Source organism: Ochotona princeps, chromosome 6 (genome assembly GCF_030435755.1).
Source record: "Ochotona princeps isolate mOchPri1 chromosome 6, mOchPri1.hap1, whole genome shotgun sequence".
Taxonomy (NCBI): domain Eukaryota; kingdom Metazoa; phylum Chordata; class Mammalia; order Lagomorpha; family Ochotonidae; genus Ochotona; species Ochotona princeps.
Window position 1 is genome coordinate 68,538,176 of NC_080837.1, and position 121,896 is coordinate 68,660,071.

Sequence of the window (121,896 nt, forward strand, 5' to 3'; positions counted from 1 at the left end):
AAGCACACCTCATCCTTCTCATCCAGAAAATGGGTATACAGTAGCCCCATGTTGCATGTGCCGAGGATATAGAAGGAACAATGTGGGTGTGTAAATAGGGTCTTCAAAAGTTCATGGAGAATGATTATTATGTGAAAGCTATACATGGGTTTAAACAACTACACCAGAATATACCTTTCTTTTTCTTTAAGATTTATTTAGTTGTTTGAAAAACACAGTTATAAATGGATAAGGAGACACATACACATGCGCAAGCAGAGAGAGGGGGAGGAGAGAGAGAGAAAGGTTCTATCCTTCTATCTGATGGTTCACTTCCGAAATAGCTGCGACAGTCAGGGCTAGACCAGGCAGAAGCCAGGAGCCAGGAGCTTCACCTAGTCTCCCCCACGGGTGGCAGGGGCCCAAGCACTTTTGCCATCTTTCTTTGTTCTCCCAGGCCGTTAGCAGGGAGCCGAACCAAAAATGGAGCAACACAGAACTGAACTGGCACCCATATAGGATGCTAGGATCGTGGGCTGCAAGCTAACCTGCTGTGGTACCACACTAGGACCCCATAACCTTATCTTTTAATTCCATTTTTTCTTCGTGAACATTTTTAATTCTCAAAGATTTGATTTTTTTTTGCCCAAACATATGCATGTATGCTAAAGTTTATTTTATAAATTAGGCACAATAAGTGGGTAATAAATAATAATAAAAATAATAATAATAGTAATAATAAATTAATAAATAAATAATAATGATAATAATAAATAATAAATAATGAATGAATAATAATAATAAATAATAATAATAAATAATAGTAATAATAAAAAGGAACCATCATAGCAATATCCTATGTAAGTTCTTTAAAACTTAGAAATTGTTTCTAGGATCTTCCAGGTCATATTTCAGAATCATGGTTGACAGCAGATAACCAAAGCTTTGGAAAGTGACCCCGCAAATAAGCCTAGGGGCTAGTATAGAAGCTGTCATGGTGACCCTGGGGTGTTTTGTGACCTTTCAGTTAGAGAACACAATGCCTGACAAGAAGTGGCAGTGGCCTCAAGGCTCCCTCTGTCCTTCGTCCTCTCAGGTCTTGCTGTGTTTCCAACCGCTACATCTGGAGCCATCCTGCCGCACCAGGCCTGCTTGCTGGCCACCTGTGTGCAGTGTCCAGCCAGGCCCTGCCCTCAGAGCCCATGCTCCTGGCTTTGACCTCTCACCTTCCCCTCTGACTCTGAAGGTCATGGCTTCAGAGCTTCTGCATAGTCCTGGGCCTGCCTGAAGCGCGTTGCCCTCTATCACGCAGCTGTTAATCCAGTCTCTCAACAGGAACATGCGTGAGCACCTCCTGTGTGCTGAGCTTTAGGACACTTGAGAGAGCGACACAGCAAGTGGGAAAGCAGTCGTCACAATGCCAGTGCCAGCGAATGTTCTCTGAGAAGACATGCTGTGGGTGTAGCACACGGACATGCGCAACAGCCTTGCAATGGCTACTCTTTTTTTTAAAGATTTATTTATTTTTATTGGAAAGTCAGATATACAGAGAGGAGGAGAGACAGAGAGGAAGATCTTCCATCTGCTGATTCACTCCCCAAGCGGCCGCCACGGTTGGAGCTGTTTGATCCGAAGCCAGGAGCCTGAAGCCTCTTCTAGATCTTCCACATGAGTACAGGGTCCCAAGGCTTTGGGCCGTCCTTGACTGCTTTCCCAGGCCACAAGCAGGGAGCTGGATGGGAAGCAGGAAGTAGGGCTGCTGAGATTAGAACCGGCACCCATATGGGATCCTGGCGCATTCAAGGCGAGGACCTTAACCACTAGGCTACTATGTCAGGCCCACCATGGCTACTCTTTAGGAGGCATCTTCCCAGACCTCCCATTGTTTTCTGTCATTAGTAACAAGGTTCCTCTCCAAGCACATGTTCTTGTTTTCTGGTGGTTCTTTCCTTTGTGGTGGTTTCCTAAAAGGTACATAGGAAACAGCCAGAAATGTGGGCTTGGACCAGGACAGATGCTGACATCCTGAGCAGGAAACCCAGTTTGCAAGGGCCCAGTCTCAGGGTCAGGTTGTTGGTGAGATCCAGGGCACAGCTTGCCCAAGCCAACACTTGTCGGCATTGCTTCTCGTACGTTGTGTCAGTGCTCCTCTTGTCTGCCATGTTCTAGGTGATGATTTGCCCGGGAGAAAGGCATGGTCTGTCTTTGTATGGGGAAAGGGCCAGCAAATGCACAAACCAGCAGAATACCCAGAAGCAAAGTCTGCTTGGGTGTGTGCAATGGGCAAAGTGGGAGGGTTGCTTTGACCATGAAGGCTCACCTTATGAGGCACCTGTCCAGTTGGAGAGGAAGTGGCCAAGGAGGCAGGAAGTCACTCCTGGCTGAGTGAGAGGTGTGTACTCCATCACAGTAAAATTCAGATGCTTAGAGCCTGCTAGAGGCAGGAGAAGGCCTGAGACTGAAGGAGTGTAGTGTTTCCTGAGCTGAGGAGGGTGTGAGTGGGGCAGAGGGTGGGGAAGATGGGAGACTGGTAGTACAGTTGACCAGTGAGATATCGCTTGCTCTGGATGCTGAATGGCCTCGCCAATCATGATAGAGTTTAGGGTTCCATGTTGGTAATTCTGAAGCACTTAAGGTGGACCGTCTGGAAAACATGCTGAAAATGAGGCATACCCACATGAAGCAGTGAGGTCCAAAGGCTCTGAGGCCTGTTCCCTGCACCCACTGCATAGGCAGGGGAGAGACCTCTGAAAACTCTGTGGCAGGAATGTCATGTATGGTGGTAAATAGACATAACCCCCCCCCCCCGCAGGTATGTGGAGCTGCAGAGGCACCAACGGTGTGGGGGTCAGGTGCCAGCCTACAGCCCACCTCTGATTCCATCTGCCTGCTATGGCTTCACCTCAAGATGGCAGATGGCAGACCCACCAGCCTTGACCTGCACATAGAATCTCTTAGGGCAGCTCTCTTCCCATGCTCCTTCTACACCTTTCTTTCAAATTATTAATGTTTAGTGATGATCAGACAGCAAAAGAGATGTTTATACTCAGTCAGTCCGTACTAGTTAAGCACCTGTTTAAAGTTTTCTATCACTTAGAGAATTTTAACTTTTGAAATGAAGTTTAAAACTTTAAAACAAATATTAAACTGTGGTGAACTGAACCAGATCCCTAAATTTCCTACAACTGGATCTAAAGATTAAAGACATCTAAAAATCACTTTCACTGGCCAAGTATAATTCTGTGTCTCCAGTAATCCATGTTAACAGCCTCTGCCAAAGTCAGAATACCCAGAGGCAGCTATTTGGACTGGCGGTTTTGCACACAGTTGGGAGGCTTCCTTTACCAGGGGAAACTTGGGTTCCCACCCTGGCACTTCCTGCTAATGGGAGGCAGCAGGTGATGGCTAACATGGTTGGTTTCCTTCTTCCCAAGGAGGACACCTGGATGGAGTTCCCAGTTGCAGGTTTTCAATCTTACTCAGCCGTTGCTGTTATAGGTTTTTTCTTAAAGATTTTATTATTATTGGAAATCCGGATATACAGAGAGGAGGAGAGACAGAGAGGAAGATCTTCCATCCGATGTTTCACTCCCCAAGTGAGCCGCAACGGGCCGATACGTGCCAATCCGACGCCGGGACCAGGAACCTCTTCCGGGTCTCCCACGCGGGTGCAGTGTCCCAAAGCTTTGGGCCGTCCTCGACTGCTTTCCCAGGCCACAGGCAGGGAGCTGGATGGGAAGTGGAGCCGCTGGGATTAGAACCGGCGCCCATATGGGATCCCGGGGCTTTCAAGGCGAGGACTTTAGCTGCTAGGCCACGCCGCCGGGCCCTTATAGATTTTTTTGAGGAATGAGCCAGCACATGGGAGCTCTTGCTGTGTGTATATGTGCCTCTCTGGGCCTCACTACCTCTCAAATAAAAATAAAAATAAAAATAAAATAAAATAAAATAAATTTTAATATGCAGAGTATATAGTATGATATTAGTTTTTGCAAAATAGGGAAATAGTACTGACTTTCAGTTTTGAAAGAGTAAATACTTGTTTAAGTATATTGTTTAAGTTCTCCATAGGTTATATAGGTTTATATAGGTTTAAGTTCTTATAAGAACTTATATAGGTTTAAGTTCTCCAAAGGTTCCCTCCAATCAAAGCTTTCCAGATTAATTCAGGTGTTTGCTCTTAAAGTGGTCAATAGATTGGAAAGAAAAATTAGGAAAATAAATTGGTGACCGTGACTTTTCTTTCATCCTATGGCCATGACATTGTGTAGACAGTTTCAGCAAACAAGTTGGACATGGGGCCTGCCAGCAGGAGAATGTACCCAGAAAGAAAATGATTGGGGAAAAAAAACAACCCTGAGTAATCTTTTGATTGCTTCTTGGTCCTCTAACTCAGGAAAACCACTGTTTGTGGTCTCTGTACATAATCCCCAAAGGGGGTCAAGGCCAGGCCTCTTTACAGAGAGGAGAGCAGTGGAGGAGGAATCTAAGGGGGAGTGGAAAGGAAAGCATAAATGAAAAGTCTGGAGAAATTATGTTTTCATTTTCCTAAATGTGGGTTTTGTTTTACTTTTGTTGCTGTGTTATTTCACTCACACATCACATCAGAGTGTATCAAATGGCCTTCTAGGTAGAGAGAGGGGTTGCAGATATGTCCTGTGATCAGCTTGTGGCAGGGACTCGGTTCTGTTTTGTACAGGTCTACAAATGCTGGTGGGATCACTAGGTCATTGTGAAGAGAGACTGGTGCACACAGGCATTGGGCTCGGCAGTCAAGATGCCACTTGGAATGTCAGCATTTTGGAGTGCCAGGCTTTGAGTCCTATTTCTGTTCCCAGTTCTAGATTCCTACTAATGAGCATCCTGGAAGGCAGCACATGGTGGCTCAGGTCATTGGATCCCAACCACCCACGTGGGACACCTGAATTGAGCCCCCAGCCCCTTGCTGTGGCATGGCCTCCTCCCAGCTGTTGTAGGTATTTGGGGTAATGAACAGGCGATGCATGTCTGTCTGTCTCCTTTTAAAATACCTTTTTTGTCTCCAAAAATGACACATTCTTGGGTCCCACCGCTGAAGATTCTTATTTAATTTGATATGTCTCCTGGACACTAGAGTTTTGAGGATCTTCCCACATGCTTCAAAAGTACAGCCAAAGTGAGATGCACTTTGTTTCTCACTGTCTGCTACCTAGGTGTGCATGTGAATTACCTGGGGATTTCACTAAAATACAGTCAAATTCAGTAGGTACAGAGTGGAGCCCAAGGACCTGGATTTCTAGCACACTCGCAGCTGTTGCCGAAGGTGCTGATCTGAGGACCACACTTTGAGAAGCAGTGGAGGCTGTGATCAGGTGGGTGCTGAAGCGGGAGGGAGGAAATGGCATTTTGACTGAGGGAAACTCCTGTCAAAGCCATGGACATGTAAAGGAAGACAGTGTCGAGCTGGCTGGAGCTTACATGGCAAGGTGTGTGGAGACAGAATCAGGATTGAAAATGTTTATGGAGGGCCTTTTGAACCGCAATGAGGGATTTATGGCTTAATCTTTGAACCAAGGAGCGATGCAATCAGATTTGTGATTTAAAGATTAACTCCAACAGCAGTGGGGAGGATGGTGCAGAGAAAGAGAGGGGAGCTGAGAGGTCATGACCATGATCAAGCAGAGGTGATGAAGAAGTGCAAACGGGTGTATTAGAGAGCTGGGCAGGGCCTAATGATTGTTTGCCTGTGTGGATGTGGTCAGGGAATGAGGGAAGGGCATTCACAGATGCCTGTATCCCAAGCAGGAGACATGAGGAGGAGTAGAATCGGGCTGGGAGGAGTGAATAGGTTCAGTTTTGAGGTGGAGCATCTCAGCAGACAGATGAGGCAGGTTTGTGGAGATGCCTAACCGGAGACTCTGGAGGGAGAGAGTGTGGGATCTTTGCGTGAATGCTGAGGTGCTGAGTGGCAGGCAGGTCAGCCTGCATTTCTGAAAACAACAGCCTTGCATGAGGTTTCCATGTCAGCATGTCTCCAACGGTGGCCCAGTGACAGCCTGACCTATGTCATATTGCCTTGGTGCTGGTCTCTGTCAGAGGCCCACTGAGACACTGCAGGGTACTTAAAAAAAATAATTAGTGAAAAGTGGGTTAAAAGATAAGTGAATTTTGTTGGGAAAAATTTTGAAGTCCATGTATAAGAATAGTCTCCAAAAAGTTTATGGAAAATAACTATTATGACAACCTCTGGATGATGTAAAAAATTTGGTGCCAAGGAGCTTAAGTTGTTAATTCTATTTTCTGTAAACCTTATGAAAGACCCTCATGTGGATATATGAAGGAATGCACATTTTTGTTGGAAAGGCAAATCAAATTTATGCAGAGAAGAGACAGAAAGATTTTCCATCTGCTCATTCACTTCCAAAATGGCCACAATGGCTGAAACTGAGCCAGTCTGAAGCCAGGAACCAGGAGCTGGGAGCTTCCTCCAGATCTCCTACTTGGATATAGGATCCCAAGGCTTTAAGCCATCCTCTGCTGTTTTCCCAGGCCATAAGCATGGAACTGGATGGGAATTGGAGAGGCTAGGACACGAACCAGTGCCCATATGGGATGCCAGTGTTTGGAGGTGGAAGATTAGCTAATTGAAGCAATGTACCAGCCCCAGAATTTTATTATTGTAAATTTTAATTTTTGTTCAGTCTAAGATTACACATATTAAATTAAATATATGTTACATATCAATGTATATTATATACTGTATATAATATCAATATGTTAATATTGGTTATACTATATATTAAATTAATATATTAATATTAATATACTAAATGTTTACCTATTTATTTGAGAGAGAGAGACAGAAATAGAGAAAGAGAGTTCCCACCAACTGGTTTACTATCCAAATGGCTGCAACAGCCAGAGAACAGCCAGACCAATGCCAGGAGTTGGGAACTCAATATAGGTCTTCCTCCAGAGTGACAGGAGCTTGGTGACCAGAGCCATCTCCACTTCCTCCTAGGAACTGCATTAGCAGGAAGCGGGAGCCAGAAGCCAGAGGTGGCCATTGAACCCCGATGCAGTACACAGATGATCCTCTACACCTCTGTGATTTTAGTTTTCCTAGTAGCCTTATTTTTTTAAAGTAGAAGCAGATGAAATTTTAATTATACATACAATGTAGTATAATTGCAACATGAATCAAAGTAGTCATTGTTCAGGACATGCTGTCTTTGTCATCACTTGGTCTCTAGAAGCAAACTTCCCACTTAGAGCAGCTCAGGCTGCACAGTGTCGTGTGCTCAGTAGCGCCTACGTAGTGGCAGGTGCAGCCACAGACATCTGCCACCCTCCTGCCTTGAGAAACCCACATGCACACTGTGGTCTCCCAGAGTTGTGGCATTTCTCAGAGCTCAGCTGGCACATCTGTACTTGTCTAGCAACTAACCTCTTTAAAATGTTTGGGGTATTTTGGAGCCTGATTCTGAAAATAGATGACTGTCTTCAATGTTGTCAGGCTTCCCATTAAAGATTTTAGTCATTGGAATATAACCTGCACTGTAGACTGATAAAAGTTCTGTTCTTGCAAATAAAAAAATGAATAAACAAGTCATTTTTCCCTCTCTGATTCTGCAAGGGGACTGTCTCCTGCAAAAGATGGATTTTTCCATTTCAAGGGGTCACTCTATTGATTGCAGACTTGTATTATTAACTCTGAACGTGACTTCCAGGCCTACGGAAATGGTCACAGGCAACCGTCTCTTGGTAAATATTCCTCAGTAGGAGTTATTTCGTTCAGTAAATTGTTTTCATTGGTTTCAGTGGTTTCCTTTTTCCAAGACAGCAGACACAGACACATTTCGGAGAAATCTTTGAGGGATTGCTCTCTTCCCAGACTCTTGTGGACTCCCGTGTGTGGTTCCTTAGAAACAGAGTCCGCATGAAGCAGTGTGCCGCCTGGGTCTCAGGCCATGTTATTTTTAGAGTCATTGTCATGTTGTATTTGCACGAGTGGCTCTTCCTGTAATTGGACTGTTGGGATGGCTTGGTTGTGGTCTCACATAATTACAGACCTGTGACAACGTTCTAAGGGCTGTCAGCGTATTTTCAAAGTCTCAAACTCAAGGGTATGTAGTTAATTGCTCACAGGTGCTTTCTTGTGCTTTTGAATACACACAGTCTATGAGTTCTACAAACTTGGCAGAAATAAGGGCCAAGGGCTGAGGAGTTTCTTAGGTTTGCTCAACTAATTAATCAGGCAGGGCAGGGATTTGACTACTCCACTGAGGGAGCTAAGCACATGAAAAATGAGGAGTAACCTGTAGCTTTGAAGGGCAGTGTGAGAGGCAAACAAAAGGAAAGAAAGAAAAACATCAGTGGGGTTTAGCCCCTGAAAGCTTACTGGCAGTTGTGGCTGCTCTGCAGATTGCAGGGAGTTCTGAGAGGTGGTGCTGAATTCTGAAAACAAACAGCAGGCTGGGTCCAAGCGTGGATTTGTACTTCTAAAACTGCATAGGAAGTCCCAGTCATGCTGATGACATTTATTTCTTGCAACTATTGCTTATTATTATTGTGGGGGAAGTCGCCTCAAGGACTGGTGGAAATGCTGATAAGAGGAATTCCGTATTAGATTTGTTTAGAAATTCATCCTAAACAAATAAATGTGACGTTATTCTGTGGCCTAACATAAACCCTAAGGAATGTCTCAGGAATGGCCGCAGGTAATTTCTACAGCAATTACCCATATACAAGCACCTACAGAAATGAAATCTACTTGACCATTTCCTTCTGCCCAAGAGGCAGAGTGGAAAATTGTTTTGTAGTACAGTTCAATGAGCAGATGTTAAAAGCCTACCTTGAACTGGGCATTGATGGTGACAAATAAAGAGAGAAAGAAAGAAAGAAAAAAGAGAAAATGGGGGAGAGAGGAGAGGAAGAGAAGGAGAGAGGGAAAGGGGGAAGGAGGAACAAAAGAAGAAAGAAAGAAGGAAGGAAGGAAAGAAGGAAGGAAGGAAGAATGACTGTGATTCCTACTCATAAGGAGTTTACTTTTGAGAGAAGAGGAAAAGGAAATAGATAATTGTAGTTGAAAATACTAAATGCCGTGAAGAGTCTTGACCCAGCCAACAAGTTCTGGCTGGGTTGATGGTATAACAACTGAGCTAAGTTATGAAATATTAGCAAGAGTTAGTCCAAGTAAGAAAGCCTGATATTCTTGGGAGAATTTTAACCAATACAAAGAGCTAAATGGGGGTGGGATGGGGTGGGTAGATATGCGATGTAGGCAGAGAGATGATAAACTCTGGAGGTTCTTCTCTAAGGATGGGGAAGACCCAAGCTTGCCTGCAACCTAACGGGAGAGAGCCATAAAAGAAGAGGAGACTAGAGAGATGAGGGCATCTTGAAAAATTGGTGAGAAAATGGAATTAAAAGGTAAAGCCTACTTTTAATAAAGCTCTTAAAGAACCCTTGTACTCAAGGCAATTCTCGGATAACATGGGTGGAAAGGGCATAGTTTGATATGATTGAGATAAGAATATGTTTACTACTAATACTGCAGGGAAGCACACAGGGTGAGGGTAAATGGAGAAAAATTTGTAAGAGGATGGGAAGGTGAGGGGTCTCTAATAGGACGAATTTGGGTGACTTAGCACATGATGTTATTTGCTTAATGGAATGGTTCTAGTCCTTGGCTTTATGCTGGAATTATCTGGGGAGCCTTTAGAAAAAATATATCGATTGGGACCACTTCTAGGGAACTCATCTAATTGGTCTGAGATGCAGTCTCAGCCTTGGGATTTTTTTTAAAGGTCCTGGAGGGGAGAGGGTTAACAAGTTGCCAAGGGTGGGAACTACCAGCTTGGATGACAGGGGTAGAGGAAACTTTGACAGCAGTACTGAGAACACACAAAGGAGGCTGAGGTGCAGCAGCGTAACTGTGGAACAACCTTAGAGGTTCAGTGAGTCATATGATTCTGAATCTGTGAGAGCCCCAGGTGTGGTCCTTCTTCCAGCAATGAAGAAGGCTCCTTCCAGAGCTGATCCCAGAATGAGGTTGTTGGACAGGTGGTGGTGAAGAACGCAGACTCCAGGGACGCGAGAGTGGCTTTAGGATGTCTCTGAAGAGCCTAGGCTGGGCTTGGAAGAGGTCAAGGCAGAGAGCAACCATCCCAGTTCTACCCAAATCCTGTATTTCCACTAATCAAACTCCTAATAAGCAGGATCATGAACCAAAACAATAAGCCAGTGACTAGGACAGCCAAAGGAACCAGTTATTTTATACTTATATAATTAGTTACTGGAGAACCTAGAGGTGATTGCAGGATTGTTACAAATATGTATGATGTTACACACAAAGAACTGTATTTCATCCCCATTCCTTTTGGAATTTCACCTTTTGTGCCCAAGAAATAATGGCATTGCCTTCTCGTTTGTCCGAAGCATTTTCTCTGAAATCTTTCAGAGTACTGGGGTAGCAGCCCCCTTTTTTCCACAGGCACAGGCAGCAACACTCTGGCTAAGGAAGTGACCTACTATTGAACTGTTTGCATGTACACAATGACTCATTGTTCTGGAAAAATTCCTTGCTCTCCACATGCATTTTGACCTACCTTCGGAATGTGGGAACACTGACCTCATATATGATAGCTTGGCAGAAAAGTAGCTCTGTCTGAGAGTTCTTTGCTTAACAGTGGGCAGAAGCAGGATATGGGCAGCAAAGGCAGCAGAGTAGAGAGGAGAAAGAGAATGATAACCAAGAAGAACCAGAAGTCATTCTTCCACCTGCACTGATTGAAAAAGCTTAATAAGCTAAAATTGCATTACAGTGACATAACAAGCACAGGTATGTACCTATGATGTAAAATATGCCGAATGTGACATATTGCTACAGATACAAGGGAACTTTGAACAATTCAGTTCAAATGTGTATTCTAAAAAACAAGGTCAAGCATGGGTTTCACAATATTTTGCCACCCAATTAAACATATCTTTTAATTTCATCCACAAGTGTTTTCAACACCCCTCCTGTGTTTGGTACCTTGAACAAGTTACCTAACCTCCTTGTGCCTCCATTTCATTATCTGTAATAAGCAATGGTTATAATATTCTCTGTCTCAGGGTTTACTGGGACAGAACACATGTGGTATGTGCCCTCATAGGGCTTACCGTCTTTGGAGAAGTGTAGAGTATTAACATATATTGCATGCAATGTTAAAAAGCATTTATTCACAATTTTGACAAGGATTTTGAAAAGAAGAACCCAGAGTTATATTTGATAATAGCATTTTGTGGGTAAATTATCATACCTTTATTTGGGAGCAAGACTTCTGCAAGAATTTACCTTCAGTTAAGATTTGAGAATATTGATTTGCATGTGAACTGGGTTGGGGGAGAGCCAGGCTGGGCTAACCAGCTGTATCCACTGGTGCAGGTATGAGCCAGAGTAGGTACAGGTTGGTTGGATTTTGCTCTCGAGTGCTGAGACTGGGGGCAACTCCTATCAAGCAAGACCCTGGAACCATATGAAGAGTGTAGCATCTGGGGCTGAGAGTGGGCCCCGTAGAAAAACTGTGGGCACCTCTCTGATGGGCTTCAACTCCCACTGGTGAACATGAGAACCAAGGCTTGGCTAGATAGGCAGTGGCACCCACAGCATGAGTATGGACTGGATAGGGGGTCAGTTGGGTTGAGCTAGATGTCAGTGCCCATTGATGTGTATGAGAGCTGAATGGGATGAGGGACAGGCTGGGCCAGTCTGCTACACATTCTGGCAAGCACAGGAACCAGGACTGGGTGCAGGCGTGGCAGGGATTACTGGGGATAACTCTGACTAGGCTACAGTTCCCACTGGTGCACATGAGGGCCAGATGTGTAGTGTGTAGGGTTGGGTTTTGCCACAGCATCCATTGGTTTGCATAAGAGATGGGATTGGAGATAGAATTGACCCAGTAATTGCAACACCTAATGTGTGTACGTAGGCTGATATGGGTGACAGACTGAGCCAGATGCTGTGCTGCAAGTACGCACAGGAGTCAGATCTGGGATCACCTCAGGTGAGGTTTCTGTGGGGATATTCCCAACTAAACCACTGGACTCAGAGCTCCAACCATGGGGAGAATTGCAGGATCTGTGGTCAGACTATGGAATGCAGGCCTTCTCTTTGAGCAGGAGTGATCAGAGAGAGGCCAGTATGGAAGGAGAGACAAGTTGGAAAGCTATTGATGAGAGTGCCAACAAAGAAATTATGTTTGCTTTGGAAGACTATTTGGGTGAAAGTGAAATAGCCACGGCTTGGTGATAGTTTGAATCTGAATGTGAAAGTAGAAGTGTCAAGAATGACTTCTCATGTTCTAGCCTTGGGGTTTGGGAGCTTGGGCAACCATGGACTGCAGTGAGGACAGCTATAAGAGAAATAGCCTCAATTGGGAAAGTGATGATCAGTTATTTGCTTTCAGAAATTTGCTTTCAACTTAGTTGAAATGAAAATTACCTTCGTCTATTGCATTCCGTAAATAATCGTTATACTCTAAGTGCTTTTTCTGAAGAATTGACAAAGTTTGATTTAATGCAGAATATACCTACACACACACACACAGTATGAAGAAAGTCTAGATAATCCTTGGGCTCTGCAAATTTAAAGAATTTCTTGAAATTGAGGCAAAAATGTATTCAGTCACCAGGTGGTTATAGTGGTTATTGACTGCTATTCTGGGAGCTGATTGCTCTGTAGATAACAGAATTTCTCATAACAGAAGTTCCCTACTAATTTCCTGATCTTGATTCAATAAAATGAAGGATCTTCTTGTGTCTGTTTTAAAACATGAGAATACATCTATACTGAAGCCGAGCAATTTGAAGACACTTCCACTTTTAATAAATGTCCAGGAAGCCAAGAACCAGCAAGTGACTGGCTGATATTGTCTCCCTTGCCAAAGCATTAATTGTGGGTGCCTGTCCTTTTGTTGAAATCATCAGGCTTTGAGGCATGAGCCAAGAGGAGGAAGACTAATAGAGAGGAAAAAGGGCCCAGTGCAATGGCTCAATTTTCTAATCCTCTGTCTACGAGCACCAGGATCCCATATGGGCACTGGTTCGTGTCCTGGCTGCTTCATTTCTCATCCAGCTCCCTGCTTGTGGTCTGAGAAAGCAGTGGAGGATGTCCCAAGACCTTGGGACCTTGCACCCATGTGAAAGACCCAGAAGAGACTATTGTCTACTTGTTTGGATCGGCTCAGCTCCAGCTGTTGCAGCCACTTGGGGAATGATTCAGCAGATGAAAAATTTCTGTGTCCCTTTCTCTATGTAAAATCTACCTTTTCTGATAAAAATTAATAAATCTTAAAAAGAAAAAAACAGAAAGAGGAAAAGAAATAAGAAGCAATTAAAAATGAGAACAGAAAGAAAAAAAATCCTAATTTTCTTCTGTAGTGAATATGAGGTAAACTAACATTTGGAAGAGTTGCCATCAATAGAACAAGAAAAAATTTCCTGAGTGCTTTGTGAAGCAATGGCCTTACCATCAGTTCCTCACAGAACTTGCCAGAGCCAGATGGGGAATCAGAGACTATTCATAAAAGCTTGCAGCTAAGGGATAGTGTGTGATTGCACCAATGATAAAGATCCATCCAGATGTTCAGGAGGAGAACTGTGTTTTCTAGCAGCTGGCATACTGCAGCTACCAAAATTATGTCAGCTGCTTCATATGCTTTTCGGAATAGCTGCAATGTGGCTGTTGTCTACGGCCAAACCACCCTGAACGCGCCCAATCTCGGAATAGCTGCAATATCCCAATAGCTGGGTTCCTTGTGTTTTTTGTAAGGGTATAATACTGCTCCCTGGGGGGGAGGGGCGGAGTTAGAAGGTGACAAGAAAGATGAACCTGAGAATAATAGACAAGGCCTTTCCTTGAGACAACTGTCCAGGACAGTGAGAAGCTTTTCCAGTATTCTATAGTGTCTTTTACCCCTCTTTTTGCACCAAGCTGTGTCACTAATGACACGCTAGTTCACCTGCATGAACCTCTGGTGTGTTACTTGTGAAATGAAGGGAGGGATGTAGAGCTGTTCCTTCTAGATCTGTGCCATGACTTCGGCTTGTTTCCCTGGAAATGCGTGTTCCAATGCCCTGGGAATTGACTGGACTGGCTAGGTAGAGGTCATCCAAGCCTGGTTTCCACTCAGCCTCGTTCTGTAAATTCTACTTTTAAATTGGCCTGGGAACATCGCCTCTAAACTTTACAACTGGATGAAATAAATCCATCCAGGGCAGCGAATTAGCACAGATATAGCTGCCAGGAGTAGCTTAGAGAAGGAAGGAGTTCTGTAAGGATGAAGGGAAAGAGTTCTCCCAGATCCCAAAGAAAGTTCCACTGAGTTGAAATCTGGTGGGGAAACTGGGCTCCGAGTAATAGTAGAGGAAAGGCTATTGAGTCCTTTGCTTCCAAAAAAGGCATCATTCCAACGTGGAGATGGATTAAACGCCCTCCATGACATTCTGTTAAAATGAAGTTAGATGACATCAATCAGATGTTGAACCCTTGAGCTGGCAGCTAACTAGAGTAATTGCTTGAATCGTAGTGGTGTCTCCAGTCAGAAATCTTGCCCTACCCACCAGCCTTGCTCTGGGAGGGATTGCTTTGTCTTGCCAAGGAGGGACAGAATCTGGCAAGGATCAAAAATGCAGAGACCAAGGCCTCCTAGGACCACTCTTGTGGGCCTGCTTTATTACTCAAGGGCTTCTCTGAACATGAGTGAATACAGAGCCGTGAGCCAAGTCCCTCAGCTGTGTTGCAGATGTGTTGCTGGTTGCAAGCCAGCACCAGCCTGAGACGGCAGGGCAAGGCACCCATACTTGTCTTCAAGTTCTGTGGTTGCCAGGGGGCAGTGCCTAGGCAGGAAGTAGTAAGTTCTACAGGGCACACAACTCTAGTAGAACCAAGCCTGTTGGCTGTGACAGGGCTTTTGCATCGCCACATTCCAAGGCTGCAGTGTAATTACTTTAAACAGAGTGGCATTTGACCACGCCGCTGTTTATGTACCCGGATCAGCACCCAGAGGAAACTGCCTTTTAAGCCTTAACCTTTTTGATGTCACTTCACATCACACCTGACTTCGGCAGGTTTTTTGTGCTTAGCAGTATGACTCAGAGGCTTTGAAGCAGTGGCATTGGATCCCTGGCCTGATGTTCCCATGGGTCAGCCCTAACTGCCAAAAAGCTGCTACGCCTAGGGGCCAGGGCTGCTCGGGCGTTGGTTGGTTGCCTGCCTTTTTCCGACGGGTAAACTGACACAACAGGAGCCCAGAAAGCCAAGTTAGAACTGGGCACTCCGCTGGCTTCCACCAGCAAACTCAGATGCCGTATTCACCCTGAGGACGGGCACGTAGATGATCTTTTTGGCCAGACCCACACGTCCTGAACTCCACCCTGCAGCCCTCCAGATGCAGGTTGGACCCGTGTGCAAGCAGAAGTGCCCTCACTGCCTGGATTGGACGCCGTTGCCTCTGGTTTCTAGCCCATCTAAAGGAAAGAAGTGCCCCCTACAAACACCAGAGGCTGGTTTTTGCTTTTCAAGGAGATAGGAAAACACAACAGAACCTTCCTTGTATCCTACAGTAATTAGATCAATGTGAATTACCTGCCACTTCAATATTGGGCAACAGAATCTACATAGCCCTGCTGAGGTGGAAAGCCAGTAGAATTAGCTTATGTTAGACCTGGAAGCTCTCCATTTGAGACCAGCTTGTGTGATCATAAAAGGAGCCAACATCCACAGGGTAAGCTTGAGATTTATCATGCAAATCAGAGCTTTTTTAGAACAAGGAGGAAATTATTAAAATGTAGAGAACAGGTCACACCTGCAACTGTTGTGGCAAACCTGCTCTTACCTCCAAAACATTCCCTTGCAGCCACCATCAGTGATTACGTGTCTAGGTGACACATGAAGCCCCTGGTGTCCCATGAGTGCTTGGTGTGGCCCAGGGCTTGTAGCGTCCCAGCTGCAATGTAACAATCAGATATCAATCTGAAAGTATTGCAATGTGGGCATTTCTTGGTAGCTGCTCAAAAGAAATTTAAGAGAAGTCTTGACTCTCATGCTTTAGTCACCTGTAGCTCTGTCTTTCCTTGTTCTAAAGTTTATCTTTAAAACTAGTTTAGCATACATGATTTTTTTTTCAACCATTTGCTGGAAGAAAAATACTCTGTTGTTTGCTCTCTGAACCCAGCCAAATTGTATAAGGGTCAGCCTCCCTCCACACTTGCGGTAAGGGGCCTGGCTAGGTAGGGCAATCTGGAAAGAAGTAGGAATCTGCTCCATCCCAACAGAATGCTAGTCAAGCCGGTTCTACTCTCACCACCATATATATGCCAAGGAAATGAGGTTAAAATGATCCCTGAAGGCAGGTCCAGAGAAGCCCAGTCTACCAGCAGCAGCTGAGTGCTGAGATGAAATCAAAAAGCTAACAGTGATGCTGACTCCTACTCTAGGTCAAAGGAAGAAAAATAGAAGAAAATGGCTCATCACATGATTGTGAGAGTGAAGTGCGTTCGTAGTATCCACTGGAAGAATATCTTTCTGCCCTGGGGCTTTGCTCTTGAGTCGATCCCTGGCCAGCCCCCAACTCACAGACAGTACAAGTTCAAGTTTGGTTCCTGAGTTTTTTCTTCTATTTACAGTACCCCAAAGATTAATCTCAAACAAAGCCTTGGGAGGCCTTCAATCTCATTCTTTGCTCTGAATCCTTGTATGGTTTTTATCATAAGAGCTTTATTATTTTTTTAATGCACTATGAAAAGAAATAATACCTGCTCCTTAAAAAATAGAGCTCGGTTTTTAAAATCAGCTTCATACATGTTGAAAAATACCAGCACCTTAATGTATGGAATGTGAAAAAGGGAGTTGTTGAAACAAAACAAACAAGTCAAAAATGATGGTAGAATTCTTGGTCCTATTTTTAAAAATGCAAGGAGAGCCTCACATTGTGGACATGCTTCGTCAGTATGAGGTGAATTTTAAACCAGTCTACTGGTAGACTATAGGTAGTTTCCCATCTACCTATCGAAGAAGTGGTCTATAAAATAGACTCCTGATTTTCACGGGTCTACGTGCTCTGATGATTCATTTTTTAGAAGTAGACACCTGCTCAGTCACTTTGAAAGCTCCAAGTCTGTGAATCACTCAGCCCCCTTCTAGCTCCATCCTCTTCCCTATTTTTGCAAAGGTCACATGCATTTTTCTTGCTTTCCTGCCTCTGGACACGCTGATAATCTAAGGAGAAAGGCTCCTTACATTGTCCCAACTTGAATGACACCTCATCATCCTTCAACTGCCCCAGAAATCACCGAATCCTGACACTCTTCTGACCACTGCAGGCCCTTCCCCTCACTGGGAGCACCTGTTTCCTGGTTCCATCACAGCACTGTGTGCTGTGTCAGCACATTGTATTATTTGTCTCTCCCACTAAGCAGTGAGCAATCTGAGTGTTCAACTTGTGTTCATTGTAGTTTGAGTGGGCACCCAATGAGCGTTGAGTGAATGAGGAAATGAATGAACACAGAAAAACATGGCCTGGCATTTATGAGGCACACATAGCCATTTACTGGCCCTGGAAAGAGATTCAGGGTATTTCATATGGACCTTATCTTGGTGCTTTCTCATCTTAGAATCTGTGCCCCTCTCCGAGAGCACTGGAATAAAGAAACATTCCTAGGATTTTGGAACTCCAAGTGAGAGATGAAAGAGTAAATTGGACCTTCTAATTTCTGCACTCTCCTGCTTTTTTATCCCTGGCCTTACATGTTGCTCCCTTCACCAAAGCAAGATGAACTAAATTTCAGGGTAAACATTTGTGGGTGTGTTATCCCATTGTGGAATGTATACTCCCATGTCTATGCCATGGTTCTCTTATGAAACAACCTTCCACAGGGCCCTGTTCAGCCAGTGGATGAGAATATAATCTGGAACCATTTCAGCACAATGCCAGGTGCCCAGTGGGATGTTGTCCACACATCCTTCTAAACAGCGCTGAGACAGCAAAACATCAACACTGCATCTTTCATGCTCCCCAAGTTAGTAAAATGAATTAAGTCCTGATGAGAGCTGAGGCAGCTTGGGAAAATTTGTCTGGAAGGATTACTTGCCTTCCTAAAACTCACAGAAGTAATGGCCCATTCCAGTCTGGCACAAATTATAAACCATGGTAATTAAACACACTGGAAAGGTATCCAGGTGGTAGAGAAATTGTATTAATAATAAAGTAATGCTGTATAGCCTGAGAATGGAAAGGCAATTAACATTGTCTCTCCTGGTATAGTAAAAGAGACATTATTATAATTTTTCATTTTGATGTATTTATTAGGGAGAAAGAGTTCCCATCTGTTGGTTTTATCTCCAAAGCCCACAACCAGGGTCCAAAACCAGCATCTGGGAATCCAATCCAGATCTCCTATACCAGTGGCAAAGACTTGGTCAACTGAGCCATCTCCACTGCCTTCCTTGGTCTGCACTGGCAGGAAGCTGGGGTCAGAGGTCAGGGCCAGATATTGAATAACCCCAGGCCCTGTGGTGTGGGACAAAAGCATCTTACCCTCTAGGCCAAACATTACCCTGTGAGCATAATCTTCCAACAACATTGTGTACTTTCTGCCCTGTCTCCAGCAGAGTATGAACCAGAAGGAGTAGAGCAGAGCAGTCTGAAGACACCTTCATGAGCAAAACCAGTATTGTGAACACCTGGTATCTATCTACAGTGAGAATTTTGAACGAGATGAACTTGTGTGTGTGTGTGTGTGTGTGTGTGTTGTGAGTGGTGATTATAATAGGGGAAGGCTACTTATTTTTATCACTTAGCAGAAACTAATTCAGAAAAGCTATAACAATTCTGTGCTTACCTTTTCTGAAAACAAATGATTGAAATTGAAAACAGAACGTAAAAGTTCTGATTTCTACAGCTATGTATGTCCCATGGTTTTTCTGGGATTCCCCCTTACTTTTGTTATTGTTGTCGTTAAGGATGGCTAAAAACAGTAGACCTTTTTCTACCCATGATGGAAGCAGTATCTCTGGATGCTGACCAGATCTGAATTTCTCTAGCATCAGAGTGAGCTGCTATAAAAAAATTAGTTAGAGTGGACTTCAAAACTTTGTAAGTTCCCTGTCACAAATTCCATCATTCCAACCCTGAGGGAGTCCTAGTGATCCTTTGCTACAGACTGTTCGCTTCTAGTTCCAGCTCTTTGGAGGATGTTTTTCCCTCTCTTCTAGTCATCCAAATCTTGTCTTCTGTCAGATCCACTAAGTCACATCATTCCAGGAAATATCCCACATTCTCTTCCACACAGGCTAACTGTGCCTTGCTCTAAATTCCCCCAACTGATGGTACTCCTGCTCTCTCTTTACTGAATTGTGAGATCCTAAAGACTGAGGGCCATACCTTGTTTTGAGGGGCTGTCATATCTTCAGTTGATGCAAGGCATTAAGTAAGCAAGATAAATATTTGTTCAGGCAGCCAAAAAATCATCTAATCCTTGGTAGTACTCCAAGGTTTGATTGAAGGGCAAGATAGTGTGATGAAAAGCACATGGATTTCAAGTCAGGATGAATTTTCTAATCTTCTTTGGCCCCAGATTTGTGTGTGTGTGTGTGTGTGTGTGTGTGTGTTGGGTTTTTTTTTTTTTTTCCTGTAAATAGGGTTAAGAATAGACTTTACCAAGTTATTAGGATTAGAAATAGAAAATGTGAAATGGCAAGCACAATGCCTTCATATCATATGGCAGGTGGTACAAATGGTGGTTGTTATTATTTTACTCATCAAGATATGGGATATCATCTGCTTTGCTTGCCAGAAGAATGAAAGAATGTTGATATTTTTCTTATTGAGAGGAAAAATAATTAAGTCTCATTGTTTGAATGCATGACCAGGGAACTTTAGAAAGGGAATGGAAAAGACTGCATGATGCTATGGGTCTGCCTGTGTCAACTTTTTCTTAATAAGTTATTAAGGCCAGGCCTGGGGTTTTCCATACGATGAGTATAGTATAAGCTACATCTTCATAATGAAAGGATTCAATGCCTATTCGTATAAAAATCATCCCATTCTCAGGATTTCTCTGTCCTACCTGCCACTCTTACCTGATCCCATATGAACAAGATAAAGAATCCCAAAACATTCAAAGGGAGATCTAAAGAGAATATAATAAGTAATAATTTAATTTCAGTCAGCGAGCTAGTTTTAGTTCCTTAAAATATTTGCACATATGCAGAAACTTGAGGAAGTTCACAGAAAAATGGAAAATGGCTGTATTTGGGGTCAAGAAACCTTTTATGAAAATGCATGGTTTTTATATATATCATTGGAAAGGCAGATTTACAGAGAGAGGGGGAGTGACAGAGAAGATTTTCCACCCACTGGTTTACTCTCCAGATGGCTGCTATGGCCAGAGCTGGGCCAATTTGAATCCAGGAGGTCTTCTATGTATGTTCAGGGACCCCAGGACTTGAACTGTTCTCCGCTGCTTTCCCAAGCGCACTAACAGGGAACTGGATTGGGAGAAAATGCATGGTTTTATTATATACATTTTCCATGTATTATGACAAAATTTTTTGCACCCCATATTTTTCTTGGCACCATAATAAACTCAGGCTTTGAATTCCACTTTTCCGTAAACATTTTACAGTGCCCTTATATCTGCCATGGGATAATATTCTTGATGAGTAATCCCCCTTTTCCTCAGAGGATCTGATGTTAAAGGCTTTGAGTTCAATATAAACCAAACCCAAATGCCACGTAATCAGCTCTCGTTGCCTGGTATCCTACACACAGATGATCTTATTTTCAGTAACTTCAGTGATTTACAACAGATGAAGAGCGTCAGGTGTTGTGGCTGTGTGGAGATCCAGTAGCTTGCATATCATAGGTGAGTGCCCTGTACGCCAAAGTTCTGTTCCAGCCTGCTGAACACTTCATAAAGCCCTGGAGCGAGGGCCCAGGTGGCTCCAGGGGGGCATCTACAAAGAACTAACTAGTTGCCTAACCATATGGACACATGTATGGAATATACATATATGGCTACCTGATTATGAATGTGAGGGTGACTGTCTTTCTTTAAAACAAACAGATTTATTTATTTATATCATTGGAAAGGCAGAATCACAGAGAGAAAGGGAGAGACAGAGATTTTCAATCTGTTGGTTCACTCCCCAAGTGGCCACAACAGCTGGAGTTGGGCCAGTCCAAAGCCAGGAGCCAGGAACTGCTTCCAGGTCTCTCACATGGGTGCAGGGGCTTAAAGACTTGAGGCACCATCCATTGCATTCCTGGGTGCAATGAAAGGGAACCGGTTGGAAGTGAAGCAGCCAGGACTCAAACCAGGGGCTGTGTGAGGTAAAGGTATTTTATATGGCAGCTTTATCTACTGCACCAAGACTCTGGTCCCCAAGGGTGACATCTTTGAAAGCTATTTATTATCAGGAGATCTATTCAGATGTAAAGTGCAGGACTTGAAGGCACTGGCTTTTTCAGTGTGAGATATCTGATTGTGCTACTTATCAGCTGCCTCTATAGGCAGAAAATCTCTTTATTTCACACTTTTCTCACCTATAAAATTATACTTAGTTTATCAGGTCATTGTCAGGATTAATTACGGTGCCTGAAACATTGCAAGTACTCAATAATTAGCCATGGTTTATAAGTTACTGTAAGCATCTTATTGGGGGAAAACTCATTTAATTTAAAATCTAAGCTATTTAATCAGCAGACAGGTCTTTGAGGGCGTTTTCAGTTTTAAGCAAATTTTCAGTTGCCTTTAAAAAGGGGTACAATATGCCAAATGATCTGATATTCAGTCAGTTTACAAAATCTCTGATTATTATTATTATATTTTTTATTAAAAAGTCATATTTGCAGAGAAGGAAAGACAGAAAGACAGATCTTCTATCCGCTGATTCACTCTCCAAGTGGCCTCAATGGCCACAACAGAGCTGCTCCAAAACCAGAAACTTCTTGCAGGTCTCCCACACAGCTTCAGGCTCCCAAGAATTTTGGATTGTCCTCCACTGCTTTTCCAGGCCACAAGCAGGGAGTTGGATGGGAAGTAGAGCAGCCGGAACACAAAGTGATGCCCATATGGGATCCCGGCGGATGCAAGGCGAGGGCTTTAGCCACTAGGCTACTGCACTGGGCCCTTCTGCTTATTTTTTGCATGCCTTTGGAATTGTACAGTGTTCTCAGTGCATCATATTTCTCTGTGTGACACAGGGCTCCCTCTCTCTTGGTAATCTAACTCTGAGATACCAGAACCGAATGAAAATAAAAGGGAGCAATAGTACCAGGTTTTAAGGTAGCCAGATTTCTGTGAAATTCCATGTCACACTTTTTTCCTTTAATTCTGTAAATTGCAAATCAGTCATTCAAGCTTCTGGACTATATAATGGGTCTTCAAAAAAGTTCATGGAAAATATGTATCAGAAATAAAACTGGACAGATTTAATCTTTTTTCTTACAAATAAATCCCCTCTCAATTCCATTTTCCGTGTACGTTTTCAAGTACTTTCTGTGTTTGTGAATGAGATCTAGTAACTTATAAGTACCTGGAAAATAGCAATTAACAGACAGCATTTTTCTAGGCTTAAAATGTTACAGGTGAGGATTAGACCAAATCCCTACTGGAAGGTCTTGCCAGACAGGACACCCTTGGCATGGCTGACTGAGGGCACAGCAGATGGAGAAGCTCAGCCCAGAGGAAATCAGAAGTCAAGACAAACCCAACAAGCAAGAGGTCGGGACACAGAAAGACTGCGGGGCCGAGACAGGAGACAGTGGGCTGCATGTGTTGGCTGCTGGTTCTTAAAGGCCAAGCCAGGCAGGTGCTCTGCCATTGCCATTCCTGATGGCGCAGAACAGAAGTGGCTCATGATCTGCTGATCCTCCTTCAGTATCCTCTCCTAGGCTTTTCCATCACCCACGCTGCAGCTCCCCTGGACTTGAATAGAAAGGCATTCTATGAGGGCATTTTACCACTAGCCACTGCACAGGGAGTATTTGAATGGAAAGACAGAAAGGTGCCTATATCCAAGATGGCAGCTGGATTATAATATTTTCCATGACAGTTTATATGGAGAAGATCATGTCATAAATTACATAAGTATTTTTGATACTTGAGGTATATTTGACATGCCGTGAAAGAGATTCATTTTAAGTGGTCAGTTAAATGACTTGCTAAATTTTTAGGTCTGTGTAATCATTACCACAACCCCTTTCCAATATCCTCCAAAGAACTCTCATGTTTGTTTCAGTCGATTACTTTTCCTATTCCCAACCTCGAGGGACACTAATACACTTTCTTACCCTACAGGTTTTCTATTGAAATGGAAGTATACAATGGGTGTTTTGTGCCTGACTTCTTTCATGTAGCGTGTTTTTGAAGCCCATCCATTTTATAGGGTATATCAATAGTTTGTTCTGTTTTGTTGCCAAGTTGTAGCCTATGGTTCATGGACCAATGGATAGAGACTTCGCTCCATTTTTATTATTATTTTATGATACAGTTCTATAGGTTCTAGGATTTTCCTTACCACCTCACCAAAGTCCCTTCCCCCACTAATTTCCCCTATATTCTTACACTAGTATAGTCCTTCATAAATTGTCATAAATCCATCATTCTGTTGTTTAAGTGTATCCTGACATTGTAGGTGTGGACAAAGGCAATGAGTCCAGCATCCTATTGTTGAGATATATTTAACAGTTTCCTTTCCATTTGTTTTTAAATGTAATGCTGCCATAAACATTCACACATATATCTTGTTATAGATACATGTTTTCAACTCCCTTGGTTATTCCTAGCAGCCAAATTATTTTGTAAAATGTAAAATATTTTACATTCCCACCAGCAACATTCCCAAATTTCAATTGGTCCATGTCCCTGCCAATCCTTCTTGCTGTCTGTTACTTACTTAAATTATATCCATCTCCTGGGTCCCTAAGCATGCTACAATGCCCAGTATCCTCTTGCCAACTTGAAATGAACCCTTTGCTTGTCTGTAGATCAGAAAAGAAGTTTAGTGGTCCTTTTTTTTGTCAAAGAAGTAAAACAAATGCAGAAGAAGCTGTACATCTGATGTGGGCAGGTGCAGTGGCTCCATGCTGACAGTGTGGTCACGGGGCCAGGTGCTTTTGCTATATAAAACCCATCCTCCCATCTACTCCAGCATGTAGATTCCTTTAGGGTGAGCCTCTTGTGGCCCATGGTTGTATTTCAAAGAAAACAAATTAACTTATAGAATTTCTTATTCTTTATTTTCTTCTCAAAAATGATGGGTTTGGGTGATAAATTAGACATGTAGAAGAAAAGAAAGCAAAGAACCCAACTTTCGTTAAATGCCTGCTTCCTGGCCACAAAATGAGCAATTGTATAAATTTTTTAATATCATGAGTTGCATAGTGCTTGAGAGTTTTATAATCACCATGACATAGGCAATAAAGTAGAAATACAGAATGCAGCAGTAGTGAGGCAGGGATGCCAGTCTACGTCATCAACTTGCAAGTGGATTTTACTTTACTCTGCCAAACAAATGGAGGCAGGAGTTTGTAAACAGTGGGGCAGGGGGAGTAACATCAATGTTAGCTAGTAAGCAGATGCTATAAAGGCCAGTTGTTACATGCGAATTATTGACAACCAGCAATTACCTCCTGATTCAGGGCTTCCACCCATCTCTACACATTGGTGTCTGATAACATCTGAGAAACTCAGAACCCATGCCTCAGGAGGTCTGTAGAGAAGAGGGACTCCTGCCTACCAAAAACGCATTATGGTTTTTCTCCCAGTTAAGAAAAGAGTGTTCTAAGTACTTGCCCAGATATTGCAGAGAAAATCACAGGAACATTTTTACCACCCCAAGGTGAGAATTGCCAGAATTAAACTGATACTTTTTTTTTTTTTGAGTAATAGTTCTTCTCTCAGGCAAGAGGGATCTCTACTGATGTCATTGCCACCCACCACCACCTGGCATCTCTGTGTGGCGGCAGCCATAGCAACAGAGAGCAGAAGGGGAGTGTTCAGAGGGAGCTGTTGTCTCAGACTTGGACTCTGCACCTGCCTCCTTAGCCTGTGGTTAGGGCAGCATCTGGTCCATGTGCCCCCACCTCCCCCCACCCCTTCTACTGTTTTTTTTTTTTTTGACAACTGTTTATAGGGTCATCATGGTGTGTTATCTTGAGGCTGATGAGTTTCATGAGTTCCCCTATTACAGAATCTAGTTCAGGGTGGCTCAGGCTTGGGTTTAAAGGTGTCATGAGAGGAACAGGGGCTGGGTGGTGAGAATATAAATCATGGTATTTCTTCCTGACAACCAACAGATACTCTCACAACTGGGGATCACTTTGGATTTTTCCTGATTGTATCTCCAAATTGTAAGGGCTCCAATGAACCCCTAGCTCTGGCCACAGGGTATTGTTGGCTCACTCAATGTCCTTAATGGCATTCACCTTCTGGTAGGAATAAAAATACCAAGAAACACCACAGGGCCCAACAGAGAAAAGTCACAGAAGTGACCCCAAGGCATTTTACCAGAACATGACTTCTGGTGTACCTCTTAGAGGAATAATAATGGTAGTGGAAATCAACTATAACAGGCGATAGGAAGGGGTGACATGGGGGTGGGAAGCAACCAGTTCTATGGACATGTCCCTTTGAGGATTCCTGAGTCCAGTTTCTTTGGGGACCATCAATCTTCAGTGTATGAAATGCACACCAGTAGCCTTCCGGCAAGGCACACTGTCTGACTGCTCACAAAGAAAAACCTTCCCATCTCAAAAACTTATCATCCGCCAGTGGGGGAAAGGTGGGATGGGCACTGCGCAGTGTACTTTAGGGATGTGGCTTCCTCTCTCACTCAGGTTCTCCCAGCCAGGTGCCTTTTCATCACCACTGTTCTCTCTTCCTAAATTCCTGCATAAAGGAGTCAGAGAAGGGGAACTGGTTGAAAGGAGAATTGAGGTCTACAGCCTATTCTGCCTCTGAACTGTCTTCTAGGAGCCCAGAGAGCCGGCCTCAGTAAAGTACTGGTTTAAGGGTCATTTCAGATGAAAGGCAGATTCTTATCTGATACTTAAATGCAATGCACAGAATCTGGCCCTAGATTCTTTTTTTTTTTTTTTACTTTTTCTTTATTGATTACATTGCATTATGTGATACAGTTTTATAGGCACTGGGATTCCCCCCCACACCCCTCCCGCAACCCTCCCCATGGTGGATTCCTCCATCCTGTTGCATTACCACAGTTCAAAATCAGTTGAGATTCTTTCATTGCAAGCATCTACCAAGCATAAAGTCCAGCATCTTATTGTCCAGATAAGTGCAACGGTTTCTTGGGGAGACCATCTCTGGTCTGAAGGTGGAGCTGGCAGAGTATCATCCCAATCAATTAAAAGCCCCGACATTACCAGTAACAATTATCAGTAACAATTTATAACGTTATGGAATTAGTTGACATGGTATTGAGTAACCAATATGTTAAAAGAGAAAAAAAAACAATGCAAGTTCTGAACCACATCCTGTGACTTCTACATTGACATTTCAATTATTAGTTTATATACAACTGGGTTCTATACACCTTAAAATGGCTATAGATTACTATTCAGCTGTCTCATGTCTATTTTCATTTTAGTATTTAGCAGTTTATAGCGTTGAAGTATGATTTTGCTGAACCTGGCTGTTTTTCGGGTAGTCTAACTCTATAACTCTAACAAGACATATGTCAACAGTTGAGGTGCAGAACAGTTTTAGGAGGGGTGTGTAGAGGAATCTTCGCTACCCCATGAGGAGTAACTAATCTTTGTGTCCCACCCAGTGAGTTATAAGTGCATCCCCGCTGACCGTTTCCTGTTTCTAAGCTTTCCTTGTTCTCTTCTATTCTAGTTTGTTTGTTTGTTTGTTTGTTTGTTTTGAGGGGTTTCTGGAGCGATCCTGATGGTCATTACGAGAGAGGGTGGGGACCCAAAGTCGGAACCAGGCAAGGACCAGAGAAAGCTCCTCTCCCTAGTCCTGAAGGAAGTTTACTGTTCTTCTGTTTCTGCGGACTGCTCAGTGCTACTGGTTGTCGATCCGATGACCTTGTATCCTGCAAGGCAGGATTTGCTGACCCTAGATTCTAACACATTGACTGGCAGAAGGCATGCAAACTTGGAGGTGTAAAGGAATTCTTAATTTTGTTAGGTATGATCATGGTATCTGAATTTATAGTAAAGTATCATTTATTAAAAGACACATATACTTGGGGCTGGCAGGATAGCTCAGCTGGCTAATCCTCCACCTAAAAGCACCAGCATCCCATATGGGCACAGGTTTGTGTCCCAGGTATTCCACTTCCCATCCAGCTCCCTGCTTATGGCCTGCTAAAGCAATGGAGAAAGGCCCAAGTCTTTGGGCCCCTGCTCCCACATGAGAGATACAGCAGAGGTTCCTGGCTCCTGGCTTCAGATTAGATCAACTCCAACCATGGCAGCTATTTGGGGAGCAAACCAGCAGATGGAAGATATATCTTTCTTTGTCTCTCCTTCTCTCTGTAAATCAGTCTTTCTAATAAAAGTAAATACAATCTTTAAAAAAAAAAAGATCCAGTGAAATACCAAATGTTTAGAATTTTTTTAACTACTTCAAAAGCTAGATGAATGAGGCAAATAGAGCAGATGTTAATGTACTGATAATGCTAAATAATCAAGTATATGAGGATTTTTTATGACCTTTTTCTATACATTTAACTTTTTCAGTATGAAAAGCTTTAAACACAGGATTTTTAGCTTTAAAGCTATGAAACAAAGGCTCTGGACATTGGACTTGGGGTCCACTATGTTTATCTCCTCCACTCGCTGATTTTGTTTAAATGTGCTATCAGAATTTTTAGTTGAGAAATCAGGTGCTGGTTGCCTCTGGTCCAGTATAGCCTTTACACCTTACTTGGTCATTCACAGCCCAGACCTCCCAAAATAGTGATATAGGCATGTGAGCTAGTTAAAATATACCAAAAAACTAAACAAATGAACAAACGAGCCTGCAATCAGTCCCTAAGTATTGCCCAGATACGCAGGTTGATGCTGCAGATGCTAGTTAGATCAACCATCTCATTACATAAGCGTAGCATGGCTTGTTGTTGCTGATTAGTTTTGATGTTTACTGTTTGTAATACAAACACAGCTGCACATCTTTGACTTACAAATGAGAAAGTAAATTAACTATTTGCCAAAATTAAGAGATAACTGTAAATGATAATAAAAAGCAATGCTGTGCTTTACAAATAAAACATGTTAAGTCAAACAGCACAAATAACAACTCTCATCAAGTTCCAACATCTATCCCTAAAAATAAGCTCCTCGGAGACAATGAGATATTTATGACTAGTATAATAAAAATTGTGTATTATGCTTCATGCTAAAGGACTATGAAGTCTTGAGGTTGGTGCGTCTTTTCAAATGATGCAGTAATGAACAAAGAACCATAGCACCTTCAGAATCCACAATGTCGTTCCAGACCACGGGTACTTTCATAAATCCATACCATGTAGTCCTTGAGTGCTGTGGCATAAGTGTGCAGAACCTGCCTGTAGCTCTTTTGCTCTGCAGTATGCTCATCAGGAAGAGCAGCAGCCAGATGCTGAGCCTTAAGAACCACTGAACATGGCTCTGTGAACTGCTGGCTCTTTCTGATGACCTGTGGATATTCCCCATGCAGAATGAATCAGAAAAGCAGGGGAAGACTGTGGCCTCACTGCTTCTCCTCTCCCCTACCCACATGACCCATTGCTGTCTGCTGCTCACTAAGTCACTTTGGTCAGTGCATCAGATCTGCTTCCAATTGACTGTTTTTCTATCTGGACACGTGCTCTGGGTCCATCCTGGGCAACCGTAGGACAAAGCAATGTGAGATGGTGTCTCATACTAGGGAAGTCCCTGCCCAATTGACATATTCTGCTTTGCAAGACCCAGAAGATCATTGCTTCTTGTTGCAAACTGTGCAGTGAGGTCCATATTGAAACTTACTGCATGTGAGGTCCAACTTAAGGATCAACTCTAGAGGGCAAAAGCACATGAGCCCTTGCAGGTCTGACATAGCTCAGGTACAGTGCTCATTTCCCATGGGTCTGGAGCTGCTGTTTGGATGTCTTTATCAGTGCACAGAAGGCAGAAGCTCTGTGAGACAGTGAGAGTCCCCCTGCCAAAAGGCTGAGAGAGAAGGCCCCTGTGGAGAAGAGAGGACCAGATCCATTCTGAACCATCTCATGTTCATGAACATTCTATAGACAGTAGTCATCTTTTAAACAATGGAGTTTCACTTTTTTTTCTTTAAAATGACTGGCAGGAAATCCAATTTGTTGGACTGTCTCCCATTTCAGGGAAAGAATAAACCTTTTAAAGGCCATTATGTCACAGTTCTTTAAAACCTCCTTTACTCTGTAATAAGCTGATATGCTTCTGTTTAGTATAAAAATGAATTATATCAAATATGTGTCAAGTAGATCTCATATATGTATTATGTCAAATATATTTCATATATGTATCATACCTTGTTTTGGGGCCGCAGCTTTGCAATATAAAGATGTATACACACACTTGTATGTGTGCATGTGTGTATGTATATATTTTAAAGAATAGCAAGAGAGATATCACTGGCTAGAAATAGCTGCAAGGGAGAGGGGACTGATCTAAAGCAAATGGCATGTTATCAGCACAGCATAGTACAATTAGCAGCAATAGTTTACCCCCATAGGTACTTGCAATGCCCTGTATCTAAAACCATGGGAGTGAATAAAGGGAAAAATGTTTTGTCCCCTGTTCTTAGTGTAAAGAATCACAGGCCTTTTGAAGGAATTACATTTTGAAGTAGGCATTACAAGTGGTAGGGCACTGTTGAAAAAGTGAGGATATTCTTTAAAAAAAAAAAAGACTAGTTTTGTTTATTTGCAAGGCCCGGTTATAGAGAGGAGAAAGAGAGAGAGAGATCTTCGTCCACTGATTAATTCCACAAATGGCTGCAATGGCTAAGGCTGGACCAGGCTGATGCCAGGAACCAGAAGCGTCTTTTGGGTTTTTCACATGGTATAGGGGCACAGCACTTGTGCTATCTGCAGCTGTTTCCGCTAGGTACATTAGTAGGGAGCTGAGTCGGAAGTAGAACAACTGGGACTCAAACCAGTGCCCAACTGGGAAGCCAGTGTCGCAGGCATTGACTTTACCCCACACACCACAACACTGACCCCAAAGGAAGGATATTCATTTTATGAATTTGTCTTTTCACATTTGCATGTATGTAATCCATAAATCCAACACCATTTGACTCGTCCAAAGAATTTAATTGGTATCTCTTCTCAAAAATCAAGGTCATTTACTAATGAATTCTCCAATAAGCCAAGTGTGCTGAATTCTTTCCACCAGTAATGAGCTGAGTGAGTAGTGAGTTGGTGCCAGCTCCCCGTGCCAGGGGGGCAGTGGCTGGGTTTCCACCATTCGGTTCAGACAGGGAGCCGCCGGCTCTGAATACTTCTGCATTGTTTACATTCCTCCTGGGGACTCATGGCTTGGCCACTGCTCTGGAAGTCACAGTTCTTGTCACAGGCTAGATTTTACAACCTGGTTTCAGCAATGCTGAATAAAATCACAGGGGCTGAAGGCAGAGTGGTCCCTGGATCCACCAGTCAGTCTCCCATTTGTAACCTGAACTGTCTGACTTCCCCCTCGGACTGTATATATGGCTCAGACAAAACAATGAGAGAGTACTGAGGAGAAAGACTGAGTGAGAGGGAATAGGGAGGGCTGTAGTGAGTAACCCTAGGACCCCAGGCACTGGTCCTTTAGCTGATCGCTTGAGGACATTCTCAGGCTTAAACTGAGGGATGGGGAGTGGGAAGGGTGCCATCCTCATGATCCTACTGACTTCTTCAGGCCACATGATCTCATGCTATTCTTTATCATTATTTTTAAATAGTTCTACTCACTGGAAGTGGTTGAGACTTTTGTTTCTAGCCCTTTATCTTCCATATATAAATCTGGGTTTGGATCAGTGTGAGTGGGAACACATCTTGAGTATGTCTCCCAGTGTTCTCATGCAAGGCTTGCTATCTAAAAATCAGACACTTTCTGCCAAGAAAGCAGACTTCTTTTCTTTGAAATTATGTCCTTACATCTTTTCTCACAGCACTTTGTGGATATTTTTCCTGAATAACTTTCTTTAAAAAAATCCCTTACTAATGTGCTATTTAATTTTAAGCAACTTGCCTGCGCCCTGTTTTCCTTATTTGTGAAATAGGAATTATGATGGTAACTATCTTACAGTGTTGCTATTATGATTGAGACAATAAATTTAAACTTGGCACAGTACCTAGAACACAGTGGTTAATAAAGCAGCCATCATTGTTTTAAATATCCTGCATCCCCAGAAAGCACCACTTTGTACTTGTCATTTGTATAACAAAATATTATCTATTCACACCACCTGGTATTTATTTATGAGGTGTCACCTTCCAAAGTCCTGAATAAGTTAGTGTAGCATGGATGAAATTTATTTCTATGGATATATAGGAGTATATAGATGTTCATAACGTAGTATCTAAAGAGTAAAATCGATAAAATGGAAAAGAAATAGGCATTGGAACTGCTTCTATATCCTATTAGTCTAAATTCCATTTTTTCTCAGAACTGCCTCTCAGAATAATTATGGAAATGTTAATTAGGGCTATGATTCATTTATACACTATTAGATTGATGTGGACGTTTCTAGGGAACTGGATGCAATCATTTTATTCACTAAGACTGGTGGTTTCCATTGCTTTGTCTTCAGTTGAATGCCTTCTTATTGACTAAATTAATAATCACAGTTTTAGTTACTCTATTCACATCACAGAAAGATTAAAATTAGCAAAATCTTTCCCAAGATAAATTAGATGTGCTGACGTCGATGTGCTTATAAAAAAGGTTGCTAATCATATCGTAGTACATCCCCCTTTCCCCACATGTACTTGTTCATTGTAGTGAAGTGGGGAAACAACAGTACCTAAAGCATTTGGGGACTTCAGACATTTTTAGTTACATGACTCTCTTCAGTGTAAGCATCATCAGGACCCCTAGCCCTGTGCTCATGAATGTCTGAACGCTTTGACGTTTGCTGCTGTTAGTCTAGTTAGTCAGCCCTGTCACTGGTTCTAAATGGTTCTGGTGCTTTACCAAATTTGGTAATTACTGTCTGAAAGATATCAGCTAATAAGGTTACCTAGGACTCAGATAACATGAAAAAGGTATTTAATGATCTGCTTTAATAATTGCCCTTCTTGGGTTTTGCTTTCATGAGGATTTGAATGTATTTGATCACATAATGATTTTTTTTTATTACAACTGACCGTATCATGATGAACAATGGGTATTTAGGAACAAAAAAATAGCTTTGTCTATATTATTGTGATCAGCATGATCAATGCAAACAACTTTTGATAGCTCTAATAATCATTTTGAAGTTGAAGTCCATATATTTGGCAGTGGCTGTTTGTTGAAAACATATTTAATCTATTAAATATATTCCTACTACATCACTTAAAGTATTTACATATTATATTTAATAATTATCCATTTTAAGAGCTAATATGTCCACTCATACTGGTTACATTTTAGAATCCATGCTGTATTAACATAACTGTTTTCTTTTGAGACTAATTTCAGTAAGTTGATTCTGTTATTGGCAAATAAAAAGCTTGCATTTCCAACCCTTCTCTTCTTTGGGCTCATTAACATTGAACTGAGACTGAAATAAATCCTTTCCCATCTCTGTTGACAAGGATGTGTTCTGGCATATCATGAATTTTGTTGTCAGTAGTAGAAATTACATCAATGTAAAAAATGAATGCCATTTGTCACATAAAGGAGTCATCCTTTCCTCTTGAAAATTATTATAATCTTAAAAAAAAGGAAATCAGTACAGGACAACATAAACTGCATTGAGTTTGGGGCTTATGAGAAGTCTAAGTTAGAGGGACAGGTGAGTCAGAAACTGAGCCTGGATACCCACCCTGTGGATATCTCACCTCCAGCAATTCTTTTCCATGGATGCATGCAGTCCCAACAAGCATCCATGCGTGGGACCCACTGCCCACCTTAATTCATCGGGCCCTTAAATGTTCCAATCAGGTTACCCTTTGGTTCATTGTCCTCATCCAGGGGCAGTGATGCTCTGTGGTGGCGTATCATTCCCTGCACTGTAGGATATGTGCAGCATCCTTGGCCTGAACTATCTCCACACCAGGAATACAGCCCACGTCCCAACACCCTGAAGCTTTGGCAGCCTGATAGAGCTCTGATCCTTTCCAGGCACTCCTCTGCTGACAGTCAGCCCCTACTTGAAGACTAGAAATGACACAGTAAGGGTTAAAGATGCCTTCAAATAGCCTCTGCCTTACAGATGCTGTTGTTTCTTTAATAAAACTCATAGGCTTTTCTTTCCAGAAGCCACGGATTCAAAGGCTTAAACTAAAGGTGCCAGCTTGGTAACTTTAGTGGGAATTTATTTCAGCTCAGTTGCAACTGGCTGGTTAATAACAGTAAATGGGTGGTTTGCAGAACCTTCTTAGGTCTCTTCAGAGGGGAAGTGATAAGAAACAAGGGGTGTACAACACTGTAAGTGGGCAACTGATTTTCTTTTTTAGAAAACGGACCAGGCACTAAGAACAAACATCCAAAGCTTGATTCCTCCCCCTGGAGTCACTCATTCATCTGTACCCAGCACCTTGTCAGGTGTTGTTAGAGGAAGTATCGACCACACTGTGACATCAGCCTATCAACTGATGGAGAGGAGATGTTAGGAGATGTTGAATACTTAAATTATTCAAATTTGAAGTTCTAGGATAGAAGACTGGGTTTGGGGGCTTCTCTTCTTTAAACTGTGTGTCCCATTCATAACAGGTCCTCAAGTTAAGTTAAATGAACCTACAAATGAATGGTGAGGATGATCTTAGAGGGGTTTGGGAGGTGGAGATAGTGAAGAGAATGGCCTGGGAAAGAAGATACAGGAAAGTCTTGTGTGGAGAGAACTAAAACCCGAACAAGAAAATCCATGACCAACAGCTTGAGAAGCGAGACAGATTAGGAACTAAGAGCAAGAGGCAAGAGTAAAGCTTCCTGGACTTAGATTCAGGCACCACAACCTGCTTCTTGTTAAGACCTCGGGCATCTATAAATCAAGGGTCACAATAGCATAACCCTCACAGGGCTGTTGTAAGGATTGCACAAAATTGAATACTTGTACACCTCTTGCATCTGTGACCAGCGGAGTCAGAGGCTAGGCGGACTGTTAAGAGCAGCAGGCTTTCATGGTGTGGTGGGGCATGTTGGGGAGCCATGAGCATTTTCCTGGTCACTGAGGCCAACTGTCCAGGCACGAGAAGAACTGACCAGGCACCTGCGAGGCTGCTGCTAGAAGAACTGTTGCTTTGGTGATATGACTAATCAACTTGCTTACTTGATTTTCTTTGGGCTTCCTATGTGACTTGAAAGCAAAATGAAAGCAAACGAATGACTGAGTTGACCTGAATTTTGGAATTGTTAAGACAGCTGGCTTAGAAGATCAAGGGGATTGGGACGTGAGGCTACCCCAGGGATTAAACAGAAAAAAAAGGAAGAAGTAAAGCCAAAACCAGCTAATAAACTCAAATAATTGGGAGGGGTCTGGAGACTGAAAGTCTAGCTCAGACGACAGGAGACGACAGGAGGGAGAAGTAAAAAGATGGGGGAAACAAAGCCACTTCTATCTGCAACTCCATCACTGGTACAGTCCCTGAAGGTGACAGAAGGTGCAGTTAAACCTCATGTGTAGAGGGGAGGACACACTGAACTGAATCACATTTCCCCTGTGCTGAACCCCAGCCACTCTGTTGCTAAGGGTATCTTGTCAAAATGTTTCATTGGCAAGGAATTCTATAATGAGTATCCACTCTTGTGAAATCCCTCTGACACACTTAATCTGTAAAGGCTGCTGGGTGAGTAAGCAAAGGCAGAGATATACTGAAAATAGAAAACATACAATAAGGAACACAGATACGAAATACTGATTTTGTATTACATATTTGTGCTTGAAACAAAATGGATATGAAGTAGACTGGAAGACAACTTCAAAAAGTTTGTGGGAAAATGGAATTAAAAATGCTTATCTTCATGCAAAAACAAAATTGGAACCCTGGTGATGTTGTTTTTCAACATGCATTTTTCACCCAGGCTTTTAGAAGATCCTCAATGTAAATTTTCCATTCAAATCAACCAGAGGATTTTCAGGAATACTTTCTCATCAGTGTCTGCTATATCTGCCCAAGAAACATCTCAAAAAACTATCAATCTGTCCTCTTTCCAATGTCTTTCTTCTTTTTACTCCATCTGCAAAACACACACATACATTATATGCACACAAGCTCTCTGCTCGGGGATTCTTGCAGCCAACAAATATGTGTCAGAAATTTTTCTAGATGCTGAGGCCACAACTGTTAGAGAGGTTGGTTCAGTGCTCACATGAAGCTTAAATTTGTTTTTGTTTTTGTTTTCCTTCTTCTGAAAGGCAAAATGAAACAGAGGGACAAATATAGCGAGAGAAATGTTATGGTTCACTTATGGTTCACTCCTCAAATCCACACACCAGCCAGGACGGGGTTACGACAAAGCAAGGAACTCCTTGGTCTCCCCTGCGGCTGACAGGGGTGCAAGGAGATGAGTCATTTTCTGTTACATTTCTGGGTGCATTAGCAGGAAGCTGGTTTAGTAGAGCAACTGGGACCTGAACCAGCAGTCCAATAGGAATGCTAATGTTGCAGTCAGCAGTTCAACACATTGTGCCATCATGCAGGCCACAAGCTTAAATTCTAAAAGGAGATAAACAAGTAAACATATTCACTAGTAATTTCAGGTGATGAAAACCATAAGCTATGTGATTAATATATTTAATACTGATTTGTGTAGTGAGTTGGTATTATATGTGAAATTGTCATCTTAGGCATAGATCCCCATTACCCTGGAAGAAATTGAGACATAAGGGACAAAAATTATTTTTCCAATAAGAACTGTGGATGGAACAGAAAATCAGTTGTTTACTGAGTTTTAGAATGCTTGATTTCATTATCTGTTAATCACAAATACATAATAAAGTTTTAACAAGGAGTAAGTGTAAGAAGTGCCTACACACTGAGAATCTTGTCTGCACAGATGAGCTGCTTCAGAATGTTCAGGACTGGGCCCAGCAGGGTAGTCTAGTGGCTAAAGTCCTTGCCTTGCACGTGCTGGGATGCCATATGGGCACCAGTTCTAATCCCAGCGGCCCCACTTCCATTCAGTTCCCTGCCTGTGGCCTGGGAAAGCAGTGGAGGATGACCTAAAACCTTGGGACCCTGCACCCTCATGGGAGACCCGGAAGAAGTTCCTGGATCCTGGCTTCACATTGGCTCAGCTCCAGCCATTGCAGCCACTCGAGGAATGAATAATGGATGGAACATCTTTCTCTCTGTCTCTCCTCCTCTCTGCGTATCTGACTTTCCAGTAAAAATAAAGCAAATCTTTCAAAAAAAAAAAAAAAGAATGTTCAGGACTTTCCCCCTTTCTGTCAAAACTGAAATATCTACATCTGAGATCTTGCAAGGACAATGTCATCATCTGGAATTTCTAGTTCAGACCCCATGGTCTAATTACCCACATTCTATCCCTGAAAAACTAGAGTGTAAGAGTTCTGTTCAGGCTCTTAGAGTGATTTAGAGACCCACACTCAGCAGCAGATGCATCCCCAGAGATCTCCCTATAGAAGACCATCTGCATATTTCAGGGCTATTGGTTCTTCAGCCAAGACTGCACAAGAAAATGCAGATTTTATTTCCAATCTAGGATATGGTGAGAAGAAAAACTAGGCTCCAAATAGAGGTCCTCAAACATTTTCTCCCTTTAATCCAGCAGCCAGTATAACCAGCATACCATGACCTCACTTTCTAATCAGAATGCTACCCACCCTTGCAAACAAGTAACATGCTCTTGAAGGTCTACCAACCCTGAGTCCTTTAGCCTGAGTGCACTTCCATAGAGTCCCAGGGAGAGAATTATCTTATTTGCACTTTTGTTTATCCTTCTTCAACAACAACAACAAAAACCCTAAAAATATATTTAAGGGCACATGTGTAGTGCTTATCATCTCAAGGTGACCAAATTGAAACCACAAGCTGGGAAGATTTCCTACATCCTGCTCCTGAATGGAAATTATGTAGGCTTTTTTCAAGAAAGCCGACAACAGCCAGGCTGGAAACGCATGTTCTGGAAGCTGAGTGTTGTCATCACCTCTTCCAGTTCCCTGCTGTCTCAGGCACAATCAGGATATCCTGAACACTGGAGAGTCTCAGTGGCCCCTGACACTTGTAATGTTATCCTCGTTTGGAAGTGGTTTCCTGCTGAAGTACCAGCTTGGATAAAGAGAATGGCTCTGTCTGCACCTGACGGCCACAGGTGCACCTGCTACCTCCCTTAACTTCTCTCTGTCCATCTGCAGGAGGGAAGGGAGGCACATTTGCTCAACCGCTCTGGACCTTTGAGAACCCCTAAAGACGCAGAGTGCACGCTGATTGTTTTCTGTACTTTTTAAATTGCTGGGCGTCTCCCTTCACCTCTCTTTTGGAGGAGAGCCTTTCTTCTTACTCTCTGTCTCTGTGTTATGCCGCAGTCCCATTTTAATTTCTCAGCCGCGTTTCAGTGAGCAGCAGCATCCCTTTGCCTGGCACTGCCCCTGCCACTCTGCCTTTCAACTACTAGACTTCAGTGGGGTTCTTGATGCTGTGTTGTCCCACCTTCCACAACCAGCACTTTCTCACAAGAGTGAAGGACAGGGTTTGGCCTTTGGAGCCTTGTCTAATCTTTAGGCATATATCTGCAGTGTTCAAGTATCTATGCTCTTAAGGAAATACAAAGGGAAGCTTGTTGTGGAATGAAGATGACACAAGAATGGAAATCAAGCAGTCCTTTAAATATATCCCCTGCAAACTTTTCCATGCTATGTAAAATTGCACTGTCCTTGGATGACCACATATTCTGCTTTTAAATATTTTCTCAAAAAGAGGGCACCAGAGAAGAATTTATAGGACTTAAGTCTTTCTTCTTGAGTTGGATTGCTACATAAATCTACATAAATATTAACCCATGGGCCATGCTGCCTCTGCAAGTCAGTACTTCTTGACTTCAGTGGAGTTATGACCCAATAAACTCCTAAGTTGAAAATACCTGGAATACACCTTAACCTACTGACCATTGTAGTTTAGCCTAGCCCACCTCAAACATGCTTGCATTGCTTACATTCACCCTACAGTGGGGCAAAAGCATCAACATGAAGGCTGTTTTGCAGTGGTGCTGAAGAGCTCAGATAATTTTATTGAATCCAGCAAACTGGTGTTGACCCGTTACTGCCCCAGCATGGAGGGACAGATTGCTAGTACAGGAGGTGGCCAGAATTCAAGATTAAAAAGCACAGAGGATGTATCTTGCCTTCACACCACCAAGTTGGAAAATCCTAAGCCAAATCATTAGAGGTTCATCTATATTTGTATTCCTGGTTGTGGCTCCTGGTGTATGATAATTAGCCAATTGATTTAGTGACTAATAGTCAATTTTGCTGACGCTCCTTGAGCACAGAAATCTCTCTAGGTGTGTTGATTTTACAGAACACAGCGGTATGCCAGCTTAGAAGAATGAGGGCATTTTAAATGTTAGGCAATAAAAAACAAGATTGTTACAATACTATTTAAGATTCTCTGTGTGATTCTTTGTCTTTTAATAGTTACATGGATAATTAACATCTTAGAGTAGAACTTAATGTTTGTCGTGCATTTTGTTTTGCTTTAAAATGAATCTCAGTAATTACCAGAAAGAAAAATGAACCCAATTTCTTTATTATGACCTTCAGCCAGAATGATGAACAGTATTTAATTTTAGTAAAGAATACTTTAAAAGCCATTATGTCACACATGGACTTCTTTGTTGCGCTGGAAATTATTTTTCAATATTATAACATAATCAGAATCCCAAATGACCCTGCATTTAAAAAATTATTTTTCTAATATAGTAAACTACTCTTAATTGCCAACATATTATCCTAGTGTGTGGAAACATAAGAGAATGAATGCCAGCCATGCCACCCACATGGGAGACCTGGCTTGTTTTCCTGGCTTCTGCCCAAACCAGTCCAGTCCCACCCACCGCAGACACCTGAGGAGTGAGCCAGCAAGTGGGAGCTCTTTCTGCCTGTCCATCTCTGTTTCTCTCTCACCTGCTCTCCCACTTTCTCTGTATGCTTTAACTGTTTATTTGTATGCGTGTTCTCCCAATACACTCTAAGATTCAAGAATGTTTTCAATATCTTTCTTTCTTTGAGACAGAGAGAAAACTCCCATCTGCTGGCTTACTCTACAAACGCGTACAAAAGCAGGAACTAGACCAGACAGGACAGAAGCCAGGAACTCACATGTGGATGATAGGAAACCAATTGCTTGAGCCATGTCCACTGCCGCCCCAGGATCTACACTTGCAGGAAGCTGGGTGAGGGAGCCAAGTATCAATCCCAGGAACTCCTGCTACACTGGCCAAATCTCAATCCCTTGAGTCAAGAGTATTTTTACCTTTGAATTCCTGGCTCTAACCTTTGCCCTGGTACATGGAGGTCACCCATATATTCATGGAATTAATAACCTTTTTTTTTTCTCAAGAAAAATACATATTTAAATGCCGTGGGAAAAGCAGTAGTTTTAGATGTTCAGGGTGATATTGCATTGGTAGGCAGTGTAACAGCGAAAACAAAACTACATCCCAATACCAAAAGTAATCATTAAATGTAACTGTGAGTTATCTACAAAATTGAATTCTGTTTTGAAGTAAACACCAAAGACACATTTCCTCTGATAAGAAATATCTAAAACAACCATCTTTCCTTAGTACCTTTTCCATCTTTTGTAGTTTTTGTAGTTTTCCAAATAAACCTATTCAGCATTTTATGAAGTTATAGTGGTTTATAAAACTAGTTGGAAGAATTTAAAGTATTTAAATAATATAAAAATGTTCATATAAAATATACTTACATCAAAAAATATTTACATTAATTTTGCTATGCTGTATACTAGAAAATAAACTCAAATGCATGTTTTTTGAAAAAGTTTAAGATATTTTTCTTTTTATATTACTTAATTTATATCTATAGCAATGTTTCACAATCTAACATTATGTTGCCTTTTTTCTGCTACATTTTGATGAGTGAAACTTTAAAATGTATCAGATTTAGGAACCTCTTCCAAGATAGTAACATGCAAGGGTGCTTCAAAAAGTTTGTGGAAAACCAGAGTTAAAAGGTAAGTTCATTTGGTGCGAATAAATTAAAATCCATTCCTGTAAGAGTTGTTCAAAAAGGCAATGGAAAATGCGTCTAATGAAAAAAAATGCATGAATTCCAAAGTTTTTTTTTTTTTTTGCATCAAAATAGTTTAGTTCCATCTCCCTACAAACTTGGAGGCACTTTTTCTGGTTAATTTTACACATGAATTGCTGGATTAACTCATTAGTGCTCATTAAACTAATTTATTACTTAGCAAGTAATATTCCATATACCTTTATTCTGATGCATTTAAAAGATGAAAGTTACAATAGTGCAGCCCCCCACTTGAAAATGACTACAATGTGAAAGATTACTGTTCACCAATTTTGATGTTTTAGTATATTAGGTACAGCTCATTTAAAAGACAATCCTGACACACAGTTGGTGTTCTTCCAGAAGAGAAGCATGACATGGAATCCCAAGGAGAGCATCCTTATGAACTGCCTACCTTTAAGGGGAAAAAAAAATTGTGAAAGAATTATCAGTGCTGAAGGCAAAAGAGGAGTTCTCCTCTTTGATTTTAACAAAAAGGCTTAAGTGGGGCAGTCACTTCACGTGCGCTTCAAGCTATAATGAATACAAAATTGTGGTGACACAAGGCATGGGGGGGCACATTTTCAGCCAATAGCAACAGTTGTTTTTGTTTTGTTTCGTTTTTTTTTTTAATGCTCAAAAGAGCAGGGCAGTTTTGAAGTTGGCTTCCTTTGGTGGCAGTCAGGTTTTGGATCACGTGCCTTCTCAGGTGCTCATCTGCCTCTTAGCTAACTGCCGAAGCAACACACACACACACACACACACACACACACACACACATCATAACTGGCCCGGTGGGGGCGTTTCTGTCACCCTGGCTAGGGGTCACTGGGTCAGCAATGTCAATGGACGCCCTGGGAGGGCAGGAGCTCTGTGAGCTGCCAGCCCGGGAGCCAGAGGGGGGTCGTGTCCAGTCCCCAGGAGCAGGCGTAGCTTGTCCCTTGCTCCGAATCCGACTGAACTTTTCCTGGCTTGATTCTCAGCACCATCACAGGGGACTCATTTGTGAGGGGGCCAAAGTCACAGACAGGGGCTGTAGCTATCTAACCGGCTGGAGAGGTCAGTCAGCCGGGAAGGTGGGGCTTCCTCGGAGGCGCCCCTCCGTCCAAACCCGCAAGGCGCGGCGGCCCCAGGGCTGGCTGGACAGGTGGGTGCGAGGGAAGAGAGGCGTCGGGAAGCCTCCTCTGCTTCCTCTCGGAAGGGGTCACCTCTCAGTTCTTCAGTTACTCAAACCAAACACAGGTCAAACAGCCGTTTGCAGGGCGTCCCTGAGGGGCTGGGGCCCCAAGAAGAAGATACCATCCGGACAAAGGGCGGCGGGGCTGGCGCGCCAACAGTGTCCCTTTGTGCCCCAGCTCCGTCGTACGGAGCAAGGCCTATCCCGCCACAGCCCACACCAAGCGTGAGGCTCTTCTTTTAGCGCAGGACCGTGGAGTTGGGGCTTCCTCCGCTAGCTCCTGCCTGACGCTCCGCACTTCCCAACCCCCCTCGCCACGGTACGCTTGGTTGGGTCCAGGGCAGGCCTGGCTGGCGCTGCACGTGCGGCCGAGCGCTCCTGCGGCTCCGCAGCCTCCACCGCCACCTGGGGGCGGGAAGGGGCGGGGCCTCGGGGGCGGGCCCGGAGAGGGGCGGGCGCCCGGGGGCGGGTCTGGGGCGGGGCGTTCGGCTGGATTCCCCGGCCGAGGCGCTGAGGGGAGCTGTGGAGGGTTCGGCGCCGGCAGGAAGAGGCTGGGAGCTGAGGGGAGTCCGACGCCGGGTGTCGCGGGACTTTCTCCGAGGTACGAGCAGAACCCGGCGCCTGGGGTCTTCCTGGACTCCTCATCGCCGGGCCAGGGCTCCCGGGCCGCCCGCTGTGCCCCCTGCCGGCCATGCGGCGACGGCGGCGGTGGCTGGACGGGATTCGGGGAGGGTTTCCAAAGTCGGGAGTCCGGCGAGGCAAGCTCCCCTCTTGGCGTCTTTCTTCGCCTTCGCCCTGCTCTGGGCGTCGGGCAGCGGGCGGGAGGGCAGGTCGCCTGGCCGCGAGTCGGAGCTCGCCCACGCCGAGGCGGGAGGACGGGGCCCCAGGGCAGCAGAGCCCGGCAGCGGGGGAGGCGCGGAGCTCCGGGGCCGCCTCTGCGGCGAGGTTGGGGGGCCGGTCCGCGCTCCGCGCCGGGTCCCCGTCCTCCGGATTTCAGAGCTCCGTGGCGTTTCCCGGGGGTGCCTGCCCTGTCCCCCCGGAACGCCGGAGCCAGCACCCGAGCCCCGCGTTCCCGGGGCGCCTGTGGGTGCGCGCGCGTGGGCAGGGACCTGAGCGCAGCGTCTGCCCGCTTGGTCCCTGGAAAGTGCCCAGCCGCGAGGCTCGGCTGGAGGGTGAGCTGGGACTGTCGGCGCCCGAAGGGGCCTCGGTGTACCCCGGTAGGGGGCACGGCCTGCAGAATTTGGGTCCACCCCGCTCAGGCACGGCGTCAAGCAAAAGAGACCACCAGCGTCTGCTCTGGGCGCTGTCGGGAAGGACAGCTAGGGTCCCCCCCACAAACCTTGAGGAGTGTGAGGATTTGAACCCCGCCTGGCGTCCCCCGACGGTGTAGCCTAATGGGTGTTTTCTTAAGGCATGAAAAGGTGGCAAACTGTCAAAACGGGCATATTTTAAAGTTGGAATGAAAGCTGGCAGATTTTCTTTTAAGACCACGCAATGATGTGTAGGCATTGTCCCAAAGACATTCCAGGTCATTTACCGCCGCCCTCGCCCCTTGTTGGTTTAGTGTAACAAAAATATGTTTCTGCCAGTGTGTCTCTCCCGAGCTGTGCACTGCCCACAGCCTGGAAGGAAAACTTCAGCCAGCGTTGCAGGTTGCCTTTGACTTTAAACGTACATACTCGAAGATGAATGTGAAAAGAAAATTGTCTTTTTTGCTGGATTTTTCCATAGATGTGTCTTTCCTTCTCTGGGACATGGCGGTGGTTTTGTTTTGTTTTAGTTGGTTTGAGAAGCATCTCTTTAAATTCAGGTTTTTGCAGGAGATATGCCCTGTTGCCACAGGGATGTGGTTTAGGAATTAGAGAACGCTGTTGGAGAAAGCTGCTAGTGGCTTCATTTTCCAGGAATGTAAGTCATTTCCTTTCTGTGATTTCAGGGAGTTGATACTTCAGAGCATCAAAACTTGGTAGGGGAATTTTTGCATAATACATCTGTCATTGGAAAGCCGTGTGACTTCTGAGTTTCCTTCTTGAAGCGTTGCATGTGTTCAGACTCAGCCCTGTTAAGGGGCAAGCAAATCTTTTCAGAATCTGGGCCATCAGGAGACTACGGTGAAAAGTAGTTGTGGCAAGCAAGACATACAAATGGTCTGGGGATGGAGAGTGGGGGAGGGTGGAGGACCAGAAGAGGCAGGAAAACAGATGCCTTCCTTTGCTGTTGTCCTTTGTAGCAGAAACTTCTAACACCTCATCATTTTCTTGGGGCGTGGTTTTGAGATACCAGAGTTGTATGTTAAAAATGAAAACATTTGGGCAATATGATTGAACTGACGGTTGAATGCTGTTTTCAGTCTGTTGGTAAACAGAGAGGGTTCATGTTTCATATAAAAATGGCCCTTTGGTAGGAAGTATTGGATGCAAATGGTCCCCCGGGGGGATATCTAATATCCATTTATCTGCCGGATATCTTCTGCAGAAGGCAGACTGACTGTAATTTGAACTAATTTTCCACCCTTTGAATTGCACGTAGGAACCCTGGCCATCTGACTCTGAAGGGCCATGGTAATAAGCTGTCCCTCCAGAGCTCAGCGTGTTTGTGGGGCGGATCTTCCTGTGTTCCCAGCCCCTCCTTCTTGAGGGCAGCAGGGGTAGGCTGCCAGCTCCAAGTACATCATTGGAATTTGCAGCTTTCAGATGCCCCTGGCTCTGCATACAGGAACGTGCCAAAAACCACAACAGGCCCAGGAGAAGATATTGCCTTTGCAAAGAAAATGCCAGTGTGCTGGGGTAGTTTTTTAGCTACAAGTTCTTTAAATACTGTCATTCACCTGGGCTGGCAGAATTAAGGGACTGGGGAGGGCACTTTGTAGAGCATTTTCTAGTTTCTGGAGTTTGTTTCCATGTTTCCACGTCTAACTGTGCATATAAAGCTTTTGGCTTTAGGAACTTATGACATAATAGTCTATGTAACCTTTTGTGGCAGATGCTGGGAATGAAGGATTCACACAGAATTGTTTTTGACTGAGCTGTCAGATTCAGGCTTAGGTTAAAGGAGTCTCTTGTCTCTCAACTATTTTTTGTTTTTATAAAGCACTTTGTCGTTTTCATCTTTGCTGTTGCATGTTTGATTTCTAAAGATGTGGGTTAAAAAAAAATAAAACCTGCAAACAATTATTTTATTACATGAAGGCCAGTACCAAGAAAAGATTAATTCAATCCAGATGTAAAAATGTATGTGAATTTTAAATTTGGATGATCTCAACAAGTTTTCCCTTCTGTTGATGAGGCTGCCTGGATTCCAGATGGCATTCACAAATTATCCCTTAGATAGTTTCAGAGCTGAGAACCCAATTTCATGGCTTGCTCTTGTCATTTTAATGGTTTCTAATGGGTAGGAAGCTTTCTGAATTTATACAGAAATTTTTTTTCTTGTTGACACAAACTTCAAAAATGCTTCTGTATAGTTGAGGAAACCTGTTTCATAAATGGGAAAGCAGGAGCTATTTGGTATTGAATTCCTTTACTGGCAAAGCACAGAAGTTTGGGCTTTCTTAACTTTAGTTTTGATTGTGATTACAGTCTTCAGTGGCATCCTGGTGTAACTCACTTCACGGTTTCAGGTGTAGCAGCGAGTTCCTGTATGAGACTCCTCACCCTCTACCCCACTCTGTCCCCTGCCCCTCTGCTACCAGGTCACAGCAACTACAACTGCTGGATCTCCAACACTAGAGCTATGAAGAATGCTTGTTGCACACTTAAAATGGTACATTTTGGGAAAGTCTTAGTGTAATTTTGCATTTTGGGAATTTGATACATTATGATTATGTACAAAATAGTCAAGACTAGGCGGGGGGGAATTGGAAAGAATTAGTGTAGGACTTTCATGAGTAATAAAGTTTTAGCTATTTTATAATATGCTTTCTCTAAAACCCAAGCAGGAAAATTCGCCTTGTTGGCCTCTGTGGTTAAACCTTGATGAAGGACCTAGTTGAGAGGGCTCTCTTGAATCTCACATTATCCTGAGGAAGAGACTGGGGAGTAGAGGGTGGCTTTAAAAATAAGCAGAAACAGGTTAAAGGGATAATTTGAAAGGCAGGAGGAAGTAGGAGACTGGGCATTAAAATGCCTGGAATGTGTAAGTTTAGAAGGGTAAATATTTAAAACATGGCTGAGAGGGAGAACTTTTTATTCAAAAGGAAATTATAGAATAGGTTCTTTTTTTTTTTGCTAAGAGGAAAGAATTACAGTGATTAAACTTAAGGTGCCCTCTTAGGCCAGTACTCAACACAAAGGTGGGCTGCTTGATAATCTTGCTGGAACCTTTGCCTGCCTGTGTGTGGGACCACTAGTGGAGTGCTAAATAATGTGCAGGGGCTGGATGCTTAGTAGCCCTCCCCCCACCACACTCTGGGTTCTCCCAGGAGCTGCTTCCTCTTTCAAAGACTGGGAACATTTTTTGTTTAAGTGCTAATGGTCCTACAGATGTCTCATTAGTCCCCCACATTTGGAGAAAGTATGGAAGCCTGCCTTCAGTGCTGGGATGCAAGGGGCTCTTTAATAGTAATAGCTGAAAATTAGTGGGAAGTTGTTGGTAACAACAAGCAATCTGCCTTCTGATGTGTAAAGTGGTTTAGTGCAGTAATTGCTACAGATGCCCTTTAGTACACCATCACTGTTACACTGTTACGTGTATCAAATGGAGAAGTCCAGCAGGGTAGCATACCGATCAAAGAGGGATTAGAGACCTCTGAGGTGAGGATAGGAAAGAAATCATCCCCTGACAGCCCTGGAGGAGCAGGATGGGTGGAAGCACCTTCCCAGGTGGATCCCGTGTGGTTCCCAGGAGAAGGCAAGGTGGAGTCCTCTGCATCCCAGCCTTTCCCTGGATGGCCCTCCCCTGCCTGCATAGCTATAACCTGCAGAGCTCCATCTGGACAGCCAAGGATCTAGGTGGAGATGTGGTTAATATGAAGATCCTCACATGAATTTGGTAACAAGAACAATTCTGATCCAGAGTCTTTTTGAAATTCTTAGTACTCCAAGTGGGTCATTCTGAGGTCTTCAGACTTTCTTAAAAGCAATATATAACATAGTGTTTTATATTAATTCATAGCCAATTTCATGTGAAGGAGGAAATCCCCATTAAAAATAAAAAGATTTTGGAGTAAAACTTTAGGAAATCCAGTGAAGTTTCTCACTTATCGTTCCAGGTGGTTTTTCTGTCTGGACACATTGAATGAGATGTAGTTAATTGTCTCGCACATGTAGCAGCAGCTATGCTGTATTAGTGCAGTGGATAGCTGGTTTCCCTGTTAGTTCCTTTGGCTTTGTTTCTTTGAACTTGTTACTGAATTATTACAGTCTGAAAAATGCATGCATCAGAAAAGTGATCACATCTGGGCAGCTAACGTTCAAGTCAAGAAATAGAACTACCCAACCCTAGAAGCCTCTCCTTAGAATCAGCTCTTTCTGACTTCAGTTTTCATAAATTAATTTTATTCTGTCTTCAGACTACATTTAAATGCCATCACTTGTAACTTTTTAAAATTATGTATCTAGACTAATAAAGGTAATAGTAGTTCCTTTCATTCTTATTTCTGTGCATGAACATGCCCTGTTTGTTTATCCATTTTGTTGATGGACATTTGGATAGTGTGGACCTGATAATATGCTTAAGTAACCTTTTTATGACCCTAAATGATGTTGGGCACTTTGGGGTTGAGAGTATAACTTTAAGATTAAAAAAAAAATGACTTCAGAAATATAATGTAAGAGAAAAAGTACTATCACAAAAATACCAAAGGTTCCCCTCAGTCCCAGAATCTCAGGGATCCAGTTGAGAATACAGCCAAAGGCATTCTGAAATTTGATGGAGAACTAGGGTGAGAGAAGCATTCTTAGGTGACATCTCTGTAGGCCTCATTTTTTAAGAATGTGTTTATCTTTTGTCTGAGCAACAGAGAGAAAGGCACTCAGAGACAGAGCGAACGCCCCAGATGCTAATGGCAGGCCAAACATGAAGTAGCTCTTGCACCTGCCTAGCAGAAATCCAATTATTCAGGCCACCATTGCTGCCTTCCAGGATCTACAGTGGCAGGGGAGCTGGAATGAGGAGCCAGAGCAAGAATTCTATCCAGTTACTCCAATGTGGGACACAGGGGTACATGCATGTCCACCTGGAGGCCCTGAGGCCGTGTGTCTGATTGTCTCTCCCAGCTGAAGGCATTCCAAGAGTGGCTATTGCTTCTGACTTGTCCTTGTCTCTTCTAATGCCCTCTGCTTGCTGGAGAGAGAGGAGAGCAGATCAGGGCAGGCTTTGTCCTGTGTCGTAGGGAGCTTAGGGCCTGAAATGCAGAAGCTACTCTGTCTGCTAAGCAGTTAATCCGCCAGGATGTCACTGAATCACACCGAGGCAGCCCTGGCTCTGTTCAGATGGACTTAGACTTGCCCATAGGAAGTGAACCGGTAGCCCACTGGGCTGAGTTCTGCCTGCTCTCCCTCTGCCCTCCATACACAGCTGTTAGGATCTGAGTCTTGGGTCAGGACTAGTAGGTGGTACCTTGCAGGCCCTTTGGATTTGTTTCATTTCTCGTAAATGATCTAAGATGGGCCTTATTTTCAAATTATTGCTAATTGTTTGCAGAATAATTTATTCTTATGAAAATATTCCAAGATTTTTGAGGACTCCTCCTGCCTTTGTGTCCCCCCTCCCGTCTAAACATTTCCTTCTTTTCTGTTTTTACCCTCCTGCTTCCTCCACCGTTAAGTTTATTTCAATTCAAGTGCAGAAAGTCTGTGGCAGTCCCCAGGAAGCACTCATTGTAAAACATGCGATTATGGTTTTGCTGACAGACTGAATAAAACGAAGTGTTTGCAAAGGAAAACTACTGATACTTTCTTTTTGTGTTTCCTTGAAGAATTTGAGGGACATTTTTCTGGTTTAAGAAAAGATTCAGAGTTTTGAATTATTAAAAAGGTGAAGATAAAATTTGGAGATTTTGTATGTATATAATAAATATATACTGTTTGAATGAATGAGATACTGTGTGTAAGAGAAAAATTTAGGTTTAGAAACTGAAATGTGCTTGGCATCGATGCATAGCCCTGATGAGTTACTCAGAAGAATTAAGTTACTCAGAAAAGAAGACAGCACTGACAGAGGCAGTACATGCAGTGTGAACTGATGATGAGGTCTTTGAGGGCAGTCCTTGCTACTCCAGACCTAGGCTTCACAGTTCTCCACAGGTAACCTAAGGGAAGGGACTTAACACTCTGAATCTCTTTTTTCCTCATGTGTAAACTGCAAGGTAATAAAACAACCTTGTGAAAAGTATGTGTAAAACAATTAGTACAGTCTTTAGCATGTGGTAGGTAATGACACAATGTTAACTGTTGCATAAGACAAACAGAAATGGTGTAAGAAAGACTTAGAGTTTCCTTGGTGGTCCTTGAGCCTTTGCTCACAAGCAATGTGTAGGATTTTATTATATGCAGAGAGAAATGACACTGAGCAGGCAACACACCCCTAGGGTATTTTTGGTTATGGGTATTGGGCAGTTGATGTTGCTGCACTAGGAACAGCTGGCCTGTCCTACTGATCATTAATTGATCGAGTTATTTTTCAAGATTCGCTGCTGGTTTCCAGCCATCTCAGTTTCTAGCTTCGGCATACTATATAATTGTTTCTTTGTAGATGACTAAAAGCAAATCTACAGACTTAAAGTGATTGATGTTGTGTAAAGTACTGTTAAAGAGTACCAGTATCCCAAGTGTTTCTGCTCTTGTATCCTGTAGTTTTATGAGTGCTTTTGAAGAAAGCCACTGTTGCTGGTATGAGGCAATTGTCTATTCCTCCCAGACCCACTCCCCCAGGTTTGGCCCAGTTTACATAATGTGTGGGTCAGACTCCTTTAGGAGTTGCCGTCATGAGACCCAAAGTTTAAGATTTTAAACCATTTGTTTAAAGTAAATTAATAGTCTGAAAGTTTCAAAGGCAGCATTAAAAGGAAAAAAAAAACTACACTTAAGCACATTAAGAAGACATTTACATATAAACAGTATAATTACCAGCTCTGCCAAAATAGGCATGGGGTCCTCTGGAAGAATCAGGCTGCATCTTTGAGATCCATTCATTAAAGGAGGGGGTACCGCAGATGACCCTGTTCCCTGCTGTTGATGAGTGTGTGAGATCTTGAACTTAGTAAACCTAAACCTAATACATTAAACAGTTCCCAAAGTCTGCCAAAAACAGATTTTATGTCTTTTTGAAGTGTACTGTGATGATACTTTGTACAATTACTGCCAAAGCATTCAATGTCCAGACAGGGAGACAAAATACATGTGTGCAAGAGGTGTTAGATGTCAGTGTTGAACTGAACCCTGGTTTTAGGGAACAAAATCAGTGAGGGCTAAAGGTTAAGGTGTCCCTAACCTGCCTGGGCTATGAGTACAGTCAGGCTAAGGTCTTTCCATCAGTCAAATACAGAGGGCTTCATTTAGAGCAACAGATATGCTCAAGATCAGCTAAAAAGTTTCAGATATTAAAACAATCATTAACATGAAGCTGCAGTTATTATAATTCATTTTGCGTGTTCATTCAACATAACCTGTGCTTAGTGTAATGTTCATACATTAATGAAAAAAATAAAGAAGTCCTGCTTCCTTATGGCTTATTTTCTGTTAGCAGACAACAAAGCTAACAAAATAAATTCGGTAGCCTTTTGGAAGTTTTAGGTTGTGATGGGAAGAAGAAGGAATGGAGCAGGCTAATGGATGTTAGGAGCGAGGGCTTACTAAGGATCCTTCTTGAAGGAGGAAGCCCCTGGAGGCTGGGAAAGTATGTTCCTGCAAAGGAGCTAGAGAGGTGGCTTCCCAGGCCCTGCAGGGGACAGTTAGCTGGAGGGCGCATGTGGGTGGCCCGTCTGAACTGATAGAATGCCTTTGGTTTCACTCTGAAGGAAATGGGAGCACTGGAAACTGGAAGACCAGGGTGAGGCGGTCAGACTGCGTTTCAGTAAAATTACTGGCAGCTATGTTGGGAATAGGAAAACTAAGACTAGGGACCCAAGTGATGCAAATATTAGTGGTGGAGAAGATGGTGAGAAATCCCCAGGGACCTGTGTTTGACTGCTAAGTGGAGTGATTGAGTAAACAGTTGGCTGTAGGAATCTTGAGTTTAGGGAGGAGTTCCAAATGGGGGACACAAATTTGGGAGTTGCCAGCAGAGAAGGAGATCACATGAACATCACATGAACACTGTGTGTAGGCAGAGAAAGAGGTCCATGGATCCATTTGGGGCATAACAGTATTTACAGTGTGTGGAGAAGTAATGCAGCAAAGTATTTTAGGCCAAAGGAATTCAGGCACCTATTTGCACATAGTGAATCCAGTTAATTGTCTCCATTCCTTGAGTAACAGTATCATTGTTAGAAGATAGTGTTAACTCTGTAAGAGGAGGGAACTTCAAATTGTTCTGATTTTGATGCTGGTTTGGTAGGGGTGCAGTGAACCGTTTTTCTGTCAGAGGATGTTTGGAAATTTGTAACGTCATTTTATGGGCCATACAAGTTTATCAGCTAAAAATTAGCCTGCTATAGATTTATCAAATTTCAAGTTGTGACTGCGATTTTCTTGGCAGGGCCAGACCAAATGATTTCCTCGGCTTTATTCAGCCTGCTAGCCAGGTGTTTCCCTCCCTGGCAGTTTAGAGGTTGAGTTGTAAGGAAGTAGAAGGGAAACCAAAAGAATAGGGGACTTTTACAGAGTGTCGCTGAAGTGAAGTCAGAGAGCCTCAGAAGTGGATCCACAGCATCGTGCCGTGCTGTGAGAGGCTGAGTCTGGTGAGGACTAAGCCCGGCTGGCTGAATCTAGTCCTTTCTGCTTTCTCTGGGAAGAGGGGTGGAGGAAAAGATGGGTGCAGTGGGTTCAAAAGTAGTTGAAAAGTGTATGAAATATAACTTACTTGCAATTTCATTTTTTTCTATTACAACTATTTAATATGGGATGTTTATACAGTGTAATATGTATGATAGGATATGGGTGGAACCTTGTAATGTAGAGGGTCATGGGCCCTGAGGGTCTTCAACAGGTTCTGTTAGGAATGGAAGCCTTCAAGCTACCCCCTTGTCATTGGCAAGGCACTAGTGTGCAGATTGCAGTCTGTTTATTTTGAAATTGAACAGCACTTCTAATACAGTGTTTGAGTGTCTTTACCTAAGAACAGTGCCCCGAAAGCTCCTGCACTTGGGGCTGGCGCTGTGGCATAGCAGGCATCCCATACGGGCACTAGTTTGAGTACTAGCTATTATACTTCCTTTCCAGCTTCCTGCCGCTGCACCCGAGAAAGTAGTGGAGAATGGCCCAAGTGGGAAGAAGCTCATAGCTTTGGCAAGTTGTTATGGACATTTGGGGAGTGAACCAGCCTATGGAAGATATATCCTGATATTCTTTCTCTCTCTGTAATTCTGCTTTTCAAATAGATAAATAAGTTAATCCTTTGGTTCTCATGAGGATGATTGCTTTTTTTTAAAAAAAGATTTATTTATTTTATTACAAAGTCAGATATACAGAGAGGAGGAGAGACAGAGAGGAAGATCTTCCGTCCGATGATTCACTCCCCAAGTGAGCCGCAACGGCTGGTGCTGCGCCGATCTGATGCCGGGAACCAGGCACCTCTTCCAGGTTTCCCACGCGGGTGCAGGGTCCCAGTGCTCTGGGCTGTCCTCGACCGCTTTCCCAGGCCACAAGCAGGGAGCTGGATGGGAAGCAGGAAGCAGGGCTGCCGGGATTAGAACCGGCACCCATATGGGATCCCGGCACGTTCAAGGCGAGGACTCTAGCCGCCGGGCCCGATGATGTGCTTTTTAATGCAGTCTGTTTATCTTTTTGTGTGGAAAGTGAGACATTCCCTTGAAGTTGTCAATGTAGTACAATCTGTACCTTTTTTCAGTGGTGGTGGCAGTCAAGGTTACCAGACCACACCATGAAGTGTTCTCATGATCTGAAAACTGTCATGCAAAGAGTGGTTGTCTCATAAGAGAGTTATCAATAACCAGAGAAAATTAATGGGAAAAAATGTTTCTTTAATACTTCTTTGCACATTTAACCCTTCATGTGTCTATCAGTTCAACTAATTACAGATTGGGAATGTTTGAAGAAAAAATTTTATCAGTAATGAACATATGCAGACTTTTCTAGTCATTATTTCCTAAACAGCTGTTCACATAGCGTTTGCATTGTATCAGGTATTCCAAGTAATCTAGATGTAATTTAAATAGGAGGCACTCTGGAGGTTATGCGCAAATACCACACCATTTTATGTCTGCGTGGAGAGTCCTCAGAGGTTGATAACTGTGGGGGGTCCTGGAGCCAGTACCCCTGGGATACCCAGGGATGACTGAACTTTGTTGATGACTTTCATCGTGAAAGATTTCAAAGCATGTGATTAAGTAATTTTCATAGTTCTGTGTCTTATATCATAATTATGCACCTAGAATTTTTTTTTCTGGGTAGTACCTTTGAATTCTAATGCTAGCTCTCTGTAATACTATCATCAAAATGAATCAACAGGTCTCCCTCTGATACTAATTATCTTTTCCCTCTGTAAGCTTATTAAAATGCTAACACTTAGGCCTTTAATACCTAAGTAATGTTTTGGGGTCATTAAAAGCTTAGAACTATTGGTAGAATTGAAATTGTGTTACACATGTTTGAGTGTTGTTTGGGTAAAAAAAAAAGTCTAGTATTAGTCTTCAGAAAGTTCCTAATTATGGGAAAATGCAGGAGACGGCAAGGAGATTTTGCTTGTGGTGGGCTGTGACGCATGTTTTCTGAGAAGTAGAGCTCCGTTGATTATGTGTGTGTCTAGTGGGTTATGGCATACACACATAATGTCAGCATTCTCTTAGCTACGGCTGTTAGCACTGTTTTATTGGTGTCATTTTGAATGTTTTTTCAGCTGCAACTTATAAGTCATTCTGTAGTTAGTTGCATGTATGTAATTGGCTTGTAATGGAGAAGCACTCACAGAGGGCCAATGTGAAATGGTTTGGCAGTGTTTGGTGTTCCATGGTAGATAGCAGAGTGTGCAAAAGTATAACACTAAGCAAATTTTTAAACCAGTGCTGGGTCTGTGAAGTCAGTGACTCCAGGAAGAAGTCCCGATCTCTCAGCATGGAATTCACCATGACAAACCAAAGTTCCAAACCTGTGACCCACTAGCAAGATTGGTTACATATGAACTTGTTTTGTTTTTAAAGAGATATTTTACTTGAGGGGCCCTGCACAGTAGCCTAGTGGCTAAAGTCCTCATCTTGAACACGCTAGGATCCCATATGGGCGCCAGTTTGTGTCCTGACAGCCCCACTTCCCATCCAGCTCCCTGCTTGTGGCCTGAGAAAGCAGTTGAGGATGGTCCAAAGCCTTGGGACCCTGCACCCATGTGGAAGACCTAAAGGAGGTTCCTGGTTCTTGGCTTCAGATTGGCTCAGCTCTGTGTGTTGCGGTCCCTTAGGGAGTGAACCAGTGGACAGAAGATGTTCCTGTCTCTTTTCCTCTCTGTATATCTGCCTTTCTAATAAAAATCAATATATCTTTTAATATACAATTAAAGATATATCTTAATGTATATTCAAAACATAAATATATATTTAATATATATAATTTATGTATATAAGTGTCTATAAAAGATAAATCTTTTTAAAAAGATATATTTATTTTACTTGAGAGTAAAATTGTACGTGAAGAAGAGGAAGAGACAGAAATAGAGGGAAAGATCTTCCATGCATTGTTTCACGCCACAATCCAAAGCTGGGAGCCAGGAGCTTCTTTCTATTCTGCACATGGAGGAAGGGGCCCAAGACTTTTGGCCATCCACTGCTGTGTTCCCAGGGCATTAGCAGGGAGCTGGGTCAGAAGTGGAGCAGGCAGGACTAAAACCATATGGGATGCCAGGGCCACCAGCAGAGGATTTTTTTTTTTTTAAGATTTATTCATTTTATTACAGCCAGATATACACAGAGGAGGAGAGACAGAGAGGAAGATCTTCCATCCGATGATTCACTCCCCAAGTGAGCCGCAACGGGCCGATGCGCGCCGATCCAATGCTGGGAACGAAGAACCTCTTCCGGGTCTCCCACGCGGGTGCAGGGTCCCAATGCATTGGTCTGTCCTCAACTGCTTTCCCAGGCCACAAGCAGGGAGCTGGATGGGAAGTGGAGCTGCCGGGATAAGAACCGGCGCCCATATGGGATCCCGGCACGTTCAAGGCGAGAACTTTAGCCGCTAGGCCACTGCGCCGCCAGGCCCAGCAGAGGATTACGCTGCTTTATCACCATGCCGGCCCCTTGTGTTTGTTTTAACACAATGTTGGAAATATTTATTTGCCAACATTTAAAAATTAAGACATTTTACACTACTAAAAAATAGAACTGTGTGCCTAACTCTTGACATGAAAGGCCTGGCCATGATCTGTTGGAGTAACCTACCTACTTTCTGCTTTACATGAAGTATGCGTTCTGCCAGCCCATCCCACCACTCCAGCACCCAGCTCCCAGCACCCAGCAGCGATCCTCCTCCAGCCAAGTGGATCTTGGCTGTTATGGAATAAAATCTAACAGGGAGAACTTAGTGACTTTTTCCTTTTTGTGACATAACACAAATTTCTTTATTTACTTCTTTATGTATTCTTTTAAACTGTATGTTTTCCTGAACAGTATTGCTCAGGATATTTGCATTCAGTTTATCGTAGTGTCCAGATTGATGTGTTTTCATTATAACATATTTTCTATTAAGGAGACTCTGGAATATATTTTAAATTGCCAAGGGGATGGGAAAGGGTAGAAATTTTGTTGCAGGTTTTGGTGGCTCCTTAGTGTGAGCTGAATTGCATTTTCTGGTGGCTGCTGCCTGAGGAGCAGGATGTGCTGCTGTGGTTCCCAGTGGTGGTGCCTTCTCGTCTGATGCCGTCCGTGTTCGGAGTGGTTGTCAGTTTTTCCTGTCTTGACAGGTAGCCAGTGAGGACAGACTCGAAGACAGACAGGTGGTTTGTTTATACTTCTCTCACAATTCTTTATGGTACCTAAAACACCATTGGCTCTTGATAAAAACACAACAGTGTCACAGCTTTATTTTTCCTGATCTGTGCAGGGTAAAGGGCATGAATGTTTTCTGAATGTAAACCTTCATCAAGCCAGGTATGACTTGATGTCCTGTGAAAAATCTAAAACATGTTAATGAAAATCCCATGCCCCTCTCAGATGTCTAATACTGGTGTAAAATGTAACTCTTCCAGTAACAGTGATAAGTTTCCAGCTTTCATGTTGGCACTGGTGTCTGTGTGTGTTTATGTGTATTGTATATATAAATCCCCAAGATTATAGAAAATGTAAATTTTTACAATTATTCAGTTATTTGAAAGAATGATTAGGGGGAGCAGGGGTTGGAGACAGATATTCATCATTTAATTTATCCCCTAAATGCTCACCACACTCAGAGCTAGATAAACCAAAGCCAGCAACTGAGAATTCCATTCATTTGGTAGGAACACAAATACTAAGGTGGTCACTGGCTATCTGCCCAGGCACATCAGCAGGAAACTGGATTGGAAGCTCAGAGTAACCATGGCACGATACAGGTACTCTGAAATGGAATACAGTTGTTGCTGACTGATTAACTCACTGAAAACACAAATGGTGTTCCTTAAATTCTAAAAGACAGTTACAATTAAGTTCTTAAAATTACCAACAGAGTGTGGCAATAGAAATTATCAGTGATTTCTCAGTGCAAGAAGGAGAGAGAGCTTGACATGCCTTAGTTGGGGATTTCTTGTCGCCATTGGAGAATCCTTTTTGGTTCCTTAACCGTGAGGTTTCTGAGAGTGTATTGAAGGTCTGTTGTGCAGACAGTTCTTTTGCTTTCCTGAGGCTGGCCGGGCACTCACTGAAAATCCTGATTCAACCATCACTAAGGTTTGCCACCTTTTCTTGTTGAGCTGTACGTTCTCTTAACTTGACATAGACCTTTGTCCATTTGACCTGATGTACTTGGCGCTGTGGCCTGAAAATGAAATGGTAATAAATGCTGTTTTTTGTTGTACCTGAGTTTTATGTTAATCTTTTTTTTTTTTTCAGCTAAGGGGAGGAAAAGATGAAAGGGCTGGGATTGTTTCTAAATGAAAGTCTTATGTTGCTTTGCCGGCCATCTTCTCAGCTGCATCGTTGACTTGTTGGGAGATCTTTGTATCAGCTCCCCCTGACTTCTATTCCTCAGCTCTCTTCCATCTTCTGTCTCTTCTTTAGCTGAATGTCTGTGCCTTTTCTAGTATAAGTTGGGAAAAAATGTCTGTGGTATAGCGTATATTGAGAGCAAGGGGCTAGTAGAAAAGAAATTCACTAAAATGTGTGGAAATTCTTTGCCCTTCATAATTTGTAAATAAAACATGATTTCTCTGTGTGTGTATTTCCTCTAAGAATATTAATAAAGTTACATTGTAAATAGCTGCATGCATTAAACCTTCAGCGAGTCAATGAGAAATTTAACTCAGGAAAATATTAAATATTAAGAGTATTTATGAAAGCCCACCTGTATGACCTGCAAGTCTGACATGTGAGCACAACATGATTCTTTTCATGGTAGCATTTCATTTTCATGGTAGCATTTACCATTATTTACCATTAAAATAAAATTACTTGTCACATAAAAATTGAGTTTTTGTTTTACCAGTGTAATATGATGCAGCACATTTTCCACAAAGAAGCAAAGCAAGATGTTATTGATCAGGTCCATAAGGAATTTTTTTTAAAAACCTGCAGATATTTTGTTGAGCTATTAAAAAAAAAAACTTTGAGAGCGGCAGACACAGAGAGATCTTCCATCCACTGATCCAGTCCCAGAATGCCTGCACAGCCAGAGCTGGGCCAGGATGAAGTAAGGGACCGGGAACTCAGTCCAGGCCTCCTGCTTGGGGCACAGGAGCACAGTCTCTTAATCATCACCTCCTGCTTTCCAGAGTACACCTTCCTTCAGGAAGGTAGGACTTGAAGCAGAGCCAGGGTATGGGATGTATCACAGTAACCTACATGTTAATTGACTACTGATTACTGTCAATAAGAGACGAAAGAATAGAGAATTTGTTGGAGTGCCAGTCTACTGCACAGCTGCTTCCTTTGGGTTTCAGATCATGGGAAGAGATTCTGCTCCTCTGAAACCATACCCAGGTAGTCGTGTGGACATGCATAAATGTACATTTGTAGCATAAGCGTTTGCAGTCAGGGTTTCTTAGCACAATAGTTGATGGGATGTGCATTTAGATATGTATAGGAGGGGTTGTTGGAGGAATTGAATCACGTAAAAATGGCAGCTGAAAATTTCTGCAGAGTATCATTGGCAGGATGGAGACCTGGGATGCTCGTAGCACAGCTCGGCTCAAGTCAGCGGATCTCAGGACCGTGACAGTCCAAAATGGTAATTCTCAGTTCAAGGCCCAAAGACTGGGTGTCAGCCTCTGGGCTGCTGAGTTATCCAAGCCCTGATACAAAGGGCAGCAATTAATGTCCAAGTCGGGAGCCAGGCATGTCCTGGCTGTTAGAGAGAGACCTTTTTATCTTCTGCATTTGTTCTCTGTAGATCTCCTGCCCATTATGTCACCACGTTGAAGTTGGGTTTTTCCACCTAGGCCACTCAGACTCGTATTAATCCCGCCTGGAAATGCCCCCAGAGATAGAATCCAAAATAATGTTTTTCCAGGCGTCTATGCCTTACTGCTGAATTAACTGCATAAAAGGACCATTGCACACAGCTTTTGTCAGTCCACCCAAGAGGGCTAGAGCCTAGTAAAGATTAAGCACCATGAATTACTTGTATCTTTTCCTTAGAAATTAAAGGAAGGTGAACATCTGTTTCCTTCCATGAGATTTTCTAACATTGCACTACTTTACGTGACATTTTGTAGTTTCAGCTGGATTTTTTACTTCAGTGATTTTATTTGGTCCTTGAGGTAGCATTCTATTTAACAAAGAGATTAAAATGTGAATCATCTGACCCCTGTTTGCCTGAGAGAGTGATAGAATTAGGACACAGTGCTCTTTTTAACACCCAAACCTGTACTGTGTTGTCTTGCTGCCATGGTCTGTCAGTGAAACACTTTTGGAGTCTTTGCAAGGTTCCGGTGCCACATCTTTATTCCTTGTCTGCCTTTTGATACCTTTTCCAGTCAGTTTTAGTTTTGAACCAGATACTGAATCAGCTTGTATTCTTCATTCGCACATGTTGATTTTTTTTCATAAGAAAATTCTGGGTGAGTCTGAACTGGGCAAAATCATCTTTCCAAGCATATTCTTCTTCCCATGAAATAATTTCACCTGACACCAGAATAGACCTCATTAGATTTTCTCTGCCACAAGCAAGATGCATGCTGAGTATCATACTGTCAGTCATGTTTTAGAGTAGTAGTTACCTTGGAAAATTCTGTTTGTGGGATTGGTTAGAAAAGGAAAGTTAAAATCAGTGTTTTGGAATGATTGCACAATTATATTTAAGGGTGAGACATTAAGAAGGTGGCATGATTTACTCTGCAAGTTTATAATCTTCAGGTTGGAATGAAGAAGTTATAAAGTTCAAGTGAAATATTCCTGATGATTTATGGAAATAAATTTGATATAAGCCTTTTTACAGGAAGTTTACTCACAAAACCAAATTTAGCACAACATCTGCATTTTTTCATTCAATCATTTATGTGCCAGGTGCTTTGTTGGCAATTTAGTGATGAGCAAAGCATGAGACAAAGGGCTAAATTACAGCTAACTCAGAGAAACAAGGAAGCAGTTAAACTGTGTCATAAGTAAAATAGTGCCTATTTAAGACTCTCTAGTTTTTAACAAGAAATGTTCTGTATCTCAAGCTTTCATACTAGGTAATGCTTTAGCAAACATGGGAGACCAGTTTTGGTTCTGTTGAGTGGTGTTGAGAAGTATAGTCTTGGGCTTGGCACAGTGGCTCAATTGGCTCATCTTCTCCTTGCAAAGTACCAGGATCCTGTATGGGCACTGGTTCATGTACCCTGGCTGCCCCACTTCCCATCCAGTTCCCTGCTTGTTGCCTAGGAAAGTAGTCTAGGACAGCTCAAAGCCTTGCGACCCTGCACCTGTGTGGAAGACCTGAAGGAGGCTCCTGGCCCCTGGCTTCACATCGGCTTGGGTCCAGCAGTTCTGGCCATTTGGGGAGTAAACCAGTGGAAGAGACTTTCTTCTCTCTGTAAATCTACCTTTTCAATAAAAGTAAATAAAACTCTCTTTACAAACATAAAAAAAGGTATAGTCTTATTTTCCAAATCATTGTGACTTCCTGCATTTTAATTACAGTGTGTGGCTTAAATTGTCCGAATCCTTGAGTTTGACCGGCTTAGCTAATTTGTATTATGTTATTTTGTTTGTGCCCTTCTTTTTGGAAAGTGCTTGGTAACATAGAAGTTACTTTACTGTATAGAGCTCCTTTAATTTTTTTATTTATTATTTTATGATGCAGTTCCATAGACTCTGGGTTTTCCTCTTCCCCAACTCCTCCTCCCCCTATTGATTTCCCTTCTAGTATTACAATGGGTGGTCCTTTGTGAACAGTCATAAGTGCATCATTCTGCTCTTGAAGTGTTTCCTGACATGGTAGGCATGGACAGTGTCAGAGAATCTGGCATCCTACTGTCAGGATATGTTCAAAGTTTCACTGGAAATCCATCTTTGGTCTAGATGTGAAGATGCATACTGCACTATATGTCCACATCTGAACATATCAGTCTCCATTATACTTCTATTATACATCTCCTTAAATACAAAGCCAGAGATCCATTAATTTTTAAAGAAGATAAAATACAATAAAAAGTATATAGATTTTAAGTGGGTTACTTAGTGTGTTTTTCCAGTTGTATATAATCAAACACCCCAGAAAGGATTTTGAACATTTTTGTAAGGGCCACTGATTCTCCACAGCCCCCATTTAGTCAGTTTACTGCTTTTTCACCTTTCCTGACTTTCTTGTCGGGCTTTTTTGTTTGCCATGATGTTTCACCCATCCTGTCACACACATAACTGAGTTATGTTCAGGTATCATAATTTGATTGTTCACTTGCTTCATAAGCATTTGGATTGTTTCCATTTGTGGCTATTATAAATATAATTACATGAACATTCATGCAGAAATCTCAGTTGAACATGGCTTCCTCTCTGAGTGTCATGGTAAGTAAGGGTTTAACTTAAAAAAAAAAGATTTAGATTTTTTTTTACTGGAAAGGCAGATTTACAAACAGAAGGAGAGACAAAGATCCTCCATCTGGTGGTTCACTCCCCAAGTGGCTGCAAGGACCAGAGCTGAGCCAGTCCAAATCCAGGAGCTTGGAACTTCTTCCAGATCTCCCACATAGGTGCAGGGTCCCAAGGCTTTGGGCCGTCCTTGTTTGTTTTCCCAGGCCACAGGCAGGGAGCTGGATGGGAAGTGGAGCAGCCGAGATATAAACTGGCACCCATATAGGATCCCAGCACATGCAAGGCAAGGACTTATAGCCACTAGGCCACCATGCTAGCCCAAGGGTTTAACTTTGTTAAAAGAAAAAAAAAATCAAATTATTTTCCAAAGTGGCTGAACCATTTAATAGTCTTAGCATGAGCCTCTGAGTGTTCTTGTTCCAAATTCACACCAACACTTGGTATTGTCTGTCTTTTTTATTTTAGGCATTGTAGCAGATGCATAGTGGTGTCTGTGCTTTTTATTTTAGTTTTCTTTTTCTAATGCTGACCGTCATTTTACATGCTGATTTGCCATTTGTGTGTCTTTTTCGGTGATATATTTTAAGGTTTTGAGCATATTTTTAGAGTTTTTATTCTTTTTACATTATAAAAGTTATTCATTTACATCTGTGATACATACATATTTTTAAAAATGTTTTTCCCACACTGAGTATCCCCAGTACTTGTCAGGTAACTTTCAACAGGAAGAATTAGTTTTGTGTATTGTTTGTGACTCATGTACTATATAACCAAGAAAACCAAAATCACAAAGGTTGTTTCCTAGAAGTTTTCTGTAAGTCCTGATGTTTTAACATTCCAGTTTGGATCTATAATTCATTTGGAGTTAGTTTCTGTTTAAGTGTTGAAATAAATGTTTTCCATTTAGGTGTCCCATTACTTCAGCAGCATTTGTTTCACATTCACTCCTTCAGTGAATTACTTGGGCAGCATTGTTACACACACACACTTGGATGACTATATATATGATTTTATTTCTATACTTCTGGCTTTCTTTTTTTTTTAAAGATTTATTTATTTTATTACAAAGTCAGATATACAGAGAGGAGGAGAGACAGAGAGGAAGATTTTCCGTCCGATGATTCACTCCCCAAGTGACCGCAATAGGCCGGTGCTGCGCCGATCCGATGCCGGGAACCAGGAACCTCTTCCAGGTCTCCCACGCGGGTGCAGGGTCCCAAAGCTTTGGGCCGTGCTCAACTGCTTTCCCAGGCCACAAGCAGGGAGCTGGATGGGAAGTGGAGCTGCCAGGATTAGAACCGGCGCCCATATGGGATCCTGGGGCGTTCATGGTGAGGACTTTAGCCACTAGGCCACTGTGCCGGGCCCACTTCTGGCTTTCTTATACTGTCAACCTTCATTGTTAGATTTATCCTAAGGCTGTTACACTGTCTTGATGATGATACTCTTTATTGCAGGGTTCAATAAACTAAGTCTTATTAAGGGACATTCTTAAAAAGTATTGTCTTTTTAAAAAATCATTATGTTGCTCAGTTTTGGGAAATACTGACCTAACTGAAAAAGTTGAAAAATATTCTCTTTAGTATTATGGGAAATTTTGTGTAGAATTAATATTACTTTTTTTCTTTAAATGAAATTAATTTCACCAGTGAAATAGTTTGGGTTTTAAAAATAAAATTTTCTTTATTTTTAAGTATTTTTGTAGATTACTTATATAAGGTGACCGTATTTTGTAAAGACTTATTTATTTGAAAGTCAGAACTACACAGAGAGAGAATCTTGTATCATTGAGTCACTCCCCAAATTGCCACAATAGTCCAAGTTGGGCTTTTCCAAAGCCAGGAGCCAGGACTTCCGATTCTCCCATGAGTCAGGTGTCTTGGGACATCTGCATTCCCATATAGGTATCTGGGACCCTAGTACTTGGTCCACCTGCTGCTGCTTTCCCAGGCACGTCACCAGAAACTGGATCAGAAGTGGACCAGCTGGGACTCAAGCAGGCACTATATGGGACACTGGCGTTGCCTGTAATGGGTTTACCCTCCATGCCACAGTGCTGGGCCCCTGGATTTTTCTTTATAAGAGGATTTTAGTAAGAATTGGATTTGTTGAATACATGTTATTCACTTGATCTGTTTCTTCTTGAAAATTTTCAGTAGTTTTTGTTGCTGAAAAAGATTACCACTTCATCTATGTTGTTGAATGAATGTACTTAAATTTTTTTTTTGTAATGTTTCCACTGAGTGCTGCAGTTTGGGAGTATGAACTTTATTCTAAGTTGCTTACAGTTTGCTTTTGTTATGATTTGCTTCTAAACCTTGGTGGATTGAGTCCAGAGCAACCTACAGACTACAGTGACTTCTCCGTGGTAATACCCTGCAGAGTAAGCCATCTGATGCCTTAAGTCTTCCATGGTTTCTTCTGTCTGCCCAGTATTAGTGAGAACTGTTCTGGGCCTAATGACAGCTCCAGAAATTATTTGGCAAATTGCCTTCCAGTATTCTTTCCCTTGCCTTGTGGAGTATTTCACAGGTTGGTAGTTAGCTAGTGATTTGAGGAAACCCTACTGTAGACCCTTGGATTTCTCTTTGCCCCTATTAGGCTCCCACACAAACTCCCAAGTGCCTCCTCCTTTACAGGTTTAATTTCTATCTTGATCTAGAAAATTCCTGGGTATAGCTAGTGATTTTTTTCTTTAACTGTTCAAAATTGGAAGAAATACTTGGGAAAACGTGGAAAGAGAAGTAGTACAGAGAAGAGGTGGGTGTTTGGTGTAATGGTTACATTCACTTGGGACATCTGCATACCACATTGAGTGCTGGAATTTGAATTCCATCTCCACTTCCATTTCCAGCTTCCTACTAACGCATAGCCAGAAAGGCAGCCAATTATGGCTTAAGTAGTGGGTCCCTGCCATTCATGTGGGATACCTAGATTGAGTTGTATTGCAAGCATGTGGGGAGTGACCCAGCACATGGAAAGTATTTGTCTGTTTCTTACTAGTAAAGGAGGATGAAGGGAGACGGAATATGGAAATATCTTAATTTTGGTGTTGGTTTGCTTTATTTTTTGCTTAATTTTGTGTGGAACATTGATTCTCAGATATGGTTCCTAGAAGTAATTGCTTGTATATTTGCATGTTGTAATAGCATGTGAAGCAGGTGACGAAACTCTGAAAAGAAATTTTTTTTTTTTGTATTTCTGGAATCTTTGCTCTTAATGGTTTAATTCACTAAGATGGGTAATTTAGAGCTCAGCTGGCTTTGTATTTATGTACATGTCTGCTTAGGCAACTGTCAACATTTATATTCTGGGAGCATATTATTCCCAAATTCTATAAAGTTTGCTTTTAATTAGATGATGCTTTTGCAAGAAAGACTTTAGAGGGAATTTAGTGATTTTTCTTTTACAACTGTTGTGACATGTATTGAAGGTGAATCCAGTAGATGATTTAAATGCTTTTCAGATCTTTGATCAGAGAAAGAAGATACTTAACCCAGTTTATCCTAGATTATCAATTACCAAGTTCAGCACCATGATTTCTTGTTTCAATTTTCATTCTTCCAAATGTGAAAGTAGTGAAGGAAAATGGGTAGCCCTCTTAATGAATACTTCCCGTTTAATTGGGAGGCATAGATGGTCACAAATTTCTGTAAGAACTGGACCTGGGTCTGATTGAGATCAGTCTGGGTCTCTCCAATGGGTAGTGTGACTCTGAGCTGTCACTGTTACCACCCAGGGTGCCCATTAGCAGGAAGCTGTAGTCAGGAAAGCCAGCTTTCAAACCTAGACACTTGGATTTGAGATGTGTGCATGCCAAGTGGCATCTTAGCTGCTAGGCCAAATACACACCCCAATGAAACAGCTTTGCCTTAAATGGCTTTGCTTCTAGGTTAGAGATGGCAATTTATAGTCTCGTGGGTGGAGGTGGGGTTAAAGGATTAGTGTGTCAGGATCGGTTTGGGGCAGTGGTCTTGACGAGCATGGCTGACCTCGGAGTAGGCTGCTCATCTGGTTACTCCAGGATTGAAACTTGTGGGTCAGCCTGAGAACTGGGTGCCTGAGAACTGTGACTGGAGCTATCTTGAGAAAGCAGTACCTAGCAGAGGTAGGGTCGTTTTTGGTTTTTGGTGGTTTAATTGGTATGATGTGGCTGTTTTGTTGCTACTTTCAAGCTCCAGTCATCAGGTTGAAATATGCTTTAGTTTTTCATGGAGGATTAACCATGTTCATGTAGGATAAAGTTTAATTTGAATTTCCTTCCTCCACACCCTGTGAACACCAGACTTTAAGTCTCTGTGAAAGTATCTGAGGATGATTACTATACAAGGAATTCTTTCTTTTAGCAATATGGAGGGCAACACAAATTTCTGACAATCCAGTGAATAGGTGTGAGATGGAGGTGACTTGGGGTGGGTTGTTTGGTGACTCAATCTTGAATGTTGTTGATTTCACACAGTAGAGAGCTCCTGCTAAGGCCCTGTTGTTCTTCTCTTTAAAACACATGGATAATAATTGAATTGACCTGCTTTGTATGTTATTTCAAAACACCAGCAGAAAGGAGTTAACAGAAATATGGTGTATGGATTGACATATGGGAAACAGAATGTACTAAATAGGTGAGTGCCACTTGAAAATGAGAATTCACTGGTCGACTGGCAAATTCATGGAAGTTAGCATCTAGAAGAAAACTAAGAGAATTAAATCGTGGGTGACACATAGACAAGTACTGACTTTTGGTTGACCTCTCTGACAAAAACATGTAAGTTCTGGCTTCCAGTGACATTCCCTGCAGTTTGCTCGACGGTCCTGGGTTTGTGTTGCTCCAGAATAGCACAGGCTACCCTAGTCTTCCCTGAAGATTTGGTGACATCCAGCAGAAGTGTGATTGCTTATAATCTGCAGTGTCACTCTCCAGTTAAGGAAGGTTTTAGGCCAGAATTGTTTTTTGATATGTTAGAGATAGAATCCCTATATGACAATAACAAAGATGAAAGCATTTTCAAGCTGTATTAAGAAGCCATATATAAAATGAATGTTTTCTTATCATTTTCTGTGATGGCTTCTAGAAGTATAAATTAGAATTCTGTGTTTTTAGAGTTTATAATGACTTTATCACTGTATTTGTAGCAGACCCACCCCAGGGGTGGAGGGTGGAGGGGTAAGGTATCACAGAAGGACTTTTGTAGTCATGTGAAGCCATGTCACAGTGTCCAGAGAATCTCTTTGAAGTCTGTAAACTGTGCTTTTGATCTTTTTTTGCTGAAGAGTGGCCCTGTAAGTCTCATTTTGCACCATTCTGCGCATGTTCTGTACGTGTGCACTTGTGAGGGTGTCTTGTAGTGCAGATGCTGCTCATCAGGGTGTGTCTGGTAACAGTAAACTCATCCTCATGATTTATGGGCAGAGATCTGTAACTTTGATCCCTAGCATCTCATAGCATCTTTCTGCCTTCTCATTTTTCACATGCAATCTTTATACATCAAAGTAAGAAGTAAATTTTATTAACATATGGGTATGTTTAATTTAGTAAGTCATTTTAGTATATTCCTCAACTTCCTATGTAAATTATTTTAAAAACATGAACTTTCTATAAAAAAAGTAGAATAAATAGTGTCCTGCCCCTGAGAGTTTTAAAATAGAACTTAGAGAATTATAATCCCCACAGGGAAAATGTATGCCTGGAACCTAAAACTGACCTGGTGCGTCTTGGCCAGGTCATTCTTTCAAGATGTCAATTTTATTGATCTGTAAAATTAATCAGCTCTCTGAGAGCTGATACAATAGTAAAAATTTCACCTGATTATACCTTGCTCTATTTTTTCCATTAAGTAGTAGATAGAAATTAATCTGCATGTGTCATAAATAAATCACAAAACTGTCTATAAAAGTTCAGCAACAACATTAGAAGCCATAAGGATGGTTTTTTTCTTTTTTAATTATTTTCAAAGCTTTGAAGACTACTATGTAGTAGGTGGAATGATACTTGTTGTTTCAGTATCTGATGAACCATAGGAGGGGTCCTCCATGAATTCTGTTGACGGCAGCAGGCAGATGTGGCAGAACTGCATCGTTCCCATGCCTTATATTCCTGTTTAAAATATAGTCACCAGGGCCAACCTAGTGACACAGCATGCTAATCCTACACCTGTGGCACTGGCATCCCATATGGGCACAAGTTTGAGTCCCAGTGTTCCACTTCCAACCCAGCTCCCTGCTAATGGCCTGGGGAAGAAATGGAGGAAATCCCAAGGCCTTGAGTCCCTGAACCTACATAGGAGACCAAGAGGAAGCTCCTGGCTCCCAGCTTCACATTGGTCATTTGAGGAGTGAAGCAGCAAGTGGAAGATCTCTTTCTCCCACTCCCCACCCCAGTCCCCGTAACTCAAGTTAAAAAAAATGTAATTGCCAAACATTGGTCTCTCACAGCATTTTCAACATCAGTAACTCTGCTTTATTTTACTGATATGTACACATAGAAAAGCATTTGTAATTTCTATATAAGTGCACTAATAGTGATGCAAGGACATCATTGAATTCACTATCAAGATTAAGAAAACATATTTCTACAAAAGTTGTGAAACTTCCTCCCCATTTCCGAAAATGCCCCCAATCAGGACCACCCCAACACTGCCATTATAATTTTGAGTTAATCATTTATAACCTTTGTAATACATGCTTGTGTGTATGAGGCTATTTGAAACAATTGTGGAAAATTGGAACTAAAAGGCAAGTTTATTTTATTGAATAAAACTATTTAATCTCTGCAAAGCTTTTTAAAGATTTATTTATTTTATTACAAAGTCAGATACACAGAGAGGAGGAGAGACAGAGAGGAAGATCTTCCGTCCGATGATTCACTCCCCAAGTGACCGCAATGGCCGGTGCTGCGCCCATCCGAAGCCGGGAACCTGGAACCTCCCCCGGGTCTCCCACACAGGTGCAGGGTCCCAAGGCTTTGGGTTGTCCTCAACTGCTTTCCCAGGCCACAAGCAGGGAGCTGGATGGGAAGTGGAGCTGCCGGGATTAGAACCGGCACCCATATGGGATCCCAGCGCGTTCAAGGCAAGGACTTTAGCCGCTAGGCCACTGTGCCGGGCCCTCTGCAAAGCTTTTTGAAGATCTTCAAATGTCCCCCTTGAATCCTTGATTGTTTTTGCACATTTTTGAACTTTCTACTCAAAAAACTAGACTCATATTTGTATATTCTTCCTGTTATTTATTCTTTTGTTATTTTTTGAGAATCATCTTTGTTAATGTGTAGGTGTTCATTAATTTTTATTGCTGAGTTGTTTTAGTAAACCACATTTGTCTGTTCTGTGTCTTTGGACTCTCCCATCTCTGGCTGGTCCATGTTGTTATTGTCATGAGATATTTCATGACATGAAAGCTGTTATGCAATGTTATAAGAAAGCTAAGAACATCGCAAATGTTCACATCAATATGTGTTAAGTAATAATTTTTTAAGAAGAAAGTGCTTGAGGGGCAAGGAAAGTGAAACCAACAGTAAGACTCAATATATTTGCTACCAGGTAATGAATATTTCTCAGCAAAATGGGTAAGTAGAAAATTGCAATTCCTGTGTTGAAGGGATTTGAATGCAAGTCCTGTGAATGAAGGAATCAGAGATTTCATTGTGAAAATTAGAAGCAGATGTTTCTGGGCTGGAGGGTTTTCCCTGAGAACAGCACTTTTCTGTTGGCGATGTCATGCAAGAAATTCATCGTGGTTGAAAGGGATTTTTGTGCCTGGTTGCAAAACCTGATATGACTTTCGAATACAGATGACTATGAAAAAGTTTTTCATGGCTTAGAATCCATGAATTTTACCTCTTCTTTGCTCTTGCTGGTTTCTTGGACAGCCTCTCCCTTTGTTCCCCCAGCTTCCTGAAGGTACCCCTGTTTTGTTTCTAGTGTATGTTAACTGTGAACCTCATGGGAAAGTGATCTCTCCCGCAGATCCAGAGGTGAGCTTGCCTCTGCCAAGTGAGGAAAGGGGGACTTCTGACCTGTCGTGAGGAGTGCTGGGATTCTCATGTGCTTCCACAACCTGGTTGACTCAGAAATGCTTGCCTTAAAGATGGAGCTGATTCCAAGATGCCAGGAAGGCATTAGGGCCTAGAAGATGTTGTAACCTAGAACAAAAAGCCACCTTGAATCTGCCCATCCTCCCTCACAAACTCACAGGTACTTTATTTATAAATTCCCCTTAAATCATGAACTAGTCCTGCCTCACTACTGGTACTTAATGTGTGTGCCTGCTTACCACACACCTTGCATCCGGCGGAGATGTGTTCTCTCATCATTTCTGTTTTGCAGACATGGAAGCTAACATAGACAGGTGAAGAGGCTTGCTCAGGGTCATACATGAAGGACATAATTGGGAACCAGTCAGATCCAGGAAACTTGACTCTCAAATCCACATTTGACATGAATGTTTTTAGTATTTTGAATTTAGTGCATCCCACGCCGCATGTCATTTTATAAGTTGCTTGTGAACTAAAACACAGGGGGAATTTTCTAGATGTCATTTTGTTGACAGTGTCTAGGGACAGTGTTCTCACAGGTATTTTTCCACTTACTTTATGGACAAGAAAAATACAAATCTTTTTTCCTGTAACTGATGTGCAGGAAAATGCTGTAACCAACACTGGCCTTTTTGGAGTGCTGGGGGGAATGCTGGGAGTGTTAAAGAACAGATTTTTAATCGTAATTGCTAGGGAATTTATTCTTGTTTCTGATGAATGAATAATTTTCTTCCAGAGCCCTAGCACTTTCCTGTTAAAGAGTCAGCATCACACAGGCATTAGTGGCGTAGAGAAGCCGACAGAATCGTCTTTGTGGGGACTCCAGTCCTCTGTGGGGCACAGGGGCAGCAGCTCACAACCCTGGACAGTTGTGGACGTGTGCTGCACACCCCATGTCTTGATTATTTCAGGGAGACTAAAGAAACTGTGTTCTTTGGGGAGTGGGTGGATGGAGTCTAACTTAAAGGAGGCATTGCAGGCAGAGGGCACAGCAAGGCCAGAAGCAGAGAAAGCAGAGGGCAGGAGCTGAGGAGGGAGGCTGGAGGAGAGGAGCTGCAGTGCTCCGGCCGTCACTGAGAACTGATGGGCCTCAGTGGGAAGAGGTGGCTGGGCGCAGCATCTATGTGATATCCTGAGGAATGTGTGCAGGGCTGTGATGGGCACAGCCAGATTCCACAGGATAACGGGTTCACTCTGACAATATTAAAGGGAGTGGGTTTAAGGAACGAAATAGGACAGACATTGTTAAAAACTCCACCTGAAAATGCAGCAGGGGTATACAGTAGAGAAAGCTGTGAAGATAGACTAGACGGGGCTTAGCGCAGTAGCTTAGTGGCTAGAGTCTCACCTTGCATATGCTGGGATCCCATATGGGTGCTGATTCGTATCCTGGCTGCCCCACTTCCCTTTTAGCTCCTTGCTTGTGGCCTGGGAAAGCAGTAGAGGATGACCCAAAGCTTTAGGACCCTGCATCCTCATGGAAGATCCAGAAGAAGCTCCTGGCTTTGGATTGGCTCAGCTCCAACCATTGCAACTACTTCAGGAGTGAACCAGCAAACGGAAAATCTTTCTCTCTATCCTGTTTGTAAATCTGACTTTCCAATTAAAAAAATAAATTAATCTTTAAAAAATAGAGTAGACAGAGGAAGAAATTTTTTTTCTTGGTAAGATTACTTCTGAATTATATATGTGTATATGTCTATATAGAGAGAGCGAGCAAGCAAGCAACAAAATCTTTCTCAGCCTTCAATCATTGTGGATAGCTTCTGTTACACTTCCTCTCATCCGCTCCTTGGGCCTTAAATTTGGAAAGCTTGTCTATCAAAACAAATTAAGTCATTTGTTTCCATTTTTTCACTTGGGTATGTATAAGTGTACTGTCCCAAAATAAACACTTTAAAAATGTAGTTCATGTTACCTAAGTGAATGATCTTTTAATTTCCCTGGAGATGTTACCATGAGCCAATACGCCATTTCTGTCCAACATCTTGAAATATTTAAAGATCCCATTGCTTTTCTTTCTCCAGGATGGAACCATCTGTATGAGTCAGTTAACAGGATTAAGCTAATTGCTATTCAGTTGCAGGAGCGAGGAGGGAGAGTATAACAGAATTGTGCCTTAGATGAATTTTTTGAAGTTTTATTCATGTATTTGAGTAAAATACATAAACAGAGTAACAGAGAGCGAGCCTGGTTCACAGAGAGGCTAGGTGGAGATTCCTGAGCGAGAGAAGCAGAGAGAGACAAGGATAAAGAAATCCAGTCTGTTCTTCCTTCCCCATGTCAGGGACTGCATTACTTGAGTTGTTATTGCCTGCCTCAGTGGGTACAAATCAGCAGCAAGGTGGATCTGAAGCAGAGGGATGAGATGGAGACATTCCAGGCACCTTCTTAAGTGCTGTGCCACATAAATTCCCCTTAGATTGTTATTTGTTTATTCCCATTTTATTTGAAAGGCTGAAAAAAAAAGACAGATGGAAACAGATCTCCCATGTGCTGGTTCAGTTTGCAAATATTTTGCCAGCCAGTGCTAGGCCAGTATGACACCAGCAACCAAGCATTCAGTCTGGGTGTCCCTTGTAGGGGTAGGGATTCACATAGTTGAGTGAGCTCCCTTTGCCTTCCATGGTTCATGCTGGCAACAAGCTGGATCCGAGACAGAGGAGCCAGTCATTACTCAAACCATGTGCCTCAGTTTGGGAGATGGTATCCCAAGCAGTGTCAATGCTGCACCACATGCCCACCCCGGAGGAAGATATTTTTAAGTTCTAGTGTAAAAACATGATCATTTCATCTCTCCTCTGTTGCTGCTACCATTGCGTTTGCCCTTTCTTTGTAATCAGGTAAATAAAGTGAGCATGGTGGTGGTAACAGGAAATAATTCCAAGGCAAGGAATTACTTGACAGAGTAGGAGTCAGAATAGCAAAGTCAGGTTCCAAAACCATTGCAAAAGCAAGAGGAAGTGATTGGTTAAGTTCACATAAGCAGAACTCTGGAGAACAGGCCACAGTATCATACTGAGTGCTCTTGCCTTGAATCTGGTCAGATGCTCTCAGGGAACTAAAGAAAATGCCTTAAATTTCAGGGAAACTCTGTAACCTGATTTTTCATCTTCACAGTCTGAATTTGCACAGGTTAGCCACATGGGCCCTTTAGCAGGATTCAGACCTGTCTTCTGCCTCTCCCCAGGTACTTATTGATGTTGCTTCCCACCCTGATCATTATTTCCTTCTTTTTTTAAAAGACATATTTATATTTTATTTTTATTGCAAAGTCATTTACAGTGAGAAGGAGAGACAGAGAAAGATCTTCCATCCCCTAGTTCACTTCCCAAGTAGCTGCAATGGCTGGGCTGAACTGACGCGAAATCAGGAGCTTCTTCCAGGTCTTCCACATGGGCGCAGGGTCCCAGGGCTTTGGACCATCTTCTACTGCTTTCCCAGCCACAAGCAGGGAGCTGGAAAGGAAGTGGAGCAACTGGGATACAAACCAGCGCCCATATGGGATCCTGGTGCGTGCTAGGTGAGGCATTGTGCTGGGCTCCAACCATTCTTTCTTTTAGCTAGAACATACACATCACTTCATTGCTTACAGAACTTCACTGATTGTTGCACTCTGCCTGGTTCCCACCCTTGTTCAAATTCTACAGCCTTACTTTTTTTTTTTTTAAGATTTATTTATTTTATTACAGAGTCAGATACACAGAGAGGAGGAGAGACAGAGAGGAAGATCTTCCATCCGATGATTCACTCCCCAACCTCCTCCAGGTCTCCCACATGGGTGCAGGGTCCCAAGGCTTTGGACCATTCTCAACTGCTTTCCCAGGCCACAAGCAGGGAGCTGGATGGGAAGTGGAGCTGCTGGGATTAGAACCAGCGCCCATATGGGATCCTGGGGCTTTCAAGGCAAGGACTTTAGCCACTAGGCCACTGTGCCGGGCCCTTACAGCCTTACTTTTATCACCTGATTTGATTTAGCGTTATCTTAAAATGCAGTGTGTCATTTCCCATTGTTTCTACAGCGCTTTTATTGTCTTCGAAGATATTATAAACTCTCTCAGGGTCAGTTAGAAATGCTGTGAGAAAGAAGGAAGTACTAATATTTAGCAAGTGCTGCAGAACTGCAAATGCCTGTTGGCTTATGTCTGTTCATCAACTAGTACAGTATTTGGATACCTGTGGGGTTTGTTTTCTCCTGCTTCTTTAACTTAAGTGCTCTCTGTATTATATTTTCATATTTTCTAGGAACATGTGGGAGTCTTCAGTTAGTTCTTGGAAAATGTGTGGATGATAAACCGTGTGTAGAATTCACGGCATTTTTGCAACAAAATAAAGGCCTTTTATTTTCCATGAGCATTTTGTAGCACCCTCATAAAGTGAAACAGGTTTTTTTTTGTTCCAGCTGTAAAGCTTATAATTTGAATGGATAACATGCTCAATAAGTGGTTTTTATTAATTCATGTTTCTTTTATACACTGTAGTTACTAATCTTCCTGGTTAGACTATTTAGATCATTTTTCAGTTTTTATTTTGATGAAAAAGAAATTAGTGTCTTTGTTGATGATAAGTATAATATGCTTTGGCTAAATTATTTCAGACATTCCCCAGAAGGAGGATTACCTTGTCAAAAGGTATGAACATTGTTATGGCTTTATATGGAGAAAACCATATTGATTGTTGTGATTTACATCATTAAACACGACTTATTGAGTATGTCGTTTTCATACTCAATTTTTCCCTTTACAATATAAAGCTCTTCACTTATCTTTCTTATATTCTCTTTTCTGTAGTCAACAACTCCATTTTATTAGAGTGTTACGAGAATTACGTGTTGTCATTTGAAATGACATTTTAATTGTAAGGTTCTTTCTCATTCCTAATTCCAAGGTATAGCAGATGTCATTGGTTAAATACAAAAATGAAATATCTGAGACCAACAAGAGAAAAACAATTTCTTTTAAATATGAAAATATGATTTATGACAAGTACAATGGCCACCATGTATTAACAGAAAGTAGTACTTCTACCTGCCATCTGTGACAAGAAGCCAGTTGTATTTCTTATTAGTAAATAGCACATATTCTATATCCAGCTCTGTTTTTGATATTTTACGTCTGAATGACATATTTAATAATCTTCCCAATAGTCTCATGGCCAAAATGAGAAAAGTTGAAGGGCATCGATGGCATAGTGGTGAGCTCAGCTGTCTTCCAGAATGGGAGAAGCTGACGCTGATAAGAAAGTTGCTCACAGCCATCCAGGGTCGTAATTGTCAGAGCAGATGTTCAAACTCAAACAGACCAGCCCCAGAGACCAAACTCTTGAGCAGAACATTACGGCGTGGCCTAGCAGCTGAGGTCCTTGCCTTGAACGCGCCGGGATCCCATATGGGCTCCGGTTCTAATCCCGGCAGCTCCATTTCCCATCCAGCTCCCTGCTTGTGGCCTGGGAAAGCAGTTGAGAATGGCCCAAAGCCTTGGGACCCTGCACCCGCATGGGAGACCCGGAGGAGGTTCCTGGTTCCCAGCTTCAAATCGGCACAGCGCCAGCCGTTGCGGTCACTTGGGGAGTGAATCATCGGACGGAAAATCTTCCTCTCTGTCTCTCCTCCTCTCTGTATATCCAACTTTGTAATAAATAAATAAATAAATAAATCTTTAAAAACATTATGCTGCCTGGTGCCATAGTCTCTTCCAAACTTCACCTTCAAGTTTATTCTGTAAGTAGCCTGCATTTAGAGTGATGTGCAGTCACTTATATTGTAGTGATGTTAGATGTATTAGCTTGCTTCTGGTAGCTTTATGGCTTTCCCTTACATATTTGTAAAATATGTCAGAAACTATTAAGTATTTACTTAACTTGCAAATGCTAACAGGTTTCCAAGTTACATATTATCTGTGCTTTCATTTACTTTGTAGAAAAATTTCTTGCAGCTTGATTAATTTATTAAACATGGAAAATGCAATAAAAGTGTATTCAATAAGATTTTGTTAAAATACTTTGTGATCTTAATGAGATAGGGATATTTACCTATACACTAATATTCAAGCTATTTTTATTGCTCATAATTACTCTTTTTTTTTTAAGATTTATTTTATTTTTATTACAAAGTCAGATATACGGAGAGGAGGAGAGATAGAGAGGAAGTGGAGCTGCCGGGATCAGAACCAGCGGCCATATGGGATCAAGGCGAGGACCTTAGCCACTAGGCCATGCTGCCAAGCCCGCTCATAATTACTCTTACAAATTGTTTTTCCATTATACTTTGTCTTAAATGCATTTATGCATTATTCCCATAAATGACTTGCCGCATGTGGTACTCCTAAGAATGATAGCTTCTGGACAGCAATCCAATCACCTAAATGTTTATTGGATTCTGTCCATCTTCTAGGTTTTCCATGCTCTTGATGAATGTCCATCATATTGAATAGTCTTTGTTTTAGAAGTGAAGCAGGTTTAAAACTTACAGCAATGTTTGTCAAGTAAAGCAAATATTGGTGTTGGTGTGGCCAGAGGTAATAAACACTCAGTGCATTAACAAATGAATTAACCAACAAATAAATGCATGAAGCAATCAGTTAGCTTCTTGTTTGGATTTTGCAAACGACAGAATTAGCTTAGAAGAGATCATCTTGACGCACTGGCAGTTCCTTTGGCTGGTTTCTGACTTCAGACACACCTGGATGCAGCAGTACAAGTGATGCAGTCAGGATTCTCTTTGAGCTTCTCTTTCCCTGGGATGGCATCCTTGTAGGAAAGTTCATGTCATGTGACATCTAACTTCATTGTCAACAGTTCCAGGTTTGTAAGCTTCTCCCAGATAGCTGTCCAAAGAGAAGAACAGCACTCTCCATCCCTAGCATTTATGTAACAAAATTCATAAAAGAAAACTAGCTTTGCTGGGTTTGTGTGTTCAGTATTAGACCAAGCTGTAGAGATGCCTTGTTTGGTGAGCCTTGGATCACATCTGTACCCTGTATCACCATTCTAAGTTAAAGACCATATTGACATTGATATCCACACTGGAAGCATCTGGGATGATAGAGAGGCCAAACAGGTTAAAACATTGATTCCTCTATGTCCTATCCTTTGGTTAGCCAGCACACATCATGTGTACTCTCTTGTTTCATACATAAAATCCCGTAAGAAGTTAACCTTCTACAAGGCTACCATACCATTTACAACAAAGAGTGCACTTAATTTTGTCAACCTAAAGTCCAGTTGTTGTATCTGGCTCAAAGATCCGAATCTCTCTATATACTTATATTTGTTGATCAATTGCAGACATTCCTTCTCACGAGCTGGCAACTTGTGTCTAGTGTTTTAGTAAAAATTCCTCCCATCAAACAATCTGATACATAAAACTTTATATGGTATTTCTTTTAACCCTTCCGGTAATTTAGGAGACCAGCAGCCCAAGTATTTTATAAATGAAGAGTTGGGCTCAGACATTAGGTTTCTTGTCCAAGGTCATGTGGTTAGTATTGTGGAATCCAGATTAGGATGTAGGTTTGACCAAAAGGTTAAATCTGTCTTCTTAATAAATATGCTGTTCACATTGTTTATAAACGCCTGAAGTTCACCAGTGTGGTAAATGATGTTAGTGTTTCCATAGTACTTTGTTTCCCAGAGCAGTGATTGCAAGGTGACAAAGCAACAGAAACTAGAATCTGATTATCTTTCTAGATACTTCGCTTCAGATTGTTGAGAGATATCTGCCATTTTCTTTTTAGGGAAAATAGTAACTGAAAAACTGGCCTTGAAACAGAAAGTGTTCAGTTACTCTGAAATTAAGTAAGAAAAATAATTCTGTTTTTTAGTCTTTATATTTTCTGCAGTATAACAAGTTGAAACTGGGCTTCACTATTTTCACATCACTTTCAAGTATCAGTATCAAACTATAGTAACAACAGACATGTCCTTAAGTGAGAAGGTTAGCAGGATACTGCCCTAAAACCTAACTTTTGAGAAGGCTGAACTGTAAAGCTGTTCCAAAACCAGAGATCATACACATTCAAGAGGATGAACAATTTGATTCTGAGGTGTAAACCAGATCTGAGATTGGAACTCAGTTGTTGACTTTTACTTGGAAATAGGTATTTAGTGAGAATAGTATTACAGAAAGAAAGGGGGAGGAGGGAGGGAGAGAAAGAGAAAGAAAGAAAGAAAGAGAAAAAGAAAGAAAGGAAAGAAGGCAGGGAAGGAAGGAAGGAAGGCAGGCAGGCAGGCAGGCAGGAAGGAAGGAAGGAAGGAAGGAAGGAAGGAAGGAAGGAAGGATCAGTTGGCTAGTGGTAGTAGCCCTTAAAATTTTCATGGAGACCTGGAGAGCATTGGTTTACAACTATGGTGATCTTGCCCTTGGCAGCCGTGTTATGGTGTGTACAAACATTTTGAGTTGTTAGAGCAGGTGATGAGAAGTTCCTGGCAACCAGTGTGTTGAGGCCAGGGCTGCTGCTGAGCTGCCTACAAGGCACACAACAGCCCCTGCTGCTACAAAGAGTATTTGGCCCAAATTGTCACTAGTGCCAAGAATAGGAGCCTTTACTCTAAAACATTGCTTTTCTAGGACCTGTATAATAAAGCAATTAACATCTAGCGAACATATACCATATTGTCTATCTCTATTAGAGTAAGGTGTATGTTTTATTCGGTGCTGCCTTCGCAGCACTTACAATAAAGCCTGATAAAATGTTCAGTACCTACTGTTAAATGGATTAATAAATGAATAAAAATCTGCAATCCATTTTACCGAAGGTACTCTGATATTACATTTAAAAGTAACATGCCTGTATTCCAGAATAATTGTAGCCACAGTATTCATGCGTTTCATTCATCTGTGCGATGCATTAATGCTGTCATCTATTAAATCTCTCCTTGAAGTTGGTATGAGACTTTCCTATCAGATACTATGTGCTCTTAGGGATCAGGGACACTATCCTCAGCTTAAACCTCTTGGCGGTGACATCTCTAAGCAGATGGTGAACTGATGAGCATCTTCCATTGCTTTTATATTTTGTTTCACAGCAGTAAATATCACAATATTGTGTTGTATTATGACCTTTTAAAATGTATAATTATTGAATTAGAAAATCAGTTCTCTATGAAGTTTTCTTATTATTAGCCTTGCTTCCATTATAGCATCCTGTCATCTTTTTACATTTTGAAGAGACAATCCCCAGAGTCAAGGCTGTTCCTCTGCCTACATTCAAAATGAAACTGTGTCATGTGGATAGGAAATTTCTGGTCTTCTACATTTAAAAAAAACATTTTAATATTTTAGAGTAGTTTCAGATTTATAGAAAGGTTTAGATCTTTTAAAATTTTAGAAATTCTAGAAAATTTTAGAAAAGTACAGAAAAGTTAAGATAGTTTAGATCTCGTATATCCTTTGCATATCTGGTTTCCCTTATCATTAAGACTTTACACGATTACGGGATGTTTGTCACAACTAATGAACCAGTATTGGAACCTGATAATTAAAGCCCACATGTGTATTCTGTGGTAACCAAGTTTTAAAGTTTATTTCCACAAATTTTGATAAATAGCAATCAAGGGTGAATATTCAGGAGTGGCAGTTAACATGCTTAAAAAAACCAACTTTTTAACTAATCAAACTTAACAGAAAATAAGGGACTCATAATAATAAGCATTTAAAATTGCAATGGAAGAATTTTGTAGCTCTACACCTTTTGTAGGTTAGGTGTTAATAAAGATTGCAGGGTGGGCTTTAGTCTTTATTAAACTGTTCTCTTGACTGGGAAACCTGTTAAAGTAACGTGGCTTGTCCTTCATAGGTGATCTGTGCGGATAGAAAGTGATCACTGATAGCAAAGGGTTGCATTGCAGTAAGAAGTGTGTCCTGCAAGGACTCCGGATAGAAAGCAGCCAGTGGCAGAAGGGCTAATTATGAATGAAATTGGTATATATTTTCTCTACTACTTTTCTTCTTTCTTTCAAATTGAATTTTACACTGGTGCACATAAGGAATATGGCTATTTTGTGATTTCAAAGGGACCTTTTGATCAGCTTTAATGCTTTCCTGCATGAAGGAAATGCTTAATCCTATCTCTGTTCTGCTTTTCCTAGTTTACCATTCTCAAACCAGAAAAGCAGCAGTGAAACAGCACTGTCTCTTAAAACCCTGCTTATTGATTTTGGCTTTTTGTTTTTATCTAATATCATTTTTTATTATTTTTTAAATTTTATTATTGCTATTTGTGTTTATTTATTTTGGGTGATATCATTGTGGATTATATTTTACTTTTACTTTAAAAAGAAACACTGGATTAAGTTTAGTTACTGTGCAATCTGAGAACATTGTCCTCTCCTAGTGATAATGACAACCTTAAGAATCAGGTAGGCTAATGTTCCTATCTCATCTGTGCCTTATGTGACCACTAATAGTAGTTTTTCTGTGAATAATGTAGACTCTTTTTACATCATGCAAATATAGGTGGAAAAGAACAGTATATATTCAGTGATTCGTGAGACAGCTAGTTTTTTAAAAAATCCTGCTTGAATAATAATCAGTTGACAATAATAATGAAATGCAACACATACTCATTAAAGTAGGAAGTATCTATAGCTTTTTAAATTATTGTCCAAGATCTTGCTAATTGCAGTGAGGCATGAAACAAATAAAATGTTTGTTGAAAATTAGAGATAAGGTTTTGATTAATTGCAAAAGCAATGTACTTTAAATCTGAGAGAAGTCTTAAAAATACCTTTAATAAACCAATTAAATGTAAGAGGGATCCCAAAATTTATAGTTCTTTTATGTATAAACAAGGTTTGTACAATAAATGCCAGCAGGGATGTCAGGGATAAGGTACCCTAATCCGCTGTTGGTGGGAATGTACCCTTAGGGAAGATAGTGTGGAGATTCTTCAGAAATCTGAAAACAGGCCTGCTGTGATGACCTAGCTATTCTACTCCTGGGAATTTATCCAAATGAAATGAAATCAGTGTATGAGAAAGTTTATCAATAACCCCATGTTTATAGCAGTTCAATTTATAATAGCTACAATAGAGAACCAAAGCAGATGTTTATCAATAGACACCTGGATAAAGAAAATGGTATAAACACCATGGAGCACTACTCAACTATCAAAAAGAATGAAAATATTGTTTGCAACTAAATGGCTGCAATTGGAAATCATATGCCAAGAGAAATAAACCAGTTCCAAAAAAGACAGATACATAGTTTTTTTGACCTGTGATAACTAATAAAAAAAAACCAGAGTTTATATGAGCAAGATTGACATTCTGGGATTGGATTATTTTTATAGCCTTTATACGCCTGAGGAATTGCAGGGTTTTTTTTGTTTGTTTGTTTTTCTACTTGCTGTATGTTTGACTGTACCTGATGGAGTGTTAAACCCACGATTGCAAAATAAAATGGAAGTATACCATTGTTGAAATGAAAAGACGTTTTCTCAAAATAATAAATTCAGATGGCTAATATACATATGAATATGTAAAGATGTTCGGGCTCCCTAGCCATCAGGGAGATACAAGTGAAAACCACATTGAGATTCCACTTAACTCCAGTGAGAATGGCCTACAGTCAGAACTCTGTTAACAATACCTACAGTTGTGGATGTGGGGAGAAAGGTACCTTCCTTCACTGCTGGTGAGAGTGTAGGCTAGTACAACCACTCTGGAAGTCAGTATGGAGAGTGTTGAGAGAATTGCAAATAAACCTGCCATATGATTCAGCTATCGTGCTCCTAGGAATACATCCAAAGGAAATGAAATCTGCATATGAGAAAGGGATTTGTGATCCTGTATTTACAGCAGCACAATCTACAATAGCAAAGACATGGAAACACTCCAGATGCCCATCCATGTTATTTTACTCCATGGTATTGTACATTTTTTTTCTTTTTACTTTATTCCTGTTACTGATTTTGTTTTATGGCTTTTCATTTACGGAAATGTATAGAAGCTGTGTAACCGAGACTATCATATTCAGATATGAAGATATAATGCAGTATGTATCTCTACTTCCAAATCAAATATGACTCCCAATGAAACTGTTGGATATATCTAGACAATAAGATGCTGGACTGTCTGCCATTGTCTGTATCTGCAGTATCAGGTTATACTTAAATAGTAAAATTATGGACTTTCAACTTCTTATGAAGGACTATACTATTGTAATAATATGGGGGAAATCAGTGGGAGGAGGGAGTTTGGAAAGGGAGTAAGGGAAAATCCCAGAGCCTATGAAATTCTATCATAAGATCAAAAATGAAACAGCAGGGGGAAAAAAAGGAAGTATGCCATTGTAAAAATTAGGAAAAAGAAAAATAGGTAAGGAGGATGGTGGGTGGGAATATACTACTCTGTTCCTAAATCTGTATCATGAAATACGTAAAACTTGTTCATTGTTATCTAAATGTGTGTCATATATAAATTTACATTTTACATAAATAAGACAAGTCCGAGGTTTTAAAAATGTTTAATAAAACCAATTAAATATGAATGAAATCCCAATTTACAGTACCTTTATCTTCAGACAAGTTCATATAAACTCTTGTTATTTCTGTGTATTCATCAGATTAGAGAATGCTGAGAGAGCAGTATCATAAAAGCTAAGGAGAAGAATGTTGTAAGGAGGGCCCAATAGCCACGGTATATGCTGCAGAGAGAGCAAACACAGTGGATGTTTTGGAGTTCACTAGCTTCCTTTGGCAGAGCCATGTTGATAAAGGGCGGGGGGTGGTTGAAGAGTGAATTATTGTAAAAATCGAGAGAAAGTAGGGCGACCTGGCTTGAGACCTTGTGCCTTGCTTGTGCCCCCAGGTTAGCTGCGCCCATTCTGATCTCCCAAATGTGTCCTCACCAAAATATTGCTGCTTCTCTTCCAGAGCCTCTAATTAGGCATTTGCTTGTTTGTTTTGACAGCTATGAAACCTACGTAGTCAAGCCCCACAATACTTCTGCTGTCCGATGTGTGATGAGGAAGAGAATTTGGCTTTGGAACGCTGGGAACCTGAGGCATCGCCGAGGACTCGGAGCCCAGCCCTGACCACTAGAGAGCCCACAACACAATGAACAAATTGAACTTCCATAACAACAGAGTCATGCAAGACCGCAGGAGTGTGTGCATTTTCCTTCCCAATGATGAATCTCTGAACATCATCATAAATGTGAGTAGATCCAGTTTTAAAAATATTTAAACAGAGTTCTCACCAGTGACCATATTTAAGTCTCCACTTGGTTAAGGGTAAGATCATTACAGAACAACAGCAATAATACAGCAACATTGGTGGTTCAGAAGGCTAAACAGGTGTAATACATAACAGTATCATTTAAGTGCAGCTGCCTTCAACTTTCTCTCCCGTAGGGTAAACTAGAGAATTAAGGGTACAGTATTAAAACGCAAACACTGTTTTTAAACTTCCTATTGAAGTGTATGACCATTTGTTTTATATGCTTAAAAGTTGTGACCCACACACAAGAACTGGCAATAATAAGCAACTTGGTTGTTTTAATAGTAGTCTGCATCTAGCCAGTTTCAAGGATGAGGAGTATAGGCTGTGCATTTGCATACCTAAGTATTTACCCCCTGTTCTTTAGTTGACAGTCTCCCCATGTGGTTAACCTGGGCATTGAGGAGCATGACACTATATGTATTTTTTTAACTTTTAAAAGTTGAGTTATAATTTACATACTACAAAGTATGGAAATATTAAGTTGCAGCTCAATGAATTTTTAATTCTATATATAATCCCAAGTAACCATCACCCAGCTTGAGGTACAAACTTAAAAGTGTTCTAGAAAGATTTTTTTTGGCCCCTTATAATCATTAACCTCCATGTAAGAGCTAACAACCACTCTGACCACTTTCACCATTGGAATAGACTAGTTGTGCTTGTTTCTGTACTTCATACAATTAAAAATATATGATAATACTATCTTTTGTGCCTGAATTCTTTTATTCAACATTTGGCACATCAAATTTATTTATGCTACTGTATGTGACAATAATTCATCTTTTTTCATTATTGTAAGAATAATCTCAAATATTTATTGATTTCTTCTTAGATTTAGAGTATTGTGAGTGGATCTGTTATAAATGTTTATATGCAAATATATATGCGTGTGCGTATATATATCATTTTGTGTGTGTGTGTATGTGTGTGTGTGTGTATATATATATATATATATATATATATATATATATATATATTTTCTAGGTTAATACCAAAGAATGGGTCTCTGAATCATTGGGTATACTTCTGTTTTGCCTTGGTTTACACACCAAACATTTTTTGTAAAGATTTATTTATTTTTTTTTAGAAAGGCAGATTTACAGAGAAGGAGAGACAGAGAGAAATCTTCCATCCTCTGGTTGACTTCCCAAATGGCCACAATGGCTGGAGCTGAGCTGATCTGAAGCCGGGACCCAGGAGCTCCCCTCTGGGTCTCTCATATGGGTGCAGGAGCCCAAGGACTTGAGCCGTCCTCCTCTGTCTATCTCAGACCATATGCAGGGAGCTAGCACGAAGGGGAAGCAATTGGGACATGAACTGGCACTCAAATGGGATGATAGCACCACAGGTAGGATTAGCCTGTTGAGCTACCATATTGGCCTCACCACCAAATATCATGCCTAACATTTTTTAGCTTTTCTCTGTATTATCAACTTTCATTTTATTTCTTTAACTTGATAGCATTTTGATTAAATTAGAGGGAAACTGCCATAACACATACCTTGAAATAAGTTTCTTACATATAATACTACAATATTTTCAATGCAATAGCCACGTAAGAGAATGCTTATAAATGTTATACTGAATATGTGTAACACTTAGATAGCATGATAGCATCATTAGGAAGTTTAGACAAGAAAAGATTTGACTTACTACTGTGATCATTTTGGTTTTTCTGACAACACAGTTTTGTGACTTATTTGCATAACCTTATTTTTATTCATACATTTTGCCCAGGTTATCAAGCATTCTTGTTGGTTGGATTTTAGCATCTTTTGGACAGAATTTCTAGTAATTATCTATATTTCTATTCAGGGTATATGAAATAGTTTCGAGGAGGGTGAAGTGGCAGGCTATTAATTTTGCAACATTTAATTTTAAAATGTAAAAATTGGCAACATTTCAATGTGAAAACTGGGAAAAGAAACCAAAATATAGTTCTGTATGCATGGATATGCTCTTTGAATTCTTTTTTACGTTTCTATGAAGTATAATCCCATTAAAAACTATAAATTCTTCTTATGAGGCACACAGCATGACCATTTATGAATCATTTCTCCATTGGTGGTTTTTCACCCAGCGCAATGTGTGCAGACATATAAGCCATCGAACAAAATCTCTAACTGTAGACCAGTTGGGAAGCCTAATAACTGCTTAGTGAGCAATGCTATAAAGTGACTGAGTTTTTGGAAAAATCAGTTTGCACTAAAACTGAGCTGAAGGAAATAACTTTGGGGAGCAGACAAGAAGTTGCCTAGTCTGATTAGTCCTACAGATCTGTGACTTCAGATCTTGAGTATACATCAGGATTATCTGAAAGAGCTTGTGGAGAATTGTTGAACATTTTCATTGGAAATGCTCATATAGTAAGTTTAGGGTAGGATATGGGCAAGATCCCTAATCAGGATTATCATGGATAATCTAGAATCTTTACCCAGACAGGTAAAAGACCTGGATACCAGCACCACGTTGTTTCACTTTCCAGAACCCTCTTTATGAGGTTGTGGTTTTTGGCATCTGTCAGTGCCCTGACCCTTAGGACGATACACGATGCATAGTAAGCACAGAGCAAACATTGATCTTTGTTAGTAATGTGATTATCTACATCATAGTTAAAATATTATTCTTACTTTGATGATATAGATTACTAGATTTCTGATTCTGGACAGATTGCTTAACTCACTGACCTTTTTCATTCATAAATCAATTTATCTAGTACTTGTGCACAGTAAGTCCTAAATTTGTATTTATTTCATTTCTTTGTGAAGAATAAATTAAGCAGTGTAGCAATGAGGAGACACTGACACACTTAAAACACACTACCCTGAATTCACATGCTGTGGTTTAATGGCTTTGGGTAAGTTAATTAAACTACCTTCAGCTTCAGTGTCTTCACTTCTTATGTGGGAGTAATACCTGTGCTACATGGTGACTGAGAATTCACGTTATCACACAACATAATCTCTGACACAGAGATAATGGCTGCTATTCACATTTCAATGCTTAGGCAGAGAAAGTAGATGCTTCTTTGGTTTGCTCTGGTCAGGACTATGAAGCCATATGTCATGATTAAGAAAGGTGGTTTTAGAGTCACAGGGACCTAGGTTGAAATCCCTTCACAATGACCTTAGAACATTGAACACATTTTTCTCACTGTTTTTTATTGATGCAATTTTTGTTGTTCTGCTTTATTTGTTTTGTTTTGATTTTCTCATCTATAAAGCGGGGTAATTTCCGTATCACAGGGAAATTGAGAGGTTTTGAAGATGTGGTGTGCATGGAGCTCATGTATTGAGCAGCATAGATTCACATTTATTTCTTTTGAGTTGTTGGTGCTCTATTCATGAAATGAAAATGGAGAAACTGAGCCTAGTGCGGCTTTAAAATTTCTCTTTCCACAGTAGAGAGACTTTAAAAAGAAAGAAGATTTATTTATTTGAAAAACAGAATTAAAGAGAGGGAGAGATATTCACTTGCTAGGTCACTCCTCAAATGGTCCCAACAGCCAGGGCTAGGCCAGACTGAAACCAAAGCAGTAAGCTTCATCTGGATCTTCTATGTCTACTTGGGCCGTTTTCCACTGTTTTTCCAGGTGCATTAGCAGGGAGCTGGATCAGAAGCTGGGACCCCAACTAATGTGCTCATGTAGAATGCTGGCATTGCAGGTGATGGCTTAGCCAGTGTGCTACTGCACCAGCATGTAGGCTCTTTGCTGTGGCCAGACTGTTGTCCAGTAGCAAGCAGTTGTATCAAAGAAAGAGCCAAGAAAAATAGATGGAGATAACCTGTTAATAGCAAAGCAGGTAAAGGCTGATAAAAGCCCCTCTTTTTCTGCACAATACTATCTTTTCAGAAAGTAGCCGTTGATGTTTATAGAATTTTGGTATAACAAACTGCTGTATCAAAAGCTGTTCCACCAACAGTCTCTAATTTTGATCATTGGGCAGATACTAAATATGGAAACTGACATTTTTAGATGTAAATTAATGGTAAATGTAAGAACCATCAAGTTTTGGGGTGTTTTTTTTTTCTTTGTAAGAGTTATGTACTTTTAGGTAGGTAGAATAAAAGAGAGGCAAGGGAAGAGATGGGGGTCAAAAGACATTTCCAGCTGCTGGTTCACTTGCACAAATGACTATAACAACCAGGACTAGACCAGACAATAGCCACGTGCCAGAAGACCCATTTGGGTTTTCCACATAGGTCTCGAGACCTAATTTCCTGAGCCATGATCTGCTGCCTTCCCAGGCACATTAGCAGAAAGTTCAATTGGAAGTGGAAGAGTCAAGATTGGAACCAGTGCTCCGATATGGGATGCCAATAAGCAGTGGCACCTTAACCCCCTCAAAGCTTGAATGATAAAAAAAATTAAGGCCAAAGGTTAAACATCTTCACTAAGAACAGAGGGAAAAATTCTTTTTTTCCCTGGAGAATATTTGGAACATTCTTGCACAATAATAAATCATTGACACATTTAGGATCCAATGCTGTTTTAAAGTTCCATATACAGTGTATTTTTAGGTTAAAGCCTTAACTCTTTTTCTCAATACCTCATACTTTGTAGCACTTTCTAAAATTCCTGTTGCTTCTGAAAATGAAAGAACTTGAGAAATTTCACAATCAGTTATAATATAGCTTTAAAGATTCAATACTGTGCAGGTACAGAGAACTCAAGCTTATTTTCATAGCAATTAAGACTTTAGAACCACAGCCTTATATAATTATAGTTTTTAAACAACAGTGCTATACTACTTGATAGTTGTTAAAGAGTTTTATCAACTCAAATACTTGATTTAAACTAGCAGAACAACAATAATAATTACATGGGATACATGTAGGAAAGGAACAATGTGTAACAAGTTGCACATAGTTTATTTTGTACACATTCAGTTTGTGGTTTGGAATTTTAATTTTCCATTACAGGTTGTCTTGACTGCTTGTGCCTGACATTTTTAAATATAATCCAAGTAAGGATTATAGGTGTTATAGAAAATAAGACATTTTAAAACTCACGTTTGTAATGTATAAGGATACTTGAAGAAGTTTGTAGTGGATAAATAGTACCTTTTAACTCCATTTCCCCATAAGCTTTTGGAAATTCCCTCATGCAGTTCAACTTAAGGATTGGGCCCGGCGGCGTGGCCTAGCGGCTAAAGTCCTCGCCTTGAACGCCCCAGGATCCCATATGGGCACTGGTTCTAATCCCGGCAGCTCCACTTCCCATCCAGCTCCCTGCTTGTGGCCTGGAAAAGCAGTGGAGGACGGCCCAATGCATTGGGACACTTCACCCGCGTGGGAGATCCGGAAGAGGTTCTTGGTTCCCGGCATCGGATCAGCGTGCATCGGCCCATTGCGGCTCACTTGGGGAGTGAAACATCGGATGGAAGATCTTCCTCTCTGTCTCTCCTCCTCTGTATATCTGGCTGTAATAAAAAATGAATAAATCTTTAAAAAAAAAAAGGATTGTATGTGATATTTGATGCATTCTCCTTTTTATCATTCTGTTTATTTAGACTTAAAGTGAAATTATGAGAATATGAAACTCAAATTCCAGTCTTTAGTGAGTGTTAGAAATAACATAGGACGTACATAAAAAAACTGGCTGAATCACTATACACCAACACGATGATAATTATTGTCATTGACGAATCTGTTCTCCATTGGTATTGATAGGTTTGCATTGCTCAATTTTCCTGTATTGCTCAGTGCACATTCATAAAATGCTTTGCTCAATGAATTGGAGAGAAATCAACTGTCAGGAAACAAAATACAGATAAAGAGTCCATAAGGAAACATATTCCTGGTTTTCATGCATGAAACATTTACTCAGTGTTTACTGTAAACCTTGAATATGAAGTAAGATGCTGGTCTAGTTCCATTGAGTTCCTGGTACTTCCAGGCAGCTGAGTTGGTGCTCTCAGTGTCTTTGTTTCCAATGGATGGAGTGTTTTTCTGGTCAGCTGCCACTTAAGTAGCAGATGTGAAAAAGGATAGTAAGCTCTTTCTTCTTGCTGTAGTTGGAATTATCACCAGTAGTGAGTTGCTTCCCTTTTAATTTTGAAGGGCTCTAGGCATGTTTTTGCTTTTGTAATTTAGATCCCAAATTAATGTATAGTAGGTTTTTTTTAGAGTTAACTAATTCAGAATTCTTTTAAGATTTTATTTATATTTGAAAGGTAGAGTTACATTGTGTTGAAGAGCTGTCTGCATTCCTGTGTTCATTACAGCATTGTTCATATAATCCACATGAGGGCATACATAAAATGTGGTGTATACTTAACACAATGGAATACTATCCAGTCTTTGTAAAAAGAGGAGATCCTGTAGTTTTTTTTTTTTTTTTTTTAAGATTTATTTTGTTTTTATTACAAAGTCAGATATACTGAGAGGAGGAGAGATAGAGAGGAAGTGGAGCTGCCGGGATTAGAACCAGCAGCCATATGGGATCAAGGCAGGACCTTAGCCACTAGGCCACGCTGCCAAGCCCAATCCTATAGTTTTCAGCAACATGACTGAGCTGAGAACATTAGGTGAAATCAGCAAGGCACAGAAAGACAAAGATTATATGAAGTCATATTTGAAATCTGAGAGTTTAGACTCAGTAACAAAGAGTGAAATGGATCATTAACAGAGGCTGGGAGTACAAATTGGGGAAATGTTACTCAAATGTGAAATTGCAGTTAGGGGAGTAAATTCAAGAAATCCTGTTGTGCGGCCTGGTGACCGTAGTAAATAACACTGTGTTACATGCATACTTCAAAATTGCTAAGAATGAGTTTTGACTATTAACGAAAAAGATAGGCCTATGAGGTTACTTATGTTAATTAACTCAATTTAGTCATTTCACAATGTATGTATATATAAATATGTTGTATAGTATAAAGATATACAATCCTTACTTGTCAGTTAAAAACATATTTACTTATCAAAGATTTATTTATTTATTTTGAGAGTCAGAGCTACAGATAGAGAGAGATCTTCCATACACTGATTTACTCCCTAAATGATGCAGTAGCCAGCATTAGGCTAAGCTGAAACCAGGAGCTTCATCCATTGTCCCACGGGTGTGGAAGGGTCTCAAATACTTGGGCCCTCTCCTGCTGTGTGTCCCAGGATATTAGCAGGGATCTGGATCAGATGTGGAGCAGCCCAGCACAATGAACCGACACCCAAATGGGATGCTGAAGCGCAGACAACAGCTTAACCAGCAAACCACATACCAACTATGTTAAACATAGAAATTTAAAGAAAAAAAAATTGCCAAGTGAATGGTTTTGGCAGCTTAAAGCAGCTATTCTGAATAAGTGCAGAAATATTTGAAATCCTTATCTATACATCCTATAACATAAGATTCTTCTGCAGGATCAAGTTGGGCCTTCACCATTTATAAAAATTGGTGTTGTGATAGTCATTACTAAAGCAAAGCCACTGATTAAAGTGATTTCCACAAACAATGGTTGTTTTGCTGGGGTTGCTTGTCATTTCAAGTTGGATATTTACAAAATGCTAAAATTTTCTGATTATGGCACACTTGTATGTGTGGAATTGGTTGAATTGTTGTCTTGACATATGCTTTTTTCTCTGGTAGGTTAAAATTTTGTGCCATCAGTTGCTGGTCCAGGTGTGTGACCTGCTCAGGCTAAAGGACTGTCACCTCTTTGGACTCAGTGTCATACAGAGTAAGTGCTAGCCCATCTATGATGAATTTAGCCAACTGTCCTTGAGAAAATGACAGCTGTCACCTACATCATGAATATTGTTGCAAAACTGATTGTCCAAGTGCCTGTAAACCTTTCCTCAGTTTTAATTTAACATTAACTTTTTTAAATCTTTAACAATATTTCCTGTCATAGTCTGAACTTAAAAAAATCAATTCCTCTTTAGAAAACTAGATTTCATGTACTCACACTTTTATGTTTTAATCAACATAGCTTTCTTTTTTTCCCCTCACATTCAGGAAATGGGTGGAGCCAGTAGTCATTTATTTTATAAATTTGACATTAAAAGGAAATATGAACATAATAAATGTATTTTCCTTTTCAGGTTCTTATACTGATGACCATGTAATATAACAAGGGATTCCATTCACTTAGCTTTATTTTTTTATTTTCTTTCTTACTCTTTGCTTTTTTTCCAGTTAGACTATATGAGTTTGAAACAATGGAGTCATTTTCTTCTGCATTCCTTATAGGGAGAAAAATTTTCAAGTATAGGACTCCATGTAAGATTTCTTCTCCCATAATGTCTGGTGAGAGCTAAATTCAGAACTTAAGTACAACTCATCTTTACCAGCTTTTTTCCTTAAAAATGGTTTTTAATTTTGTCTCGTCGACTAAGCTCATTTTGCTAAAGAAACTTTGTGAAATACATATAGTTGCAATATGTAATTGCAGTTTATGATTGTGGATTGTTTTCTACTACTGAAATTGGTTTCAGTTTAAAGACTTGAGAGGTCTTACAAGCTTAACTAATGTTGTAAAGTCCTCACATCTGCCAAGTTGGAAAGTGATGGGCAAAACCTCTTCTCCAAGATGGGAGCCCCTGTCAGGTAACCCTTCTAGAAGCTGGCAAAGAATGTGGAGATGGGAGCAAATAAGTCAGGACCCTACAGGAATCAGTCCTTGGCTCTTCCTATGCTGCTCGGCTAAAATGAGAACACAAAGGCTCCACAGCCCATTCTCTCCTGGGAGGACCCAGGAGTAGTAGGAAGTTCTATAGACGCTAAGTCACCTTTGTTAGTATGTGCTCCAAGTTGCTCCCTGCTGCGTCTGCATCCAGACTGATGATCTTTGTGGTTCAACAAGTCAAGCTTAAAAAACCAGTTTATAGGTCTTCAGGTTTCAAAATAAGAGTTTTTAAAGTTGTTCTTTGCAGGAGAGCTTGTAGCATGGTGTAAGAACATTGACTATGGGATCTGATGACCTGGTTTTAATTCCTGTTCTGCCACTGCCTGGCAGGGTGGCTGTGGGCATACCACTTAATTTCTCTCCCTGTCATTCTGTTCACATGTCAGATAGAATCTGCTGATCTGCCAGCTTTGCAGAATTTTGATGTGTTCTGGAGATGTGTTCAGCTATATAGCTCTAGCCAGACTGTCAGGTGGTAGAGATACAGTAGTTGCGGAAAACCTCCGTATGCCTCTGCAGTGAGCAGTCCCACCTTTGTTCTGTGTGTTAATTCAGATGGAATCCAAACCAAACACAAATCAGAAGCAGGAGGAGAGTTTTTTGGTCGTATCCATTTTGCATTTAGTCAGTAACTAGAAAACAGGAGATAGATAGTTGACTTGGTAACTGGATTTAAGTAGCATCTCCTTGTTTGTCTCGAGGACCTCTTGCTTCTCTGTTTCATTCAAATGAATCAACTTAATGTGCCGTTTATAGCCACAGCATGTTTTACTCTTCCTGTTCTGTTATGGCACTCTTCCAGTCAAACCCCCATATTCAGCCAGCAGTCAGCAGTGCAGCCAAGTTTGTTTATCCTTGAGGTTGTCAGAGACACATGCTTTCCAAAATGAGCATTTTTGCAGAGAGTTTTCCATGTCCCCTCAGTGATTGAAAAAGGACTAGGTTTATTTTAAAACAAATTTTTTAAAAATGTAAAGCTTTGTGCTCAGTTGGAATGCTGAAGATCTCTCTTATAAGATACGAATCTCTCTGAGATACAAAGATTCTCTTTGGAAAAATCCAGACATTCTTGGCTTTTTGCCAGCCTCTTGTCACCTAGATTACTTTTAAATAGACTTTTAAGACTTTTTCTCTGATCACTTTATTAACATCGTTCCCCTGAGGGAAAATTTTCCTGTTGTTGCTTGTTTCTCATAAGATACCTCTCTTCATAAACTGGATCCAAAAACAGCGTGAGTCGTGGTTTCTCGTTTTGTCAAGTTGTACTTTGATGTGGGGAACACAGAGCAAGAGGAAAGACTGCTTCACAAAGTGTTTGTGAGGCTTCTGCCTTGGAGATGGGCTGTTCACTTCGGTGGCTCCTGATGCCTCCCATAGCACTTAGGGTGGCATTTCTGTTCTAGTTCATTATTCTGCAGCTGTAAGAACAATCTTCTGTGACTCACAGCAGAAATCTAGTGTTTTCATATTTCAGACTAAGTAACACTCATAATATTTGACACTAAACTATACTGTCATTTCTACTGAACATTACATAGTTAGAGGAGTATACCTGATTTGTTTTGCAAAAGCAAAGTAATTCATAAAAGATCTCATAGCTAGGCCAACGAACTTTCATATTTTTTGTTCAGTTCTCTTAGTAACGTGTAAGATCGTGTGAGACTTAAAAAAACTTGTTTCTTAATATATACTTTTAAAACTCTGTCCTTTTAAAGCATTTTTTCTTGTTTTTAATGTACAGATAATGAACACGTGTATATGGAGTTGTCACAAAAGCTTTATAAGTATTGTCCAAAAGAATGGAAGAAAGAGGCCAGCAAGGTACGACAATACGAAGTCACTTGGGTGAGATTATATTTATAAGCAAAATATTTTGATTTTTAAGAAAATTATTATTTTAGCTGTTATACTTTAGAACAAAGCTTAATACTTTATGAAATAGAAATTAAGAAAGGGAAATGGATCATTCTAAAATGTCACCTTAATCTACTATTAATAAATTATAGCTTACATATTCTTGATGCCTGTGGCCATGTTGTCAAAACCAGTGTTGTAAAAGTTAGTAATTTCTAGATTGAATTGTACTACATTGGCATTTTCTGCTCGTTATTTTATTATACTGGTGCTTTTATTTAGTGAATATACATTCAATTCATGCAGAACAGTCCCAAGAAAGGTACCCAAAGGAGTGTTGCTAGGATTATCCTAGTAAACGTGGAGAAAAACCCTTTGGTCTAATCCTAGATCCTCCAATTTATGTTTAAGAATTCTTGAAATAAACGGGAAGGCCGCTTCAAAGCCAACTACAAAGAAAGGAACATGAATGTCTAAGTAAACAAACAACAAATTAGAATTCGGTATGTGGAATGTCAGAGGAACAAGGGAACATTTGTAATGAGAAGCAAATGGTCACCACAGGGGACAGAACTGAACTGAGAGCTGGCTCTCAGCTAGAAATTTCCATGACATTTATTTTTATCTTCCCTTATGTTGTCGTTGGCATTGCTGTGAATGAGGTTCAGATAGAAGGATGGTGTTGTCTTGGCTATAATTTTCTGATTTTACAAGAACCTGGTGTGCTTATGGGACAGCTGTCTACCCACTAGAAGCCTGCTCACTACATGTAGATAAAGCGTCTGAGTGTTTTTAAAAGTGTCCTGCAAATAATGGTATTTTGCTTGCTTTTGAAACCTGTCTTGAAAGGAACTAAAAATACCTTGATTTGTATGTTGTCTTTGTTTCAGGGTATTGACCAATTTGGGCCTCCTATGATTATACACTTCCGTGTACAGTATTATGTGGAAAATGGCAGATTGATCAGGTAGGGGACAAGGATAGTCTATAAGCCTCTTTTCCCCCCAGCTTGTTTTTTTAAATACACTAGTCAGCTACTTGTATTTATTGTTTGTCTCCCTCTGTTTTGATATAAACTGAAACAGAAGTGAAATTTTCTTTCAGTCTTTTTGCATGCACTGTGTCCCCGATCCTTAATGCAGAAGCACACAATAGGCATTCGAGTATTTGTTGAATGAATGACTGATACTGTTAGACTCTATGGAAATGTTAGCAGTAGCATTTACACACGTTTTCTGTGCTCCATGTTTTTCATAAAAATATTAGCCACCAAAAAATTACGTCTCTCCAGAAAGAATTTGTGATTTCGTGAAGAGTACAATAGTTAAAGAATGTAATTCTAGTGGTGGGGATGGAACATGGGCAGGAACTCACCTATAAAAGAGCACAGACAAGTGTTTACAGAGCCTGGTTTTCTTTTCACATTGGGTTGTTTTTTATCATTCCCAGTAGCTTTAAAACTAAGATTAGGTCTCCATCGGAGCTCTCCTGTGAAAACCTTAGCTGCAGTTTGACAAGGGCAGGTAGTTGCTTTCTTTTTCTCAAGGTTGGTGAGTGCTCATCATTTTAGAAGCCCAGTCATTTGTGTAGGAGAATTTGATGCTGGAAAACTTGGCTAGGTGATTTTCTTGGTCGATAGAAAATACTAGAAATGTGAAACCGTGTGTGTTTTATTTTTCTTAAAGATTTATATGTTTTTAATTTGAAAGGCAGATTTTCAGAGAGAAGTCTTACATCTGCTGGTTCACTCCCCAAGTGGCTTCAGTGAATGGAGCTGAGCCAATCCAAAACCAGGGGCCAGGAGCTTTCTCCAGGTCTCCCACATGGGCGCAGGGTCCCAAGGACTTGAGCCATCCTCCTCTGCCTTTCCAGTCCTTAAGCAGGGTGCATGATTGGAAGTGGAGCAGCCTGGACTGGAACCAGTGCCCTTGCCAGTCTCTGTGTGTATTGATTTTTAAGCTTTGAGAAGCCTTATATGATAGAAAGATGTAGCTAATGAGTTACACGTAAAATTAGCAGTACTTATATTGTTGTGTTGCAAATTAAAAAGCAAAAGGTATCAGCCTATGAACAGTTTTTAGGGGCCAGTTTTGTGGCAGGATAGATGAAGCTACCACTTGCCAACACCAGCTTCCCCTATCTAAGTTAGAATCTACTTCCAGTCTGTTTCCCTGCTATCATGCCTGGGAAAGCAGCAAAGAAAGTGGCCCAAGTATTTGGACTCCTGCTACCCACTTGGGAGAAGAGGATGCAGTTCTTGGCTCCTGATTTCAGCTCAGCGTAACCCTAGCTATTGTGGACATTTGAGAGTTGAACCTGCAGGTAAAAGGTCTTTCTGCCTGTCCCTCTCTCTGTAACTCTGCCTTTCGAGTAAATGAACAAAGAAATCTTTTTTTTTTTTTTAAGAATGTTGTTAAGGGCTGAAAATTATAAATTTGACCATGCTTACCTGATTGTTAAAATAAGAGTCAGTGTATTATTTAGTCACTAATTAATCCAGCAGGGATAGAAATGTTTAATTCATCCCTGTAACTTCTGCTTTTTCTCCTCAGGGATGAGCCAGTATATACAATGTGTGGTTAGTGTTATTAAAAGACATGTTCCAAAAAGTACTCTGTTCCAAAGGAGTGGCAAGGAGGATAACATAAATGCTTTATGTTTAAGCTTTCATGTTTTTAACCATGGTGTTGGTTTTATTTTTTTAAGTGTATTTTTATTATCATCCACTAATAATGATGACTATCAGGTAGACAGGCAAACTAAATCGATCAGATAACCTCATCAAAACACACAAATCCATGCTCACTTTTTTTTCTTACAGTTTTATTCTGATCACAAAAGCATCCTCTGTGGAGCTTGGATGTGTTTTTCTGCAGTCAGCATCTCTCCCAAGACGTGTAGTGAGGACTGTATTTATATGTGACCTCGGTGGATTGTAATGAGTCCACTGTTAGCATTTCCTTTTATAGGGAATATCATGATTGTCATGACACATGCCTGTAAAATCGCACCTGCAAATTCATAGCCATTAAATGGAAGATAAGAAACAAATTTAAAGAAAGCTTTTCAGTTTGATCTTTCTTAAAGAAACAAAAAATTGGAGCATTCTGGTTAAGCATATCTTTTTTTCTGGAAGGGCATGTAAAGATTTTTCAAAGAACTGTAGGATGCTTGTAGTGTACTCAGCAAAAAAAACAAAACATAGGGCATCAAAACACTCAAACTATGACCACCCCTCAAATTTGTCATGTGTGTAGTATTGTTGTAGCAAATTTATTTCAATGCAGGCAGCACAGATACCTGGGCTTCTGTTCTAATGCTTGTTCAGTGAAATAATAGCCATACTGCAGTGGGGTGACTCAGATCTTGTTTCCTTCTCTGAATGAATCAAGTCTTGGGGAATGCTGTTGCTGCTGTCTGAGTAGTCTGAGTTGGAATTCTGACCACCTGCAGCCTCAGCAAGGTGAACTGGTAGGAGCTATGAGATTGCCTCTTTTGCCAAAGAGGGAGGCATAGAAACACAGGGCTGTTGTCACCAGATCAGAGCAGGATAGAGGTCCTGTTTATGTGCCATTGCATTGTTTCATCAAAATGTGTGTTCTGTTTTCTTTTCCCAGTGACAGAGCTGCAAGATACTATTATTACTGGCACCTGAGAAAACAAGTGCTGCATTCTCAGTGTGTGCTCCGAGAGGAGGCCTACTTCCTGCTGGCAGCCTTTGCCCTGCAGGCTGATCTTGGGAACTTCAAAAGGAACAAGCACTATGGAAAGTACTTTGAGCCAGAGGCTTACTTCCCAGCTTGGGTAAGTCCTGTTTTCAAGTCCTAACTGCATCCTGTAGCACCATTTAGGCTCATTATGTGCTGCTACCAGAAAGGGAGCGCAGAGATTCTGTGGCCAGTGAAACAGTTCCTGAGGCCCAAGTAGACACTGAACACCTGAAAGCTTTGTGACACCATCTGGTACCTTCATTCTGCTTCTGCCTTAAGGGGAAAAGGGATGTGATGCGGAACTTCCCAGCCCTATTGTGCATTCACATGGCTTCAACTGCCCCGTCTACTCTTACTGGAATACTGAGCAAAACATTACTTTTGTTGAGGGTGAGGTTGTTCACAGCCTCTTCTATGCTCTGACCTCCACGTTCTTCCTTTCAGAACTACAGCACGGTGTTCGGTGTTAGTCCAGCTAGAAGTGGCTCACAAACACCTTCTCCACCCTTCCCTGTCCATGTCTCTTCATACCCATACTCCAATCCCTACTGTGTCGGTCTCACTTAGCATTTAGCCTGTTCTCAAGCAAGTTCCTCCTCAGATAGAACACATGGAACATGGCTGGCTGTTGTTCACCTGTCCTTGAGAGCCAGGAGCTGTCATTTTTTGCCTTCTCTTCAATGGGAAAGCTGCTTGAAACAGTCATGAATGTTGAATTTCTTTTAGCTTCTTCCCACAGGCATTCCTTAAACTGTATCTACCTGCCAGCTTTTCTCACCAGTGGCCGGAATTCCACTGCTGCCCTTGATCCCTTGTCACCTCCCGCTTGGAAGACTTCATCTAAATTAATGCTTTTAGCCGGCTCCCAAGTTTCGTTCTCCACTGTGTCTGTAAGGTAGCTATTCATCTGTAGGCAACATAAACTCAAAATGTGCTCCATCAGATTCTTCTTCCCACTTGGATTCTGTGCATTCCTTCCTAATCTCAACAGGTGGCTCTGTCCTACACACAGTCACTCAGAAACTTGACAGTCAGAAGGAACATTCCATTACCATGTTTCTCCTTGTCGCATCCAGTCAGCCATAACACCCTCTAACCCAGACACGTGTGTACCCATCACTTGGTTTGAGAAATGAAATTCTCTGCCACTCATATTACCCTTTACTTTTCTTTGTATACATTGCTTCCACCAATCCACACTCCCAGCTCTGAACGTACTGCAGTGCTGTTTTGGGGGCTCTGCCTACTGTAGTCCACACTCCACAGCTTCCTAAGAGAAGGTTGTGCTCCCTGTCACCTATGAAGTGAAGCCCAGGTTTCCAAGCACGACCTGTAGCCTGTTGCCCCCATAAATTCTGTGTGTTTGCTAGCGCATTCCAAAAGATGAGCATATAAATGGAAACTCTCCTGCTTTGCCAGCACTTTATATAAGATCTTGTTGCCCAGCTTACAGAACTGCAGTTGGAGAAGTCACAGGATGTGGACGGAAGAACTTCTCTGTCTCTCCTCCTTTCTATGTATCTGACTTTCCAATAAAAAGAAATAAATCTTTGAAAAAAATCAGTAAAATCCCAAAACTGTAGTGAGTCTTTATAGAGTGTTTAAATGAAAATGCCTTGAAGTATTCAAAAGAGCATCAAATTCAACTTCTTAGCCAGAAACAAAATGTCCTCCCCTCTCTGGAGTAATGTGTAGAGCCTCCTGTACATGCCTGAAATGTTGGGAAAACAGTGGTTTTTCCAGAACCTGAAGGTTTACTGGCAGTAGAGGATTTCTGCAGTACCTTGATTCTAGCAATGGTCATCAGTGATGTCTACAAAATTATGTGCATTTACATGGAGCACTTTCCCCTGACTGAAGCCAAGCATACTAGTATTTTTCCATTTCTTGTGAATATTCCTCCTGGTTCCTAATGGAGTACTGCAGCTAGATTGGCTTTGTAGTTCCCAGTGTTAGCTGATTCAGCCTATTCATAACATAACACATGGTGAAAACAGAGTGAGAGTGGGAATTGTCTAGTGGAAGCCAGCCAGTGTGTGTGGCCTGTTTTAAATTCTTACCCTTTCATCATTTCCGGAGCGAAGGGAGTGCTGACATCTCTCCAACAAATGTTACATTGCGTACTCCTCTATCCCAACAGGTTGTTTCCAAGAGGGGGAAGGACTACATCCTGAAGCACATTCCAAACATGCACAAAGATCAGTTTGCACTGACCGCTTCCGAGGCACATCTGAAATACATCAAAGAGGCCGTCCGACTGGATGATGTCGCGGTTCATTACTACAGATTGTACAAGGTGCGTCACTGCCGCTTATGAGAGTAAAAGTTCCATCAGGATTTCAGTTTTGTGGGAAGCTTCTGCTTTATTTTCATATTTTTAGCTGATGTTTGTTACCACAGGTCAGTCTTGGAGGCAGCAAGGCTTTTTGCCCCAGGCCTGGAATTAAGAATAGTCTACTTGTTGGCACTAACAGAGAAGTCACACTGTAAAGTTGGTGTTCAGTAATTATAGAGTAGTTCTGTTTCTCCTCCCCACATCTGCTTTTCTGCTTCAGGGAGTAATGTTTGTGACTAGTTTAATAATGATGCTAAATAATCCTCAAAGTGAAGCCATTCCTGCACTATATCAGTTAATTACAAGATCATGACCAGAGCCACCAGTGCCTGTGGAGGACTGTGGCAATAAGTGGCAGATTTGTTCAATCCAGACCTCTAGCTAGCAGAGCTTGTGGACCTATGCCATTGTGCTCCACTCTGGAATTCATCACTGCTTGTGTCCTGTGTATCCCAGTTTCTTTTTGCCATCCTGAAGTAGAGTCGCACACCCAAAGAACAACTAGGGGCCATGCTTTGTCTTCAGTCATGGACACTGCCCTTGAGCTTGTCTTCACTTCCTCCCAGTCCCACCACCCGTCTCTGGTCCACAAATGCTAATTCATTATTGAGATATCCTGAAGGATGCTCTCAAAACTAATATGTGAACTCCAGGAGTTTATGTAATCCGTCTGTGCTTGTTTGCCCTTGTTAAATGGGAACAATAACATATCTGCCTCTTAGGATTGTGGAATACTAAAAGAACCCCTGGTAAAGAGTGTTTGGACGGTTCTCAGCATGATGTAGCTTGATTTTAGCCTGCAGCTGGTAAAGAGTGTTTGGACAGTTCTCAGCACAATGTAGCTCCATGTCAGCCTGCAGCTGGTGACCATTGCTGTTAGTCTGTTCCCGTCACCTTGTTCTTTGAGGCTAGATTAGCCTGCCCAGACCAGTGCAGGCTCATGTCTCAGTGTACTGCTCGGCAACTTTCTAAACAGTTTAGGACACTAGATAGTTCAGGAGTCAGTGTATATGTTTCCTCTCTTCTCATGCCCAAGAGATACTCCCTCATCTATTCATACATCTATGACTAAATTCTTAAACGATTGCTATGTTGTTCTTTTTTTTTTTCTTAAAAGATTTTGTTTGTAACATCTCACTTTATATAAGAAAAAGCAAATATCTGAGATTTTTGACAAAGAGTTTACATATTAGACATGAGTAATACGGATTCAAGATGGCGGAATAGGGTAAGAACATGTTTAAATGGATGGAGAAACATTTATTCAGGATGAAGCAGAGAGGACGCATTCCAGGAAATAGGACAGAGCAGCAGCAGAGGGGTACCTGGAGACTGACAGACACAGGAAAGCAGCAGACACAATGGTGTGGCATTGCAGTGACTTATACTGCAGCAGCATTCAGCTAACAGCAATCTGAACTCCACCAGCAGCCGGAACTCCACCAGCAACCAGGTGGGAAGGGACTTTTCTTTTTTTTCTTATTTATTTATTTTTTTAATTATTTATTATTTTTACTTCATTAATTACATTGTATTATGTGACACAGTTTCATAGGTACTTGGGTTCTCCCCACCCCTCCCCAAACCCTCCCACCATGGTGGATTCCTCCACCTTGTTGCATAACCACAGCTCAAGTTCAGTTGAGATTCCCCCATTGCAAGCGTATACCAAACATAGAGTCCAGCATCTTATTGTCCAGTCAAGTTCAACGGCTTCTTAGGTATACCCTTTCTGGTCTGAAGACAGAGCCAGCAGAGTATCATCCCAGTCAATTGAAAGCTCCAACATACCATCAGCAAAAATTTACATCATTATGGAATTGATTGACATAGTAATGAGTAACCAATATGTTAAAAGTAAATGCGAGTTCCTAGCCACCTTCTGTGACCACCTCACTTACATTTCAATTTTAGTTTATACACAACATAAGGGAAGGGACTTTCACTAGGAGCTTGGGAGGTGAACCAAGACAAAGAACCGTCCATCCTGCTGGTCCATAGATTTCACAGCCCAGTCAGCCCCCTAGAGCCGAATTGGGCGCCATTTTGCATAAGGAGGCAAAGGCAAGGGAAAGGACTGAGCATAAACTGAGGTGGGAGTGAACTCATTTCTGACTCAGGGAACTGCAGCAACATGGCATTCTACAGGTTCCACCCAAGACAGGTCTGGCTAGCCCTCAGACCTGACGTCCAACAGATCAAGAACTCTAGTAGTGGTACATCAGGTGACATTTTGTACACTGTGGCAGAAGCTTTAGGATTGCAGGGAACAACAGTGAACTGCCCATGTGCTGAGCTCGCGAGAACTCACTGAGTTCCATGGATTGCACTGCTCCCACAGGAAAATAATACCGACTGTGGCATCGTACAGGTAAAAATAGGTCCGTGTGGCACCCAGACCTAACATCCAACAGGTTCTGGCAAGATCAGCGCCATCAACAACCTAGTTATATTGGATACCTGGTGTCTCTCTAATCCTGGGACCTGCTCCAACTGAAATTGGGAGAAAGGTTGTACAGACAACAGTGCAGCCTCAGCATGGTAGCACTAGAGGTAGAGATTGGTGAGCCAGGAGTTGGGGCTGCGGAGTTCTTTGTGGAAACCTAACCAAGAACCCAGACCTGGAACTCGCTGAAGGGAGTGGCACAGTTGGCTGCAAGCAAAGAGTTGTATACTAACTGCAATAAGTAAAATCTAACTGTAGACCTGTGGGTGACAGAGCTTAGTAAACCTGCCCCAAGGAGAGGACTCTGCTAACCAGAAGTACAATGACCAAGAGCAAAAGAAGAGACAAAGACACAATGAATTTTACTGAAGACTCCCCTGCAAAGGAGCAAAACCCTTTGCCAACCTCAGAATTAACTGAGGAAGACATCAAGAAAATGGGGGACACAGAATTCATAAAACTCATTTTAAAGCTTCTGATCAACAATGAGAAGCACATACAAGAGTTCAAAGAATTTGAGGAATATGTTACACAAGAAGTAGCAGCAGTAAAGCAAATCAAGGCTGATATATCAGAAATTAAGAATGTAGTAGAGCAAAAAGTACAGTGGAGAGTCTCCAAAATAGAATGAAGCAAGCAGAAGAAAGAATCTCACAATTGGAAGATATTTCCTGTTACCAGGGGGAAGCCAAGAAAAAGCTGGAAGCAGAGCTGGATCAGGCAAAAAAAAGTATTCAAGAATCGAAAGACACTATTAAGAAGCCTAATATAAGAATTATGGGAGTCCCAGAAGGTGCAGAAAGAGAAACTGGTTTTACAAATGTATTTAATGAAATAATAAAGGAAAATTTTCCTAATCTAGAGAAAGAATTGGGAAACAAGATCCAGGAGGGGCACAGAACTCCCAGCAGGCTTGACCAAAAGCGATCTTCAACAAGACACGTGATTATCAAGCTCTCTTCAGTTGAACATAAGGAAAAGATCCTTAAATGTGCACATGAAAAAAATCAATTGACATATAAAGGAATGCCAATTAAACTCACAGGAGATCTTTCACAGGAAACTCTACAGGCCAGAAGAGAATGGAGTGACATATTCCAGATTCTAAAAGAAAAAAATTGTCAGCCTAGGATAACATATCCAGCAAAGCTTTCTTTTGTCTTTGAAAATGAAACTCAATTCTTGCACAGTAAAGAAAAGTTAAAAAAAATTTGCCTCTTCCAAACCTGCCCTACAAATGATACTTCAAGATGTTCTCTCTACAGAGAAGAGGAATAGCACCCAACAAAACCAAAGGCAAATGGGAAGAACATCCCAGTAAAATGACAACAGAAGACTAAATCAATGAACAACCCATTCCTAAAATGAGAGGACCAAAGTACCACTCATACATATTAACCCTGAATGTAAATGGCTTAAGCTCAATCAAACATCATAGATTAGTACGCTGGATTAAAAAACAAAATCCCACCCGAAGAGTGCATAAACCTGGATTGAGAGAGACCTGGGAGGGAAATGGTGGCCTCCTCCCTCTTGGGTTACTACTCCCACGGGAGGTCATGAAAACTAGGATGGGGGCTGGGGTGACTAGACAGAGAGGCACTCAACAACATCCATGAGGGCTGGGTAGTTGAGCTGGTTAGATGGAACTAAGCTTTAATACCCATTGACATGTACGAGAGCCAAATGGGATGTGGGACAGACTGGACTAGTCTGCTACACATACTGGCAAACCAGGGTAGGGGGCGGGCCTGGTGGGGGTTATTGTGGGTCGCTCCAACTAGGCTGCAGCTCCCACTGGTTTATGTGAGGGCCGAGCATGTGCTGGGCAGAAGCAGGCTGGACTGCAACACCCATTGGTTCCAGTGGACGTCGGGACTGAAAGCAGAACTTCCCCAGCAATTGCAACCACCAGCTGATCGTGGTGATGGTCTGTGCCAGGCCCTGTGCTTGCTAGAACATATAAGAATCAGGTCTGGGTATAACTCAGAGTTTCTTTGGGGATCTCCCCTATCGAAATGCCAGACTCAGAACCCTAGCCAAGAAAAGACAGAAGACAGAACAAGTCAATCAACCACCTCAGCTGTATGTTGGCAGCGAAATACCGGGCAAATGGAAACTCTATGATGGACTATGTCAATCAGTGGATTCTTCAACGACCTCATCGTGCTTGGAGTAGCGAGACTGGCAGCGATTCATAACTGGTGAACTATCAAAACCACTTGAGCAAGTATCTCAGAGCATGTTCCACGTCCGGGACTTGGGGTGGGTGGGAAACTGGGTGGGGCTTCTCCCTTAATATCCCCCTTTACCTCAGATACGTGAAGGAAACAATGTGGAAATGATGATCTTACCCACTTCCCTATAGCCCTTGAACCTTTTTACCGTAATTAGCTATGTAAAGATTGTCAAAAATATAATTTTAAAAAACCCATCTATTTGTTGTCTAGAAGAGACACATTACACCAACAAAAATCAGCAGAAACTATCTCATGGATTTAGATGTTTTCTGTTAGATTCATCTCTTCAAAACACTTTCTTCTGATTAAATTCTTCAGTGACTCATAAATCATACAGTAGCATCATTTTCTTCAAGAAGGTTCTTGATTTTCATTTTTTCAGCTACATGTTAGTCATTTAGTAACATGTTATTTAACTTCATGGTGTTGTTTATTTCTTTTTTCTTCCTGATGTTGATTTTGTTTTGTGGCTTTTCATTTAAGGGGATATGTAAAAGTTGTGTAATGGAGACTGTCATATCTAGTAACATGTTATTTAACTTCGTGGCATCGTAAATTTCGATTTTTCTTCCTGTTGTTGATTTTGTATTATGACTTTTCATTTGAGGGGATGTACAGTAGCTGTGAAATCACTGACATATCCAGATGTGAGGATACAATGCAGTATGCATCGCTACTTCCAAAGATGGACTTACAATGAAACTGTTTACTCTATCTTGACGATAGGATGCTGGACTTTTCTGCCATTGTCCATGCCTGCAAAGATGGACATATGACTGTGTATGAAGAATTATACTTTAGTAAGATATAGAGAAAATAGGTGGGTGGGGTGGAATTGGAGAGGGGATAAGGGAAATACCAGGAGCCTATGGAACTGTATCATATAAAGAAAGAGAGAGGGGGAGAGGGAGGGAGGAAGGCGCCCCGGTCTCCGCTCCCGCTGCGCTGCCCTCCAGCGCGGCGCCCCCAGAGGGAGCCATGTCGAACGGGGTTTACGTGCTTCCGAGCGCGGCCAACGGAGAGGTGAAGCCTGTGGTATCCAGCACGCCTCTGATGGACTTCTTGATGCAGCTGGAGGACTATAAGCCTACGATCCCAGACGCAGTGACTGGTTACTACTTGAACCGTGCTGGCTTTGAGGCCTCAGACCCACGATAATCCGGCTCATCTCCCTAGCTGCCCAGAAATTCATCTCAGATATTGCCAACGATGCCCTACAGCACTGCAAAATGAAGGGCACAACCTCTGGCAGCTCCCGGAGCAAGAGCAAGGACCGCAAGTACACTCTAACCATGGAGGACTTGACCCCTGCCCTCAGCGAGTATGGCATCAATGTGAAGAAGCCACACTGCTTCACCTGAGCCACATCACCTAAATGCACTTGTCTGTCCCCATGTCCGCACACCAGCCTGTTTTCATAATAAAATTTATTGTGACAGGCAAAAAAAAAAGACTGTTCCTTTAGAATAAGGTTTCTGTTAAAACCCTGTGTCACTTCTCACTGTTTGGTAAGCTACTTAGGCGGTTGTAACTGTAACCCTGGACCATTTATGAATATTCAGTGGGAATGATACAATGTATGTCACAGGGTTGAGGGGATTTGATGAGATAATGAGTCTGAAATAATGAGGTAGAATATCTGGCACATTAGTAAGTGCTCAGAAATATGTATTGCTTCTTGCTTTATTTGCTAGGAAAGTTTGCTATTTTTAAGACTTCTATTTAAAACTAAGAATCTGAGCAGGCATTTGGTACAGACACTGCTTGGGACACCTGCCTTCATTCCATATTGGTCTGTGTCCAGGCTCCACCTCAGAGCTGACTCTACTAATGTGTACTTGGGAAGGCAGAAGATAACGTCTCAAGAGCTGGGGTTCTTTTTCCTCACAGGGGAGATTCAGATTGAATTCCAGGCTCTTGGCTGCAACTTGGCTGTTGTGGGCATTTAGGAAACAATCCCATGGATGTTAAATCTACCTTTCCCTCTGTCTCTCTTCATCCCTCTTGTTCTCTTTCAAATAAATAAATCGCATGGGGAAAAAAAAAACTTTCCTACTAGAGTAGATATCCCCAGTGTATCTTTTTTTTTTGTAAAAAGTAACTATTCACATTTGTTTAAAATGAGGTACTTTCTGCATTGCACAGAAATTGACTCTAACCTGCTTTTTAAGGTATTTGATGGAAATGTCAGGAAGCAAAATGAGGGAATGGGTAGTATGACCTGATGAGCAGTTTTTGTTCTTTGCAGAAATCAACTGACAGTCATTAATTCTGGCTTCATTCGGGGGATGGTTATGTGAAATTGAGGCAGACAGAACATTTTGATAAGAATGCTGGATTCCTCTTTCTCTCATGTGCACCGGATGCGTGAACGGCTAGCACACTCAGGAGTAGTCTTCCTTCAGAAAAGAATCAGTATGGTCTCAAAGGGGAACTGGCAGAGTCTAGCAAGTGATGGATGATTGCTCCTCTTAGACCTTAGAGTGCATGTGACTTTCTTGACATGAAAATACAGGTGTAGTCCTTGGAAAGAAACAGCCCAAGTACTGGAAATAGGCTACATTTCCTCTTTCCTATACCAGGTGAAGATGAGTTTCTTCCCATGCTCATGGAAAAATTGACACTAAATTGAATGAAAATCTGAATATTCGTTGTTTCATTGAGAAATCTTCAGGAAAAGATTTTAGTTACTTAGTAATTTCATTTACCTTCTATTCTGAACCTCACACCTTATATATGGCTGTTAAAGATGAGGATTTAAATGCTGTATCCAGATTATAGAGTGCACTTTTAATTGTACAATTTTTTGTTCTTAACGGTTGTGGTTTATTCTTTAGCTTATGCTTTGGTAGAATTTGTATCATATGGGCAAGTAATAACCTCTTGAAATGATTATTTCTAAGCTAACTAAATATAAAACTTTTGTAGCATTTTTTATTTATTCTCAGGGAAGAGCCTTAAATGTTTAGTCATTTGCCTCTAGTTCCCACTCCAGAGATGGGAGACTTGCCCAGTTTTAGACATATAAAAATCAATGTGTCTCAGAATATGCTAGGACAGTAGATCTTAAATTGTAATGTATGAGAAAAGAGTAAGTATAAGATGCCAAGGCAAATCCTGCAAAAACAGCACAGAAATAACCTTGTTTATAGGAGTTCTAGATAACCTGAGTATTTAAAATATCACCAAGTATGAAAGTATGTATAACGCTAGTGGAAAACACTAAAACTCTGGCCTTTCAGGGGAATGAAAAGTAGAACGTGTATACCATCACTGGTGAAAAATATGCTCATGATTTGCTTAAATATTGTAGGAGACTAAGGATGTAGAAAGACTTGAGCCAGGTTATTTTTAAGTCATAAGTTTTCCCATCCTAAAATTTCTCTGGGTTTTTTGTTGTTGTTATTGTGGGTAAATTATCCTTGTAAGGGAAAAATGTGCTTTTTCATAAAATTATATTCCTACAGGATAAAAGGGAAATTGAAGCTTCACTCACCCTTGGATTGACTATGCGCGGAATACAGATTTTTCAGGTTAGTAAATAAAAACTACATGCCCACTGAGTTGGACCATATGCTAGGTTAGCAGTGAGCCTGTGTGGTCCTACCACAGATCCAGGAGTCAGTCAGCACCCCTGGCGAGCACAGGTGCAGAGGATGGAAGGTGGGTGGAGTGATTCAGGCTGCCCTACACAGTCACAAGTCCGCTGTAACAGAAGACAGTAGCCAAAGCCTGGCCCAGACTCATCATTTACAGATCACTAACAAATCTTCAATAGCCAGATATTTCTGTTTTTGTGCATTGTGTGTCTTTTAACTTCTGGAGCATTTGTAACTGAAAACAAAAATGATGTTTCAATACGAAGTTTCTGGCTAGACATTTTAACTCCAATTTTACTTTTCTGATAGAACTTGTGCCTCAAGTTCCTAGTCCCTATCATGTTTTGCAGGTAAAATGGTGCTGTCCAATAGCCAGGAGCAGGAGTCAGGGTTTCTTCAGTGAGACACTGGAAAATACAAGGTTGCCTTACCTTAGATGCAGGCAAAACATCTGGTTGTGAAAGTCTGAGTGCCTTGTGGTATCTCAGCCCTCATCTTTTGGACTTTTTATTTATTTGTTTTTTTAATTGAGGCAAAGGCCTGAAGGGAATGATTGCCTTGGAAGGGCCATTTAATGCGATCACTCAGGAGCAGAAGCTACAAGACTGTATCAGTCATCTTTTAATTACTATCTCCGCTTTTGTAAAGAGAAATGGGGACTGCCTTCTCATTTTAATTACTGTGTTGTAGCTTTCTGGGAGAGAAGTCTGAGCGTTTCAAAGTATCTATCATTTTTTTCTGTTAACTCTAAATGTAATTGTTTCCACAGAATTTAGATGAAGAAAAACAGTTACTTTATGATTTCCCCTGGACAAATGTTGGAAAGTTGGTATTTGTGGTAAGTTTAACTGACTTAAAACATCTCATGAATTGTTTCTTTCTGTTTATTTTTTGTGTTTTGTTTTAAAACTGTATTGTCTTACTTGAGTTTTTAAAATCTGTAATTATTTGAAAGGCAGATAGACAGATGGGAACAGATTTTTGTTCATTGTTTTACTCTCCAAATGCTCCAACAGCCGAGGCTGAGCCAAACTGAAGTTAGGAGCCCAGAGCTCACCAGAGCTCAGTCTGGGTGTCCTGCATTGATGACAAGGATCCCGTTACTTCAGCCATCACCCGCTGCATCCCAGAGTATGTATCAACAGAAAACTGAAGTCAGACAAGGGCCAGGACTTGAACCAGAGATGGCAGCATCCCAGACAACATACTATTGTGCTGAATGCTGCTCCATGGCAGTTACTGTTCAGAAGCTGAAGCTGAAGCGGGTATCATGGTACTGCAGGCCAAGCTGCTGCTGCTTAGGATGCCCGTAGGCCATATCAGGATTCCTGGTTCTAGTCCCAGCTACTCTACTTCAATCCAGTGTCCTCATGACATATCTTGCCTGGTCACAGAGAATGGGCCAAGTACTCCCTGCCACTCTTGGAGGAAATCCACATGGAGTTCCTGGCTCAAGACTTCAGCCTGGCCCAGCCTACTGTTTTGAACATACAGGATGTAAGCCAGTGGAAAGAAGATCTTTATCTCTCTCTGTCTCCTCCAATTCTCTGTTTTCCCTCTGGTACTCTGCCTTTCAAACAGATAAAAATATTTAAGTGATTTTTAAAGTTGAAGCTGAAAGTAATTTGTTTTCTTATGTTATGCATATACTATTGTCACATCAGTGGGGAACTCAAAATCAAAGAATTCTATAGCAAAATAAATTACTGATTTTAATTTTTGTCTGTCTCTGCCATACCACCTAAATTACCGTAGTTACCCAGGAAACATAGGAAAAGTACAAGATGAGTTCATCAAATGGAATTATCACAAACACACACACACACACACACACACACACACACCACAGCAGAAGGAGTAGCAAACAGAAGACTGTAATCACAGGGCAGATTCTTTAGTGTGGGACTTGCCTGTTTCTTTGGGAAGTTACTGCTTTGTGAACAAAGAATAAAGAGTAATATAAAAAAAGATGTTTCTAATAATAGCTTTGTAAACTCATAAAGAAAGGGTTATAGTTGTTAACAGAAAAATACTTTTATTTTAGAATATTATTTATTTTGTTTATTATTTTTAGAAATAATATTTTCTCTTTTGTTAGAGCAAATTCATGGGTTTTTTTCTAGCTGTTTCTCTGCTGCCTCTATCCATGTTTTTATGGGGCTCAAAGAGTGACAGATTAGTAATGCATATATCTGGTGGTGATCCTGCTTTGTTCAGAAATCATTTTTTAAAGTACGCCTGAGGCTGGTGCCATGGCCTAACACTTTAATCCTCTGTCTTCAAGCACAGGCTTCCCATAAAGGCACTAGTTTGTGTCCCAGCTGCTCCACTTCCAGTTTAGCTCCTTATGGCCTGGGAAAGCAACAGAGGATAGCACAGGTGCTTAGGACTCTGCACCCACGTGGGAGACCCGGAAGAAGTTCTTAGCTCCTGGTGTCAGAATGGCTCAGCCCCAGCCATTGCAGCTACTACTTGGGGAGTGAACCAGCAGATGGAGTATCTTTCTCTTTGTCTCTACTTTTTGTAAATCTGCCTTTTAAATAAAAAAGTCACTTATCTTTCAGAGAATTTTCCATTTTCCTCTTCTCTCTCTCTCTCTCTCTTTTAAGCTCAGAGATAGAGAAAGATCTTCCATCTTCTGCCTCACTTCTCAAATGCCCACAACAGCTGGTTCTGGGCCAGGCTGAAGACAGAAGCCCAGAATTCAGTACAGACCTTCCATGTGGTACACACCCCTGGAGTACCCAGTCATGTGAGCCATCTGCTTTACTTGAGTGCTCGTCACACCCTGCTCACTCCGAACTAGGACTTGGACCCAGGATGCAGGACTCAGACTCAGGCACACAAATATGGGATGTGGGCAGTTTAACCGCTGCACCAAAGCCCACCTCTAGCCCAGGGAATTTGAAATGGAGCTATCTGTATCTATTTCTGAATTTGTACTTTCCCTTACTAAATAGAAAGTGAAGGGAACTTTGACAAATGATTCTGCCTCCTGAACTGGATTCATGCTTTCCTTCCCCAGGGGAAAAGATTTGAGATTCTGCCCGATGGCCTGCCTTCTGCCAGGAAGCTCATATACTATACGGGTTGCCCCCTGCGCTCCAGGCACCTGCTGCAGCTGCTGAGCAACAGCCACCGTCTCTACATGAATCTGCAGCCCATCCTGCGCCACATCCGGAAGCTGGAGGAAAATGAAGGTATCACGGTGTCTGGGTGGGCTGTGCACCGTGCATTTACTGTTCATGGTGTCTCACACTGGAGCTGTCCTGAGCCTATCATGAATGGGATTTGGAGACGGAAACCCTCTAGAGTGAGAACAGCACTTATGTTGCTACCACAGCACCATGCCAGAAGGCAAGGGGGCAAGTTTAGTTCTGTCTGCTGTAGCACCTAAACACTGTATCTGAGGTCATCTCTATTGCATAGCTGCTTCTTTGGTCCAGGTGGCCAGTTTCTTACTACATGGCTTGGTAGAAGCTACCCTGTAAAGGGAACAGGGCAGGGTCTCCCTAGGTGGTAAATGTCGCCTGTGTCTTGGAGCCCTGTGCATACACTGGCCCACCTTGTGCTGTTACCCACATTGTTCCTTACGTTAGAGGGACAGTGAGGGTTTGTCCCAGAAGTTTCTCTGACATCTCTGGTTGATACTTGGGAGGACCTTAAGTCTGGCCCAGCATGAATGATAAGGATTTTGTGAGCCAGTCCTGTGGGACTTGGCTGACATGCAGAGGGAACAGTGTAGTCCATCTGGGGCCGTGTCTGACCAGTTTTGATGGGAATTCAGATCACCCCTTCCCTGCAGTTTAATACTCATCCTCTCTTAAACAAACTGTCCCCCTGAAAAACAAAACAAACAAACAAAAAAAAATCCTCAGGTTTGTGTATCTGATTGATCTGTCTGAAAAGCCATCCCTCCATCCAAATGAGACCTCATTTGGAGGTTCCCCTGTAATTTAGTAGTGATTAGAGCATGAATCATCCTGTCACTGAACTGCATCTGTCCCCCAGGAGAAGTGGTGTAACTGTCAGGTGTATTGGCTTCTCCTGCTGCCAGACTGCGAGCTCTCCTCCCCAATGACTCATCCTTGTCACAGATTTGTCTTTGCTGTGCTGACAGGAACATTAGGAGGAATTCAGTTGGAGCCATAAAGCACCAGGGAATCTGTGAGCCTGGGTGACTGACTTAAGCGCAAAGCCTGTCATTTGCCAAGTCGGCCTCTTTTCTCAGTGCCCAGCACTGCACTTGGCCAAGTTCATTTACTCTGTCAACACCCTCCTCCCTTCAGTGCTTCAGTAAATTCTCCTTTAGCTAACCTTACAAGAAGCCCTTCAAAGCTGGAGCAAATTAGTGAACTTCGTTTATGGGTTCTAAAGTAAAGTTGTAAAGAATTCCTGCTTCTTGGAAGGAAAAGTTTTTTGCTTACTGCCAAGCATAGAACCAGGTATATTTGAAGGCTTACATGAACGAATGTCTTGGTCTGTTTTGTACTGCTATAGAAAAATACCATAAACTGGGAAATTTGTGAAGAACAGGTTTTTGTGTCCTCACAGTCCTGGAGCCTTAGAAGTCCAAGACCAAGGTTCCAGTATCTCATATTCTTACTGTATTATCCCATTGTGGAAGGAAGATGGGCATGGAAAGGGTTGGAGAGACAGAAGAAGGAGTTCCCCTCTCCCCATTACTGCCTCACCCTGACAACAGTGCAATCCATTCATGAGGACAGAACCCCAACCCAGTCACCTTAAAGGTCCTGTATCTTTTCTTTTTAAAGATTTATTTATTTTATTACAAAGTCAGATATACAGAGAGGAGGAGAGACAGAGAGGAAGATCTTCCATCTGATGATTCACTCCACAAGTGAGCTGCAGCAGCCAGTGCACGCCGATCCGAAGCCGGGAACCAGGAACCTCTTCCAGGTCTCCCACACGGGTGCAGGGTCCCAAATCTTTGGGCTATCCTGGACTGCTTTCCCAGGCCACAAGCAGGGAGCTGGATGGGAAGTGGAGCTGCCGGGATTAGAACCGGCGCCCATATGGGATCCTGGGGCGTTCAAGGCGAGGACTTTAGCCACTAGGCCACGCCGCCGGGCCCAAAGGTCCTATATCTTAAAGTTGCTGTAGTGACAGCTAAACCTGAATGTGAGTTTGGAAGGCAGCATTTACGCCATGGCAGGAGAAAAATGAAAAGATGCTGAAAATGTACATGAGTGCTTTTACATGATAGATATGGAGGAATGGCTTCCTTTTCTCCTTCCAGAGAAAACATGCCTAGTATCCTCTACTTAGAAGTAACACCAGGTCCGAAAATGGCTGGAGACCAGGTTTTTCTGGGCCAACTTTGCCCTAAATCTACTTACCTCACCCACACTAAAGATCTTTATAATTCTGACAAGAAAAACCCTTTTGTTTTGGTGTTAGTTTAGCATTAAAAAAAAAAATAGCGTAAAAAAGTTAGTATTTTTCTTCATTAAATTTCATATAGAGTAACCTTGCCTTAAATACTACTTTAGCCTTTTATAGTAGAAAATAATCCACAATTCTTTCATAGGGAGTAGGAGAGAGGGAGAAAGAAGCACTGTGCCATTTAAAACTGTGCCCACTGTTCTACAGTGTAGGCTGTGGATACTGAAGTCCTGCGTCAGGGGACAATAGTGCACACTCACGGTGTGACAGCCACATGATGTAGGAGACGCCCATGGCATCTGCATTTTTAGATACAAAGAGAGAAAGGGGCACAAATACGTTGGTCCCCTGCCTCCCTGACACCCGGGGAGGGCAAGTGGCACAGCATGTTTCTTAGAGGAAACTTTAGAATGACTGAAACACTTCCCTCTGTTGGTATGTATGTGAAGCTTCTTAAATATTTGCAGAGGGCCCAAATGATTGAGCACTGGGAAGGAAGCAGAGCCCACCATGTGAACTGCTAAGGCTCAGCTGACGTGTCGACAGGAGAAGGGATTTACACCAAGCTCCTGTTAGGTCAAGAGCAGGCGGGCAAGCACTTGTTTTCTCATGAGTATCCTGAGGTACGAATGGAAACTGTGATCTTCTCTGAAGTATGAGAAAGTTCAGGATGAAGGGTCTTGTTTATACTGAAGTAGAAAAGTTTTCAAATTATTAGATTGCCTCGAACCATAGCAACAGGCTTTTGGCACAGGAGTAGCATTGTCTTCCATGTCAGGGTTTCTGGTTCTAGCCCTAGCACCTCCACCTCTGATTCACCTTCCAGCTGGTGTACTTCCTGGGAGGCAGCAGATGATGGCTGAGGTGTTTGGGTTCCTGATACCCACATGAAGACCTGAATCATGCTATAGGTTCCTAACCTCCACCTAGTCCAGCCCTGGCTGTTGCAGGCATTTGGGGAGTGAATTTGATGATGGAATCCGTCTATCTCTGCCTGCCCCTCTCATTTAAATAAAATGAAATAGGTAGATAAAAATATTTTAAATAGAACTCTAGAAATACAGACCTTTTTTTTTTTTTTTAATTTTTCCTCTTTCTTTCTCCAAAGGCTACAAGGCTGTTCCTTTGAGCCTTCAGGTAGCAGGCACTACAAGAGAGTTCTGCAGCACCTTTTAGCAAACAGCCTTCCTGCCCTGAGAACTGGATGGAGAGGTGTGCCCTGTGCAGGGAGGGCTGCATTAGGCTCTGCTGTCGGGGACCAGCCTGCTTTCTGTAGGGCTGTGCACACTTGCCTTGTGTTTGAGCCTGACTCCCAGTGATGGCACAGTTGAGCTAGAGACCAGTGCTGTACGCAGCCTTTTGCATTCTGGAAAGTGTATGTTACCTTCTATTTGGCCTGCCACCTGTTCCCTCCCGAGGGGGCCAGTGGTGATTACACTGAAGAGCTGGATTCAGACATCAGGAATGCAAGTATTTTTACTTAACCGAGAAATAAGACAATCAAATCCATTAGCAGGCCCCTGAGAACTCAACTAGTCCACTAGATAGTAGATTCTGAAATAATACCATGTTAACAGTCCTCAAATGCACTGTTTTTAACATTGTTCTAATGTGTTATTTCTCATTAGTATTATAAAGTCAAGAAACCTAAACTGTTTTTTTTCCAACTTCTGATCAAAAACAGAAAAATATTTTTGTCAGCTCTATACCTGCTGCTCAGTTGTGGTTTTATACCTCAGTGTGAGGATGCGGTTAGCGTTTGATGGAAGGGGCTTTGAAGTATCTGCCGTGACTTCATTGAAGACCAGCACTGATGTTGAGGAATGATTTTGCCTATCATAGGCCATGTGGGAAAGGAAGCCTCATGAAGTTCAGCCTGCACAGAGAAAAACTAATGCATATTCTTAAGATGCTGGAGTTCATGTTCTTTAAAAAAAAGTCTCAGAAGAGTAATTTCATTTTATATTGTATTCGGCAGCCCATAGCCAAGCTAGCAGGGTAGCAGACTGAATGAATGCACTGATAAAATGAATGGCCATTGATATAATTACAGTCATGGAAGTCTCCTAGAGAAGTGCTCTTAAAATTATCAATGGAGAAGCACCAGGCATGTAAAATGTCAGGTATGCTATGGAACAAAATATACCTCAACATCACATAGGTCCTTCATTGCTCTGGAAGTGCCAAATGTTTTGTTTTAGCATACCAAGCTTTGTTCATGGTGGGAACCATGAACCAATCACAGGTTATACAGAAGATCCTTTGTGACTGTGCTTGGAATAGTGTCCTTCCATAATGCTTGAAACTCCCATGCTCTCTGGGTAGCTTAAAGACTCCCGCAGGCCCATTGCGATTTTTATTCACTCTGTATTAGTTGAGTTCCTGCTCCCAGTCACCAGATGCTGGCTGTACAGTTGTGCCGGCCCATAGCTTTCCTTCTGTTAAGACAGTTGAGCACAGTGATAAACTTTGTCCCCTCTCCCACAGAGAAGAAGCAATACCGGGAGTCTTACATCAGTGACAACCTGGACCTGGACATGGACCAGCTGGAGAAGCGCTCTCGGGCCAGCGGGAGCAGTGCGGGCAGTGTGAAACACAAGCGCCTTTCTCGTCACTCTACCACCAGCCACAGCAGCTCCCACACCTCAGGCATTGAGGCCGACACCAAGCCACGGGACACAGGCCCTGAGGACAGCTGTTCCGGCAGTGCTCTGCACCACAAGCTGAAAACTTGCAGCTCGATGACCAGCCATGGCAGCTCCCACACTTCCGGGGTAGAGAGTGGTGGCAAGGACCGCCTGGAGGAGGACTCGCAAGACGATGGTAAAGGCACCTTCACCTTCCGTCCCTTGTCTGCTGCTCTTGTCCTCCTGGCTTTCTCAGTTACTGAATCTGCAGAACTGTTGTCAGGGGTGCAACCTGGTAGCAAGAACAGAGCCATCTTGCCTGGTGACTTGCTTAAGTTGTTTATATTCTGCTGTGAGCAAAGCAGTCCCCTGTCATGATCCTTGGAGCCACAGGGGTCGAGTTAACCACAGGATGAAGTGTCAGTAGAGAGTAAGTCCTGTACTCCTGTCTGTCTGTAACAGCATTTCTGAATCCCAGATGAAATAAAGGCAAGGGTTAGGACAGCAGCATGGAGTACATAGACAAGTGACAAGAGCACCTTGAATTTCCCCCAAAAGGCTAAGTACATGCCATGGTGCTAACTAGTAAACTCTAAGTGCCTCCCATGTCACTGGAACACTTGGTGGGAGGGAGCTTCCTCTGCATCAGAGAAGAGACCTGTGACCTATATCAGACAGACTGGGCATTGGGCTATCTCCAGTGTGTTGTTGGTTTGTTTTTGTTTTCTGTCTAAAGTTAGTGCTTTGGTTTAAGGTGTGGGAGAAAGATAGCAATTGTAGAAGGTGGGTTAGGCTCCTGCACAGCTCGGCGGCTCTCAGATCAAATCCCTGAAAGCCTCCAAGTTGACAGCTCGTTCGGCCATCGTCAGCAGACGACCTGGCAGTCATGGGGGAGCTTTCTTCTTGAAGAGTAAGTAAGAGTTGATCATCAGATGCTGGAATTAGGGGTTACATAGCTAACACAGCAACCCTCTGTAAAAGAGAACAAGAAGCACCCTAGCTGGGAGTTGTTCCTGAAGCTTCTTGTTTGAATTGTCTCATGAGCAAATTCATTTTCAAAACTGAATAGCTACATAACTACCCCTGAGTGTGGCTGGGGAAAATTATAGGCAGCTCCCTCCAGGTCATTAAGTGTCTTTTCCTTCTTCTGTGTCAGAAATTGAAATGTTGGTCGATGACCCCAGGGACCTGGAGCCCATGAATGAAGAGTCTCTGGAAGTCAGCCCAGACATGTGCATCTATATCACGGAGGACATGCTGATGTCCCAGAAGCTGAATGGACACTCTGGTGAGCTCCTGAGGGCATGACTGTGCTCCAGTAGGACTCCCGCTGGGTAGGAAAGCAGGTGCCTTGGAAGACAGAGGAGTGAGCTGGGGGTTCTGCATCAGGCACAGGCCTCAAAGAAGAGACCATCCAAATCAGTGCCCCCGGCTCCAGGGTCAGGTTCTCTCCGTGAAAGTGAAGGGGCCACGTGCCCACCCTGAGCATCAGTGTCTTCTACCATGTACATTGTGGTTTGAACCTTTATCTGTTCACTTACTCACTTCACTTATTGTTGCTACACTTTACTATTTAAAATCATAGAATCATGTGATACATCCAGTGGGACCTTGGAGACCCTTCAGTCCTCCATTCTTACTTTTATCGATGATGAAACTGTATTATGGAGGAAAGTGCTGTGTGGCTAGAAACAACAGTCAGACCTAAGGTTATTAGCACAGATCCAGGCACGTAAAAGAAGTTCATGGGAAATGCACATTAGGAAAAAGAAACTACACAACATTTCAAAATCCTTGCACCAAAATCAGTTTTTCTTCTGTCCACTCACACATTGTAGAAATTATATGTTGAGGTGCCCATGCGGAGGGGTAGGAGAGGCCATCCCATCCCCTCTCTGCATTTATGTATTTCTGCATTTAATGTTGGTGATGAGGTTGTTATTTTCGCATTTTTGTAAATTTAAATGGAAATAAAATATAAATTAGCAGAGTAACTGTTTCAAAAGATACATATGTTCAAAAAAGTATTGAAATGTTCCTTAATCTAACAGAAAAGAACAAGTGCTTAAGTCATACTCTATACAGTGGCCTGTTATACAGCCACCAAATCAGAGAGGTGCAAAGAATATTTAGTAGCAGAAGAAAGATAGGGAAACAGTGCAAAGTTTTTGAAACTATGTCCAAAGTAAAGAAAAATGTCTCTAGAAAGGGAAGACTATGTAAAATTAGTAGTAATGCTTTCTCTGGATCCTAGTAGCAGGTGATTATCTGCTGCTCCTTGCGTCATCCTGACTTTCTGGATTCCCTGCGGTGGAGCAGGTAAACACTGCTCCTGAAGCCCTGAGCCCAGCTGAGGGAGTGTCACAGCGGGCCTGCCTGGCTCATCTGCCGGTGCCACATCAGGAGCACCAGGCTCTTGACACGACCTTGCCTTGTGGCAGGGCAGGGTTTTAGTGAAGGTTGTACTGGCATGTGGCCACTGGCAGAACTGCAGGAAATCTACAATACCCCTACCCGATGCCAACCAGTGCACAGGTCCATGCACTGTTTAATACTCTGTAAAGAGAATGGTGTTTCTGGAGAGACAACCTCTACTAAAGCAGTTGGTACCAGCCCCCAAAACTTGAGCATCACCTGAGAAGTTCTTAAACTGTACACAGTGAACCCTAAGTGGCTTAATGTTTCATGCCTCAGTAATTACTGAAAATGTAATGTATGCAAGGCAAATAATATACATAAGGTAAGTGTTGTACACTGAATCATGAGACATTTCTGAACAGTAAGGCAGGAAAGATAAGAAGTCATTTCTGTAGGCCATGAGCAAGTGAAACCACAAAATCCTGACCCCCAGTTCTTTTTTTTTATTTTTTTTGTATAATGGTATCTCAAGTTTGACCTATTCATGTGCCAGAAAACACTGCAGTGGTGGTCACTTGCAACTGCAGTTCTTGTCCACACTCTACCTGGTGAAACTGTTTTGTGGGGTGCTTCACCCACATTCTGCACACATCTAGGGAAATAAGTGTCAGTCTGCATTTCCGTTTGTGAGATTGTACTTTGCCCTGAGTGCTGAGGCAGTGGGGGACTCTGTTCATCTCCCAAACCCAGTGATGAATCTTTCTTGGTCTTGTTACAGTGAAATCTGTGTCATTGTGTCCCCATCAGTCAAAAAGAGATTCCACCCCTTTTCGTGCATTCCCTGTTGAATTGTCATTGAAGCAGTCTTGAATAGGTGCTGTGAGCATCCCATCTTAACAACAGGAGCTTGCGACACAGACAGGCTGGGGAAACAGCCTGGGCACTGGGCCTCAGTCCAGCCCAGATCTGGCTCACACCAGAGGCCAGAGCCCCCAGTTTTGTCCACTGCACACCCAAGCATAATGAAACTGTTCCGCATGGGATAAACTCTATGCCAGTGGTGATCACAAATGAAGGGAAGTGAGGCTTTTGAGATGCAGTGATGAGACACCTACAGTCTGTCTGTCTTTCTAACTTCATAGGGTTCAGACTCTTAGCTCTGTCCCCCACTCTGACCCCATATCTCCTCATTGCTCTCTGTTTCCTGGAGAGAATGCACCATCTGGCTATGCAGCACCCAGGAATCACAGGTGACTCCTCTGCACAGTCCCCAATGGATGTCTCATTGCTGGTAGTTTTTCAGGTCGGAGTATGTGGCAAGAAGATCCAGCAGTATAGTATAGTGGGTTAAGCCATTGCTTGTGGAGCCACCATCCTGTATTAGATGCCCATTCGAGCACCCATTTGAATTCTCACAACTCCATTTATGATCAGACTCCCTGCTAATGTGCTTGGAAAGCTCCAGAAGATGGCCCAAATGGTTGAGTCCCTGCACCTATTTGGAAGACCAGGGTAGAGTTGCTGGCTTTGCTTAACTCAGACCTGGTTATTGTCGCCATTTGTGGGGTGAACCTGTGGATGGAAGATCTCTCCCTCTTCTCTGTCACTCTGCCTTTTCAATAAGTAAATCTTAAAAAAAAAAAAAAAATTGGCAAGAAGCATGGCTAAATTGATCTGTTCATTGTTTTTCCCTCAGGATTGATTGTGAAAGAAATTGGTTCATCCACCTCCAGCTCATCAGAAACTGTGGTGAAACTGCGTGGCCAGAGCACCGATTCCCTTCCACAGGTACTGAGGAAATGGGGCATTTGCAGTTAGGAACTGAAGTTAGAGAACACTTTGCCTAGCCATGTACATTTATGCGTACACAAGTGAGGGCAAGTTAAAGTCTATCAAGAAATGATTCTTACCAGGTCCATAAATTATAGTTGTGTTCTCAGTTTCTTTTCATTTTTGCTTCTTAGTTCCATTTCTGTGTGAATTGCTTTTGATCTGGATTCATTACTACCTTCACATGGTTAGGAAGCCAGCATGTGTATGTGTGTACATGGGAGTGTCATGTGTGTTGATTGATCTTAGCAACCTGAAGAACAATCATTCTGCCAGGTGTGTCATGGTAAAAGTATTTCTAAACACTGATCATTCCGTTCTGATTGAAATTCCAGAGTGTGCTGAGCTGAAGTGTTTGACAAACCATGACGGTGGGTGAACTCTAAAAACATTAAACGCTGTAGGTCCAAAGTCTTGAACCTTGTGGGCTCAGCCTTTGGACCTAGCCTGCAGCTGGTGCTGCCTGTTGTCCAGAGTCTTCTCTTGGTCCCTGGGTCCTTTGATGACTTTCTCTTTTATTTCCTTGTTGCATTCTCCACCCACTTCTTTTGAACCAACCCCTCCCTTTTCTCTCCCCATCTGTCTTTCCTTTGTATTGCTTCCATTAAAGTAACCATAACGTGAAAATGAGGCTGAAGGGTTTTTCTGAAAACTGCAGGAATCACTAAAGCAGTAGTATATGTAGCATGGTTGCCTGGGTGATGGCTCCTGCGCCACTCCGCTCGGTGCACCCCAGCCAAGCACCGTAGGCCTACGGTTCCATAGCCATAATGTGGGGAGAGCAATTGGTGCTTATCTCAAGGGCTTGTGGAGGTGGTTGAGTGGTTCCGAGTGGGAATCCCAGCTGGAGCCTGAGAGGACTGCAGCAGCACTCAAGGAATTCTCACCGGCTGGAGGTGTCACTCAGATGTGACGTATCCTGGTGAAGTGTCATCTTGAAAATGTTGGATCTAGCAAAAGCATGAAAGGCAGCAAAAGTTAGGTCAGTGATGCGTTGGCTGTCTGAAGCATTCTATGACCCGCGGACACCTCCCTCAGGATTGCCTCTTGGGATTCAGCATCTCAGTGTCTGCTGCGGGCTGGGTGGAGCACTTGGCAGCTTGTGGCCTCTGCCTGTTCAGGAGCTGCCTTGCGGCCCTGTGCTTCCTTCCCAACACTTTCTGTACCAACAGCACTTTGTGTTTTGCGCAAGAATTCTGACGTTTAGAAAAACACTTCTTTTCAGTGTGTTTCTTGTTTTGTTTTCCCATTTTTATTAAAATAGCAATAGACAAATAAATTGAAAATAAACAAATAAATAAGTAGAACTTTACTTACACAGTCTTATTTTAAGCTAATTGATTTCTGAAATTCCTGCGTGTGTTGAGTTCCTCTTGTGTTTACGACTGTACCTTGGTTAATGTGTCTGTGAAGCAGTAATAGCCTCCATCTCCTGAAACTGTTAGAGTGATTAAATGAGTTAATACATGCTGAGCATTTACGGCAGGGCCTGGCACATAGTGCATGTTAGATGACATTCATATTGGTGCTGGTGTTGATGTATGTCCCGGCAGGAGCCCAGGAAACACCCATCTCCCACATGCAAGGGTTCCTTCCCCTTTCCCAGTGTCTTTTCTGGTTCTGCCGTAGCCTCTTTGCCAGGAAGATACACTGCTCTTTCACATCAGTCTATTCTCTTAAAGTTGTCTCAACCTCCCCTTATTTTGCAGACTGTGTGTCGAAAACCAAAGACCTCCACTGATCGACATAGCTTGAGCCTTGATGACATCAGACTTTACCAGAAAGACTTCTTGCGCATTGCAGGTCTGTGTCAGGACACTGCTCAGAGTTATACCTTTGGATGTGGCCATGAACTTGATGAGGAAGGCCTGTATTGCAACAGCTGCTTGGCCCAGCAGTGCGTCAACATCCAAGATGCTTTTCCAGTTAAAAGAACCAGCAAGTACTTTTCTCTGGATCTCACTCATGACGAAGTTCCAGAGTTTGTTGTATAAAGCCCATGTGTGGGCAGCCTGCTGTTGGCCAGCGGCTGTGGGAGTTATGGGCTCTTCCCGTAGTCCTTGTGCCATATCTTCACCCCAAACAGCTCTTTCTTTATAATATTTGTGATGGAAACAAAGCCTTGAGACAATTGCACTTTAAGTATTATGCAGAAGTAAACGTTACAGAGAATGTACAGCAAGACAAGTGCCAGAAGTTGATGGACCCTTGGGAGGGAAATATGCTTTACTGGTTACCAAGCCTCTGGAACACCAAAGCATGGTGTGCTTTCTTCGCTTGTTGCAGTTTGTATCAAGTGAAAGTGTTGTTTATTTGTATGCCTGTACATTATTTTTTTACTACTCTCCTGTGAAACAAATGCACATGGTTTAAGGGAGGAGAGCAGGAAGATGCTGTCTTCCTCCAGAAGAGAGGCTGTTGCCTAGGAAACAGCCATTGCTGCCTCACTGAGACTGTTCCCAAGCGAACAAAGTGATCAGAATCACATGATTCTAAGCAAGCCAAAGATTTGTGTGTTATGGAAGCAACTGCTCGGAGACGGGAAGAAGGAAATGAAGCTAAAGGGAAGACTGTGTGCCAGGGTGCCTTGGGACTTCCTCATGCCTGGGTAGCACCGTGCCCTCCTGTTGGCTCCTCCTGAAACTTCTAACATTCAGTTGATTTTCTTATCCAAGTATCAGATCACTTGTGTTCATGTCATGAGTCTTGTGGATATTACAAAACCAGTGTCAGTCAAAATTATGGGATGACTTGCAGGATGTTCAGACTTAGGTTCAGACTTGGTGATATTTTGTTTGTGTTGTTT

At 41.9% G+C, this 121,896-nt stretch overlaps 1 protein-coding gene and 1 pseudogene across 3 annotated transcripts; both read left to right on the forward strand.

Annotated features, from left to right (window-relative positions):
• The first annotated feature begins 42,029 nt into the window (after nt 1-42,029).
• Nucleotides 42,030-121,368, forward strand: FRMD6 (FERM domain containing 6). Of its 2 annotated transcripts, none has more exons than XM_058666429.1 (14): nt 42,030-42,164; nt 81,748-81,992; nt 89,647-89,737; nt 92,427-92,530; nt 93,430-93,506; nt 96,157-96,343; nt 98,390-98,545; nt 106,738-106,803; nt 107,639-107,707; nt 109,895-110,069; nt 114,763-115,098; nt 116,059-116,190; nt 118,957-119,048; nt 120,800-121,368. In XM_058666429.1, exons 2-14 carry the CDS (start codon nt 81,894-81,896, stop codon nt 121,082-121,084), a joined length of 1,869 nt encoding a protein of 622 aa, XP_058522412.1. In that variant the 5' UTR covers nt 42,030-42,164; nt 81,748-81,893; the 3' UTR covers nt 121,085-121,368. The 2 variants fall into 2 exon arrangements, with proteins under 2 accessions (XP_058522412.1, XP_058522413.1); XM_058666430.1 differs by having other exon boundaries at nt 92,427-92,506.
• Nucleotides 103,799-104,721, forward strand: LOC105941793 (transcription initiation factor TFIID subunit 10-like; annotated as a pseudogene). The gene is made up of 2 exons (XR_009245531.1): nt 103,799-103,821; nt 104,227-104,721. The product of XR_009245531.1 is annotated as a transcription initiation factor TFIID subunit 10-like (transcript).
• Nucleotides 121,369-121,896: the final 528 nt, after the last annotated feature.

Excerpts from the sequence above, each read along its gene's own strand:
- FRMD6 (XM_058666429.1), top strand. The coding sequence starts at position 81,894 with ATGAACAAATTGAACTTCCATAACAACAGAGTCATGCAAGACCGCAGG. Across the intron at positions 92,531-93,429 it reads GACAATACGAAGTCACTTGG|GGTATTGACCAATTTGGGCC; the intron begins GTGAGATTATAT and ends TCTTTGTTTCAG. Across the intron at positions 115,099-116,058 it reads GGAGGACTCGCAAGACGATG|AAATTGAAATGTTGGTCGAT; the intron begins GTAAAGGCACCT and ends CTTCTGTGTCAG.